The sequence below is a fragment of the Lepeophtheirus salmonis genome, chromosome 5 (assembly GCF_016086655.4).
Source record: "Lepeophtheirus salmonis chromosome 5, UVic_Lsal_1.4, whole genome shotgun sequence".
NCBI lineage: Eukaryota > Metazoa > Arthropoda > Copepoda > Siphonostomatoida > Caligidae > Lepeophtheirus > Lepeophtheirus salmonis.
This window is the reverse complement of record NC_052135.2, coordinates 46,029,770-46,173,948: the sequence shown is the minus strand read 5'-3', so window position 1 is coordinate 46,173,948 and position 144,179 is coordinate 46,029,770. Positions and strand designations below refer to the sequence as shown.

The following is a 144,179-nucleotide window of genomic DNA, read 5'->3' as shown; positions in this document are numbered from 1 at the left end:
TGTGGCGTACATTAAATTTTACAAGCTAAGAAAAGATACAACAGTTGGTACACATGTGGTTTTAAATATTATATAAATTTGAAGATTCATCAAATACATAATGTTTAATATTTTAATTTAGAATTTGTTGTGTCTTATAAAGAATTTGAGTTATACATTGACTGAAGGAATGTTATAAAAATTAATTTTATAGACCTAAAAGATTAAATTAATTTCAAAGTTAGACACGGTTGAATATGTGCGTCACCCAGGAATGTCATATGAAATGATACTCTGTGATTAACGTGTATTGAATAGAAGTTTTCTTTTTAACTTTTTTTTTTAATAATAAATTTTATTCATAGGTCCCAAGACAAATGAAGCAATATATTAATACAAATTATCGGGCAACGTCAGATCCTTTAACCATGCATAGAGCTCTTCATTTGAAAAACTTGAGTACAAAGCTATCTGGTCGTTATTCATGCAGAGTATCCTCTAACTATGATGACGATTTTAAGTCAGGGGTCATGGTTATTTATCGTAAGTATCATAACTTTACCATGTTTGCTAATAAACCTATGCGATGAGATGTGAAAATTGTCAAAATCTTCGTAAACGTACATTTAAAATAGAAAAATGTATTGGTAGCCTGTAAAATATTAGTGCTCTTATTAATTTTTCTTTCCCATTTTGAAAATCCCAACGTATCAGCGGGGTAGGAGCCCTCAAAGCTATAACTCAAATGACGAAACGCGCCTGTTAGATTGAGAAGATTCATGGTCTATAATAAATCTTTTTTCCACGTGAGATGTCTCTTTAACATTTTCCCTCATGATGTATGTAAAAAAAAATCCATTTGCAGAATTCACCATATTAATTCAGTTAAAATGATGAATTCATGGAAGTTGCATAATTAGTTATTAAGTAATATTCATGTATACTCGACTCCCCTGACAGACAAAAGTTGTCGACTAGCCAACTATATTCGTATAAATATTGATGCGTAGTATTCATTTCGCCATTTGCTTATAAATTTGAGGAGCAATATGGTTAATATTGGGATCTCCATAAGCCAATTTGTTGTGCTTCAGAGGGAATAACATATTTAAAAAAATATTTACATATAGTAGCGAGGATTTCGGCATTTTTCAAATCTCTACCCTTGTATATAATATGTAAAAGAGGTGTATATTTGACTCCTATTAATTGAACTCAAATTGTTGATTTGATTACTCGGGACATGACATAACAAAATTTAGTCTAAGGAGTTATGACATGGCAAAATTTACTTTAAGGAATGGAGACGTTACTTGGACTTGAGACGAGAATTGACGTGACTTGCAATAAAAATTAAAAAATTCAACTCATTATAAGTCTATATTTTATTTTGCAATATGTATCTAAAATAATGTTTTGACACTATTTGAAAAGCAATTGCAAGTTTTTGCAATGCTTAGACAGAGAGCAGTTGCTGAAAGGACATATTGGGGCCAATATAAGACTTTTTAATCAAATAAAGATTCTAAATTATTATAAAAAAATTAGGCTACAAAAATTCAAAAGTTACTGAAAAGTACATATTCATTAAATGATTTGACAATTTTCCTTAAAAGTAATTTTTTAAGGGTAATTTCCTTATAACCGATAATAATATCTTATCAAAAGTCGTTTCATTTTAATATTAATTAAAATGCACATCATTAAATTAAAGTTATCAAATGTATAAATTCTTTTTTTAGAGAAACCTCGTGAAATGAAACTTCACGTAATATATTCATATCCAGATAATTCTGCAATTACAATCAAGTGTTCTGCATCCCAAGTCTATCCGGAACCACAGATATCACTCTACGTCATCGACGAATATTCATACAGGTGATCAATATGTAAAGAATTATAGAAACTACTAAGCTTGAATGTTTTCTTAAAAATGAGCTCCCTTTATGCTTTCCGTTCATTTTTGAGCCCTTTAACTGAAAAATTTGAACAATAGACGGAAAAAACTATGAACGACGTTAATTTTTTCACTCTTTCTTTATTGCTCTCCAAAAATATATTTTACTACAAGAACAAAAACAAGTGGCAAAATAACAATCCCGTAATCAATTTTAGTCTAAATTTACTTGGCTACTAAAATACGTTTCTGTCCGCTAGGGCACAAGGGAAATCAAAAATTATTCAATAACTACGCAACCTCCATTAGTTCACAAAGTGAATTCTGCAAGAGAAAAAATTGTTTATCAAACAAAGTGACGTCATCTTTTTTAACTCAAAGGTAATATCATGAGAGGGTATAAAAAATTTTCAAAGCCAAATACATTTATACAAAAATTGATTCGAGTCCTTCGTCCTTTCTTTTAAAAAAATTAACGATTGAACGTCTGAGCGAAATATTTCCGAAATGAACGGATAAACGGAAAAAGTGTTAAAGAGTTCATGCCTGGGAATGACATAAATAATAATATGTACATATTATGTAAGATATTAAACTTTATATCCTTAGACATGACATAACTAAAGGGTCAGAGAGATCATTGATTTGGGAGAAGGACACATATCATATGACAATATCTAAACAATTAACTATCATGGAGCTTTGGTCCATTATTCCTTTGAGATCCGACAACACCAATGCGAATAGGATTATTGTTTGTCAGTTAACGATTCCTGGAACAAAGGTAAAGGAAGAGCGAAGAGAGCCATTGGTAGAAATTAGGGACGGTTATTTGGAATCCAGTCCTAGGATTTTTCCATTCGTTTCGTCTGGAAGTATGAAGTTAAAGTGTACAAGTAATCTATTTTATTATAAATACATACTACAAGGTGATGAATCCGTTTGTGAAGATATGTTTCAATTTATAAATTCAATATTAATTTATTAATTATCATAAACTTTTGTAAAATTGTCACCTTTTGCCCAGATTAAATGGTGGAGACGAAGAGGTACTTGGAAAAGGGGCAGCAGAGACAAACTTTCCCCTGGGGAAGCTATCCACAACGCCAAAAATGACTATGTTATAGGCAGGATCATTGAAAGCATCCCTTAGGAGAACCGAATCATCACCAGTGTCTGGGCCGATATTACGTCAGACAGGAGCAATATGCCCCTCATTTTCAATAAGGATGGTGTAAAGATCAACCGGTACGTCTAGTAGACCATTGTTGGTCGACAAGAACATTCTCTGGCTTCAGGACACATATGGTGATACCTCTTACACATCTTCGTACAAGACGGAGCAGCTCTCTCATTCTGCAAAAAGTTTGCAAAACTGGTTCAAAGCAAATTTTTATTGCTTTTTGCGAAAATAATATGTGGCCTCTTAGCAGCCTAATCTGAATCTCATGTACTTTTATCTGTGATCTATCCTTCATACCAGGGCTTGTACCAAGCACCTACCCACCAAAGACACTCTGAAGCGTTGCCTTATTCAGGACTGGGGCTCACATCTCTGAAGAAACTGTCCTGTGCTGCCTGTGCTCAAATGCTTCTTCATCTCCGTCATGTAATCTGGGGAAAGGGTGGCTGTTTCGAATAGAAGTTTTTAAATTAATTTATATTAAAATTTGATAATTTTCACAAAATGTAATGCTAATTAATAAACTTATATTGAATTTATATATTAAAACATATCTTCATGAACTTATTCCTAATACACTATATGCAAGATTTATATAAAGTAGTATAGGAAATTATTGTTCAATGATTTTGAATAGGTATGTTGACTTTTCTTATTAGTATAATATCAATTTTGGCATAGATTTATTCAGTATTTAATCAAAATAATTTCCTTATGTTTAAGTTATTGGAAATTAATTGTCCCTATTGGCATATTATTCAAATATTTATAAGTAATAGGTAGATAATTAAAAACACAATTTTATCGTCAACACAAGGACACTTCATTGTAATGTAGTTTTCGAGATCCATCAGGGTCTTGACTCTCAAAGTCTTGATCTCGCTTTCAAGACCAAGACCAAATACTTGGTAAATTATATACTATAATTGAAATCCATGTTCGAGAAAATCCTCAATTTTTTGCTATATCAACAGTTTTCGACATACATGAATACAAAATAATCTGGGATTTTTTTTTATTATTATTATTACTTTATTTTTTTGCATTTGATGATTCAAATATATTTATTTCTATCCAGACAAAATCACACTCGATTTCTTTCTATCTCTTTTTTTTTTATCACTGTGTAGTTACTAATTATTTAACACCAAGGCTAATAAAAATACATTAACACTATATTTTGTTGTCAGTTCTGTCGATTCTTCTGATCTTTTACTTCTTATCAGTAGTAGAAAGATAAATCTTTTCCCATTTTTTTTTTAAATTTGAATTTAATTTCGAAATATTTTTTTTTTAGTTTTACATATTAATTTTTTTAAATGATTTTTATATTATTCAATCTACCCTGTGCACGAATTTTTTTAAAACCATGTGCGGGGCCAAGACGACTGTCCCCACCCAAAACTGACCCTGTTTACATCGTTAATTGGTTAAATACGAATTCGCTCTTGTAAGGCTGTGAATAGTTCCCTACAATTATTTAAGAACAATCCCATAGTAGGGAAAAATTGGCTGAGTACCAACTGATGTTGAGCTGTTTGTTTCTCTTCTTGGACAAAAGATCAATATTTTTTTGATTAACTGTCAATTTTTTTCTAGTTATGGCGTATGTCATATTAGTACTCTTCACTTTTCACTTGGTTGAGCTCAAATTAGCTCCTTGTAGACAGACACTGAACAATTTCCCACTATTAAATGGAGAATATTTCCATAATTGGTAATATTTGATTATCAAGATCCCCCCGGGTTTTGAATCCTTTTTCTTTCTCTTTTCCAGGAAAGTTTGCGATATTCAATAAAAGTAATCTTGAAATAACTGTAGAGCGTTTTGACTAACGTCACAAATTGCATCATAATTGGGGGCTCAAAGTATATATTTTTACTACATAAAATAAAAAGGAACAAATTTTTAATAAACCTTCATAAAACTCCATCAAATGCCTTTATAAATTTAAAAAATCTACACTTATTCTTTCCATTATAATAGTTAATTTTTATCTGCAATATGAAAATAAGCTTGTATAACGATGTTATAAGATATTTATAATAAATTTTAGGGTCAGAAATATATATATAATAAAATTAGGCAATAAAAAGATATATTTTTGATAGAGGAAAATTTTTTAGGTCCTTTTATTTGTTAGCTCCATTTTGACAAATAATAGTTTACTATTGCCCTTAATATTAATTAAAAAGGGGATTTTATACGTGTAAAACAGGGTTGTTTAGGCCCCCAAAAAGGCTGACATTAACAATGTTGACGTCAAGTGAATATTTTCAATCCCTCACTTACTTCTTAATCATTAGCAGAGCAAATATAAATCCTTTTCTTGCATATTAGAACTTAATTTCAAAATATTTTTGTATTTCTTTAAATGACTTTTTTCATATTTTTACATATTAATTTTTGATATAATCTAATCTACCCTGTGCGACGCCCTTATTTTTGAAAGCCTGAACAATTTCCTAGTACTAAATGAAGAATAGTTCCACAGTTGGGAATATTTAATTACCAAGTGCCAACTGATTTTCTAGGAATGGTTGCCATATGCAATTAACATAAATACGTATATGCAATACACACAGGTTAAATAGAATGTATCAGATCTTAAAATATTGTTTGATTTATTAGACAATTATTTTTTCCTTAGATGTTTTTTAATTTTATTTTCAACGAATGTATACAAAGCTCATAATTGTTTATGTATTGAAGTTCAGACTTAATAATAAAAACGTATTTTTCTATCTTTTCAGAGGCAAGTCAATCTACCAATGACCTCTTGATTTATTTAAATTATGTTTTCATAATCAACAAAATTATATAGTATAATAAATAAAAAATCATCTCAAAATCTAATAAATTATAACATAAATATTAAATAAACAGAGATATTTTAAAATATATAATATGATTTTTAGAATTTTTCTTATATATGTATATTATTATTTGCAATACTTGAGGATTGAAGAGAACAAGAAATAGCACTAATAAATAAAAAATAATGGAATGCAAAAGGATAACGCATTATGAAAGCGTACTACTCTTTGGTTACTTCAAATAGAATTGCATTGGTGAATATGAATTGTAAAATTCAATCATAAACCAAAATCAACAAAAATAATCATAATTAGGCAAAATTAACTGGCTTTGATTTGCTTTTGAAGTGATTTTTCTCCTTGATCCTTCTCTAATTGTCGTCCCAAATACTCCCTGAAGAAGAAAGAAAAAATTAAATCATTAATTAATCGAATTTATATTTAATTTATGAGTCAAGTTACCAATTATGAACCATCAATTTTTGAACGGCCAAAAGTGCTTCATATCGAACATTTGGATCGTCATGGCCCATTAGAGTCATGACCATTGTCTTTCCACCAATTTGTTCCAAGACACTAAAGGAATTATGGGAAGATTGTCTTTAAAAATGATATGGAATGTTTTATATAAGCCAGAATAAAAACTCATTTGAGGTAAAGGTAACTTCACAAAATAATTAAAAAAGACAGAATTTACATACTGCTTGCCACGATGATAATGCCTCACATATTCTCCCAAATCAAAACAAGCAACACTCAAGACAAGTGGATCCTTGGAGGATTCTAGAAGTGTTATTAAAATTTTTAAGAGCTCATAATTTCTTTCATTAAGGCGACCAGCATTTTCCCTCCAAAACTTTTCGGAACGATGAACAGGGGACCATTCTAATCTACCAGATCTAATTTCACTGATATATTCATCAAATGAACTAAAGGAACATTAAAATTACATAGTATTTAATGGTTCAATCAATGTTGTAAAAGTTTGGGAAATAAATACCTGAGGTCTTGAAGAGATGCTTCCATTTTTTCTTTAAGGAACTCAATATCAGCTTGAATATCCTCATCTTCAAATTTTTTCTGTTCGAGAAATTCCAATTGCTTCATAACTTTACATTGAACCATGGAAATGCAGTTTTCTTTTACGATTTGACCTTCCTCTGGTTTCTCTATGAGGTTCTGTAATCAAAAAGTAAGATTTTAATCATACAAATTAATAGAATATAATCATACCCTAAAAACAGACAGAATTATACGGCTCACTTTTTCTTTTTGAGCATCCGTTAAAATATCGGCCAAAATAGGGATAATACCATATCTAAGAAATAAAAGTGAGAATACAAATGAAATAGACTCGTAATGACCTACTTATTTAATTTTTCGGCAATGGAAGTGTTAAATGTAAGAACCCAGAGGCAAAATGAGAGTTGATATTGAATTTGGAAATGATTTTTCCCCGTCAAAACTCCTACTATAGTTGATATTCCATCAAGTGAGACAAATGCTTGTCGATAATCGTCTATTCTCAACATCATTTGCAAGCATCTAGCAACAGATTGTATATAATCATTGCCCTATAAAAATAAAAGGGTAATTTTTCAAAGTAAAGACATTGAAACCGGACTAACTCACTGGCATTCTTAATTGATCTTTTAACCAAGTTAAATAAAAATGAAGATCCGATCCGGACATAAGTTCCCTAGACCAACAAGCTATTTTTGCTATAATTCGTGCAGTCATATTCATGATAAAACCAACAGGTCTATTAAGAAGGTTGATGAGATGAACCCAAGGAGATTCTCCCTTTGTCTTAGAATATCTCTTGAAGAGATCCACTCTCGACTTATCCTCCTGAAGAACGTCATCGAACAGGGTCAGAATATATTGAATAGGTTGATCCTTGGATATACGATTCAACAAACTATAGAAAGTTTTAGGGAGCTTCGAGGGGTCCTCCTTAATTACTCTCTCACGAACTTTAATATCAGTGACATCGAATCGAGAAATAAATTGGTAATCATCCTCGTCAATCACGCGTGATCTGATGTACATAGAGGGGAAAAATCGAGTATTATGTTTTAAATTATTTATTATTAGGTCTTACTGTAAATATTTCTGCCAATTGACTTTCTGACTCCGCACATCATGGGCTCGTTGTTGAAGGAAACTTGTAGCTGCCAAAACACCTAAATCGTTAAATGGCAAACAATATCTTTTAACTACAACTACTAATTAGATAGTCTACAAAAAATAAAGAGGCAAGCAATGAAAATGAAAGAAGAAATTTAGTTTTAAACTTAAAAAGTATGCTAATATGATTTATAACCTTATCTAAGTTAGGTAATTAGTTTTCCCTGTTTATATGTATATAGATACTGGTAAAAAATAATTAACTTTGGGGTAGAGAGGAGATATTTCGGTTTAGTTTTTTTTAAATAAGTCAATAAGAAATAACATTTGTTTCACTTTGAATATATACCTAGACCATTACTTATTTTCGATATACAATACACCAGAATCAAATTCCATGACCAAAGGACAAAAATGAATCATAAAACGGTAGAAGGGGATAATTTAAAATGTTCTTCTAACTCAATATGGGTCTCACTTAAGATGCCAAGGTGTTACGTGTGATCTGTAACGTGATATTCGCCCCTCCCTCTGGCTTCAAAGGCTGTGTAATAAACTAAGGATCGATTTTACTAAGTAGTATCTCAGTATACTATGTCATATAAGCACTTACTACCAAAATCTTTGTTCTAAAGTGTATATTTTTTCAGTCACAGTCAATTATTTTTTGTTGTTAAATCACCTATTAAGTTAACATCAAATCACTTAAACCGTTGTTACCTGAATAAAACTCATTTTTGGTAGCAATCAAAACTTTTGACACCGAGTTTTTATGTACTTTATTAAGATCCATTTTTGTGCCTATTTGATGTTCCATAGCATCTAAGGTACAATTTTTTCAAATGAAATCATATTTTTTCTTAACTCCTTTGGATCTTAAGTATTTTTTTAGTTCAATCAAGTCCATTTAAAATGATTTATTTTTCAGGCATTTAGTACGACATTGTTATTGTAAAAATATAAAAAATATTTGGGAAAAAGACCCGCACGACCCTAGCTTTGTACTTAATAGTTAATAGTTATTTAAAAATAAAATCCATTTAATTCATGCTTTTACTAAAGAATATTTAATTTATAAATCAATTTATTTATTGAAGAATGACACAGTTTCATCATGCAAATGTTCAATATTAGATAGCTAACAAGTAGCAATCTATCTGCATATGTTAATTATTTTTAAAAAATCTTGCAAAATCATTTCACGAAAAATAAATGTAAATTATTAATTTATGAAATATTAAAAAAATAATGGATCACAAAGGGACGAATGATTGATATACCTCCTTTTTCAATATCCTCTGGTAATCCTCCAATAACTTCTTCATCAACCATATTTCTAAATTCGAACTTAGTAATCCGCCCCTCTATTAAGTATTATTAATTATTATTTCTCAGTACACTTTCGTCCTTTTATTCTCTGACTTTTATGTTATTGATGTTGACGTTTCTTCTTTCTTTCTCTCTCTCTCTCTCTTTATCCATTCCTCCTTCTTTCCCATCTGTCAATAACTCGTGACGATAACTTTTTAGAGATACAACGGTTCACTATTGTATTGAGTCGAACTCTTTATTTTATATTATTTGGAATTTTGAAGGGATTATTAAGCCTTTAGCGTTCTTGAGTCCCGGACGGGATACTTAATTTCCGAAATAAAAGAATCGGTAGCTCAGCTATGATATAAGAAAGGAAATACTTTTTAAATCCTAGATGGTTTAACAAGATCTCAAGAGTACTTAGAGATTTTCAGAGGGAAAATATTTTAATTTGTTAGTTTTGTAGAAGGAAAAGAAAAGATCACTACTTCTCAAATATAAAAAACCTCATTTTCGGTCTGGACTTGATTGGTGTTATTTATTGTTGAATCTTAAATTATGGAGGTAAATAACAAAAAAAAAATCATAAATTTTACTTTAATATATATAATTTTTAATGGGATAATCGAAAGGGGTATGGTTCATTCACAACCTATATTTATGTGTTTTTAAAAATATATAAATCCCGAACGGCTTATATGTTCTTTATGTATGAAACTGTCTAGGTCCCGCACGGGATTTTTTGCCTTATTACCATGTATGAAATGTAGAAAAATTGTTGGTATTAGACTAAGAGGGTTGTTCATAACTTAGTATTCTTTATTTTATTAATTAGTAAGAAAGTAAATCAAACTTATAATTAATGCATTGATTAATCTACGCCATTTTTAATTTAATATCGCACATTTTTACCAGATCCCTACTTCAAGTTTCTATTTCACACGGAGGAGTTGATGGCAGCCTATAAGGGCAGGTTACATTAGGCGATATAACAAGTCCAAACCTGATAAATGGGGATATAAGCTCTTTTGTCAGGCTAGCATCGACGGATTTAATCACGACATTTTAATGTATCAGGGGGATGCAACATTTTCCAATCATTATGAAAAGTTAAATGAATACGAAAATAATTTATTGGTTTGTTCTAAAGTAGTCATTGTTTTAGCCAAGACTGTAACGGACTTCTCTCAAACAACTATAGATGGCGATAGTTTTTTCTCAAGCATAAGCTAAGTAAACTATCTAAAGGATAAATATGGTTGTAGTAGATATGTAGGTACTATAAGGGCAACCCGAATAGAAACTCCACCATTGATGGAGTCGAAGGCGATGGAGAATTAAAAAATACCAAGGGGTCATTATGAATTCTCTTCTACAAATGGAATCCTTGTTGGGAGGTGGAAAGATAATAGGATTGTTACGATTATATCGTCAGACGCAGGATGTCATCCATTACAAAAAATCAAAAGATATGACAGAGATTGCAAAGCAAAAATTAATATTACATTTCCTAGTGTTATCAAGGAATATAATAGAAAAATGGGCGGCATCGATAAATCTGATATGCTGACACACCTATATAAATCGCCACTGAGGGCCAGGAGATGGAACTTGAGACTTTTTGGGTATACATTGGATCTCTTTATTTGTAATGGTTGGATTTTATACAAAGCGAGATCTTAAATCTTTCGGGAAAAATATTATGAGTCTCAAATCATTTTGCCTCGAAATTTGTAAAATTCTTACCTAAAAAACTATTAGCTCAAGATTTTCTCGATCGTTGGTCGAGGTTTTGCCTTTAGAGATGCCAAAAAGAGGGGGAAAAGCTCATGCCCATATGGAGAATGAACGATTCAATGCATCAAAATCTCACATGCCAATATTTGTTCAAAATAGGCAAACTTGTAAAAGTTGTTCGACTAGGAACGAAATACATCGGTCAAGATGGATGTGCAACATTTGAAATGTTGCCTTATGCCTTAGTGATAATAGAAATTGTTTTAAAAAAATTGACTCTCCACCAACAATTTAATTTATATTTCATGAAAGTAATCTCTTTACTATTATAATATTATTTAGGTATATATAGTTTATGGAAAATAGAACAAATATTATTTGTACGTTTAATACTATTTAAAATTAAAAGTTCAATTCAAGAAATTAGAGAATCCATTTGTAAAATAAATAAAAAATATCATATTCATCAATTTTTGATATATATAACTTTTTTAGCAAATGATATGAAGTGTCCCGTATGGGATTTATACGATTTATAGAGAAAGGAGTGAGGAGCCCGTTTTGGATACTTATATTCTTACTGATATTCAGTAATATCATGAAAAAAATCAAAAACGATAAAACTAATTAAATCTTAGAATTTTTAGACAAACAATGTATATTAATGTCATTTTTGGATATTTCTATGCTTGCACGCTAAAGGGTTAAGTGATAATAAGTCATTTTAATTATCAGCTATAAATTATGATATTATGACGTCGTGTACACGTTGAGATTTATTACAAGTTGTAACTTGTGGTTAGCTATTTTTACAAGTGGCAAACTTCAAATTAGATAAATAGTTTTAAACAAATATAAGAAATACTTGTGATGAAAATACAATAATTTAATATTCCATATGTATGGGATTACAACCTATCCTCACAATATGGATAGTCGATATATAAATGGTATAATGATGAACTATTTTGACGAACATTACAAATTATTTTGTGGCACATAATAAGATTCATATGCCCACAGTTCCATCACTTTTAAAGATATAATGACCAAATAACTTTAATCGAGCAAAATAAAATGACTAGCTTAAATTATTAATTGGTAATTAAATGAAGCGTAACGAGACGAAATAGATTGCAACTTGTACCATCTGATTGTACAAGTTGTAATTTATATACAACATATATATTGTGCACGAGTTAGAATTTAGTACAAGTTGTAAGGGATTATTTAGTTGTGAGTGTGACATAAGTCATTTTAATGATCAACCATATCATTATATTTTGACCATTTAATTTTACTTAATTATTATTTTGTTATAATTATGAGCGAAAGGGCTGTAGAATTTTTTAATTATATAAGCTACAGAATGCTTATTATTTATTTATTACTACTTTTTATCACAAAGTCGAATATTACTCCTGAAATATTTTGATGGAATTTCAATCATTGCATTATATTTATTTTTTATGAAGTCCTAGTAATTATGACAAGTAAGTTATTCATTTGTAAATCTATTTTTCAGATACCAAATTTACAACCTATTTGTACAAGTTAAAATTTTCTTTAAAATTTAGAATTTTTTTAAACTATTAAAAAATAGTTTTATTATTTTGATAAAAATAATTGCCAAAAAAGCTATTTAGATAGAAATCTACAATCCGTACAAAGCCTTGGTATCTGATAATATACCCCTTGCCAAGATCAACAATAGGGGGTTCAAAGACTTTTTGAAGAAGTACTCTATAATGACTATGCCTAGCCGCACCACCATGACCGGGACAATGGAGAAAACAAGCAAGGACGCTGTGGGCAAAATAAAGAAAAAAATGAAAGTTATTGTATATCTCCATTTATGAAACCACAGACAGCCTGGGTAGAGCCATGTTTGGAGTTCTGGCAGGACCTTTGAAAGGTACATACATGAAGAGGCCATACTTGATCAACGTGGTCAATCTAAGCATCTCTAAAAGCCGCAGCAGTGCATCAACTCTTCCACATTTGAACTCATTGGAAGCGACTTAAACTACGATAAGGTCCTGCTGCTTCTCACATACGGTGCTCCCTACTGTGTCAAGGCTGACAAAGGTCTGAAAATAATGTAGCCTAACCTCATTCACTGCCTTTGTCTCGCCCACAGCCTCAACCGTGTTACCGAATTAGATAGGTAAGTTTTTCAAATGTGGACGAACTCATTGCCGAATTGTCCACCGCAAGTTGGAGTTTGCTGCCTCTTACAATTTTCCCTCCCTCCAAAGCCAGTTCTTATCAAGTAGGGAATATGGCTCGAGGCAGCCTTCTACTACTGCAGAAACTTCAATCTCATCAAAGAGCTTGTCCATTGAATGCCTGACGACGAGATCAGGGCCATCGATGACAATAAGAAGCTGTTCAAGATGCATCTCTTACCCAATACCTCTCCTTAATCAAAGCGAATTTCACGGTATTAAAAGAGAACATCACTCCGCTCGGAGAAAGGCTGCCGATTACGATCACCTCTTCGAGAGATAACACAGTCTGGAAACTTTTCCCATAAAAGAACGATGGTTTCGTTGCTCTTGAGGTACGTAGCATCATCTTGTTGAAAGTAAACGTTGTACAGATCAATTAAAATTCAATTCCGCGCATAAAAAATCATTAATAATCTCTCGATAGTGCAATCTATTCACCGTAACTGTTGTTCCACGCTCCGAAATCTTGTGATTTAACATCTTCCAACTTCTTCCTTTGGGGACGCATGAAAATAAGGTCTACGCCAACAGCCCAGCGTCAATTCAAGACCTCAAAGATGGAATTCGTGAAGCTATTGAGAGTATACAACAGCCACTTTGCCATTATTTTTCATAATAATTTCATAAAAAGGATACGGTCCTGTAATTGTAGCTGTGGCGGCCATTTGGCTGATATTGTTTTCCATCATTAATTGCATACCTTCCTCTTTACATTGAAATGAACATCCGATCAGTTATCCCAAAAAATGTCATTTTTCTTTGAATATCAAAATAACATATGTTATTGGAAAACCCTTTATTAACAGTTACAAATTAACGAACCTGCTAAAAAACCCATCGGATTTACGTACTTGTTTATATCCAATGATGTAAATACGGTGTGTTTTTTAGCTGGCCCGTTCATTTGTAATTGGTAGTATAAAGAACGGATTTTATTTTCCTTAGCAGTTGGCATTATTATTTAATTACTGAGTAGTGAACTTCCTTTCCTGAATATATTCAATTACATATATTCAAAACCTGTTTGAACGTTCGTGTGTTTTTTTCTCCTTCCTCTCTTGTAATAGATGATTGTAGCTAATGTAATGTAATATTATGAGCATTATTTTTTTCTCCTACAAGACATTCTTCAAATTGTTAGGATTACAATGTTGATTTTCAGTTTCTTTTTTTAACATGCCCATTCTATACAGGATTTTCATCTTTGTTTATATCCTTTCCACCCATGAAAAACGAAAGTAACACCAAGGTGACTATATATAAAGGTTGTGAGGCAGCAAGGAAATTCTACGCTTGTGTTTTGTTATTATCAACAGAAGAAGGAAAATGTAATTATGTTACTGTTGATGCACACAGCACTCTGTCCAATATATTTGTAAAGTAATAATTTTAAAATCCAGACTTGTAAGGTAACACAAATGAAGTGAATAAATTAAATAAATATAATTAAAAGTCATTTATGGTGCACAATGGTAAAATTAGGACAATGCCAAAAAGAATAAAAGCAAAAATATTTCACTTATATTGATATTAATATCTATAAAAGTAAATCCTTTCAAATCAAGGAAGGCTAAATACTATCTAGCCTTCCTTGTTTCCAAAACTTATTTCGATTGCTATGAAACTTGACGATATCCATGATTGATACTTTATGGAATAATAAAATTAACTTCAGAACTAATTATTTAAAAAGACTAACATTAATTTGCATACAGTATATATTAATAATAATGAACTGTAAGCTGATTATATATGTTTTATGTATACTATCTAATTTGCCATTTTAGTACATAATATATAAGCAGTGAATAAAAGGATAGTAATAACTAAAAATTATAGAATACATATTTTTTTTACATACACAGAATAATAAATATTAATCTGTAAATTGACCAATCTGTCTAAGTTTTCTCGGGTTAGCACTTACGTTCTTCTGGTTGAGCTTTTTATTAAGTTTATTTGCTCTAATTCTTGTCCTTGTTTTCACAAAAGATATGATGGCCAGTTTGGCTAGTTATGAAATAATTCAATTAGATGATCATGCAGCCTTTCAAATACGTTTGGGTTTTATGAAAAGCTTTGAAATATTTTTCTAGACAATGACAAAATTTGAAAAACTCACACGAGGGGATCGTAAGGCTAATTCAATCCATGGGCTAGACGTTTCTTCAAAAAATCCGAAGTCACATAAATTTCCCCCTAGATTTGGACAAAGGTCTTTAAAGTATAAGCCAGGTCCTGATCTGACCCAGACCCTGATTATTATCAGTCTCTGTTTCCAAATCCATAATGGTTTCCTAGACCTTACTTGCTTCCAATAGTTGTTTCACAATTTCTTCCCTTTCGCAAGTTTCCTTACGAATATCTCTGGAGGGTTTTGGTTCATTTGAACTGGGAGAAGCAAAAGGAATATGGAGTGAGGGGACTGCATAAATTTTAATTTCTTCCTGGCTTTTAAGTTAAGAAGCTCACCCTGGAGATTCCGCTCAAAATCATTGGATGTAAAATGCCTATCACAATCTTGGCATTCTTAATATTAATCGGGTCTTTTCTCCTACAAACTGAGATCCAAAGACGCTGGAGCATCCAATTTTTCTGAGAAAATACAAAATACTAGGTATCCTGTGGATTGGGACAGTAGGCTATGGCACAAACACCCTTTGAACCTCGATATGATACCATTTTTGCTAATAGATCCAAATTAGTGCCCTTCACCTGAATGAAATTATCTGAGCTGCCACAACAGTGACTTCACAACGTCAGTTGAGTCAGCTAATGCCAACCTAACTACCTTAGAAGATCCTTGTTGCCCCACTCTTATATTATATAGACACCTTGAGTAACACTAAGGATTTCTTGGGCAGTTATCTTCTATATTTTAGAAGTGTGTTTTTGTGTTTTAGTCAGTGACTAATTACTCCGGGTAATAATATAATAAAAATTATGTAACAAATTGAATCATCAATAAATTTATTTACAATTATTATTCTTATCTAATAATGATAGCAGCTTTGGAAAAAAAAACACTGTCCATATTGCCAAAAACGACAAAACTCGCACGCTAAAAAATGATTGAAAATTTACAACTCTAGAAATATATTGAAGCCAATATACACAGCAAATATTATAATCCTAGGTTTGTCAATTTTAAACATCTTTAGCATGGAAGTTTTTCATTGTCGTTAACCTGAGGAGTTTTTTTGTTTTTGTTTTTTTTTCTAAAGTTGCTATTATTATTCTTTCATTATTGGGGAGAGAACATCTAAGTATAAAGTGCAACCACGAGTATGTGTGCTCATAAATGACAGAAGGTAACACTGAGATTTGTTAGGGAGTTCAAAGTGTAAGCCCTTGTTGGACACAGTGTATAATTTTGGATGGAAATTAAAGTAATTCCTGTCAATGTCTTTGTTTGATATGGAGGTTTTATTTATTTTATCTCACAACTTCCTGCAGGGGATATAATTAAACGTCATGAAAGCTAAACTGCTCTCTTGTCAAACATTTTTCAAATTGTCAGGATTTATATGCCAATTTTTGGTTTCTTCTTTTTTAAATGACGAAAATGGTTACAATTTGTAAGCCATACTAATATAATTTTTTTTTGTATATGACTTTTCTAGGAGCAAGCGTATATATCAATAATAAATAATTTAGTCGTAATTTATTAGTAGCAATCGTTTTATAAGAAGGTAATTTTATTGAAAAAGTAGTAATTATGAAAAAATTCAAGGTAAATACAAAGTCTTTAAAGTAACTGATTCTTACGATTATAATAAAATTATTGCTAATAATTCTTGATTTATGAGAGCAATGGCCTTGTACTATATGAGAATTTAATTTTTCAGATGAATATATAACTTTTGATTGTCTTTGTCTTGGAAATCACTTCATACAAAAAGTAATTTTTGTATGTATGGATATCAAATTTTGTTACTTTGTGATGACTACAGATACTCTAAGGAAACAAGAGACAAACATATTCACTGTTAAACATATTATCTATGTAAATCATAATAGCTTTAAAATGGTCTATTACGAGTTGTTTTAGATATTAAGTTGATTAATTTTTGTTAAAGTGACAAGGATTCTAAACAAATACTTTAACTGCGATTATACAAAAATTATAGATAAATATTTTTAATTTATAACGAATGAAGATATTATAGCGGCATATGTGATCTAGTATTGCCGGATCCATAGGGATAATTGGTCCTCACTTTATAGACATAGTGCAATATTTTTATAGTCAAATTGGAAGTTTGAGTGACCTGCATGTGACAGTGGAATGTTGGCCCACTCTTCATTGGCAAAGGTCTCAAGCTGGGTTAGGTTGGTAGGTTTCCTAGAAATCACTCTTGTCTTAAAGTATCGCCACAAGTTCTCCATAGGATTCAAGTCTGGACTTTGACTCGGCCATTCTAGAATGATGATATTGCTATACTTGAAAAATTTCTTTACTACCTTAGCATTGTGTTTTGGATCATTATACTCCATTTGCGGCAAAGCTGGAGTTTCTCAGCAGACTCCTTCAAGTTTTCATCAAGGATCTTGATGTAATCCTCGACGAGGTTCCCTGTGCCACTAGAAGAGAAGCATCCCCATAAAATTATGCTACCGCCCCCATGCTTCATGGTAGAGACAGTGTTCTTCGGCTAGTATACTAGTTCTTCGGCTCTTTTCTTCCTCCGGATATACTGATCGTCCATATGGCCAAATAAAATCAAAAGTTCCTTGAATTGTGTATTGATGTCTTTCTTTCCCTTGTTGCTACAATTAATTCATAAACAAACTGGACAAAAATGCATTAGTTTAATCTCAAAAATGAAAATCTCAAAAATTAACAGGGGTATGAACCATTTTGATGACAAGTGCATATGTACCTATATATATTGAAGTAAAAAAATAATTGGGATTTTCTCCTTTACTCGATATATGTTCAAGATTGTTTTTTATCTTAACAAAGAGTACATATTAGATTCACTTTATGTACAGTCGAATGTGCTTAATCAATTTATCGGTGTACTGTGCTATGAAGCATATAAATCAGTTATCTGCTAGAGTACATAACCATAAGAAATATATATTAATCTTATTTTTTATGGCATTTAAATATAAATCCATCTCAGCAAAACATTTTGTTGGCATATAGCTCAAATTGGACGACATCGACAATGCCAAGGTCCGATGAAAACGCTTGCTATATGCAGATAAAGAGCAGATGAATATCATGTTCTAGCATGTTTGTACCAATGCTTTAAACTAAGCTGTTAGCTTGAATAAATAAATTTATGGTCTATAAAATATTTTTCGAACGCAAGATGTAGCTTTTTATGATACCACAGATGACGTTGCAATGTCTACAAATGTAGATAATAGGAGAGTTGAATATGTTTTGGGGGTTTACTGATAAAGATATCCCGAAAAGAGGACTTAATTAAATTCATCCTCCAGGATCGTCTTCTATTTTCTCCAATAAAAGAAGAAATTCACAAATATTAATGAAATTGTAAGTGATGATAAAGTGTCTAGAATTAAAGATATAGTACAGCCTTATAAATGGACTCTGTGGCATAAATAAGATTTGTTTGTTTGTTATGTACATCAATGACCTATAAGGATTCAATTCAATGAAAGAGTTTTCTAAGAATATTAGACTAGACAAGACTTTGGAGGGAGTTTCAATGGAAGAGATCCAGATGAAGGATGAAAAGTCTCTTTGATCCTCACTGTACATTTCATTCAAGTATTACTCCTATTTATTAAACATACCCTCAGTTAAAGGATCCTAGATTCCTTTACCCTCAGTTATTATAAAAGTGTACAACCTTTCCATACAATATATGTATATAGGGATGGATATGTATTTGAACCAATGTATTATATAGTTACAGATTTAGACGTCAAAAGACATCTGCACAATGACTGATACTTCCATGAAATGAGATAATATCCAGGGAATAAGGCGCAAGAACCTTTTCTAAAGAGATGAGATCCCTGAACATGATGGATATCCCAATTTCATCATGAACACATAGGAGTTGAATAGAACTATGAGTTTACTCAGATCCATATATTCGGATTTTTTGTGAAAAAGATCCATCCAAATCACCCTTATTGTCTTATAAGTAGTTAATTTGATGGCTAAAGTTTATCACAATAACTGTTTTCACAAAAAATTGCTAAATTATTTAATTTCTTCCCCTTGCACCCGATGAAGGGGTTTGTTTATGGCGGTTTCGTGTCATTTCTCATTCTCCCTTGCTTTATATTATTGCTCTATCTAATAAAAAAAAGTGCCATTAGGACAACTACCGGTCCGTGCAAAAGAATTTAGACTCTTTAGGGAATAATAATAATAAAACACATATTCATTTTAATGCAATATTTTCTGTATTGTATTGAAACAAAACTGGGTTAATATTTGATTTTCTATATAATTATCGAATATGGCCGCCAACAACTTCCAATACGTCATCCAGACGGTACCTGAAGCCCTGGATACCCTGATGAGGTAGTACTTGGCCATTGTGGCCCAGACCTAGTTGACGGAGGCCTTAAGGTCCTCAATATATGGATGACACTCTTTTAAGGCATGACTCTATATGTGTCACAATATAAAGTTAATTTAGAGGATTGAGATCTGGGCTGTGTGGTGCCCATAAGTACTTGTCCTAGTTTCCATGTTGTTGGCCAACCATTTTTGGGTAAAGTTGGCAGTGTGTGGCAGTGCACCATCTTACTGCAACACACATTTTGATCCTTTAAGAATCTCCAAGGCCTTTGGCAGTACCTTGTGCTTTAAGATGTCCAAATAGTCCTTTGCAGTGAGCCATTTTTTCTCCATTCGAAGCCACAATTCCAAGCATCATTACAGAGGCTGGATGTTAGGTGGTGAACACTTTCCGAAGCTTATCAACTATCTTTCTATTGTTCTTGAAGGCCACAAACCGGTTCAGTGACTGGAGGAAGAATGGGTTCACATCGAACGTCTTCTAATCTGTGAAAATTATAACTTGGCCACCTGGCACATGCTTCAGGTGATGGAAAAGCTTTCTGCAGCGTTCAGAGCAATTTTTCAGGTGGGATTATGTGAGGAGAGGCAGTTCACAAGCTCGTAGCGAGGTCTTACCCTCATTTGTGAGGCCTTTGGATACTGTAGAGAGGCTGAAAGCCTTGTCCTTAGTAAAGTCAGACATGGACATCTTGGGATTGGCTTGAAAAGTTCCTTGATCTCATTTGAGGCCTATATGATATATTCATATCATGACCATCATTTAGGAACTTCTGAACTCGAAAAAATAGCCTTGGATGCTTAAGTAGCCTTAATGACATCGACAGACGGAAGTCCGGTACGCAAAGTGAAACTACCTCAATCATCTTCTGCTCATCAGCCATGGTCGTTGACTTGATTAAAAAAAAGTTTTTATCAGAAATAAATATTAGCATTGTTAGCTATCTGGAACTGTCGGTATTTTTTATCTACAATCACCCAACTCCGAGTTATAAGTAATTACATTTGAGTCTAAATAAGTTTACAAGGACCGGTACATGAGGAAAATATTGATACATTGTACACGTTTTGCCACATGGCGTATAGCTTTTGTTTGAAAAGCTTTTTTACAGCTATATGCCAGGGTTATTTAGCCGTTAATATACTCATATTTGTTATATTATTTATCATGCACGGCATGAACATTATTTATATTTAAAAGTTGTTTTTTTACATACCCAAAGACAGTCTTGCGTTAATTATTGTGTATTAAGCGTTTGTTCACTTATTTGTTTATTACGAATACTTAGAACAGCTGCGTCATCTTGCTGATACTGATGTTTTTTGCTTTTTTTTAGTTTTCTATGCCCTATTGTAAGCATTTATGTTGTTAGCGTTTCTAGCACAGCTTTTTTAACAATAGCAAGTACTATATCTAGAGCTGTAAAAAATCTTGCTTTGCTCACGTTTAAAATATTTTCTAGTTAACAATCACAGCAGTATTTTTTTTATTTTAAAAAGATGTAGTCATAATTATGTAATACTTGAGGAGAGAACATTTCAGTATAAAGTTACAATAGGTGCGTATGCTCATGAATGATGTAGAGTAACACAAGGAATTTTGTGGGGAGTTATACGGGTATGTACTTGTGTACTTTGGTAGATATGGAATGGGATTTTTATTATTTATTTCTTCTCATAGCTACCATGAGCTGGTCCAATAAAAGGGCATGACAGCTAAGCTGCTCTCCTCCCAAACATTCTTCAAATTGTTAGTGTTTCGATCTGAAAATCCTAGAACGGTCTCAAAGAGAAATTCGGTCTGGACTGGGTCTCAACAATAGTTACCATGTCATTTTTTGATTTATTTTTGTTTAATCTAGCAGCAGGGTAAATTTAAAATTACTCTATAGATTTTAATAAGCTATCTTTCATAATCTTGACACATTCTAGCTAGCTATATGCTAGTGTTGAACAATACAATGGAATATTACTAGAGATAATCAGGGACGGTTCTAGAATTTTTATTTGAGGTTGAATATTCTTTCCACATTTTCCGATTCATACCCTTTCTTAATATTTTTTTTTGTTAATTAGATGGAATGACGTTATTTTTATAAAAGTATGAATTTTAAGAAAAGTTCGATTTTATTTTTGAAAGGTCTTCTTATTTTGTTTTGTTTTTTCGACTCATATATGTATGAAGTAGGGTCAATACTGATTTACCCTTTTATTATTATAATACCATCAACTCTAAGGTAATGCTTCTAGAATGTTCCTAAATTTAGTCTTAACAGATTTGTTGTATTAATAAGAATCACTCATCATTGCTAAAGCCTTGAGTGTATCTCACTTCCACATACGTTTATTTTGTCCATGTTCGTTAAGAATTATATTATTAATTGACGGTATTATGATATTTAACCGTAATTGGATATTTACCCCATAGGGCCATAGATAAGAACATATTGCTTGAGGGCTCTGATGTCGTGTAAGTTTACGGTTGCTGTTGTGATAACCCGCTGTATGGTATATTTATACTTGGATATTTTTTTAAAAATCAATAACAAACGATACAATAATTTCTTCAATAAAAACTTCGTTGCTATATATATTCTCCATGATTAACCCTGCCATATTTATTTTAGGTCATGGATTTTTTGAATCAATCATTAAATAAATAATCCAAATTTTCCAACTGAAACCCCATTTTCCTACTCTAATAATCCATGGCTCGAGCCTTGGACATAATATAGAATGAAATCATGTTAAAGCATCAAGACTCAAAAATGTATTTGAATTTTATTTCATAAGTTATCTTTTTTAATCTTAAGTAAGTACAACAATATGTGACCTCACGACTTTTATATAAGTAACATATCAACTACACGCTTCTTAATCCTTCCAACATCAAAATAATCCATATTTTGTTTCTGTATACAAAAAATAAAGCATGCGTTAGCAATAATTTGAGAAATTATTCTTCCTTATACATAAAACATATATTGGATATTAGGTAGTGTTGTATTTCGGACTGAGACCATTATAATTTTTGTTGGACCGAATTAATTCAGCCCTTAAAGAATTACGGTCGTGATCTGGATTAGTCTCGTTTAAAATTCGGTCTAGAGCGATTCTATAAAAGAATTGTTTATGTTTTTCAAAATTGTGAACATTTCTACAATAACTACATTAAATGTTGAATAGGTTACATAAATTATATTTGTACAACTCATAAAATAGGACATTAGATTAGGACAGACTGAAAAAATCGATCTATGTGTTGAAAACACCCCCCCCTTCTAGTATTATCTTTATTGCTCCAAGCTTTTTTTTAACATTCAACAGTCCTAAGGACCAATTATTTTGTCCTTCAGTCCTAGGAATCTTTTCATTTTCTTCATTAATAGCTTGAAGTGAAGAGAATAGTGAATTATAGCTAGAGCGTAAAATACTTTAGTATTATACATTCAAGCCATACACCTCATGTGATGTTGTTAACAAACGACGTCATATAAGCTGTTGTATTTAATATAAAAGACCTATAAGAACCAGTCCTACTTCTGACACATTTTATTGGGACCGAATTGAAGGGACTGCAGTCGTTTTAGATCGATTCAATACAAGTTGAGACTGAGAAAATCGGTCCGCCATATGAAAATGAGTAAGTTTTGGTCTATAGTTTGAGATTGCGGTCTGGGTCGTATTATCAATCTAGAAAAAATTACTTAAGACCAAAGCGGAAAAAAAAGGTTTTAGACCGAGTCTCAACACTAATAATGTATATAGCATATTTTTAAATTTGCTTTTAAAACAGATTTGTATCAATCAATAATTAGTTATACTTTGTACTTATACCAAACCACAGTAGATATGTTTGATAAGAAACAATAATTAATCCGTGCAAAATATGATTTTGAAGCCAAATTATAGATCAAAATTCGTAATCAAATATAATTCAAACAAGAAAAGGTATAAAATTATACAAAATATGTAATAAGTTATTTTGAGGTTCAACATCATATGATTTTTATTAACGTGTCTCACAATATCTGTAAAACATATGACCTGTCGTTTTACTACAAAAACGATAATCAAGTGTAAAAATCATGATAGATTTAAAAATGTTTTGGAGGAGAACTATTTGAAGTTACATTTGAATAGATTCAATCCGGTAAAATATGAAAGAAATAAACACAAAACCCACCTCGTATCTTACAAGGAGAAAGGAAGGAATTACTTTGATTTCAATCCTCAATTCTACCCTCATACACATATAATACCGCAAAAAATAATCAATGTTAGTCTTCGTCTTTAACGGACTAGTCATTACTTTATACTTATATCTTCTCTTTTCAAAAATACAAGTATAATAATAATAGCATTGGAAAATAGAAAACACTGTTCAGGTCGCAACTACAAAAAGTATCAAGCTCATCCGTTGTCGTATTTTTTTCCAACTCTAATAAAAATATAATTATTGTGGAATTATTCTTCATTTAATAGTAGGTAGTTTTTCAAAGTTGCTTCACAACAATATTTGCCTATGGTTTCAACATATATGTTCCAATGAACAAGCCCTAGTTTGAAAATGTCCTTACTTTGAATTTACTTGCAGACTTGGACCATTTGCAACTTTTTCCTTTCATTCATTTTTTATGAAATTTTTTCCTTTCTCATTGGTCGATTTCTTTATGTTTATTCGTACATTTTTTTAAACGAACCGAAGGCCATGGAATATTTTTTTGCTCAAATTTATCTGCTTACAAAAAAAAAGTATATTTAAAACTTCATTGAGATTACTTGATCTTATTAGGGTTTCGATCAGAAAATTTATAATGGTCAGATACGAATTACCATTTTTTTAAAGATCCAACTGATTCGGTGACTAGTATCGTCCTAAAATTCGGTCTGCTCAAAACATAGCTCTTCACCGGTTCGAAATAAAAATGACGTTTTTATTAGAAAAGACATAGTCACAAAAATTTATTAGATGGTCCTCGTTTTATCCTTTAGATTTAGTGTTGGTACTGGGGTAAAATATGTTTTTAGAGAACAATGGAAATGGAGCGAAGAAATGAACAGAGTTCATTCTTTTTGTCATGCAATCGTCAGTTGTACGTCATTCAATGTATGGAAACCATGAAAAACGCTTATTTTCTGCGTTTTTCCAATTATAATAGTTGATTTTGCTTCCCTTCTACATTCTATGTCCAATGTTTCTAACTATCAAATCAGTGAGTAGGAACCATCGAGGTTCAGAAATTTTATAGTTATTAGAATTTTAAAAATGGATTTATTTTATGAATTTTTGTTTCAATTAGTCTTTAATACATAAAAAATTAGACAAATTTTCTAAAAGATTTTTCTTTTCTAAAAAAAAGGCTATTTTTCAAATTTGGCTGTTATAAAAAATAATTCTGTCAAAACTGTCAAAAAGTACATCCATCCCCCTCCCCCCAAAATGGCAGACGCCCCTGATACATTATATAATTTGCCCCCCTCCCAATGCAAATAGATTCCAGCAGCGCCAGGTCCAATTAATAAGCTAAAATTTCAATATATATTCACTTTGAATTTAATATTACTCCTCTGTTTACTTAGTGTTATAAACATAACTCAGTAACTAAATAATAACTCATTTTGCAGAAAAGTACGCAAACAAACCTCTTCAATCACAAGCGGATTGGAATAACATATTTGAAAAACGTTGTTGATCTTACAATCACGTTTATACATCGTGATACAATAAATAATAACTAAACTCGATGACATATCTGTTTATATAATATTCTATACATTATGTTGTGTATAAATTGCGATTTTGTACTATTTGTATCCCTGTAAGTTAAATCTGATGAAATATTTTAAAGTACATGTAATGAGGATAATACAAAAGTTAAATATTGAAAATAAATTATATATGTTTGACTATTTACATGAAAATTACGAATTGCTAATGAGTACTTTTTATGTGGCATTAGTGTTGCATCAGAAATTATTTAGGACAGAATACTGCAGTCCCGTCCAGTTCAGTCTTATTTAATCCTACATATCATTCCTAAAACTTATAAAATTTCAGTCCTTGATGACGTCAATTAATTATATTTCTTCTTTTTTTAAATCGGTTCTAGTACTGAAAGTCCTAAGGACAAACAGTCCTAAAGCAGGGGCGTCTGCAGGGTTATATAGTAGTTGATAATGAAAAAAGATAAATCAACCGTCCTATCTTGCCAGAACCTGTCCTTTTCTACATCCTTTTGCGTTGAGAGGCTTCTGTATAAATTCATTAAATGAGTTAAGTAGATTATGAGTTGAAGAGCATTCGATGCGGAGGGACTACATAAGACCCTTGACTAGATTTCGAATCCGGAGTGATAAATTAGAGCATAATGAGACATAAAATTTTAACTTATATACTACATACTTTGTAGTGCAATTGCCCTTCTGCCAAATCGTGATTACATTCTGAAATATATTTAATTATCATGTTATCTTATCAAAAAAGTCCAAACTACTCATAGACCGCCATATTGTTTCCTTTTCTCAACATGGGGAAGATACAACAGTATTTATAACTCTAATTCAAATATTATTCACAATTATTAATGGAACAAAATTGCGCAATTTTTTTAAATTAATTTGCTTTAATGCCACTAAATAAATTTTTACCCAAAAAATATATAAATTAACGTTGTTTTATTCAAATTGAAAAAAGTATCACGCATTAATTACTCTAAATATCATTGACATGAATTTATTAATAAAATATTAGCCTTAAATGTTAATACGGATTATTACATTTTCGGGACCCTGGCTATAAAAAATATTTGTTAACTTGGTAGTTTTTATAAAAAAAAATAGCGTCCTTGGTGAATATCCGGGAAGCCCAAACCCCCTTTAGTTTTTGGTTCCTACACATAAATCCTTACAGATGTGTTAGAATATTATTAATATGCTCAGGAGTGTGTAAGATAAATGTTTTACAATGGGTGGCTTGCAATCCCAAGGTGGGACATGAACCTCCTATAGGTTGGTCATAGAGAGGGGATAAAAAAATTATTATCCTCCTTGTGCTGAATATTTCAAAATTTTAAATACAAGATTTGTACGGATTATTTTGTAAAATATAGCTGAGATCAATTTTATGTTATGACTGTATTGTAAATAATTTGGATTCTTGGAGGATCCAAGGATTTGGATTTCATTTTATATTTACGTGTTTCTTAAGTTTGAATAAAAAAACATAATGTAGTATGTGTATCCAAAATTATGTAAATATAGAAGCAAATAATATAAATTCAAACTCCTTTTATGTGTGACATTTTTTTGCTTAATTCAATTTTAAAGTTAACTTTTATTTAGAATTTATCTAAAAATCATTCAAAAATTATTCAGGGATATGAAGTTGTAAAAAAGGTAATTACCCTTACATATGAAGTTTTTTGAAGGACAATGTTCATGAGTTAGAAAAAAATATATCTTCATACGTGTTCATGCATTACTTGTCATGTTTGATAAAAAAACACATATTATCATAGCCTCCTCCCCCTATATTTCGTGGCTGTTTCAATCACTCTCCCACGAAGCTGATAATATTATTATTATGTACACTATTGTAAATCGAATCTCCTTCTATCCTTATAGTTATTTATTCATATAATATTTACAAAAATTGATTTTATTGAGAAAATTCCCGTGATTATATTATGTTAGTATTAAAGGTGGGTTATCACATCTTCTATCTATCATGCGTGCTCACTAAAGCCTTAAAAAAAGTAATGAAACCGCGTTTTTAGCTTAAGTAGATAGATGGGCGTACTCATGCATTTTTTCCTACGCAAGATGTCGCTTTTAAAGGATATCACAGAATACGTACCTACAATCCTTTTCATTAGTAGTCTCTATGTAACTTTTTATTCCCTTCCAACAATTTAGCCAATCAATTCAGTTAAAAGGATGAATTCATGGAGGTCGTATAGTTAGTTATGCAGTAATTTCAAGAATAGCGGATAAAAAGCATTTTGAGTTAATTTAATACGCCATAAAAAAACTAAAAAATATAAATATTATCCCAAAGTGGTTCGAAAGTCTGTAGCCAGAGACGTACGCAGGAATATGTTTAAATATATATATATATATATATATTATTTTTTTATAATTCATAGCTATTCTCAAAAAATCAAAAACCCACAGTCGTTAACTATAAATTAAATTTTTTGAAAATAAACAAAAATATTAAATTCCTTAGAGAAACATTTTAAAAATTTAATAAAATTTCAAGTATTTGATTTTTTTGAAAAAAAAATTAAAATATTTGCAAACATTTGCTAAAACAGTTTTCCAAAAAAATTATTTTTTGTGAATAACTGTGGATTTTTGAGATTTTTTGGGAATAGCTCTGGATTTTTAAACTTTTTGGATTGTTTTTTCAAAAAAAAATTAGGTATCCACCCATTTCTCCCCTTTTCTTTTTTTTCATTTAATATTCAGAGTGTTCTCTGTAATTTCGACTAGCTTTGTATCCCCTCTCAACCTCATTTGTCAAAAGGGAAAGAAAAAATTACAAACACATATTTTGAGGAAAGAACATCTACGTATTGAGTTTAAGCAAAGTTGGTATGTTCGGCCTCAATGGCTCCTACATCACTGATTTGATAGTTGGAGACATTGGACATAGAATGTAGAAGGCAAGTAAAATCAGCTATTATAATTGGACAAACGTGGAAAATAAGCGTTGTTCATGGTTTCCAAACATTGAATGACGTATAACTGACGATTGCATGACAAAAAGAATGAACTCGGTTCATTTCTTCGCTCCATTTCCATTGTTCTCTAAAAACATATTTTACCCCAGTACCAACACTAAATCTAAAGGATAAAACGAGGACCATCTAGTAAATTTTTGTGACCATGTCTTTTTTAATAAAAACGTCATTTCTTATTTGGAACCGATGAAGACCGATGTTTTGAGCAGACCGAGTTTTACAACGATACCAAATCAGTTGGATCTTTAAAAAAATGGTAATTCGTATCCGACCATTGTAAATTTTCTGATCGTAACCTTAATAAGATCACACAACCTCAATGAAGTTTTAAATAGATTTTTTTTTTTTTGTAAGCAGATAAATTTGAGCAAAAAAATATTCCATGGCCTTCGGTTCGTTTTAAATAATGTACGAATAAACATAAAGAAATCGACCAATGAGAAAGGAAAAAATTAATGAAAGGAAAAAGTTTCAAATGGTCCAAGTCTGCAAGTAAATTCAAAGTAAGGACATTTTCAAACTAGGGCTTATTCATTGGAACATATATGTTGAAACCATAGGCAAATATTGTTGTGAAACAACTTTGAAAAACTACCTACTTTGTACTTGTTGTACCCTTATTATATATTTTATTTCTAACTATTTTATTAATGCTATAATTAACTCCAGAATTTAGTCAGACTTGTCAATAGAGAACATAATAATTGGAATTATGTTCCTCTTTCAACCATAATGAAAATACATACTAAGACAAACTTTCATATCCTCTTCCTAATTCCCCTTTTTAATTCCTATTCAATATACTTTCTCCCTTTTCCTGTTAGTAAAATAATTCAAAAACTAAAAACATTGAAACAAGAAAATCGATCTTGTTTTATTAAAAAAAATCAAGTTGTTAGCGGGAAACTTTCCCTTCAAAGCCCAGGATTCTGGTCTGATCAGAAGGAAACTTAGTCGTAGGTACGTAACTCAGAATTCTGAAAAGCTTTTATTTTATGTCTAAAGTCTATATCTTTCTCCTTTTTTGAAATAAATACCCCATGCTTTTTATAAGTGGGAAAACAAACATACAACAATAATATTATATATTAGTAGATTTAGTTATGTAAATTTAGCCCTGTTGGGACATGTGGTAACTGATACAGCAAAATTATGTGGTAGAGATTTAGAGTCTAGTAAACAACGCTCATACTCCATTTGGTGTTATAGTCAGAGAGCAAACAGGAATATATATCTGACATTTTGAAACTTAAGTTAAAGGTGAAATATGAATATATTAAACTAAAGTAATGTGCAAAAATATACCAGTAAATTGACTTTTTTAGAAAAAAATTAATGTATGGTAGATTCATGGGCAGTACAGGTTTTATATTGTGCAAAAAAATGTGGATCTAGTTGTATTGGTCTTTTGTTAGTCTTGAAAACGAAACCAATACTTTCAAAAATTTATACCTAGATCAATTTATAAAATTATATAAATATATAATTACTTTAATATAACTATTGAATATATTGTGGCTGGGTAAAGGACCGATTAAAATTTGTCTCACAAGTTATTTTAAAAAACACGTTATTTAACAGAATAATAATGAAAAGTTTGGAGAATATCTGCAATTATTAGAAAGAAATCATTGAAAGTATATAATATCATGTCGTTACTTTTATTTTATCTCGCAGCCTTTCATACAAAAAGCGATCAAAATATGGAAAATAATAAAGTAAGTCAATTACACCACCTGCTCTTTATCTCTCAAGTTCTTCATTAATAATTAGTAAGGGTTAAGTTTAAACTTGAACTAAAAAAGTGGGAAATGTTTTGTGTTGAACCCATAGTTAGGGCCGGTGGTAGAGTTTTTTTTTGAGGGAAAAGGGGGATTATATAATTTTTTTTTTTTAATTTTCCTACTTATATCCCGTTTTTCCGACTGAAATTCTATTCTTTTTCCGACTCTACTATGGCATGACTTTTTTGAAATATAAAATATTGAACTTTTAGTAAATAATTTGGTTCATTTTTACCATTTTTTTTAAAGAATAACTTTATCAATTTCCATGGAGTCCTTTTATTAGAAACTAAGGGCCCCCAAATTTGTTTGGAAATTGTTTTATGTCATTCTATAATAAATCAAATATCCCATTTTTAACTATTCTAATGCTCCATGTCCTAATACTATTATTATTAATATTCTAATCCTCTGTGGCAACAGCCTTGTCCATAGGTAACGGAACAGGGGCACCATTGGCTCTTACTTTTTGAAACACAATCATAATGAAAAGTTGTGTGATTATATGGGCACAAATATATTACGTCCTTTTAGGAAATCGGTTTATACGTTATATAGGTATTATACTACTGGTGATGGATCCTCCAAATTTTGGAACTAGATCCCTCTTAAAAAAGTACAAAAAGTTCTTAAAAATCACTATCCAAAACAAAAATTTCACCGTTTTATTATATAGTTTTATCTAAAAATATAGCAAACAGTATCAAAATACCGATACAAAAATATTTATATCGTGACTAACACTAATTTATTCTTCATTTGTCAGTACTTATTTAAAAACTTGAGATCCCAGTGGAGTAGGGGTCTCATTACAATAATGACGTCAGATAAAAATCTAACGCCGAATTAATTTTGAAAACTTAAGAACCGTGATAATTTATGTCGCAAAGAAATTGGAAACAATGTTAATGGGGCCCAGGTATTAAAGTGATAATTTATGAAAAAAGAAGAGAGTTTCAATATATGAAGTAACTTTTTTCTATTCATGCGAGTACGAATCATTATATTGAATCTATAGAACAAGTTTAATGTGATATGCTTAAGATATTATTCATGCTTATTTCTTCTTTTAGTTTAAAAGATAATAATTTTGTCAGTCCAAAAAAATCGAGATTGCCACTGAAAACAATCATTTCTTTTCATCAATCTTCAATTTCACAATTATTATATCTATTATGATACGCAATTAATAAATGTTTATAAACTGAAATGACAACATATGTATGTATATTTCAGTTAAAGATAAACAAATAACAATGATGGTCTTAGTAACAGTGATTTTTGTAGTTTGGACATATTTTGGAACTGATTTTTCCAGTTCATTCTTAAGTAAAAATATAGACAGACTTGCACATGTTCACATTTTTTTGGTTAATTCCTGGAGTTTTTTCAACGAAATGACGACCATATGATCAAGTTTTACTCTAATTTACTTGGCTACGATAAACTGTTTTCCTCGCGAAATGTCCATTTTGAGAAATCACAGATGACGTCACGTTATCATTTATTCTCGTGACATTTGTAATTTTTTTAAATCTTCCTTTAATTTGACAGATAGAGTTGCCCTGATTTAGTTTAAGCAAACATTATATGTATTATTGCATATACCTCTATCTGATATAGGAATTGTCTTTGAATTCCATATGCATCATGTATATTTCTTTCTCCAGAAGCAACTGCAAATTGAATCAACGCACATTTAGTTGAAGATAATAATTTCTTCCGAGAACATTGTCCACTGAGCTACGTTGTTCCATTTAGCAAATTCACCTTGTAAATTCGTACAAGTTGTGTAGTTAATAGTAGAATTATTCATGGCATTCTCAGTGCCCCTAACGGACAAAAAATTATTCTTATAGCCAATTGAATTTGGACAAAAACTAAACATGTAATCGTCGTTTTGCCACTTTGGTCTTGAGATAAAAATACACATTGGATAATAAAAAAAAGGGATGAATAAATTTTTTTGGCTACAACATTGTCTTCCAAAGATTATTTTGGTGAATGGTTTTTTTTTTTTTTTTTTTTTTTTTTTACTTTCAAGCGCTCAAAATGGAATGGAAAGCATTAACGATGCTCATTTTCCTATCAATATCCAAAACTTAATATAAGTTAACTTGTAAATCTAAAATATATATATATTTTTTAAATAAAGGGATACTTAGATACCCTGACAACTCCCAAGTTCACGAATTCGATTAATAAATTCGAATTAAAATTGTATCTAGAGTCGAACAAAATTTTGAAACTATAAAAATTTCCTTTTACTTCGTACATTTGAAAAAAAAAAAAACAATAAAAAAGGGCCCTTAATGAATTGATGGTTGGACAAATTTTCATAACTATGGAATTATTATTTCATAATTGTTGGGAATTATTCTCAATTTAACAAGAGATAATTCGAATTCAACTTATCAACCTACAGAAAACTTATTAGGCATATATAGTGAAAAAAATATATGTTAAAAGTCGATTAGTTTAGAAATACCTCAATCTAAATTTCAGCTATTAACAAACATGAATTTACTATAGAAGATACAGAGAAAGAAAAACGATGGAAAAGTGAAGCAGTCACAATATTAACGAGTGAATCATCTAAATAGGGAGTTAATTTTTTTATTCCTACTCGTATATTATTTTGGCGGATAATTTAATCAATTCAATTAATTCGACTGATATATAAAACAACAACGAGTAGAGTTAACACAAAGACACATACAGCTATGAAAATCCAGTGTAGAATGGGCATGTTAAAAGAGAAACCGCAAACCAACATGTTAACCCTAACAATTTGAAGAATGTTTTGGAGGAGAGAAAGAATACTGCACATGAGGTTTCATTAGATCAGCTACACTCAGTTGTGACAAAGGAGGAACTCTGGAACAAATACTCAGGGTTACGCTCCGTCTTTTATGAGCAAACAGGAATGTTCAATCAGGTTTTGAATATATTTGAGTCTATTTAGGCAAGGATGTTCACTACTCAGGAATTCAATAATAATGACAACTGCAATGTAAAAAAAATCATTCTTCAGATAACCGATTCGAATTAAATGGGCCAGCAAAAAATACACAAGATTTTTATCACTTGACCTATTTATACAACTGGAAGAGCAATGCAGGCAGTTCAGATGAATTGAAAGTCTTCTTTTCTAGTGCGTTAAACAGTTGAAATTCAGGTCAACATCTGATAAAGTATTAATCAATAGTAAAAAATATCTACTGTTATGTTTATATATTTTTTAAATTTGAAATGGAACAATCTCAACAACTTTTTTCCTTTTTTGCAAAATTAGTACAAAACCTTTGGTTGCCATTTTCTTTGCAAATATTGATTTGGCAATTTTAGAAAAAAATAAAAAGATGGACTTCTCATTTAGATAACTTTTTTCATCCACACAGGGTTCGGAAGCAAAACGTGGAATGAATGACTGATTTTAGAAAAATGTCAATAATTTTACTTTTGGACAAATAATTTTGAGATTTTTTTTAACAAAACTTTGAGAAACGACCTTTTTCAACATGTTTACTCAATATGGCCGCCCTTAGCAGCAATCACATTCTCCACACGGCGGTGGAAAGCCTTGCAGGAGTTGATCATGAACTTCTCGGGCAAGTTGTTCCACACCTTCACAATGGCAGCCTTGAGGGAGTCCACATTCGTGTGAGATGTCCGGTTAGTCCCCTCTCCAAAGTGCCCCACACAGCAAAGTCCAACGAGTTCAAATCCGACGAAGATGATGGCCAAATGTCCTTGGGCCAAAAATCAGCCATGTTGTCGGGGCTGAACTTTTGGCAATTTGGCCAATGTGTGTGAGGTGCACCATCATGGGTCCACACATAGTTGTCCTCTGTGTAGGTGGCCCTGAGCCATGACATTATGGTGAGCCTCAGTACCTTGTAGTAGGCGGGATGTTTTGTACATAATACCCATTGACCGCCTCTGTTGATCTCCCAAGCCAACGGTCGTTCCGACGTTTGTAGATCTGGTCCACGGTAAAAATTTTCTCGTCAGAGACAATTTTTACTGTGAATCCATTTGTCTTGCTCCAGGCACGAACTTTCTTGCACCTCTGCAGTTCTTGTGTAAGAGGACAACCCCAAGTCCTCCTTCACAGCCCTCCTTATTATCCCCTCGTCCATGTCAAACTCGTTAGAGAGCCCATTCATGGATTTTGTGGGGTCCTCTTTGATCTTCTTCTTCAGGTCCCCCAAAAACTCAAAATCCCTTTGCATGTTGTGTCCCGTACTTCCTTCTTTCCTTGATAGGTCTTTTCCATCTTGAAAATGAGGCTCCTGGAGCACCTCATAATGTCTATAATCTCTGTCATCTCAATTTTGCCATCCAGAAGGTCTGAGATCCTCTGCCTTTTTGCTTCTTGCTCACTCATGATGAAAGATTTGAGAAATGTTTATTATTGTTTACTTATGCAGAAAGGACAAGAAATTTAGAATATGCAGGAAAAAATCACAAAACCTATCTATTTTAATTACATAATTAAAATAAAGAGGTTCCGTCCACGTTTTGCTTCCGAACCCAGTACATATATATTGTAATGTTATTAGAAGTTTATAACAAAATGTTTTCATTGAATACATAATAATACATTTAATATACAGGCACTATATTATAATTAAAGAAAGGATCAGTGTAAAAAAAAAAAAAAGTACAGTGATTAGAAAATAAGGTGTAAAATTGATTTTCAAATGCATAATATAATAAATATATACATTTAAAATATAATAATTATATTTTCCCTGCACTAATTTTACGTTAAATGGAGAAAGTTCTCTTCTCTGTAGCAATAAATTCCTTTTTTACCCCCAAAATATAAAACGGCCAGATGATATTAACAATGGACTTAATTCAATAATAACATACTCCTTCTCCTTGCACGTGGGGCTTACACAGATCCCATCTCTAATTGTAATGCCTGTAAGAATACCTTAACTCTCGCTAGCACTAAAAGGGTCCAAATATTAAGAAGGAACAGTATTGACCTTGGCATGGGCGTCGGCAGAATTATATAATATTAATATATATATTTATTATGATTTTTTTTTTTTTTTTTTTTGGGGCTTGATGTTCGGAAAAATTCAAAATTTAAATTACATCCCCTCCAGTCCGAGAGCACCCCTTAATTGTCAGTGTGACTTCCCGCTCTCTTCTAAGCCCAAGCCATTCTACGTAACCCTTTAATTGTTATATATATATATGATTTACAATGTACATATACAGGGTGTCCACCATAAATTGGAACTTAACCAACTTCATCCAGATCCATATTGTGGATATTCGGGGTTAAATCATACTAATATAAGAGGTTGCGTGAACAATACACTATAACTTCCACCACAATTGTTTTGACAACAAACAATAGTCATCATGGACCAAGCAAGGAGAGACGCCATCCTCGAATTGGCTCGTGCGGGACACAAGCCCTCTGCTAACTACAAGCTTCTTAACTACCCCAAGACCACGGTGTACCGGGTCTTCAATGCCTAGGAGGTTGAGGGGAAGGTCTGCCACAAGGCCCACAACATGAGAAGTGACCGAATCCGCACTCCCCGCTTCCTTGAAGGCCTCTGGAAGTCCATCAAGGCTTCGCCCTTGGAATGAGCAAGCAGCTGGTCTCCAAGGCTGTGAATGAGGACCTCAGGTACAGGTCATACCGAATGGCCAAACAACACATCCTCACGGCACCAATTAAAGCCGCCAGGCTCACCAACGGTAATTGTTTCCTCAATGACCTGAAGAGCCATGGAGGAAGAATCATCTTCTTCTCCGACGAGAAGAACTGGACTGTCGACAAAAGCTACAACGACCAGAATGACAGGTGGCCTGCCAAGGAGAGAGAAGAGGTCCCTGCAGTCCTGACCAGAAAGTTCATGGCCTCCGTGATGACCCTGGGGGGCATCTGCAGCACCGGTGAGGTGACACCTCCTTTTTTCTTCAATCCCAAGGAAAGGGTTAACGCGATAAGGTACTGCTGTTATGTATGTACTTTTATTCACTTTCTTCGGAGTCGTCGACTATAATATTATACTTCTTCTTTAGAATTTCCACACGGGATTCTGTAGAAGCGCCAGCCGTACATGCGTTGGTGGAATTGCTCGACTTCACCAACCCGAAATCTAGGCAATCACGAAATCCCAGGATTGGCTGCCCAATAGGAGATACAATAAACTTACGACCCACCGGGTTCAAACCATTTACTGAAACCAACAACCTGATAGAGCCCAGAGTCTTAACCTTTCCCCCCACCAAAAACCTCTATTGGACCTGCATTCTTGATCACCTTTGACATATCAACCAGATGTTTTGGTAAAATATTCACGTTCGATCCCAGGTCGAGTAACAGTTTAACTCTTCTCCCATTTATCCTCGGGAAGGCATAGGCCCTATCCCCTACTCCATCATTCAACTGGAAAGAGATGGAAGAACTAGACGGCGCAGATGACGGACAGCATACTCTAAAATGTCCCATCTTCCCACACCAGAAACACTCTTTGCCAAACGCAGGGAATTTTGTCTTCTGGAAGAGATGGCTTCTTCCACAAAACTTGCAGTTCCCTCTGTCCATCTTTAGATTAGCCTTTTGTGTCGACCACGTCCCTTTGGAGCGACAGAGACCTTTTGGCCCCTTATACTCCCATTTCTTTGGCGTGGCTGATGGAGGTTTCCAATACTCTGGCTAATGGCAACACGTCTGTCAATTTTGTGCTACCTCTCTCGAAGACAGTTTGGCAGAACCGTGGGGACGACGTGTTCTTAACCACCTTGTCGAGAATAATTTCGTCTTCAAACAAAACTTTGCAACTCCCACACGCTAAGCAAACAAACTTTGCCTGGCCACGCAACCGAGTCACATAATCATCCACAGGCTCCCCGACTCCCTGCTTCATCTCAGAAAGCCGGAAGCGTTCAAACAACAGACTTTCCGTTTGGGAGAAAGCATCCCGAATTGCTCTTACTGTCGTGGTGAAGACGTCCTCCTCAGGCAAAGCAACAATCTGTATGGTGTTGAGCCATTGTTGGACCTCTGTACCAGCACACTTAAGCAGGAGAGACTTTTTACGTTCTGGGACAATTTCCTAAACAAGGACACGTAATTTCGAATTCGTCCCACCATGACGACCATCTATGGCCCCTTCGTAGACCATCCATCACGAATGGAGAGGGCTGCCGTACCCCCAGCTGTCCTGTCGTGCCTGAAGAACCATCTACAGAGTCTTGAGCCCCATCGTTGAAGTCGAAGGACTTGGGATCACAGCCACAACCCTCGATGTACTCTCTCACCAATACCACGAGCTCCAATTTCTTTTTACCCCTCAATTCGTCCTCACTTCCAAGTTCCAACCTGGAACATTCGCATCTCAGCTCCGCGAGCGTGAGCCTTGGTAGTAGTTTCGCCATCTTCGTTGCCACTTGTAATGTTCTACGAACATCACCAACAGACGGAAGTAACGGACTGGAGTAAAGCCAATAAGAACGCCTTTGGATTGGGGGTACAATCATACACTAAAACATATATTTTATAAGGGATTACATTTAAAAGGATGTACATACATATAACTATTAAAATATATCAACGGTAGGTTTTTGTATTAATGAGAACACAGATGATCCTGTAAAAAGTTTTTTACTCCTCCACGCATTCCTTCACCTCATCTCTCTCGGTCATCCTGGATTCATTGGTTTAAACAATTGGAACCTCGTCACTTTCGTCAAGACGCAACATTGGCGACGAGGATGGGATCAGGATCACATGACCTCCCTGCTGTGGGATCGTCGGCGAAGCTAGCCCTGTTGGAGTTGGGTAGCCCTTTTTCGTCGACAGGGGGAACGCTCGTTCGTCTGTTGAAGGGGGAGCAATATGGACTGTGCCTCAGTTTGGGTCTCGTGGAGAAAGGAAGAGAACCGTGGTCACTTACAAGAAGTGAAGTGTGTGTCCGTGTCAGGGACCACATTATTAAAAGTAGATTTCATCCTAGGAAGTTTTGGTTCTCTGTTGTTCCTACTCTCCCGTTCACATCATTGGATAATGGATGTGCAACGGTCTCTCCTCTGGATCATCCCGAGTTGGATGAGGGGAAATCGAGCAAGATCGATATGTCTCCCAGGGACGAGCAGGGTGCTCGTGTCCCTAAAACCTCTATAAGGGTGAAGGTTATGGGTCTTAGGGACGAGCAGGGTGCTCGTCCCTCTAAAACCTCGTTAAGGGTGAAGGTTATTTCTCCCAGGGACGAGCAGGGTGCTCGTGTCCCTAAAACCTCAATAAGGGTGAAGGTTATGTATCCCAGGGACGAGCAGGGTGTTCGTGTCTCTAAAACCTCTATGAGGAGTATTGTTCTCCTTTCTCCGGTGCGGGTGCTGAGAGCATAAATAGATAAAAGGAGATAAAAATTTTATGTACAAGAAAAAATGGTTTGTCCGTGCCTGGACATGGATGAAGCAGATGTATAAGCTGCTATTCATGGAGCGGAACCTGTGTAAGCACCATCATGGATTTGGTGCTTGGGGGGTGATGTAATGTATTTCATATTTCCTTCCCCCTTGTTCTGATCTTCTTGTATTTTCTTTTATATATATATGTATTTAAAGAAAATACAAGAAGATAAGAACATGGGGGAAGGAAATATGAAATACATTACAATTGCGAAGTCATGGAGGAGTTCATCATCCCCTGGATGAAGGATACGGCCGCTGGGAGGTAGTTCATATTCCAACAAGACTCAGCGCCCGCACACATCGCCATGAGGACCACTAACCTCTTCAACTCCCACGACATCACTTTCTGGGATTGCAACATCTGGCCTCCAACTCACCCGACCTCAATCCGTGTGATTACTACTGGTAGGGGAAGTTGGAGAGGGAGGTGTGCAAGGTCATCCACAAGTTTATCGCGGCTCTGAAGGGCTCAATTACGAGGGAGTTGAATGCTGTCGATTCCGCAAAAGTCATCAGGGCAGGCAAATCCTTTAAGGGGAGGATGGAGAAGATGGTGGCTGCTGAGGGAAGACATGTTGAATAAATTTATTGTTTAATATCATGTCTAACTTTTTCATATTAACAAATTTACTCAAAATTCCATTTTTATCAAGCAGGTTTAATTTTAAGATAGTTCAAATTTATCGTGGACACCCTGTATTAATCGTTATCGTTAAAGTTAAACAGTAAAATTATTTTCATTTTCGTGTTTATAAATAGAACAATATTTTCAACTTTTTGTATGTAAATGTATAAACTATTATTTCTTTAATCAATTTGTGTTAATTCTGTATATTTCTGTCTGTTGCACATTGCAAAATAATATGGGATAAAAATAATGAATCATAGGATTAGTGGCGTAGGAACCACGGAGGCCCGTAGGTGTAGGAACCTTAATAACTTTCGACACCAAATATTAAAAAAAAATTCACACCAAATTTTCTCAACTGAATGAAACATAAAAGTTTATAACATCTTGAAACGTTCTTAATATATTGAGATAAACATCGACAGGGACGTATCAACTTTATAAATTTATCGGCGTGAACCCATTAATTTATTACAAAATCATGACTGCGAGCCTGTCTGTCATTTTTGAGTCACTAGTTACAACAGTATGACTTGTTATAGTCTTCGGCTTAGAATTTTCTAGCTAGGCAAGACAGGAAGATTTTGACAAAACACACAACCACTCATAGTCAATTACGTCACTATTAGTAGAATTTTCAATTTAATGTATCGTATCGACTGCTGGGGAAAAAACAGACTTTGACGAAACACGCAACCACTTATCTACTATGATGTCAACATTAAAAGCGTGGTGGATGTCAAAAATCAGTCATACACGCGTTATGGTATAACCTTGTATTTCTATTAACCTTTGAAGAATGTCAATAACTTTTTAGCTTTAACTGTTATCTTAGTTTCAAGGTTTCCCACTTTCATATTTAGATTATTTTATCGATATTTATAAAAATTCACAGGTCTCTTAACTATTTTTTGACTCAAAGTTTTGTAGGCATGTGTGGAGTTTGCGGATAGGTTATAAATGCTACACCCCTTTAACTAAAATCTTGTTTACAAAATTGTTTGTCAAATTTTCCTTTCTAAAAATGTGCTTTTTTGTCCAATAATGCCTTTCTTATGTGTACTTTCAAAAATAATTTGTCAAATTTGGTTTTTCTATAAAAAAAATATTTTTCGAAATCCCCCCTCCGAAATAAAAATCCTAGTAACAACCTTACTAGGACACCCCCCCCCCATATATATTTTATGTGTATGAAAGTTTGTACAAATTGCCCGCCCCCCTCACTATATGAATTTCATACTCCGCCTATGCTTATAGATAACAAGTCCAAACAGCCTAATCTTAAACTACAAGCCTTAAAGATTGCTTAAAACTTCGGCTTTTCTTTACATCCTCTTGATAAAGGAACAAATGAAATTTCAAAACCAGTTGGCAGTCTCTCAGGAAAATTAAGCAGATACCTTTGTTTGATCAATTCCGTCAGGTTGCAACAGGAACAATAAACTGCTCTCTCTTTATACACTTGTAAACTTTCCTTGTAGAAAGGGGGTCATATTGAACTTTGGAGACACTCTCTCATGTAAATATGATGATAACTAGGGATGGGCATTTTACAAAGGGTGAAGAAAATTCGGGGTTAGATATATGGTACCAATGAATTCAGACCCTTGATAACATCAGCCGCCTTTTAAATAATTTTTTGGGAAGAAAATGTATTACTGGTATTGAGAGAAGAACCTTCAACATTTAAAATAGGATTAGTGGAGGGAATATATTGTAAAATTATATTTAAACATAGGTGTATAATCTTATTTTATTATAAAATTTCAAAAATAATAATAATAATACCAAAAGTAAACGAAAATTCATCATTCCAAGTGGGATGTTAACATCATGACGATCTATTAAAGAATGAACAAAATAGAACGATAGCATAGCACAGACCGGCTTTCCATTTCGAATCTCAAAACTGTAGACTTTATTTGCGTTTTGTTCATCCGTACTGATAAGTGATTAATAAGCGAATATTTTGTAGAGCGCAAGGAGAAGGTAGGAGTTATTCTTATGGTACTACTGAATTAATACTCTTGTTAAATCAGCTACATTTTATATGATTTTGTTATGGATAAAATGGGACTAATTATGGTTGTATTGTTGTTAAAAGATTGAATGTTTGGTAGCTGCTAATTGTAATAGGGTGTAAAATGCTAGCGGTTAAAGAGTTCGGTGGGAGGTGGTTCAGGGAGTAAAAAAGGACGGGGGTGTACTAGCCCGGGATAAAATGATGGGGGGGGCAGGGTAAGAGCCTTAGAACCGTAGAAAATGAATTACTGCCATAGAGGGGAGAATCTTCAATATTTAATATAGCATTACTGCAGGGAAGATATTTTAAAATTATATTTAAACATATAAATTATTATTTTATTACAGATTTAAAAAAAAAAATTACACCAAAGGTAAGCAGGAATTCTTCTATCAACGAAAGATGTTAACACTAAGACAATTTATTAAATAGTGAACTAAAAAGAAAAGAAAACGGTTGCATTGACCTTTTCTATTCTTTAAACTGTTATTTATCTCTATATTCTGCCTATCCTTCATTACAGATAAGTAACTGAACTTTATTTATCACTTTAGTTGAAGAAAAAATTTTCTTGATTAAACTTTTCAATGATTTTTCCAGTTTTTATTAAAGTTATAAATATATTCTTAATTTTAATAATAGGTCAACAAATACATGAAATATGAATCCTAATATTTTTACTGCTAATTCTAAGTTAAATATATATTTCAATTTTTTTTCCTACATTTCCTGTCAAATAAATATCTATATTTGAAGTTCAACAATTTTTGTGAAAATGTTGATCAGTATATTTGCTCCAAACTTAATTATTTGTATTTTAAGGTAATGATGATGTTTGAATTGGCTGTTCCTTTTCAAAAATAATTTCTAGGTTTATCTAAATGGGTACTTCTACTTTGTTTTCAAATTTCTAGTAGCATTTTAAAATGGATTTCTTTTCTTTGAAATGTAGTTTGGCTACTATTATTGAGTAGAGAGGCAAAATCATAAGGCAATTTGCTGAATAACACCCAGTTCATTTTTTGAGGGATAAATTTGTAGTACCCCTCTAAATGCTGCCCTATACTAGGGACAAAAGTTGAAAAAAAATATATTAAACGTTATCGTGGTATAAAATAATCGTCTTTTCTAAAAAAAAGTTAAATATATGGAAATGAAAAAAAAATTAAATTTGTCTTTTCTAAAAAAAAAGTTATTTGTCCTAATATAGTAACTTCCAAAACAATTATCTACAAAAAAAATTATCTAAGGCATTTTTTTATGTCTCCTACAACTATGTTACGATGTATACAAGTAGTTACTAAATGGTCTTAACAAATTATAAAGAATAGCCCGTTTATTCCAGATTAAAGCAATCCAGGTTTTGCTATTGTACGGTTTAAAAAATAATAATACAAATAATCCTTTTCATAAAATCCACCGTTTATATCAAAAAATAATGAAATATTAATTCATACCATTGAAAATATAAAACTGTCCGGTATATCTGAATACTTACAATACTTAGGGAAAACATTGGGGTTATAAGAAGTGCATCGCAGGAATGTAAAATTCATTATAAGGACTTGTTTCCAACACTTTAATTAGTTTCTTAATTATCTAAAGGGTGGGTGTTAGAGTCTCTCGATTAATCACGGCACCTGTAATCTGGTAGAATTGAAAAATCAATTCAGGGGGATGGTTAATGATGGACTCTTATTATTGGGGGTTCGAGGGTTTCTCCCCCAAGAAAATTTTGAAAATACAGTGGCTTAAAGTACAATTTTAAAGCAATTTATGTAGCCTATCAACAAATAAATATAAATAATCAAATATTTTTTTTTAAAGATAAGCTTCACAAGAAATTCCATTCTGCCGAGGTATAATTATTATTAATGAATGGGCTGATGAACTGTGGTTTATTGGATATAAAGCAAAAACATACATATTATACTGTCATTTTATTTTTAAGTATGTATCGTGTGGATGTTTTTGAGATCAGATACTCTCTGGTCATGTACCTTAACCAAGAGACTGCAGGTCTGAAGTCATTTGGCTGGCTGGCATAGCAATCACTCCCTGATCTAAAAGACAGTCTACCTGCTGCTTTTTAATCTAACACCGGCTCGAGAGGTAGCTAAATTCCCTGGTTTATTCGCACAGGTATTCCATCACTGTATTTATTCATTTCTACAAAAAATATGTTGATGAAAGTTAACCGAAGTGTTAATATAATATTTGTCTATATTCATTGTTTAAATTATATAAAAAGTTAGGTTAAGGGATGTCTGTTTTGGAATATCATAATTTTATAACATTTTCATTGGGGAGGGGGGGCATCCCCCATACCATCTCACTACAACTCGAACCCTAGCTGTAATATGATTTCCTTGTTATTATTCAAAAACACAATACTTCAATATACTGAACAGTCCTGGACCCTGGTTATTGGTTCCATATATATTGGACTGTTTAAGACAGTCCATGTCACGATCACTAACATGTTATTCATTTTACGCGTAATTAGTAGATTTTATCTACTACTATTTAAATGAAAAACCGAACTACTGTAAAACCAAGACGCATCGAATGCGAACTAAACGGTGTGTTGCTGTATTATATAAAAATTAACGAATTTCACACATGTAAATGTAAGTTTTTTAAATTCACAATGGCTACACAGTGGCCATGGCTACACCCCTTTTTGAGAATTTACAAAATGGGATTTGTTTTCATTATAGTTATTGGTACACGGAACATACTACAATTTTTCTTGAACTTATGTCGAATATATGTTAATTTTTGAATATTAATATATATTTTTATACAAATATAAGCATTTTAGGCTATAGGCCACAAAAATGATATTCCGAAATAAATACATTTTTTACATACATTCCTATAAATCCTACAGGTCACAGAATAAATGTTTATTGAAAAGCATGCTATAATTAATAAAATATCCTTTAGCTATTCAATCGACGGGGTGTATTTTGATAATAGTTTAAAAAAAAATAATAATACCCAAATTATAAGGTACTACGATTAACATTGCTATATTATTTATATCTCAATTAGAACAGATTTTTATCACGTCAAACTTAGTATAATTAATTAATCATCACAGTGTAAAAAATATGATTAAATCAATGCAATTTTTTTATTTAGGTATACTTAAAAATATGCTGATTATAATTATTCGACACGAATTTATACGATGATCTAAATATAAACTTGCTTCTTACATAATTTGTTGCGTCTTTCTGCTTCAAATCCATATATATATTGCATATGATATTATGTTCATAATAGTGCTATATTTGTATTTGTGAGCATTCACAATAATGATTTTATTGAAAAGCGTACATATGTATTTAGGGAGTCTTTAGGTCTAGGCCGAGAAGATAATATTATTTTATTTAAGAAGTAGGTTACGCTTATTTTCCACGTGTAATAAAGAAGACACAGACATGGTAGGCTATTCCAGAAGTTTCCTTGGCAAACAGTCAAACTCCTTTCAACATAGTAATAGTCGTTAGAAGGGAATAAAAATTGAACAAGATTTGAATTGACGAGTTCTTTTTGATATTCTAACTTGAGGAAGTGGAACTCCTTCGGAAGAGTATATCTCATCTTATTCATAGAAGAAGAGGGAAAAATATAAAACTTAATTCAAATGATACCCTTCAAAAACTCAGGATGAGCTGCTTAGTAAAATGAAAAATAACGCACTTTCTAAAAAAATATCTACCTGTGCGATCAGGAATTAATATATTTTGTAGAGATAGGAAATGGAAGACTCAGAAATAGACTATGAAAGAAAACACAAGGACATACTCCAAAAGAATTTCTATTTTTTAAATACTTGTTATTATTACATAAAGTTGCAGTTTGATAAATACATAAATTATAGGTATTGATTTAGTTGAGTTTTTTTTAAGAATATAATAATTGTGTATTCCATTTTTTTGGTTTTTTTTTTTTGGTTAAGAGTTGTTTTGTTTTAAGTCACTAAATACTATCCATTTAATAAATACTAACTATATTAATTAATTGAAGAAAAGTAAAAGGAAGAGAATATTCTTATGATGATTACAATACAATTCGATATGAAACAAATACATATAAGGGGAGATTCTGAGTCTTATAATTATTGTCTGTATTTGAGGAGGCATCTTTGAATACACATCATTATTACTCAATGTCTAGCTCAAACATGAGCTGTTCGGAATGTTGAAATATATTGGACAAAGCTTCCTCTTTGTTCTTGCTTTTACGTTTATTTTTCTTACTTTTGTTTTTAGTAGATTGAGAGGGAGGATTGGAGATTGGAGAAGGATTATCTTCTTCCGTGTCCTCAGCAGTAGAGAACACTTCAACTCCAGAGTCACTAAAGTTATCAATAGTGAGGGAACTAGTGTCTTTTTGTGCATCACCCTCACTTGCTCTCCTTTGTCTAAGGGCATTTTTCCTTTTTTTTGCTCCATTTTAAGGTTCTTCTGTCTTTGACTAAATATAGACGCATTTTTTCGAAAGGTTTGGCGCTCAACATGATCATTGAAACGTACAGACTTTTTGTTGTAGGAGTGAGACATACTACAACTGCTATCATCCTTACAAGAAGAGCCAGAATCCTCTATGTCTTCTTCTTTCTCCATAACTAAATCCTTAAGCAAATTCGCTGAGCGAGATACAGAGGCGGCAGCCTCCTCCCACCGACGGATTTGATCTGCCTGAGATTCAGAATAAGATCGTGTGCGACGTTTTAAAATACCTCGTATAGAGGGCATATCCTCAGAAGTTGATGGATGTGTTGGCAATGAAGGCAAAGAGTTTAGGTTGTTGGTCATATCTTCTTCAGAGTCGAGAGGGGTAACGTTGAAGCGACTTCTCTCTCGCTGAAAAGAACTCTCTTCCATCAAAGAATCCTCACTATCACCGGAACTATGGCGCTCTTTGAGGGCAGGAGCTATTTTTTCTAACCCTTCGGGCATCGCATCTTTCTTCAAGTGCTGGAAAAATAAATAAATAATTAAATAACGGGTGACTATATAATCATGGAAATATCGTACAACAAACTTCAGATACTTCATTATACCAGAGGGCAATGAAAACTACTACAATGCTAAAAATAAGGGCTAAAATATGATCATACATATTTGAACTACAAATTATCAATGGAATAAAGGGAATAACTTGTTTAAAAAAGAAAACTTGATTTAATAAATTAATAAGATTAGATTATTATATATATATATATATATAATATCTCTATTTAATATAATAATTATTTTATTAATAATGAAAAGATTACGATCCAAAAATAAGCTAAAGTAAAAAGGGGAAAAATATGGATTCATCATGAATGAACTAATTACCTGGAATTTGTTTTGACTACTCCTTAGAATTTCTAAGCTCGGATTTGATTGAACAGTTAGTTCTTGTATAGTCTTCCCCACCAATATTTCATTATAAATAGGCGAAACTGGAATGTCAAGTGTGATATTATTATCCCAAAAGTCAACAGATGGTTCTTCAAGTCCTTCAGGTAGTCCATCATCAAATGAAAAAGCAAGAGCAAAAGCGTAGTCGTAACGAACCATTCCCGCTCCCATAGAAGAGAATCGTATCCGATATCCTCTAAGATGTTCATGTGATTGAGGTATTTGAACTATGGAAGAGGGATCTACATTTTTGACATCAAGAGTGACTGTAAGTACATCGTCCATCATACTCAAGCGATATTGAGGCTTCATTGCATCCTTATCGACTTCCAACTCTTCCTCCATATCCTCTTCTGAGATTGGAGGAGAGGAGGGGAGAAGGTCTGCTACAGAGTCGCTATCGATGCCACTATCAATGGATATAAGTCGTTCTGATTTATTATTTGGTATGATGGGAATGGTGACAATGAGTCTCCTGGTATCTGAAAGGGTCAAAAAAGAAAGTTAAGAAGGATGTTGTAAGATAGTAGTTGAAACAACATGCACATACTTTTTTCAAATTTAGCAAATCCACTATCCTCATCCACAGGATATGAGAATGGAACATGGAGATGGTAGGAGACAGGCTCTTGAGTCTGTAGACTTAAAGCACTGCGAGTGACATCAAGGTTGATAGATGAGGCTCCAGAGAACTCTGGGAGCTCTACTTCAACAATAACAGATTCGGGACGTTTATTATTACACTTTCCGAAAGATCCCGCTTGACTAAATGGATCAGACTCTCTGTACTTGATGGAATATTTAGGAGTTTGTGGCTTGAGGAGGATGGGATGAGGAATACCAACATAAGCAAGATTGGCAAGGACTGAGAAGGATTCTTTGCTTAAGGAGTTGTCCATGCGGACTACGGCCTCAATGGCTGTTTCTTTCAGAGCAGCCTTGAAACGACGGTTCTTAATAGCTTTTTTGAGTGAGAAAGGATGGAATAGGACGTCAAAGAGGGTCACAGTCTCTCCTTCATGGAGATGAGGTCTTGAAGGAGGAACGGCATAAGGGATTTCCCATTGTCCAGGAAATCTCTCTTTCGGCTTGGATACTTTATTCTCTGAGCAAAGGTTAAGGTACACTAAAGAGTTCTGTCCCTTAAGAACAAAGCCTGCTTGGGGATGAAGGAACTCCACGGGGAGTCCTTGAGTCTCCATTGCATATGCCTTCATTTCAGTCTCATATTTAGAGCTGTTCTCTTTCATGTCACGGACATACTCCAGTAGTAATCCTCTAAATTCAGGCTCAGACAGACATTTCTCTAATCGTTGGATCTCATCTTGTCTTAAAACGGTTTTTTCATTCTTCATCATAGTTGATAATAATAAGAAGAAAAAGTTGGAAAATTCGGTTGTTGTTCTTAGCTTTTGGGAAGTTTTTGTTTGAATGAGGCAAATGGGAAGAAATAAAAAATACAAAAAAAAAAAAAAACTGCCCGCACTTCTTGTAGCTATGCAATGCTCAATACACTATCGGAGAAAATATAGAACCTTTTTTTGGCGTGCGCTTATATAGACTAAAATGCAAAAGATTTTCCTTGTAATAATAAAGTAAATGTAGTAAATTGAAACTTTAACAGCTAACACTTAAACTATTTCAAAAAATATTTTTTTTTTATATAAAGATTAACTATTAAACTATTATCATTTTAATACGATAGAACATGTATTATATTTTTTAATTCAACCCAATTTTCTAATAAAACATATATATTATTTACAATATGCACTTTAGCAACTGAAGGAAAAATTGAGCTAAGTCACAATTCAATCAAGCTTTTGGAAAAACAAAAAAAAAAATATGAAGTGCCTCAGTTTTAGAAACACTTTTTTTTAAGTTTTATTTATATGGAGTTCGCTGTTCGCTTCTGAAACAAAAGTTTAAGCATGGATATTGAAGAATGCAATTTGATTGAAACAAATTGCTGAGTAGGTGTTCATTACTGATAAACGATTTTACTTCGATGAGAAATTCATTTGGCTTAGATAAAAATTGTGTAGTAGTGTATGTTGTACATAATACATGTATTTCATTATAAAACTTGAATTAAATTAAAAATATATATAGTACATATTCTATGGCATTGGAATGATAGTTGTTTAATGGTTAAACTTCTTATAAATAGAAATTAAATTAAATTTTGAAATGGGTAAGATATGAGCTGTTAAAGTTTCAATTTACTACATTTGCTTTATTAATATAAGAAAATTATTTTGCACTTCCGTCAAGCACAAAAAAGGGGGGACATTATATTAATTATTAATTTCGGTGTTCCCTACACTAACGCCTCTGCCACATAAAAATCTTTTTTGTACTGCGTCATTTATTATGTTTCCTCTCTCTGCTACTCTTTCATTCGGTTTTTTTTCTTCGATAATAGCCAAAAAATTCCTTTCCTTAACTAGCTAGATAGCTACTCCATACTAGATATCCTGGATATCAGACTTTAATCCCTATGGTATGTCCTTTGTGTTACTCAAACGTACTTATATTGAATACTTAATACTAAAGGTCTATACATTTGTGATTGTATTCGTTCATATCTTACCCTTGGGACCGGTGGGGGCGTGCTTTTCTACATAGAAGTTACTGAATTATTGTTTGTTAGGCCGGTTGCTTTTATTTATTTATTATTAGTAGTAGGGGGTAATCTTTGAAGTAAAATATGACATATTATTTTCATAGATATTTGTCATTTATATGTAATACATATTTTGTAAGATAAATGTTGTCTTTTTTATACGAATTCATCTTAATCCGGATTTAGAGTCGATATATATTATTTGAATTGTAATAACTAATTATTTGGTTAATAAAATAGTAACTAATACGTATTGCTTGATTAATAAAACGATATTATATACAACGTGGGATTCTGGAACTTAGTATACGTGTAACATTCTTATTCATTTTCTGATGAAATAAGTCTATGTGTTTACAATAGTTGATATTATATTCCGTAGTTGTATGTATTCAAGAATAGGTCAGTTCTAATGAATTTATCAGACTGGGTGATAATTATTTGTTAATAAGATATCCTAACTGACACTGCTTTAAACTAAAAAGAATTAAGTATCTTTACTTTAAACTAAATTAAAAATATTAAATAACTGTCGCAGAAGCAATGAACTTCATACAAGGAAAAATATAGCTAATATTTTTAGAAATAGTTGTCTGAAGAATTACTTGATTTTTTTTAATGTATTGATGATATTATACATTATGTATTTATATATGAAAGTTTTTAATTTGATTGAGAGATAGAGATGGAGAACGTACTGTTTTTGTTTACCTTAGTTACCTTAGTAGATCCACATTGTTTCCCCGTTTTATATGGTATATTAAAAGTATCCTGATGTTTTTACTAGAGATATTTCGTTAATAATTGAAGGAAAGGGTTAAGATTTTAATTATTATGTCATGTTCTTTCTGTATCCGACAAATGGTGAACTCCAAGCTCCAGGGCTGGATCAACAGCATGTGGGATCCCCATAGTGTAGGGGTGGAAGTATGCAGGATGTTTTGAGCAATTTCTCTGCAAAGGTTTGGGGAACGCTGGACCTAATACACACTTTTGTAGTAAGTGTAGTGCGGGGCTCTAGGGGGTCAGCCCCTTCAGTCATTATGATAAATCCGGTCTTTTCATGATGCCCTTTTATTTACTATCATGTTTGCAATTATAATTATTTTTGGATGATTGAGTCACACTTCACTAGTTATTACATTGTTGTGGAGACTTATAATATTTTTTAAACTCCGAGTCCACAACTCTAAATGTATTATTCATGATAAATAATACTATTAATTTTTACTTTTTAGATCTTACAAAATGTATTGCTGCTGTCTTGGTTGCAATTCAAGCACCAAAGTCAAGCGAGGATCTTCTGTTCATGAATTTGAACCTGAAGATCAAAATGTGAACAATGTTTTATCCTATTTGAGTTGTTATAAAGAAGAAACGGAGTAATTTTTTATTTTAGAGGATATCTAGATGTCCTCGATAACTTCAAGGAAAAAAGTAATCATCTTGAATTTATACAAGAGCAGCTATTTCTTCATTAAAAAACTCCATATGGTAGGATATATTCTTCAAAAAAACTTATCAAAAGATTCACCAGCGTTTTATCTATGGAAGCAGGAATAGATAACTCAAGATCTGATTATTTGAGTTATAAAATAGCTTTGCTCGATGCTAAGGACAGAAATGTCTCTATATCATCATAGACAAGGTCAAAGAGTTAAATTATTGGGTGGAAAGCTCAACGGATATGACAATAATAGATCGACCTAAATAATCTTGTGTTTTATGTTTAAAAGTGTCCTAGGCAGATATAACGACGTAGTTGTTATGGTTCCTCTATCGAGAATTAATTTAAAAGTTATGAAAAAATGTTTCTTCAACTTGTTACTGAATTCGGGTTTAGAACAGTCACCATCCTGACTGATGGACATTCGATCAACCATATCTTTTTAAACAACAAATTAGGAAATTATTTTACCCCACTCCATATTGAAAATCCGTTCTGCACCCCAAAAGAAAAGATAGTCTTATTATTTGATTCAATCCATAGTTTCAAAAAATTCTACAATAACCTAATAAATAGGAAACTTTTATCTTTTAAAAACCATGATGAAAAATTGGAAGCTCATTCTCACCATGTTGTCGAAATTTATCAAAAAGAAATAGGGTTAGGAATCAAATGTACACATCAACTTTCTCACCAAGTTTTATTTCCTCAACCTATTGACCAAATAAGCTCCTGCAAAACCTATTTTAGGAGTAAATGAATGTTGTAGGGATATGCTTAGCTCAACTAATCATCTTGACATTTTAATCGTTGAAAATGGTAACCATATTTTTTTTTTTAATGAACTTGTGAGACCGAGTGATTTTATGTTTCTGACTGTCTTTCATATTTATAATTTACTAATATTGATAAATATAAAGTTATAATTACAAACATGTATTGTGATTTTATTTATATTGATTCAGGTGTTGAGTATCAGAACGAACTGAATTATTCTTAGAATTCGAGAACGATTTATATCGTAAATCTTTACTTTTAGTAAGTTACTACAACAGAAATTCTTTAAATTATTCAAATGCGAATAAGATTTGAAAATAATTTTATTTATTGACATTGTAGTACATAACACGGCACTCTCCAATGTTACTAGAAATGATCTAGTAACATTGGCACTCTTCATTCCGTATAATATTCATAGTAGTCCTTGATGTAGGTCACTCATTTGTAAGTTTATTTTTAAAATATTATAATTTATGGCGAAAGAATTACATTCTCAACGCAACCTCTACATAACATTCAATATAATTAATGGTTCTAGCAAGGTTACGAAAGTAATTATTTACAAAATGTTTAATGAAGATATTCTACGGGTAATTGACATAGACGTTTTTATCCGTTACAATAGATTTGAAAACGTCGCACTCCATGAAATTGTAATTCATTATGAGCCATATTCTCAGAATAATAACTAATGAAATGACAAAGTACAATATTTCGAAATATATTTGAAGTTCCAAGTTTAAAAAAAAGGGTTAAATTGAACATAATCTACATACTAAAAAACAAACCATCATACATTTATGTTAAATATACAAAATTAAACAATTGGAATCATATAACTTACAACAATAAATTATATATACAGAATATTGAAATAATAGATTGATCTAAATAATATTTTCTTGTTCTGACACCGGAATCCAGTTAAATATATCATAACTTTAGGTTGCAAAACACAAGCGAGACGTGGAGTTTAATCAAAAAGATAATCACCCCTCTTCTTCATGTGGAAGTTGCTATATTCAATTGTGCACATGATAGATATATCTCTACCGATGAGATCTAACTAATTATTAATAATAAAGTAAATGTCAAAATCATAAAATTAGACAATAAGTATATTAATAAAAAATCTTAGAAATAAATTAATCGTAAAGATTTAGAGCAAAAGCTAATTATGTAGTAATGTCCGGCGATATTACTCCTATTAAGAGCATCAAAAAGATTTTCCCCGTTATTTAGGTATGCTTATATAACAACATACTATTATCATGAAAGATATACACAGTTGCTAATTATAATGCTATACCCAATGTAACTAACCCCGTTGTTGTGACCATTTAAGCAGTTTTTTTGCCTTGTATGAGTTTTCTGAACACCATTTCTTGGAGCTAATCAACCATAGCTAATCCTTAAGTGATAAAAAAGTAATATTTATTGACTGTAATATCATGCCCAAGTCTTCATGTGAAAAAACTAATGTCAAACAAATTAGTTGCGAACCATCCAAAGCTACTACTTCCGTTGTTGTGACCATTTAACCACTTTTTTTTGCCATTGAATGAGTTGGGTATGATAATTCTTGATAATTTTGGCTAAAATAGAATCATATTTTAGAGTTAGATTTAAAAAAAAAATGAATACTTACTGTTAGATAGTACAAAATTCAGAGTTCTATTTCAATAAATATTACTTTTTTTATCACGTAAGGATTAGCTATTTTGATGCCCTTAATAAGGAGTAATATCGCCGGGCATTACTACATAATTCGCTTTTGCACTAAATCTTTACGATGGATTTAATTCTAACATTTTTTTTATTAGTATATTTATTGTCTAATTTTATGATTTTGACATTTATTTTATTATTAATAATTATTTAGATCTCGTTCGTTGAGATATATCTATCATGTGCACAATTGTATATAGCAACTTCCACATTAGGAAAAAAGGGTGATAATCTTTTTGACTTTCGTTATACCCTCAAAAATCATAATAAAGCAGGCAGATGATAATCACATCAGTTTTTTAAACAATGACACCAAATGTATTTTTCCCCCCTTCTCCTTGCACGCGATTTTCTCTACAATATTATCAACTTTAACCATAACTAGGGGTGTGGAAATCGTGTTTTGTGCAAGTGCGCCCGCAAATACAACTTAAACTATCTGGTTCCTCTGTTTTCTTTCGGGCATAAACAAACCTTTATTCATAAATCATACTTGATGGTCGATGGGTAATTTCGAATATACTTATAAGATATCTCAATTATGATTTTTCTAACATTACAACTTATCTGAAAATTTACTACATATAGAAGCTTTCGTTCACCAAAATATAGCTTTACTTGCTACTATTTAATCAAAATAAATAAATAAAATTAAATGCAAACTATAATAATTTTTGCATGAGGCTGTAGATGTTCATCCCTTACATGCATGCTATTTACGATTTGTTATATCCACCTTGTATATTGATATTCGTAACCAAAGTTTTTGTATATTATGACAATTAATATTTAATACTATTTTGTATCATACAATAAATATAACTAACATTAAGACATTTTCTTGATAATATTATTTTGATTAAATAGTACCAAGTAAAGCTTTATTTTGTTGAAGGTAAGCTAGATAAAGAAAAATCTGTCACAACAATCTAAGTCTCAGGGAGAAATAGTCCTAAATTTGGTCGAAATACTCATACTTCGCGAGAAAAAAGTTGAGTATCATATTATGCAATGACGCAATGGTAATGTGTGAGTCCCTAGAATAGAAATCATCCTAAGGGAACGGCATTTTACTACCTAAAAAACTGCACAGCTGCAGGAGGAAGATGCAAAAGTTTATTTTTGTATAAATAAGTAAAGATGTAATCAAGATATATAAAGATGTTTCTATACATCTTGGATGTAATAAAATATTTTTAATACATTATAGGGTCTGATTTATAGTAAAATTAGGTAATAGATGGATCGATTTTTAATGGGACAGTAAGGATTAAGTCATTTTAATTATAGGTCCCTTTTTTATTATTAATGAAAAAAGGATTTTTATTCTTAAACAATTCGGTCGTTTAGACCCTGAAAATGGCTAGCATCAACAATGTTGATTAACGACTTCATCATAGATATATAAAGTATAAAGTGCTTACTCTAGAATGACGAGGACAATTTATTGAAGCGTTCAGCTGATGAACAATAAAGAAACATATGGATCAAATCATTCAGTTATTATGTCAAAATTAGCCTTTCAGTTATCAATAATATTTCTTAAAATTTTGGTAAATTAATCATTGGTGATAAAATAACCTTCTAAGAAATTATAATTATTATTTTATTCGTAGAGCCTGCTTGCATTGTATTCAATTGTACTTCAAGAATACCGACTTATTCTAGATCACGATCTTGCTTGTAAATTGTAGAAGAAATGTGAACTTAACCACAACTTATGTGGAAATAAGCTTTTTTCCATAAGTATATTCATAACTTTATAAAACAATCATATGTTTTGGCATCCTTGTTAGTTGTTACATCTTTTAATATTCCATATATATTATAACCATCTATTGTCAGATGTCCTAAAAATCCAGCACTTCTAAAGCCTTCGCCAAGATTGGAAACAGACTAAATGGGCAAGGATATGTTTTAAGTACTTCAAGGGCTTTAGCATCATTAAGCATAAAGTTAAGTGGACACTTGTTAGTTGTTGATAGAACAGTGTCCCCCATTTTCGACTTTCCAATGCACTTAAAAAAAGTAGAGTCCCTTCGAAAAATCTTAAAGCGAAGAAAAGCCTAAAAGTTAAAATTGAGATTGATGAATTATTATAACAATTAACTATTTCGCATTTCACAGATTTCATATTTATACTTGTCATTTTGATAAGAGAAAAGAGGAAAATTTGAAGTTGAGTACCCTAATTATCCATTAGGCCCCTAAAATCACATTATTAAGTCAGACAAAACGGCTATTTGCTATATAATATTTGAATGTTTTCATCCTTTTGTTGTTTGTATTCATCAATTGTCTCTCCCTGCACTCTGTATTTTTTATCTCTATGATCTTCATTTAAGAGGTTGCGTGTTTAGTTTATAAAAGCTTTTAATAAGATATAGATTAATATTTAAAAAGTCTGACGTAGAAGGACGGCTGAACACGCATTTCTAACCGTATAACCAAGTAACAGACAAGATATCAAATACATTAAAAATGTCAAACGCGACGATGGAGAATCTCACGATTCAAGATGAGGGAGATGATTTTGTTGATCCTTGGAATGTCAAAAGCACTTCTGATAAGGGAATTGATTACGAAAAGCTGATAGGTAGGTTTTTTAACGTTTAGTACTAAACTAATAATTAAGTGACTATATAATATTAACTATTATGCTTATGTAGAACGGTTTGGAAGCTCTCGGATTGATGATGAGTTACTTAAACGCTTTGAGAAAGTAACAGGTAAAGCTCCTCACCATCTACTCAGAAGAGGTGTATTTTTTTCTCATCGAGACATGCATGTTATTCTGGATGCAGTGGAAAAGGAGAAACCTTTTTATCTCTACACGGGAAGAGGCCCATCCTCGGGCTCCATGCATTTAGGTCATCTAATCCCTTTCATGTTCACAAAGTATGTACTTTGTACAATGAATATATCTGTATAAACCTACCAGAGATGACGTCAAGTATATTTTTATGTACTTAAGTCAAGTATTAGGCTTTTTTTTTTCTTTTTTTGAGGAATTTATGTATTTGACAAGTACCTGCAATGTTTTCAAGTGCAAGTACTATGAAGAATATATTTATTTCTTGTTTTGTTTCAATCCCATTTTATGAGTTAGTCTACTTTTATAGAAAATAAATCCCTGGAAGTTAGCTTAGGAATTCCTTCAAAGAAGACATTTTATTGTCGGGAATGGATAGGACAGTTATAATCATCTTAAGCTGAGAATTTAATATTGTCAGATTACAGCCTTTATTATCTTTCAACAAATCAATAGAAATTAATTATTTCCTAACCTAAGCAACTAAATAATACGTTCAGAGTCAAAGACTCTCTATATCAACACTTGCAACTTGCGAGTACATATTACAATTGATGGAAATATTATGGTTCTTAAAACAATTTTAAACAAAATAAGTTGAAAGTACATATGTATAACTTTTTAAACCAATTATCAGTACTCGCATATCATGAATCATATAGTAAAAGTAATCAATTATAGGATTTAAGGACACTTAAGTACATGGACTAATTTACTTGGCCCCATCCCTGCTTTGTACAATGAATATATCTGCAATACTTATATTGGTTGATTATATTATAATTCGTGTTTGTTATAGATGGCTACAGGAAACATTTGATGTTCCCTTAGTGATTCAACTCACAGATGACGAAAAGTTTCTTTGGAAGGATTTGAAACTGGAAGAAACAAAGAAACTTGCTTATGAAAACGCCAAAGACATAATTGCCTTAGGATTTGATCCTGATAAAACATTTATCTTTTCTGATTTCGAGTTCTTGGGACAGTGTCCTGCATTTTATCAAAATATTGCAAGGATTCAAAAGTGTGTCACTTATAATCAAGTCAAGGGTATTTTCGGTTTTGACGACTCAACTTGTATTGGGAAAATTAGCTTTCCAGCGATACAAGCGGCTCCCTCATTTTCTGGATCCTTTCCATTTATATTTGGAGGAAAAACTGATGTGTTATGCCTGATACCTTGTGCCATTGATCAGGTACTCATATTTAAAATCTATATAACATATCTTTATGCAAATAATCCGTATTTAGGATCCGTATTTCCGAATGACGAGAGATGTTGCTCCTAGAATCAAGTTCAGAAAACCTGCATTACTCCATAGTACCTTCTTCCCCGCTCTACAAGGTGCTCAAACTAAAATGAGTGCTAGTGATCCGAATTCATCCATATTCCTGACAGATACTCCAAAACAAATAAAGAATAAGGTAAATCCTTTGGAAATTCTGTTTTAAACATCACATTAAAGAAAAATTGTGCGTAGATTAACAAATATGCCTTCTCCGGTGGCGGAGCTACGATTGAAGAACATAAGGAAAAGGGTGGAAACTGTGATGTGGATATCTGTTATCAATATTTGACCTTTTTTTTGGAGGATGACGATAAGCTAGCGCAAATTAAAAAGGTATTATATAATTATTTTTTTTTAAACAAAACAAAAAATGAGGCAAAGAAGTTACTCAATAAAAAAAAATAGTACATTTTATTTTAATTAATATTATTACTTTAAGTCTTATAATGCTGATGTAGTCCCATTTTCATAGAATATAGGACTGGACAAATTATCAAAAAGCACTATTTATGTATAGGTATATAGTAATTTTTTGCCTATTGTATAAATTGGTTCTAGGGGACGGATTAAAAAAATTATGTGTATTTAACGTTATATATTAACACATTGTAGGATTACACTAGTGGTTCCATGTTGACGGGTGAATTAAAGAAATGTTTAATTGATGTTTTGATTCCTATTGTCACAAATCATGGTCAAAAACGTAAAGAAATAAATCTTGAATCCATCATGGAGTTTATGTCTTTGAGACAACTTAACTTTGCTTCAAATAAGCAGAAAGGTTTTTAATTTTCAGATCCATATTTAAAAAATAAATTTAAAAAAAACTTTACCTTTTTAGTAGTATCTCAAAAAGTATTCATTCCTGATACTTCTAAGTACTTGCTTCAAAAGTATCTCGACACTGAAAGCTTAGAGTCTTTAAATGAATATTTTAAGAATGAGAGCTATGTAGCTAATTCGGTATTCAGCTCTGCAGATTTGTGCCTTTTAAATAATGTAGATCTTTGTCCGATATACTCATTTGGTGTTCATTTAAAACGTTGGAAACGGCACATTATGGCCCTTAAGAGGGATAAAGTATCGCCTATTATTGAAATGAGTGATCCGGATATTGAAGCATTTATACATGACCTCTTGATTTCAAGGTGATAAGAGTTTGCTTTTTTTTATATTTTCTTTCTCTTAGTACCTCTTTGATTTGATTCATATTGCATGATTTTGCTAATTTTTTGTAGGAATTATATTTTAATTCAAAAATAATCAGGAACATATTCATTAAATTTTATCCTTCTAATTGTATAGTGGGCATAGAGCATAATTCCATTTATATAATATTAATACATATTAAATAAGTTTTTTTTTTTTTTTTCCATCTCATAATGTAACAACTGTAATATTATCATTGTTTGGAGATTATAATAATTATAGTTTTCAAAATCAAGTTATCCATAACTATATAGACTAAATTTTTATAACAAATCTTACAAAAAAAATAATTCTAAAAATGAATGCTATTGAATTTTTCCTTAGAACCATGATCAAATATGTGATAAGTTAACACAGAAACAATCTTGAACAAATGCCATGTCTCATTTCTATTTTAAATTATATATATGTACAATATACTATAGCTCAATATTTTTTAGACATATTTTGGTCAATTATAGTTTTTGTACTCAAATTTCTGGATTGAGTTAAGATACCTAATAATTGTAACTATAGTTTAAAATTTATTTTGATATATGCGACTTAATTTTGACTCGAATCATATGGCCTTTCAAATATTATCTATCAATTTATAATTTTTTATTGTGACGATAAGTTTTTTCTACTTTAAGTTAGACTTGCGGCGCCTCCAGCGGATTAATCAAAATAATTTGTTGATAGAAATTGACGATAAATATTTGTCAAAATCGTTTTTGCTTATTTTTTTGTTAGCAATTATGTTATATTTATATTATAATTATGTTATATTTTAAAATGATATATTAATGTGAGGTAAAAAATATAATTTTCAACCAAAAATGACTGTCTTTTGGCATGCAGTATCCCTTTCAATGTAAACTTTTTATTATTTTAGAAGCATGTATCCATTTTTGGGTTGGTTTTTATTTAATTTAATTCAATTTTATGATACATATATACACATACTGTATTATCCTTACATATTATATATAATTAATTATACTATCATACTTATTTATACTATGATTTTAAATTTATGTTTTCATATTTTTCACTAGGATTATACTAGCGGAGAATTATTAACCGGATTTTTGAAGAAAGAAGTGATTGATCTTTTAACGCCCATTATCACGGAGCATCAAGAAAAGCGAAACTCCATATCTGACGATGATGTTAAAAAATTTATGACACCGAGAAGTCTTTCTACTAAATTTGTTGTCAAGAATTAATAATAGTGTGATTATATTATTATGTCAAACTAAAATAATAAATAATGTCCACATGATGATAAGCTGACTTTAAGAACACATCGGTACATTTAGTCTATTGTAGCTTTTGAACATTGATTGGATGTTATTTTGTAAATTTGGGGCTCTTAAATTTAGAATCAGGCTCGGGGACGGAGAAAATTCCTCCTTCCTTAAAAAAACCCCTGGGTACTACTAAAACAAAGAACTTGCAAGTGGAAATAAATTCAAATAGAACAAATATTTAGCTTATGTTTTTACCATCTCATCTTTGAATCTAAAATATTGATAACAAGGATCAAAAACTTAATTTATCACCGCAAAGTTTTTTCAAATTAATTATATTTATCTTTCGTTTTACCTAATTTAGACTATAATTGGTCTTTGCATTTTTGCGAATCTTAAATCTATTGTTAAGATACATGTGTGCACAGCTATGAAAATCAATGATACAATTTCTATTTTACGTCGTTTTTATTTTGGTAATAACTTAGTACAAAATAACGTTAAATAAGTCGTTAATAAATCAACTCAATTTTAAAATAAAAATATATGTTGTACACTTTACCCCTTAACAACTGAGGATATAATGGAGCTAATTGACAATTTGATCAAATTTTTGAACAAAAAAATGGCAATTGAATAATTTTTTGAAATATTTGCATGAAATTAAATGTACAAAAAACAACTTAGATATTGAATAGTTTTGATGTAATTGATTTAAAAAAGTGCTGAGTAGGTGTTTATTAGTCACTGATCTACGATTTTAGAAACCATGTTACTGTGATAGGAAATGGATTTGCCCTCTCTCATTTATAGAAATTGGCTTGAATAATATATTGTATTAAAAATATATTAAACTTTATATAAAATCTAAATTTAATTAAAAATCCGAAGGGATATGGATTTAGTCTTTCAATTCACTGCATCGGCTTTAGTATAAAAATTATTTTGCACTCCCGTGGAGTACAATGAAGAGCACGTTCCATATTCATTTAATTTAGTGTTCCTTGTACTGTGACTGTGCTACATGACGTAAATGTTACATCAAGTTAAAAGAATTTGGGGTACGTCGATGTGGAGAAAGAAGGGAATTGTGACGTCATACGTCAATTATATTATTCAACATTATATATTATTTTGTATCTACGTACGTTGGATCTGCAAGAAGTACTCTGTACTTTGACTTGTAGCAAGCTGCGATGTTTTAAGACGATGGTTCATGATCAAAAGAATTTGAAATGGCAGTTAGTGGTGGAGCATTTCGAAAAACGGTGTGGGATCCAATACTCATTTTAACACAAATCGGGAGTCTTCAGTGTAGCTACTACGCCTCTTTAGGATTTTGGCTCTTTGTGTTTCATTATTTGGGGTCCCAACCTCGCTCTCTGGATCTCATTTTTCAATATCAATCCCTTGCATTGAGTCTTCCAACTGGGAAATTGATCTTGGCTGCCCACTTCTGCAATGCTTTAACTTGGTATTAATAATTCTCCTTAAGTCATCTTTTTTGTTAGTTTCATAATGATCTCTATTTAACGTTATTAATTCATTCATAATTATTATGACCTATTTCAGTTCCTTCTGCGTGTGGTTCCTTGTAGAAAGAGCCAAGTTATGTCTGGACTTTACTTGCACGACACACTTTTTCCACTTTATAGTCTCATGGATGTATAACTCATCCCTTCCTTATACCCTAAGTTGGTGGGTTATTCACGGAGTTTGTTTAACAGTGATGTGCGTCTCTGCTGAGTTTTTGTGCATGCGATCTGAACTCAAAGCTATTCCTGTCTCATTAATGGGAAGTGGCTCCTCTAAAGCTGACCTCTGAAAACACAAAAATATAATATATTCTAAGCAATGCCTCTTTTACCTATTTTCCTTCTGAGGACCTTTGCTGCGATTATTTCCGTCTCCTGGCACGTCCCTGATGAAATATGGCAGTCTTCTGAAATTGCACATTATATAGTATTTGGATACGGTTATAAAACTTGGGAGTGGAGAGATAATGCGGAAATACGATCATACATTCATCCTACTCTTTTTGTACCATGGATTTCCCTTCTTAAAACACTAAATATAAATGAACCCTATTTGTATATCCTAGGACCAAGGATCATACAAGGGATCCTCTCATTTTTGGGGGATATTTGTCTCATAAAGGCTGCAAAACTCTTTTATGAAAGAGACATTTCTTCAGCGAAACAGGGTTTTTATTTACTCTACTTTGGGAATTGTTTTATGAACTTTTGTGCTTCAAGGCCTCTCATTAACACGTTTGAATGTACTATTACAAATATAGCACTTCTTCTTTATTTTCGTAAAACAACTCCGGCCCTCGTCACCGTGCTTGCCTTTGGATTTGTTGTTCGACCAACGTTGATTCTATTTTGGCTCCCGATGGCTCTATTTTATCTTATGGATCTGATAAAAAATGGGAAAGCAACTAAACATTTTCTCTGTGCTTTAACCATAATGTTTGGAGTATTTGTCTTCACATTTATATTTGAAAGCTACATGTATGGCCATTGGACTTTTCCACCTTGGAACTTTTTTAAATGGAATATTATATCTGGAGTAGGATCTTTTTATGGGACTCATCCCTTACATTGGTACCTGAGTAATGCCAGCTTAGTGTTGTGGAATTTAGCCTTGATCCCTATTTTCCTTTCTGGATTTGCTCATCCAAATCCTAATCTTAAGAAGCCCCTGCTATGCTCAGCTACTTTTGCGATCCTCGGATTTTCTCTCATTGGCCACAAAGAGCACCGCTTCATTCTACCCCTTCTCCCTGTCTTTTTGCTCTTTGGTGGACAGGGCTTAGCTCTTTGGAGATCCAATAAGCTTAAAAAAATGTTTTTGTTCGTTTATGTGTTATTGAACTTTTTGGCTTTTACATATCTCTCCCTCATTCATCAATCCGGATCTACTCATGTAATGTATCCTTATTTGAGACAAGGTTTGTCACCACCCGCAAACTCAACAGTGCTGTTTCTAATGCCTTGTCATTCTACTCCTTACCAATCCTATCTTCACCGTCCCGATGTTAATCTACGATTTCTAACATGTGAACCTGGTATTGGGGTTGTGGATGAGGCTGAAGAATTCTACTCAAATCCACCCAAGTGGTTGACTGAAAACAACAATAAGCCAGCTGAAATCATCATTCTTTTTAATGGGTTAGCTGTGGAGTTAAATAAATATTTGGTGGAATTAAGTTATGACCTTCAACAAAGAATTTTTCATTCTCATTTTGGGTCAGGAAGAATTGGGGAGGAAATATGGGTGTACAGAAGGTGATGGAATTAAGCTTTTAATAAATTCATTTATATAATATTATGAAAAATAGTCCTATTCATTGAGGTTCCTCTTGATATTTGTCATACTCTAATAGTGAAAGAACATAATTTCTACCGTACTAATGATAATAAAGGAAACTTTGCTCGAGTATAGGCCAAAAAAATCAACTATCATGTTAAAATTGTTGTGTATGAAATACGTTTTTAGTTTAAATAAAGTTTAATATTTTCTATAAAATAATAGAAGAGTAACAATTTTTGTACAATAAATGCAAGAAGAAAAAGCAACTATTATAATAATGATATAAATAATAAGAAAACTTGGAAAAAGACAATTCCAGATTTTAATTTTATCGCAAATCATCTTCATTATCCGCTTCAATGAGTTCCATAGTTTGATTTTCTCTCTCTGCTAGTAATCGGGCATAAATCTGTAAAGGACAATAATACCTTTTCATTAACGGAACAATATACGACAATTTTTGGGTAGATTGCCCATAATCATATGTACATTATTCATAGTAAGTATGGAGAGAGTATTAATAGGAAACTAGTTACCTCAGCATGCAATCGTTAAAGTACTTGATTCAAAACAAAGAGCTATGATTCATAAAGGTTCTTGAAAAAATAAAAATAAAATTATAGGACATGAAGACTGTAGAAAATGTAAAATAATAAGTAATGATAGTGAGAAAATTAATAAAATGGATGGATAAGGGAAAGGGAAGTGAATATTTTATTTAGAAACTTTTCCTTGACATACATCGTTATCGATTTTAATAATTCTTCTTGCTATCTTTGGTGTAAGAGCAGTATCCTCCAGTTCTTCGATTTCATTTCCTATTGCAGATGATTGATTTCGCGTTGGTAAATGATTTTTACCGTCAAGAGTGAATTGTCTGACAAGACTCGATCTTAAACGAATAAACCATATATATTATTTTTATAGGTATTATATAATCGGACTCACAATTTAATATTTATTTCTAAATAGAAGTTCAATTTTTGAGTAAAAAGAACACTAAAAACTCCGACTGCTTTAAATCAGACATAAAGTAATACATAGATCGACTATCCCAAAATTATAGAAGTAACACTCGTCGTTATCCACGATATCTAGTGATGAATTGAGTGTGCTCCGTGATAGTGAAGCAACTTATAAAAGAGATCAAGTGAATAGGGAAAATATGATTAAATTGCTTTAAAATTGAATCATTAAGGTTAAATGATTATGTCTAACATTTTTAATTAAAAAAAAAATGCCTACTTTGTTCATAACTAAATATCGTCTTATTTGTGCATCTTTTTTGCAGTTATAAGAGTGCAGCTGTCGTTTTTTCTTATTTCATGGACAAGACTCGTCGTCTTTTTTTTTATTTGGTTAATACCGATTATAAAATATAACCCTTTTAAACTATGCGTAATTTGATTTTTTAGACCTAAGGGGGTAGGGGGATAATTAGGGAAAGTTTCTCATAAATGATGTCAAAAATGAAATTTATATAATAAAGCTAAGTTTGTCCTTTTGATTTTGACCCATTCTTAACAACGATTGTGAGTAGCTAGAATCAGCGAGTCATATTAAAAAAAAGTATAGGGGAGTTAATCCTAAGCTTTTTACAGCGTGCGAGTTATGCTGTTGTTGGCAACATGACAAAGTTATCTTCTATATTAATCAAACATATATATATTGTTAATACAAAGTTTGCCTGCTCTTCGACACTTAATAACTCGGTGGAATGCCGGGTACAACCGCTAGTTATCAATAATTGGAAGTTATTAAGTTCAGAAAAATAATAAATAAATACGAATAGCTAATTTAAATAGGTAAACTAAGATTCCTGTTTTCCTTTCAGCTGTTTTCATTAATTTTTATGAAATAAGGGGACTCTCGTATGATTTCACTACTATCTTTTTATCTACTCTTAACCTCGACTGTCAAAAAAGAAAGGGAAAATTTGAAAAAAAATGTATGATGGTTAGTCTTCTGTATTTTTCTTGTTACCAACTGTTAATGATGATTTAGATAATAGTTATTAATTATTACATACATTAAATTGATCATTTAGTTTAAATAAGTATCAATGACAGAATATGAATTCTAAGCGAAGGCCTTTCATTCATATAAATGAAATTAAAAATCCAAAAATAGAGTCAGCACTGTTTTGCCAGATATTTCCTTTGACTTTTGACAGTCGAGGCTGAGAGTAGATATAGCAGCTAGTCATGAAATGTGTAGGCCTTTTTTAATTAAAAAAAAATCTTTAAAAGAAATTTAAAATCTTTTTTTTATATAAATAATTTCACTTATTTTCATATAAAATAAAATACGGGGCCTTTTATGTATATATTATTTCGCAGACAGCTTTTTTTAATAAATCGTATGTATAGCGTTTTATATCCTAAGTATGTTTGCGAACTCACCTTTGAAATTAATTTATTTAGGACGGAAGATATTCAAAATTTGCCACCCTCAGCAAATATTTAATGCAAAGAGAGAGGAACACGTACCCCTACCAGGTCATTTCAGTTAATTATGATCGACAATAATAGTGTTCAATACGGGTTTTCAAATAAAAAACAGTTAACTATGTCATTTCTATATTAATGTATCTAGCAATACAGGGCCTTTCAAGACGTCTTACCTTCTAGATAATGTAACAAGGGACTGATGATGAATAGAAGATCTTCTAGTCCTTCCTTCCTTCATAGCAATTGCTTTAAAATGATTTTGAACTGCATACGTCAATTGCGGCCCAGTTTCTTCATCTATAAGGGTTTCTGCGGAAGTGAGAGTATCATATCCATCTTTACCCATTGCAAGGTAGGCTTTTGTTACCATACGATACTGTGAAGATTTTTTCAAATATTCATCGCCAATTTTAACAAATTGTTCATCAACTCTAGAACCAGGGGGCTTTGAAGGATCAAACGCAAACTGTATTCCACTCACTTGAGGAAAGCGTCCCTCTAATTTTGGCCATTGAGAAACGCCATTTTCTAAGCATTTTAACACTTGAGCACCTTCAATAACACTTATTGATTAAAATAACATTTAAAAAAAAAGTATAGAACAGCTTTTACCAGAAACATTTAAAAGTACTAGAGGATCTATCATGGGTAAAATTGAGCAAAGATCCTTTAGAAAGAAAGGACCAGCCGAATGAACTCTGTCAGAACGAAATGTACCAGAATTCAATAGTGCAAAATCTGCACTTGTGGAAGCCACCATGATGTCACAAACAAAATTGCCTAGATTCGTCTCTTGTGTTCGAATTGAGGAGAATCGTCCATCTAGGTCACAATTGAACTCTCCTAGTTCTTTGCACATTTCAACTTCAATTTTATCTAATGAATAGTCGAAAGATATGTATATCAATGGGATAAGTAGATAATATCCTTGTTATATCTTACCTTGGAATTTACTTAAAATTTCTTTTAATTCGGGATCTTCATCATACTTAGAAGTTATATCCACCTTATCAAAATTGAAATGTATTGGACTTTCAGAAAAATCTACTGTCACAACTGTGAAATTCTTAAACTCAGTACCACTTTTAAGTATATGAATTCCGTTCACCTAGGAGGAAAAATTTGAAAATGGAGGCCATAAGTATAATTATCAATCAAGTAATATTGGAGTACTTTTTTATTTTCGTAAACATGATCATGTCCTCCGAGTATGATATCAATATTTGACACGGATTCTGCAAGGCGGACATCATTTGGTGTTCTCATATGAGTTAATGCAATTACAATGTCACAGCCACGATGTTTTAATTCTTTAGCCAACATGGAACCCGCTTCCACGTAATCAGTGAAGGTGACCTCTCCTGGATTGATGGTAGAAAGGGTATCAAGCCACTCCTTTTCCACTAATCCAATCTAAATAGGATGTCAATTTTTAATATATCATTATATAAATAAATTTATTAGATTGGTTCAATGGGTTGAGTCCAATGGAGTAATTATATATCAATTTTAGGCTTTTAAAGTTATTTAACTTACAAATCCCACTTTTCTTCCGCACCATTCCTGTATGTGAAAAACTTTTCCCTCTGCTAAAGGTCTACCCGTTTCATGATCAACGACATTTGACATGAGCCACACACAATTTGTTTTTTCTCTGAGCTCCATTAGCTTGTCAATGCCAAAATCTGTAAAATCATAAAATTATTTTTTTTAACTTGGATCATACATTGTACATAGGAACTTACCAAAGTCATGATTTCCATAAACAGAAACTTTGGTGCCCGTATGATTTAAAACTGGAACCATTTGATCTCCTTTTGTAAACGTACTCACTGAAAAATTACGATATTCTAATTAGTATTATGAAAAGGAATCCTGATTCAAAAATGTACATATTTATACACTTGTGTTCTTGGATACATAGAAGGGTTCCTCATTTGCCGGGAAATTGTCCCTCACCGGGATATCAGGAAATAAGGGCTAAAATCTACACCAGAGTATAGATAGTACACTATGTAGTACATAGATCTCTTTTTATAAAAAAATATTTGACAGCTGAAAACGTCTCATCTCATACTGCAACAAAACTACATTATATCTAAAATATGGTATGGAACAGTTCACAAATCACGTACCTAACTCGTACATAATGTGCAAGTTTTCGGGTTTATTTTCTACAGCAAAAACCTTTAAGAGCTTCGTTGGACATCATTTCTTAATTATCAATGCATATACAAACTTTTTACAAAGCATAACTCGTCAAAACTTTAAAAAGAGGGATATTTCGATATGTATTCAATGTTCAGTTTAATGAACCATATATAATTAAATGAACCTTATATTAGGAAATCATTAAATTTGGGTTTTTTTGTAGGTGTAATACCCCTAGAAATCTCTGGAAAACGGAATCCCGAGAGAGAACCCGTAGTACATAGATTGTATTTTTGATATTTCATTTGGTTCAACAATCATGCTCAAAGCTTACTCTATCTACTAAACAAGTTATCACCAGAAGCAAATCTTCCACATTGTTTTTTTCACAAATGAATTTAAAAATTGATGGGATTACAAGTAGCAAATATGAACTCAAAATGTTAATAAATGACATTTTCTTTTGATCTACTATAAAAAAATACGTCAAAACAAATATAAAGTTTTAACTTGTTTTTTCCGATTGGGTAAATATTTTTATAGAGAATAATGGTATGTTTAAACTTTATAATTTATATGTATTACTTACGCGTTGATGGTGCAAAAATATCCCCGGAAAACACAACCATTGGGTTTAAATGTTGAAAAGATTTAATTGCACTGCAGAACCTGGCTGCTCCTCCAACGGGTTCTTCATCACCAGATGCAACAGTATAGACATCATTGTAGTGTATTAGTGATATTTTATCTGCAGCAGGTCCCATTTTGTGCCGTGTATCTAATGCAGCCTAAAACAAAATGCAAAATATATATTAATTAATTATAAATGGTAAATATATTTTTAACAAATTATTATTTAATTAGATGATAGAAATAAATAGGTGCTTGAGATATGAAGAAGCCCACTCCTAAAAAGACAATTATACATACATACACGATTAATTTATAGGGATAATCTACTTAGTTGTGTATTTTGTATTTAAAAAAATATCTCACTTTATATATATAAACGTGAGTCATTTTAATTAAATTTGAGTTTAAAAGATATGTATTAATATTATCTTACATCAAACTAAAGTGCAAATGAATTGTTATCAAAAATATTTCCTATATCTAGGTAGTTTTCATAGATACTACTAAGTATACAAAAATAAATGTATTCTATGAGATCTAAAAAGTAAAATGAAAGATTGAAACTGATCTATTAACTAGTCTGTTTTTACGAATTCGAGTGGAGTTTCAAATATTTCTGCACAAGTCGAGTCGAGATTTTCTTCACTTTAACTTTGTGTCCAAAAGAGGAAGAAAAACAGGTTAAAAATAATTTGGTAGTAAGCCAATTCTTCCCAACTGTTGAACGGGTTGGACATCCAATAGTAGGGATTTGTTCACAATTTAGCTTGAGCTGATTCGTATGCAATTAATCAATGTTCGAAACACCAATAAGAGGTCAGAGAAAAAAAAATAAACAACTGACAAATAAAATACGGAGGATGTGTTAATATTTTGAAGATACCATTGAGATAGAGTCCTTCAGTCATGCAAAGATATACGAATGGTGAACAAATGAATCGAATAAATAGTGATAGTGTGTTAGAATCGATTGATTAATTTAAATGGAATGACCAATAGAATGAAAGTCCATAATTCTTTAACAATATTAATGAACCCTGTAGCATTCTACTCCTAACTGACCCTCCCTCATCACTTTTGTAAATTCTTAGCACTTTTGTTATGAAAATATAATAACCCAAGAATGACATGGTAACCTTGACAATTTGAAGAATGTTTTGGAGAAGTGCAGTATCATTGTCATGATGCTTAATTAGTTTGGTTACAAGGAGCTATGAAAGGAAGGATATAAACCCAAGTCCCACCTTGTATCTAATACGGACAGTGGCTGGAATTACTCTGATGTTGATCCTCAATTCTACTTTGAGTCCAACGAGAATTACCCCTATAACTTCCTAATAAATTCTCAGTGTTACTATCCGTCTATTATAAGAAATAAAAGAGCACACGCGTCAACCATTTATCTTTTTCTAATTGCTAAGCTATATGTTTTTCTCTACAAAATTCCATCCATATTTATACTTAATGGGTGCAAAAAACAAAAGAAAAACACTACAAAAATCTTTGTATGCGTAATATGTCATATTTTTACAACTCTGGTTATTGTGCTCCATGCCTGTTGATAACGTTTGCATTTTCATAATAGGTAGGAATAGTTAATAATGTACAAACACTAATTAATAAAAATAGTACGCTCACCGGGATTCCATCAATTTTTGCATCTCTATCTATAACTTAGTGGACAAGACTACAAATTTAGTTCAACTGCGTCTTTTGTTATCCCATTAATGTGTCCCAGGACAACTTTACTTTGAGAAACACTGCATTAGTAAAGAATAAATAGGTAGCAAAATTCATATTTGTACTTAGTTAACACAAAAACATATCTGAAACAAAACTCAAGAAAATTAGAAATCTCTAATTTTTTTTTTACGTAATATATTTCGTAAGCATATTTAGGTCAATTACCTCTAGGCTTGAGTTTCAAATTTATGGAATCATTTGAGATACTCAAGAAGAATGTTAACCATAGTTTATTTTTTTTACTTGATTTATGATGCTTAATTTGGCCCCACTGTGGACCCTTTCAAATATTATCTATCAATTTATAAATCTCTCATTGTAATGTTGAACTTTTTTTGAATTTAAATGCAATTTTCGGTGCATCGAAGGGATTAATCGGCATTATTTGAGGATGGAAATGGAGGATAATTCGTTGGTGAATACAAGTGTAATTCTTATTCAACTTTGAGAAAAATTTATTACTTTTGTGTTGAAAGGGCTTCATTTCAGTTAAAATATGGAATAAGGAAAAACATTGTGTAGCACATCAAAATGATTAATTATATGGATACCAAGAGTCATTAATGGTTGTTTTCTTCTAGACTGAAACAAATGTATGTAGATATTAAGAAAATACATAAATAGTACATTTTTTTCGATGTTGGTAGTCCTACAATGTTTATTTTGTAATTTTCGTGAGTCTAACCAATATAATAATTTGTAAGTAATCATTTTCTAAAATTATTTGATTGCACAAACTGATTTTCTTAAAGTTTCTTATTTTTGACATTGAAGATTTTCACAGAAAAATGGAGCAATTATTTTACACACTGTAATTAAGTAAAATTTTCTATGAGAATCTTATGTTGATATTATTTAAACTTTTGTTTCATAAAATTATATCTATTTGCTCATAACTTATTATTGAATCAATTATTTTTAAATTGATAGGAATAAGTTGTTAAAAAATATTTATGATTTAGTTAAAACGTAGGAAAAAGATAAAACAAATATCAAATTAAGTTATATATCTAACTTTTTTCAAAAGTTTTGGTCAACTATGCATTTTTTACATTTTGTGTTACCTTGACCTCTCAAAATTTAATGGCCTCTTACTATGACCATATACAATCTTTTTACCAAGTTTGATCAAAATCGATTTTGTAACTTTTGACGTAATCCTGGTGACTAACAAACAAACAGGGGCAAAAACATATCAATTTTGTTGGTGGATAAAAGATAAAAAATCAATGTGTTTAAAGGTGAATTTCCACATTTATAATACATGTACACGTAAACAAAGCTCATAATTTTGGTGTGGCCATATGGACAATTATATTTCTGAAAACTTTTTATATTATAATCTTGACACCTCAACGATTATCCCTTTCAAAATAAAGAAATAATGTAATTTAAAATGTCTCTTGCTTGTAGGAGGAATAATATCAGGATACATTAGACTATGACTCCACGACAATAAGTCAAGTATTTACAAATTTATCTCTCATAGGTATTTTTTCTCTTGCAAGTAAGAAAAATTTATAACTATAGAGGGAAATTTTGAGGTTCGAAAATTATATAATGGGAAGTTCTTAGAAACAGCTTTTTCCCGTGTAGACGTACGATAAATGCAGAAAACTTACCTTAAATTACAGTTGACCACTTAAATCTCCAAACGTGTCAGAGCAGACATTTATGAAATTTTTATTTCTTATTTTTGACCCTGACAATCATCAGTGTACATACAATTTAATTAAAACATGTGAGATTACTTTCAAATTTTATACATAATTATCATGTTTTTTTAATATTATTATTTTATCATTTTTTTTCTTTTCATAAAAAACTCCAATATAGCCACATCAGCTTTCAATAAAATATAGTGTCTTAGTTTTTTACATGACGATGCTAATGACCTCCAATGAAGTATCATAGTCGGAAAAACTGTAATATCAGTCGCATATTGTGTCTTTGAAAAAATTTAGATTAATACCTTATGAAAAAATAAGAAATAATCCTTTCTAAAAAAAAACTTCATTAAACTAAATATCGACTAAGTGTAGAAAAAGGAATCCAAAAAATGCTCGATCTTTTCCAAAAAAAGGTATAAAAATCTTATTTTCAAAAAAGAAAAAAGAAAGTCACTCTATATTGGAGTCTAAAAACGTGGGATATTAGTCGGATAATTGGATTTAAAATATTCAAAAGTCCCCCAAAGAAAATTCATATCACAGGGCCTGCCAGTAGTGGTGGGATTTTACCTGATTACTATTTTAATATATTATTGCACCAGATATAAAGTAATACATAGGTTGGACTTTCCCAAAATTACGGCAGGATGGACCGAGCGCCCTACTCTACATTACCTACGCAAACAAAGTTGATGGGAGTTATTTCTGAATCAACATTCAGAACAAAGATTAGGAGAAAAGAAACAAGCATGCCCACAGCTGATAACAAAATACACTGATTGTATATTTTTGTGGGGTAGCGAGATAACACCGTGATTTAGGGTACTATACGAGAGCAACAAAGTTCAATATGCGTGCCTTCAAATTTATCTATATTTATAAGTTGGGAACCTTAAAATTTTAGAATAATTATAATGTAGAAGTTTTTACTGTCAGATTTTATTGCCCTTATAAACGATCAAAAGTTAGTATTGACAGCTACGCTTCCCAGTTTTTGAAATGACGTTTTTTTTTGCTGCCTTGCATCTGGGACCAAGAACACATACTGGCTATAGTTGATTTTTTTTTTCAAATAAAAAATAAATTGACTGGGAAGAATTTGGGGCTTTGTAGGAAGTTAAGAACGATTGAGAGAGTATCATGAATACTTTAAAACAAACGGCCTTTAATGAAGAATGGGAAAATTACAAAATCAAGATTCTGAAAGATTTTATCGAAAAATAATATTTATATATTATGCCTGAATCTAAATCACTAATCTAGTTATTGACTCTCACGCATATGGAACTTTGCAACTCTCGTACTTAAATATGAATGCATATACATGTATGACAAGGGATTTATAACTTTTTAATTAAATGTATGAAAATCTTTAGAACAAAAATAAATTTGCTGTATTTCTTTAATATTGATAAGTTGTGAATTCGACATATTGTAATCAACAATTGTCTATAAATAAAAGCATTAATTCATTTCTTCAAAAGCTAAGTCAAGATTTATGTCATTTATTTCCATTTCAAGGATAAATGTAACTGTAATAACTAATTCGTGTTCATATGTATTTAACATTATAGGCACCCCAAGAAACATTTCAACTCGTGCCTTGAATAGCAATTTGAATCATAGCTTTCATAAACTTTCTAAAAAAGAGAGGATAAAAAAACATATGGCTTGAACAATACATGAAGCTGAATATATTTATGTAGCATAAAGAATGAAGAGTGAATTTATGATGCTAAAAGAATGAAGTTATAAAAAAGTATATACACAATAAACATTTCACTTTTAAATATGAGCATATAGATAGCTAGTTAAAGTTTACTGTGCTTCTGAAAGGCAGTTTATTGATATCTAATTACTAGTGATAAAACACTGAGTAAAAAAACTACTGGCTATACGGTAGTGTTGTTACGCTACCAATATTTTAGTAAGGTTTCCGGTATAAAAATTTGTCTTGGTACTTCAATACTTTTTCGACTTAAAATATAAAAAACCAAAGTTAATTTAGATTTTTACGTTTCTAACACTTTGTGTGACTTTGACCTTGTCCTTTCAAAATTTAATGGCATTTTAGTATTAACATATATGTATAATATTCCTTCAAAGGCTTACTTTTTACGTAACACTGCTTGCAAGCAAACAAACCAAGACAAAATATAACCTCCATTCAACTTCGTTTGTGGAGGTAAAAATGTAGCAGAGGGCAAATACCATGCAATTTCATTGGTGTCCACATATATTTTGTTTGGGGTAGTGGGTGGAACGTGTTCAACAATTTGAACACGTAATAAAAAACTGTTTTCATTAGTACCATCATTTTATAAAGGACAATTTTCAAGCTCTAAAATTTTGGTTGGTTACGTTATCAGGGGGACATTTAAAAAAAAAAAAATCCGTACATCAGTAATGCTATAGTATTGCATACAAAAACTAATTTCTATATTCTTCAGTTCAAACAGACTAACAATTGAATGCCGAACATAAACCACAATGCAAATAGGCGCGAACTAATGAATAAATATCGCTGGTATTAAGCTGTAAAAACGATGAACAAATATGCTAGCTCATAACCGACATTACCATGCACTCTATTTGCGTATAGCTCACTAAATGCCAACGAAATGTTTGCTGGAATACTACATATAGGTCAAAGGTGTGGATTCGGGCTCAATACTTGAGACTGGACTTTAATTTGAGTCCGTATTTTGAAGACTGGAGATTTGGCTTCTACACGAAAGGTAAGACCCAAGACATGACTGGTCTAACTAAAGTTTTAAGGTTTATCACTATGTGGTCGGAGTTTGAGACTCAGAGTTGAATTTAAAGCTTCCTCAATAATAGCAAACATATGTGATGGGTCATATGAAATTTTTTTTGACATGGTTCCTCCACGCGACACTACAGAGATAATTTAGCCTTATCGCCCCAAAAGGTTTTACATCTATGGCCCAGAGTCTTCATTTGATTTATGATACTATATTTTGCTCCGATATGACCTTTTAAATCGAATATAATTTGTTCTTTTTTGTGATAAGGAACGTTTCCAAAGGATTCATCAGAATAATTTATTAATTGACATAAAATGTCTTATACTAGTCTTGGATTCGAGTAGGTATTACTGCAAAAAAGACTCGACTTTACTAAAGCAAAATATATTTTTGGAAAGTTAGACTTTACTGGAACCCGAATAATCAAAACATTCGAGTAATAATTAGTAAAATTTCTAGTATCACTCAAACTAGAGTAAAAAACTACAGACGTTGGACTTTCTTATTAAAAGAAGAGTTGATGTATTAAGAAGGAGAAAGGGTCATATGTGGAAGTTCTCAAAAACTCGAAATCGACCGAATTTTTTCAATATTAGATTACACAAATGTAATCCAGACTCACTTTCGAGAAAAATAATCATAGCTTGTGTTTAAGTTGATGGGCCTCATTTGTAAAATATTTATATGATTAAATGCAACAATCCATGACAAAAGGAGGTCAAGACACCTATAAAAAAATAATAAAATATCCCCTTTACTTTCCATCCCGCTTTCAAACCCCAATTATTTTTGACGCATAATCTTAATGTACATTTATTAAATCTACATAATTATTCAACCAAGTATAATACAGTCACACCTTATTACTCGTACGACTTTCAAGACAAAACAATTTGGCATTTGAATTCAAATTGTCTCTAAACTTCAACAATTTTCCGTTTACCATCGTGTCCATTTTGGCTCTTAATCATGGATAGAGATATGATAAGGATGGATTTCCTGCAAGCACTTTTAAGGTTTCGAACAAATTGGTTATCGACTACATTTATGGAGGAGTTATGATGGAGTACCGAGTATATTTATGACTTTTATATATAATTGGAGCGCAACAATATATCTCAATACTCTGCATATTGTCTGAATCCTTCATTTGACACGCATATCTTGTATGTATATTAGGGTTTTTATTTTTATTTTGTTGAATTGTCAAAAGTTCCGGATCAAAAACCTTTTTTTTATTTATAAAAAATACAATTGGCAAAGTTTGAGCAAAATTGGACAATGTTTAGAGATAACTCAACAACAGCCTCAAAGTTTAGAAAATTGCAAATTAAAAAAAAGAAAAACAAAGACTTCTTCTTCGATTATCTGGAAAACAGTTCACAATACCGCTTTTATGCTCTATAACTTTTTTCAGATTATTTAATTTAATCTAGGATAAATTAATGCTATTTTGAGAACAAAAAAATTATAATATGTATTATAATATTTGAAGAGAGAAAAAATGCATATATAAGGTTTTGCACGTACTGTTTTTACTTTTTCATCATTTAACTTCTGCAAAACATAATTATTCGTTTGGATTGCATTGGTCCTTAATTTGGAACGTAAAATTAGTGCCAGTTATTGGTCCTAAAGTGGCATCTTTGAAGCATAATTTCTGGTACGCAAATCTGAAGTACTTTTATTTACAATTTAAGTCCATTTGGTATGGAGCTATATTCGTAGCATAATTATCAATTATAATAGTTGATGAATATTTAGTATCAAATAATACTGCGCAATAACACAAAATAATAACACTAGTAAACCATAACATAACCAATATACTACTTGTAGTAAGAAAATTGAACATAGATAAAAAAATCAAAATATATTAAGAAAACGTTCCTCTGGTAATCCATTGGGATGAAAACATGATGTCAAATCTAATTGTAAAAGATATGGTCGATCGTCTCCCAATAATAATTTCTCTAAGAGGAATTTCTAAATTACTATGTGTTCTAAAGTATCCATCTTGTACAGGTGAAACGCAAGCTACTGCAATTTTTGAAGTTGCTCAAGATTGGAGAGTAGCCGACAATATTAAAGCTATGTATTTTGACAGCTCAAACACGATAAATGGTAGATGTAAATATTTGTGAGTCTGGATCTATAAATAGTGATATAAAATGTCAAACTAAAGATATGTGATAAGAAATGTTCAATTTTGTCAACAAACATCTTGAACGGCGTCTTCCAAGAGATGATTATAAATAATTTTTGGAACTCGCAATAATATTTCTTGGCGTCTTTCTGTCCAATAAACCACGCATATTTGTCTGAAGTGTTGTATAGTTTAAAAATTAGCTTATTTAAGTTACAATCTAAAATATCTTCTTAAGAGGAAAGAGGAATGTGAGATATTTGTATTTTTATTGTACAAATACATTTGAAAGCATGGATTTCTGCTCCTAACAACCTCAGATGCTCAGTATAATGATTTGTATTTTTTGAAATCACTACATAATTATTCCAGAATCAATATTCTAATTTCAAAAATGGTATCTTTAATTTTTCTTAGCATTTATGGTATTTATCTTAACAGCTTGTTGGTTTGCCTCTATTTGGTATCGAAAAAATAAATATTTAAAATGAAAAATAAGGAAAAACAAGACCAAAACTCAACGAATTTTTATTTTCATAGAAACATAGAAGAGTTTGTTACAAAAAAAGAAAAAAAAAATTCATGCAGACGGTGAAACTTACAAAATATTTTTATAAATTGATCCAAAGTTGTGGCCAAGTAACTATGATTATAAAAAATCCATTGAAATAATTGATGCTTTTAAAATGGTGAAAGAGTGGCACTAATTAAAGAATAAAATAACAACTGACAGTTAACAACTGACTAATTGCAGCTTCAATTTTCATTACAAGTCGTTGAAGAGGATCGAAAGATGTACTGCGTGCGAGAAAAAATAAATCTTTATCTAGGTTACCTTAGTATTTCAGACATATTACTCGAAAAAAAAGGATAACCATTTATTAATATCATATTGTAAAATAATGATTGATAGAGTAGGAACTATAACTTTAATGAATAATTTATAATACATTATCTTATGTTATTAAAGTTATAAACTAATAAAATATATATTGCACAAAGCAAAATAAATAATTATTAATGATAATTGAGTATAATTTTTTTAAAATCTTTAATGTTAAAAGACGCTCTAAACATATACTTAATCAATTGTAATCTTTTTAATAAAAAAACTAATTGCTACTCTAATATTCTAACAATTCAACCAAATGAAATTATTTTATGAAATTTGGATGTGTTTTAGGGGAAAAGATCAAATATTATGCTTTATAATTCAAATTAAAAATATTTTCCCTCATATAAAAAATAAATATACTTTAGATTAAATTGAATCATCTTTAAAAAATTAGAGAATATGAAAAGCTGTATCTTAAACTGTTTTTATTATAATTGAAGAAGAAGTCACTTTTTTTTAAGAAATTGACAATTTTCAAAACTTTGAGTCCGTTGAGCAACCTCTAAATATTTTTCAATTTCGCTCAAACTTTGTCAATTGTACTTACGGAACGGATTTTGACCGACACTTTTAACATTTCAACATTATGAAAAATAAGGATCACTTTGGTGTGTATAGGTATGTATAGCAATAGTATCGTATTAAGTCCAGATTTTATCAGTCCGGAGTTTACGGTTTTTTAAGATAAGACTCCTTAATTAATAAACTCCTCTATTTAGTTACATGTTAATAACTAAATGTTATGAAAACAAAAATAAAACCTTACTTTCAATCAAAAATCTGATCTTTTGCCGAATGCCCACTTTCTTGAAGATAAAAATGTATATTTAATGATAATTCATGCTCCAAATACTATATAATTATGATAAGCATTCATCTTACTCCAACTCTTAAAAGATAAAATGTTATTGGCCACTTTTGAAATTATTAAATGTTTATAATTAATTAATAATTGATTAATTTCATTATGAGGATGCTTCAACAATTGGCTCAAAAATCAATTAGAACGTTGTAACAAAATAATGTAAGTTGCCCAATAAATCACGGTGTTACCTTACTAAAACAAAAATATACGGTGTATTGTTTTGTCAGCTGTGAATATTCGGATTTCTTTAGTAAATATTTTTGGTATCGCTTTTCGGAGGGACTTATGCTACTTGTGTAATCTAAGTATATTGTCCGATGACAAACACACACATTTAGAAAATTATAAGGTCAGATATGATAATTAATTAATCATGCGTTCGGTCTCTCGGCAAAAATTCATGTACAATATCTATATCTCTAACGCCAGGTTTTATTATATATATATCATATCCTAATATTATACATTAAATATAGATTATTACCTCATTATAAATTCTTATTTACGTAGCTTAACCAGCGAATGCACAAATAGATTTATACTTATCATATATTGTTCAACTTTTCTTCATTCTAATTGATCCAAAACAAAATTAGTTGTACAAATTTTGAAATTTAATCGATGTTTCATTACATAGTATTTATGTTTAATTCAAATATCCTTGTTTATCATTGGCATCAAGCAGTATTTGATATAGGTGTTCAGTTTATTTTAAAAGCCATTTAATTAAGTTTAATCAAGATTTATTGGACCTCAGTCCATTTTATTTAATAAAAATATCGACTATGGGCCTCCAATATTTCGTAGCCTTCAATTACGATGCAATTAAGGACGTCAGTGAAAAGGTTATATTCAGACAGTCTAGTATGTGAAGACTGTTTGGAGTAAAACGATGTGCAAAACTGGCCTGTTAGCTTGAATAGATACATGCTCTTAGATATATATTTTTCTTACGCAAGATGTCACTTTTTATGATACCACAGATAACGTCACTTTATAATTTTCCGTTATACCATATGCAACATTTTCTTTCCTTTGCAGAGTTTACTTTGTTAATTTAGTTAAAAATATGAATTCAAGATGCTGATAGTCAGTTATGGAGTAATATTCAACACTCTTAGTGGACAAAAGAAAGAAAGAAAGAAAGAGTCGCCAGGACAAATATTGATCATGTGGTCTTTTTTTTCTCTACTTTGTTTTTAAAGCCTTTAAAAACAAAGTATTGCAATGTAAAACAAACAATTTGGAGTATTGATGTATTTTGCTATGTATATTTTTAATGTCAAAATGAATATAGAATAAAATCAATAAAAGTTTATTATATTCTCAAATTATAATTTGTAAAAGAGATATTCAGTAAGTGAATATTCTACTTTAAAGATAAGGAAGTGTTTAGTCATTTCTTATTAGGATAGAGGTTCTAACAGAAGGGGTTAAGGGAAGAAGAGAAAACAAATTAGACTTCAAATTATTTTCTATGTAGTATGTTGTTGAGGTACAAGGTAGTTATAAAAATCAAACACACCAAATCGATATCCTGCAGTCATGCTATTTGATTTAAAAGCTTATTTCATGATTGAGATATATTAAAGTAGTAACTTCTCGTCTATTTGTTGTATAATTATATACATACAACTTTATCAATTTCATGTACATTCCTTTGGGTACGTTTTTTTTTCTTTTTTCTGACGTATATCTTTTCAACAGGGGTCTTTTCGGTGCAGTATCATGTCGGCGTCATTTAATTATATTTGCATCTTAAATGTTGGGTTATTCCGGTCAGATTTAAATATTATAACGTAAGCAATTTTGATATAACGCACAAAGTCGTATTTATAATATTCTTAATGTTTTTGTTTTTAAAAAAGGTCGCATGGAGCTGAATTTTCTTTTATAATTTCGTCCATGTATGTTCCTACCATAAATGCAAATTAAATCCAAATCCAAATCAATTTCATGGTTCATTTTTTGACCGATTTGTAAATTTAAAAATTGTGTCTAAACTTCAAAGAAATAATCGTTATTTAATGGTAGAAATTAATCAAAATAGTATTTCTACAACAAATGGCTTATACAACTCTGCTGTAATTCCATTATTTAAAATTTGAAAATACTTGATTGATTAATTTTTTTATAAGAAAAAGAATTATTCAGTTTGAATTTATGCTTTTAGTCAATTTTTAACTTCAACTAACGAACAAGATATGAATAATTTTCTTTTTAGCTACAAAAAGGCACTGTACCTTTAACTATAAATAAAATGCTTTTAACAGATTTATATAAATACGACTAAATGAAACGTTGTAATAGTAAAAGTTCTTATTTTAAGCATAGTGAACAATAAAATAGTTCATTCTCATGATTGAATTACAAGGATGTATTTTGCTGAAATAGTCTAATGTAAGTAAATTAAATTATTGACTTGTGGTGATGGATTTAGCCACTTTTTATAGCAAGGATAAATACTACATAACACTTTCGTGTTTGGTGTTGAGTACCTAATTCCTGCTTTCTATTCTTTTAAAAAAGTCAGGAAAAGGAAAAACATAATTTTTTTATTTTATTTTTACCTTTCGTGCCATTTGTACAACAGATGAAAATTGATTTGAAACAGAGGATGAGGAAGTAGCTAAAGCAGATGAAATTCTAGAGCCTTGGAAACGACTCCATCGAGTTGGTGAAGATCCTGAGCCCAGCTCATTTTCTATTGTAACTCGAGTCTCTGCATTGTGAGCAATGATCTCTGATAAATGAATGGGGTCATAGATATTTTCTTCTTCGTCGGAGGTGGAGGGGGGTATGGAATTGACAGACTCTGTTGAAGAGGATGTTGTACTCATTCTGAGTTCATTTCACGGATCCTTTGTTCGAAGATAGAATATGTCATTGATATGAGGATATGAGAAGATGGAAAGAGAGAGAGCGAGAGCTTTTCCCTTCTTGGGATGGGAAAACGGACTGAGGCAAGAAGTTCCTTGTGCTATAGGGATTTCACAGAAATTCAAATATATACACATAAGGGAGGAAAAAGCAAGTGTGTATCTCCAACAGAAATAGAAAGAGGAGAGTAAAAAAAAAAAAAAAATAGAGAAAAAACAAGGGTAGGAAAGCTCTCTTTGTAATAGAAAAATAGCAAAACTACCCAGAGGAGTCACGAGGAACAAAATAAGTATTAAGAGTTAATAGAAGTAGGGCATATTAATACCCTTGAACGGCTCCCTTACATCTCCACCACCATCATAATACTCTTATATAATTATACATCAACATACAAGAGGTTGATTCCGGACTTGCAGGTAATTTGGACCATGCATTTCTGTTATCGCTTGTTTAGTTACTGTCAAAGTTAATACTTCACTGTGATTGGCCCAACAATGGTTTTATACTATTCAAACAGCTGATGATTCCAGTATCAACAGTTTAATCCAAATAATCAATAATAGGGTTCGTGAGAAGATCATTTCCCTTTACATTTAAGGTAGTTAGACAAATCACGAAATTACAAAATAACTATTGTAGTGATAAACATTATTTATCACATTAAAAGATTCAAAACAATGAGACTCATCGACAAGAATGCTAGGGAAGGAGTAAATCCCTCTGGATACATTTCGTCGCTTGTCAATTGTCATGAGCATCAAAAACTTCATCAAGGACAAAGGAGGTTTTTCGCTATTTTTTTTTTTTTTTTTAAATTTTTGTTAAATAAAGTTATTAAATGAAATTGTTGATTTTCTGCAATTATCCGTTTTTCTTACTCCAATTTATCTGAACCATTCTGTACATCACATCTAGTAGGCAAATAATGGTTTTGTTTAGGAATAGGTATGCAAAAGAGACATGTGTTTAAGTAAATAATGATGGAGCTTAATTACTCAATTATAAATATATTATGTACATAAAAAGCAGCTCCGAGGAAAATACATTTGATTACATAAATCTATAATTACCTATAACTAGATCTGGATACTCCAACTCACAACTTGGACTAGAGACGTATTTTAGTTTCTTTAGTAAGGCTAAAAATCTTGAGGTATGTGTCTCGAAAACAACATTTATTCCAAACTATCTTGTTATGATTTTGCATCATGCAGGGTTACTAGATTCAATTCATTTGTAAAACTCAACAATTCAGTCGCAAAACAATAACATGTGAACAGTTATTTCTATAACTTAAAAATAAACCACTTGACACATAAAACCCGGTATCTCTTGAGGTTTTACACACACACACACACAAAAAAAAAAAATCCTGGGAAATATATATTTTAATCATTCCGTAATATATGCTTACTTTAAGTAATTCCTTCAATAAAAAGTTTAATAAATATTTAAGATTCAAATGAGACAAAGTTTTTAAACCTCTGTTACTTCCTTCGGCTGTTTATTATCTCAAAAAGACTGAAATATCCTTGTAATATCTTGTTATTATACATATATATATATTTTTTTTTTGGGGGGCGGGGGATGGTACTTCATTTAATTAATGTGTGTCATTAATTAATTCTGAAATTAAGTATCGAAGTCTTAAAGTTTTGTTTTTTATGTATGTATTATTTATCTACCTAAACGATAAAAAGAAGAAATGGAAGAGAATTGTGGAATGCTTTATTCTGTATAAAACGCTGACCAGAAGATTCGTGTGATGAATTTTCGTTCTGGAAAGTTTTGCCTGCAGAAGTTTCGAGCTGAGAACTTTCGCCCTTACTTTTCGGGCTTCAAATGGGCCTTCCTTCAGTTGACGTCCTTCGTAATTATTTCTTTTATTTACATGGAATAGCTAGAAATGAAGGCAATTTAATTCAATTTGGATAAACAGCATTCATATTAAATGAATGTTTTTCTTATTAGGATGAATTCGAACCTTCTTTTACCGAAGTACTTTAGCTGAGAGAAAAGAAAGAAAAAACCACAAACAATTGTATTTGAAGACACAAAGTTTGTGCTGCTACTTCAACTTCAAAATTAAACTACTCATCGGTTGTAATTCATTATAAAAAGGCACACAATTTGAGTTCTATATTTTATACCTTAAATATAGTAAAATTAAATTAAATTTAACACTAACGAATGCAAAAATGCATTATAAATGACGACAAGTGGACAGAGACCCATTTTAAAAACATCCTAGAACCGTTTAATGAATTGTTTGGTGACAATTGGTTGATTGATGGATTCACAGGTATAAAGTATGATGTAAAAAAGTTGATTGATGCGTATGGTATCATATGATGCAAATAATAAAAAAATCAATTTATTGCTGGAGTGGCTTAATACCCAAGGAAGATCCTGCTTTAGGATTTAAAAGAATGGAATGGAGGATAACGATTTAGGCTAAAATGCAAATGATATTATTCTATATATCTTAAGACGAAGATTATTTGATACATTTTTGCAATATGGGATCTTTAAGGTATCAAAATGTTCCTTTTGATGCAAAGATTACATTTTCAAACATTGAGCCGTTTTGAAAAAAAAAAACATTTGGAGGTAGTTTAATGGTACCCAACTTTAGTATAAGTTGTGTTTTTATTTGTAATGTTCTACAAATTATAGCTTATTTGATTAAAATAACAAATTTAGTTAAATATAATTGCTGTTAAATTAATTATTGTTTACCATCTCATACCGCCATTTCCCGGGAGCTTGCTTAATGACAATTTTCTGGGAAATGATAACCCCTACTATGGAAAGTATATTCACTTGTTTCCTTAATAAATAAGTGTCCTATCTCACGTTTTCTAAGACTTGCAAGTTGCAACTCACCAACGAGAAAGAAAAAGTTAATAAGTGAATAATGAACTTTCATTGTATATCTAATTACATACAACCTTAATACACAACTTAACCATGCTGTCTTGGAATGTTTTAATACCAACAACCCTAGATACAAAACATAATAACAATGCAATGTATATGTAAATGAAGAGTACATGAATATATATACATATAAACCAAGGAGTACTCTCTAGAGTATTTGTTTTTTTTTTGACCAACTATAGGCTGGTTTTTTTCCTTTTTTTCTATTAGTAGAATAGTTAGGAAATGAAAGAAAGAAAGAATTGAATTGAATTAATTAAGAAATTAAAAGATTTTTCGTATAATTTATATATGTTTATCTATTCATTTTTAATTTAATCTATATTATTTATCAATATAGTAAAAATTGTCAGTCTGTTTGTCCACCGACAACGCAATATAAGTTTGCACTTAATATTTATAACAATATAGGAAAGAAAATGTGTAGCTAAAGCTCAGTGCGTCATATTTAAAAATAAAATATTAACCTTTCAATGTATTAGAGCGGGTTTTTTTTTGCCTGAAAATAATTTTATTAAGTAAAAACGATTCATAGAAGTAATATAATGAAATTTTTTATTTTTCTCTAATTACTAATTACCTAATTAATGTGTTTTCTGATGCAAAATCATACAAATATCTACTTGCACTTCCAATAAGGTTGTTTCAAATTTAAAAAAGATGCAATTTTACACATTTTTCATGAATATTACAAAAAAAAATATTTTTTAAATAATAGCCTAAATGAAAATTTGGACATATCCATATTAATAAAACAAAGTTATTTTTTGATATCTTAGAACTGTGTCACTACTTAATCTACGAAATACGTATGTAGTTAGCTGTGTGTGTAGCTTAAGCTCCGATCAGTTTTTTAGAGTGAATATTAAGGGAGTACATATCAATGTTATGTAGCAAAGTTTGTCGGTCTTTTTGTCAATTCTAGTCAATGAATAAATTGAAGGTTGACGCTTTTAACATGTAAATAAATCAATGTAATCTTGTACTGAACACGGCGTTAGTTCACAAATATAAAATTTTCACTGTACTCGGATTTTTGTCAGCTTTTGATTTTTTTACTATTCTTGCCCCTTAATACTCCATGAATTGAGCAATGATCTGTTGAACTGGAATAAGATCTTGTTCAGCAATGAACATTTTTTCTACGATGCATAAAAAACATCATATCTCCACATTTGCGAAGAATGAACTAATTACCAATAAATTTTATCACGATACCAATAAAATTGGAATTTCCATACTTTTACAACTCATTTTTTCTCAGTGAATTCACATGTAATTAAAGAGGCGTCCACAGGAATTTGGCTTGGAAGTAGGGGGACTCCAGGCTGATAAATTTGTGTGTGCGTTTTTTTTTATTAAATAAAACGATTTTCATTTATTCTTTTGTTATAAGAAGTAGAAAATTTGCTTCAGGAAACTTGGAGGATAACGTCATAGGTGGGACAATTTTATTATTATTTAATGATACTGCAGCTATTTTTCCAACAGCAATTTAGTATATAAACATTTTCAATGTGTTGTTATTCCGGCACTACTATGTAAACATTGTAGTACCGGAATACCGAACATACTAATACCCACTGATTTAAATCATTTTTCTTTCTCTTTTTAGAAGGAAAAAGGTTAAAAAAGACATAAAAAAAATCATTTGAGAAAAAAAAATTGTATTTCCTTGGAAGCAACTGTAATAATATTCAATAACTTATAGAAATAAAGCAAACGATTTTTGTAGAGGCATCATTTTTAAATATGTGCTAAATATTTTAAAAACTGTGTGACAATTGGATCTAACAATGATCAATGTAGCAAAGAGTGTGTCTACCTGAATCTCAGCCTGTCATAGTAAAAAAAGAAAAGAATAGATGAGTACATATTGAAGGTTGTAAATCATAAGAATTTTGGTCATGTACAAAGAAATGTTGCCGAAAATCAACATGGTAACTCTTACAATTTGAAGAATGGTTTGTTGGAGGGTAGTTTACATATCATTACGTTTCATCAAATTAGCTGTGAGATGAAAGAAATACATTCAATCCCCATTTTATTTCAAGGATGGACATTGGCAGGAATTATTCTCTTGTCGATCCTCAATTCTACTTGGAATCCAATAGGGACTAATAAAATCACGCCCCCTATACCCCCATTTACTAAGAACCCTCCCACCCCCCAATAAATCATCAATGTTGCTTTCTGTCGTTCATGATCACACAAACTCTTAGTTACACTTATTACTTAGATGTTCTCTCTTCAAGAATTAAAAATACAGGTCACGTTACCAACGTGAACAAAATCGTAAATTAAAAAATTATTAGGATTTATAACTCTATTTATAATACTAAATCAAAATGTGTCTGTCTTTTTGTCGATGCATATTAACTCCGAGCAATGACTCCTGCTAGTATTTACATGTTTTGAGGACTTGAGAAAATAATGAAGTAAAGCAATATATTATAGATTTGGACCCATCTTAGAATCAATAGAAACAATAAGTATCTTTCATTTAATCAAATAAGAAAGGAAAAATCTACATTATTGGGGTCCTAGCATATATCCTTTGTTATTTGCCTAATTATGATCCTTTACTAAAGTATGTACCTGGTTAGGAACCTTCTTTTTTTTAGTGTGTGTAATTGAGGATCTATGTATTATATTATCTTCAATTATTATTATTAAATAGTGTTTGTATCTTAGACAACTACCGTAGAATCAAATAGAAAGAGCCTCAAAAGTGTATTTTGTTTTTTCTCTGCATGCCTCTCTTTATTTAATCAATAATTCACATCATTTTTTCAGTAAAATATAAGAGGCACTTTAAATATTATAATACCTTGATACCTACTAATGATGGATTTTGAGCCTTTATTTTTGATCTCGGTTGTTTCAATTCTTCAAAAAAAAAAATTCGGGTAATTTGCTAAGTTTTTCGGTTGACGGAGCTAGAACCGTGAATAGTCATATTTTTATTATTATTCTCAGTTCTGTTCTTGGGTTGAAATCCGAATATATATGATAAACCGTTGCTTCAAATTTTTTACAGTTATTCCCTTTTATTTAGAACCGGAATTGAGTTTTCAGTTCTGCTATTTGCCCCAGATCCAACACTAATACCTACATAATAAAGGGCACCACACCAAGTATAAACATACTTCCAAAGAGTAATAGTTATCAATTATGTTATACTAATCATTTATTTGATTCTCATAAAATTTCTAGTTTACACGTACATCACCTAATTCTATTATAAGTTACTGCATAAATATAGAGTTAAAAAAACATAGGGAGCAAATAGTTGAATTTCGAACGCTTCATTTCAAATTCCATTCTCTCCGATATTTACTTCTCTATAGACCAGCAAACCATTATGCTCAGTTTTCTTGAACACACATTTACACCTGTCCGACTGTCAACTGTTCTGGGGGACAGGTGGTTCCAATTCATGAAAACTAACTTCATAAAACAATTTTATCTCGAGTAATGCGTCAATTAGGTCCATTCAGCTACGTCGTTCCATACCCTTTGAATCACTATTTATACCAAACTTTTCAAATTGAAGGACAGGCAAAAAAACAAACAAAAAAACGTTATAGCCTGTCTGACTGAACTGTTGAAGAAAAATATTAATAGTGATTCTTAAAATCCCAATTTTACTCAAGTATTTAGTAATTTCGTCATTATTTTTTACTTAAAAAACCTGTATTAACCTGTGACGAAACGCGTAGGACATTAAGATACTCCAATACTTTGGCGAAGTGTTAAGTATGAAAAAATATATAAAAAAACTAAGATACTCACAAAATTAAAAAATGAAATCATAATGAAGGAAATATAATTAATTCTGCAGATACAAATACTTGGTACTTTTGTACTTAGAATTACTCTACTTCAAAGGACAACTCGTTATAATGGAGAACTTGTCACAAAAATAGATGTGATATGTAAGGCCTGATTATTTCCTAGAGATAAAGAAAAAATATTTAAATGGAAATAAATAACATTCCCCAAGGAATATGATGGCCTTGCATTACTTTGTGGGATATTTTTTTGGAAGATTACTCTATTTTTATGGTTCAAAAGAATTTTCGGAGATAATTAAAACTGTTTGGGAATGCTAATGAAAGGACAAGCTATTGTTGACAAGAGTTCAATCTGAGAATGAAAAGACTATTGAGTGCCATTGGGCGAATTAACTACTTTTGGAGAATAACATTCACAATACGTATGGAGATGTCTTTGAAGATAGTTAAAACAGTAAGCCGGTGGGAATCTCTTATTTCAAATCACCGACTTGATTTTGTGTCAGAGATTTCAATGAAAAATTAATTTGATTATGTTGGAGATTTTTAATGATAACTTCAATTCGAATATCGTCGAGGAATTGTAGATAAAGAGAGTACTTCAAAACATAACAATACGTGGATGAATGAACTGAACTCCTAAACGGCACTCATTTCCCGCTCAATCTACAAGTATAGTTTTCTAACTTTAAATAATCAATATTGGTCGCAAAAAATAAATATCTGTCTTTTCATAAGTTAACCGGTTCATACTTTCTAAGTTTAAGGGGTTCAAGGAAGAAAAAAAAACCAAAACGATTAGTAGAAAAATTCTTTGATTTGCGTTATTTTGGCTGTTAATTTATTTTATTTTAGGAACAAAGTCAAACCCAAGTGTCAAAACTGTTGCCACTGAACTGTTTTTTTTTTTTTTTTTTGGATATGAACGTTAGAAGCGTTAACGTGTCCAACCTGGGTAGGAACATATTACTAAATACACACCAACCTTTTCAATTTGTAAATATTTATTATATATAGCTACATAATGTTTGCAAATGCAGTTTGATTATGTGTATAGTATGCATTTCTACATGCTCTTCTCAAGATAAAATTGTGTGTGTGCAATACTCCTTTTTTTCGCATTTTTTACCTATATAAAAACATTGTACAAATATTTGATCGAAAGAGCATAACAAGAGTAAATTTGAGTTCAACCAATCGACATTGAATATGAATATAAGGGGAAAGTAAAGAATAAAAATTAGCAACGCCCAAAACAATACAGAGTAATTTATAGCAAGATTGTCCCATGTTAGTTTATTTAACGTTGTTTTGTCTAACAGGAATGATCTGTTTTTAATAGTCCAATAGTTGAGAAGAATTATCAATAGATAGCAAGATCAGTAGAAATATGGACAAGCCGATGAAACGGTGTAAACTTTCATGTTAGTTGAATAACACAATGATTGGTGGGGATTTAAGAAATGATGCCCTATATTTTCAATGTAATTTAATAATGTTCATACACTATAAAAAATAAGTCACGATTTATATAAACGTAAACAATGCGAATGATTAATTTTTGACTCAAATCCTTCCTTACATGAAATAGTATTAACAGGTACACATTTAAATAAATGCATATAATCAAAGCAACTAATTAAGACCTGGAAAGTCCTTTGTTACCTCTAAGAAACGGCACTGTAAGTGTAAGCATGCTCCTTAGTTTACTCATATGTATATACATACATACATATATATTTACATAATGAAGGTAAATAATTATTTTTAATAATCAAATAATAAAAATTGTATAAGAGAATTACCAACACGGACGCCACTAGTCATAACACAATCATATCCTCACAACATCAACAGCTCCTATGCATTTTTTTTTTTTCAGTTTTCACTTTGTTTACTCTTGTCTTTTATTACGGAATTATTTCAGTTACATGATAATTTACAATGTCTTTTGTTGACAGCTGTATTTTTTTTTCTCTTTTTAGTGTTCTGAATATTAATTGCTTGAATTCAAATTAGAGCTCATCAAAGCTTTAGATCAAGTGGCAAACACTTGATCATTATTTGTCTAAATATAGTTGTCTAAATGACAACTATTTTGTTTGCTATGCAAAGTTTTACCTTGATTGCATCACACAGCCCTTCCTCCGAAAATAAATAGAGAAAAAAAGGTCCAAAATCAGTTGGTAGTTTGCCAATTCTTTCAGACTAGGGAATTATTATTCAATAATTGATCACAGCTTTACAAGAGTTGATCCTAATTTAACCAATCAACCTTCAGAGAACCTATTAGGAGACAAGAAGGGGAAATATCTTGATGAGACAACAAATACGCTGTATATTTTTGTATTGGCAAGGTAAAGCTGTGTAGAGACATTGAGTATATTACCCTATAACTAACTACACAATCTCCATGAGTTCACCCTATTAACCGAATAATCAATTAACATTTATATGTACTTACTTAGTAATCGGCTGTCGATTTTTTTTCTTCTTTTCCTCTTATCAGTGTTCTGTCCCTTTATTGGTTCAAATTGAATCAGCTATTAATAAGCAATGCACATTGTGAAACATTTTAATCAAGTCGACTAAGTCTCAGTCTTGACAACGAGAACAACACTTTCTATTGTCGAAAATAAAGACTTTATGGAGTCGAAATCTTGACAAGATCAAGATTTTGATTTCATTTTAATTATTTCAATACCTTTTGATAATACAATCCAACATTTACAACGGTGTTACCTCACTAACATAGAAAATTATGATTTTTGTTGTTGTAAGCTTACGATTTTTCTTCTTCTTTCCCCTTATCAGTGTTTTGAAACTTGATTGGTTGTATTTTAACTAGTTCTTGATAAGCTGTGAACAACTCCCAACAACTATAATGTTATAGTTACATATTTGGGAAGAATGGTATGATTACTATCCGGTGAATTAGGGCCGGTTTCTTTTGAATTTTTGAAAGGAAAAATTACGAGATCCAATAAAGGCAAGAACTTGAAGAGTAACTCAATGTAATTTGTTAATCTATTTACATACTTCTGTCAGAAAAACATTAATTAACATAATATATACGTACGTATGTTAAGGATTTTGTAAGGGAATATGTGAAATCAAGAAAGGCCTTCACCTTAAAATATATGCGTGTTTGTAGATTAACGAATGCCTTTTTTTAATGGAGAATAACACCCACTGACATTAAATCATGGTAAAAAAACAAAATGTTGAGTGGGAATAAAATATGTGATTATTATTCTTATTAGAAAAGACAAATACGCGAAGAAGTCATAACCAAAAAGTGCAGAAATACCCTTTTGAGGAGTCACAAATATAATTTGACACGCCTCATAAAAAGATGCAATAGGGAAGCATTTGCCCAATATTTATCCTATATAAGGATATACCGTTTTATTCTAAATACATAGGTACAAGTATATTATAAAAAGTCTTTGTTATAGCCTCAAGGCGGAACCCAATTTATGCCTCTCTCTATCTGATGGAGTCAAGGCTGGACCTTGGATAAACAAACTTTAATGTATTAATGATTCTTGCAAGGATTTTTACTTCAAAAAATGAATGCATTAACTCTAATGACTTAGGATGAATCCATTTTAGTCGTAGAGATAAATAAATACCTTTTTACTTTCTAAGAAATGAACAGAGGTCTTATTTTGAAGAATTGAGAATTGGCTTGAGCTTGAAAGTTAAGATTATAGACTATGGTTGTTCGGTATACCGGTACTATGTGTAATGGAACCGACACATTTAGAAACGGTACTATAATAAATGGATATTTGAATTGGTTCTATCAACTCCATTACGTCATAAACAAATTGCTCTATGGATGACGATACTCCCCAAATTTATGAAGTACAAGATGGTAGTTTATAAATCAAAACAACAATGAAAATTATATTTATCCACTTTATTTAAAAAAAAAAAAAAATCAAGTAACGAAGAGCATATGAATTTCCATTCACAACATGTTTTTTATTTTTTTAGTGCAACAAGTATCAAAATAACGACACTAATTTTCGTTCCAGAATCGGGTAAAATAATATTGGTATCGTAACATTAGTATTACAGACTTTACTGGAATGAAACCATCTTTTAAGTAATTTTGAAAACTGGGTATAAGGTACTCTTTAAAGTACCTTTTATTAAGGGATAAAAACCTCAGCCTTTAATTTAAGTTATTAGGCATATATTAACAAATAAAAGGCATAGACACATTTTGCTTTAATAATATAGATAATTAATTGATTTAATCCTTTATTCTTTTTTATTAAAAACCTTTCATTAATATTAATAAAATGATGAACTACTAGCCTGTATTTGGATGTAAAAAAAAGAGGACTTTAAGTTTTACTGTCAATGAAAAGTATATTCTCTAATCCCTTTTTATTATATATCAGATCCTAATAAGAATTCCAAATTATTTATTACTTCAATATACATTCATATTTCCATGGTTTAGTTATTCTCGACCTTTCCATAATAACAGAGTCTCTAGACAGTATTTTTTTTGTTTGGGGGGAGAGATGGCGGGATGTAATTTAGGCCAATTTTTTTTTACATCTATAAAAGAAATTTTTGGGAAGTTTAGCGATATGTAGACAGAGAGGTAATGATATTGACAACCTTGCAGAACCCTAGTCGATGCACCCACTGAGCTCTGGTTGTGAATCACAACAATAAATAGGCAATAAACTGACTATTATATGTGCAAGGATAGACTATTTTTCTTTAATTATCTTCACTTTTTCGTCCCCAACCCATCAAAAACAAAATGAAACGTAAAAATCTAGTCATTTCATAATGATTTTTACGACCTAGTCATTGCATTTGATTCAACTACATCTGTTTTTCTTTGACATGACGTAGTATTCAATATAATTGTGTAGTCTTTTTTAAAAGCCATTTCACAAATTTTCTTTAATATTTGTTTGGTCCATTTTATTTTATAAATCTATCAACTTCAGGTCCCCCAAGATGACGTCTCTTTGGTTTATGACGCAATTTGTGACGTCAGTGAAAATGTTTTATAACGATACCTAAATGTATATTGCGTAAAACGATACAAAATATTGTATTTTTTACGTAAAATGTACATAATATTTTATGTTATTAATAGCAGATGACTAAAAAGTTAAAAAACACCTTCCTGTATACATATTTAGGTATATTACGACATTCATTTTTTATTATTTTTTTTTACTATCTAATATAATCAATGCTTGTTTTTTTTTTGCTTTTTTTTTAAATTGAGAATATTGAAAGTTCAAATTTAGTTTACAAGAAACTAGAATGATATATCTACTTATGATAAAACCATCAAAAGACCAGAATATAAATATAGGCAAATACACATGTTGTGTGTCATATAAAAACAATATGAAAAAAAGTTTTACGCGATGAGTTTTAACTCGTTATTAATAATGAGTCCTCTTCTGGCGAACAAACAGGCAAAATTTACTTTATTAATATAAATAATTATTTTGATGACATAATATAAATAGATTAAGTCGATATATTTTATTTTAAATGCAATATCGGGACCAATATATGCACCATAATGGAATCAAAGGTGTTAAATTATAATTAAAACTCTGTTGTATCATTCGAAATTGGATTACAAAGCCAATACATATTTGACTCAAATATGTCAATGAATATTGAAAAGTATGTATTTATGAAGTAAAGATTTTTAACTTTTCTTGATTTTTGTTTAAGATTGGTTTTATGCCGACACACCGGATTTATTGATTCAATATATTAAAATAAATAAAAAAATATTCATAATTTAAAACAAAATTATGAAGTTGGATCTGAATATTAAGGGAATTATTAAGGGTTAGAGGACAAAACATTAATAAAATTTTGAAGTAGAAATTTTAGGACCTAAACTTATACCATTGAAATCTGAACACTTACTAATTTAATCATTCATGAAAGTTAATATTTCGATATAAACAGCATAAACAGTTAATTACAAAACAAAACAAATCTGAGCTCTCTAGCTTACGTACCAGTCGAAAAAATGACACTTGAACGTGATCGACGAATTTCCATTTGCGCAATCCAAGCAATTAGGCGTCTCCAAGACCACCATTTACACCATAAACAAGTCCGAAACGTTGGGAAGGACCAAGAATGGCTGTGTTAAAAAACGTCAAACTGAACCTGGAGAAGTTAAAGAAAACAGCCCCAGCCAATCCCCTCGAGTCAACGAGGGCCCATGCAAGGAATTTCGGGGTTTCACACCGGGATGCCCAGAGCATTAAAAAAAATAAGTGGATGGAAAGAGTTTTGTGAGGGTGGAGAGGCCAATTTTGACACCAACAATGATATAAACTCATCTCCTCCGTTGAAAGACTCTTTGAAATTAGTCTTTTGAAATCTTTATTGACACTTTTGGTCCCTCAAAAGCCCTGATACCAACCCCCCTCGACTATGCCTTTGGGTTGCTTTGAAAAGGAAGACCCGCAGTTTCCGTCTTCCAAACACCGAGGCTCTCTAAGTCACTCTCAACCAGTCCTAGGACGCCATAACAGAGGCCTACATCTGCAGCAGGTCCAGGACTTCCGCCGTTGCCTTAAAGCCATCATTGCCGTTAAGAACGGCTACATTAATAATTAAGAGAGGTCAGAAAGACATCTTTTTATAGTATTAATATTATTAAAATTCTATTGTTAATTAATAAATTATATATTGTTGGAGTTTAAATTCAAAATGTTCAGATTTTAATGGACCACTCGGTAATAAGTGTATATTGTTATATTTTGTTGAGGCTAAATGATTACAACTGGAACCGAATGAGAAAAATATTGATTCGATACAAAATTTAGTTCGAGCAAAAAAATTAACAAACCCATTCGAGTCGACTTGATGAGAACCCAACCAAGTCCTTAAAGATTAACTTAGTTCCATAAATTAGAATAGGAAAAAAATAAGGAGAGAGAAAAAGATAATTTAAAAACCTCGTTATACATTGAAAATAAGCTAGGGAGAGTGCCTCGAAGTTCAAAAGTTTAGATGAAATTTAGAGATAAAAGTCTACCTGAATCTATAAAATATGAAGTTGAATTGTTTTTGTTTTTTTTGAATTTTTCTAATCGGCTCACTTATCGAGGCGAGTAGGAAAATCATATGAATCTCGGGTTGAACCGATTTGATAATTGTTTGAGTAAAAACAACATTAGTTGACGGGCTAAATATGCAGCCCAGACGTCATAGAAGTCAAAATTACTTCTTCAAGCTTTCATGTCTTCAATAAGCGGCAAGTTAAAATTGAAGAAGGTATTTTTTTAATATTAATTAAAGAGTCATCATGAAATGAGAAAATAAAGATCTAGCGATTTTAACAGCCTCTAAATGTGAGTTACGAGTACAAGGTTAAGCCTCATAATATCAAAAAAGGACTCCACCTATCATATTATATGGATGTACATTGTACTACAATGAATGGACGTTGTACACGCCCAAGTACATTGCTGAAAGGATAATGAGTATATAGGTATGTACTAAATATGTATATATGATAAGTCATGATTTAAAGTGGAAGAAATCCAGTCAAGGTAGCGGTCGTTCATAATTTATTATATATAATTTTTGCATTATTAATCTCTCATTTTTTTGTTTGCAAAAGTATCTCTAAAATGCTTTCACTTTTTTGGAGAATATGTGGCTCTCCTTGACATATTTTTTATGCCTATCATAGTAAATACCCATACACATACATATTTGTTTTATCTTGTATCGAGTATGAACAATATGTCAGTTTATCTTATCTAATGTTTGTAAAGATTCAATTATCATAATTGGCTTTGAACAACTCCTCTCAAAAATCAATATTAGTTCATGTCAGCTGTCGATTATTTTTTTAAACTATTCTTACTCCCTCCCTATTAGTGGGCTTAACGGTGATTGATTGTACTCGAACTAGCTCTTGTTTTAGTTGTGAACTGTTTCAATACTATTACATGACAAATTGACCAACAATTTCGAATTATTTGATTACTACCAACATGGCCTTCCACCAAAGTGATTTTGAGCCTTTATTCTTTTATTTTTTTTTGTAGAAAAGGTCGAAAGATACAGTAAATAGATTGAGACCGAAAAAATTGGTCAGGATCGGTCTTACAAAAATTTGTTTTGATCGATCTCATTTAATATATTCTGTCTAGACCGATTTTATAGATAAACATCGGACTATAATATCATATAAAGTTATTTGTAGAGCATAAATCATATTTATATTACACATAAATTAGGATACGAGAGAAAATTATTCCATGGATTGAGACCGAAAAAATGGGTCCACGAATTTAAAACTATTAAATTTAAGTGTACTGTCCAAATTGCTCTAGAAAAAATCACTTAAGTCCGAACCTAAAAAAAAAAAGTTAGATCTTCGACCGAGTCTTAACTTTAGTATTATTCCTATAATAGCAGAAGAGCGTAAGTAAAATTGTAAAATTAAAGTTGCATTTGAGAACGAATCGTAGACTAAAGGAACGTCTTGTGTCACCTAAAAGTTACTTGAATAATGCTCCAAAAGACCATGTCTTATAACAATGCTGAAATCAACATAATACAATACTGTTATTACTGTAACTGCATTAATAATCTTCTATATTATTAATGGATTCAAAGAATTGGTTAATATCTCAAAGGGAACTAACTGATTGTTCTTCAAAATGATATGTGTCCAGTTTTTTGTAAGTTAAGTCAATTTTCATTCGACTTAAAAGAAACGTCCAAAATAATAAAAAAATATCAAAAAAAGCAAGATCCAAAATAAACCATTATTAAAGTTTATTAATATTTTAGATATTCTGAAATATTATAAAAATATTAGCATCCCTTAGCCTGTCACAGATCGCACTACGCGTCCTTTATTTTCAAGATCAAAATTTCAAATTACCTCTAATGCAATTATAATTTCAGCCGTCTTCTTATAACTGAAAAAAGGATTACACTCTTGGAATAATGACAACTTTGTTCAGGACTCGTTTTTTTTAAATCTCATAGGTTCATTGACCTGAATGATCCTTCTTCTATAAAAGATGCATGACTATTATGTATTAGCTATGAAAATATTTCTTCTGCTTTTTATTTCAAGGAGCCAAGCAACCAAGTGTGTACCTATTTTTCTTTATTGAGCGTGCATAAATCTCAAGATCAAGGTGATGGGAGGTTATCGTTACGTGTTAAGGCCACTTTATATATATTTAAGTATTTTTTTTTTAATAAGACAAGTGTAAAATAAATATGGTTATATGAAATTATCGTGTATTTTACGAAAATGAAAAATTCGACTGGAAAAGATATATATTAGAATAAACAGAATGAGATAAATAAATAATAGATAAGTGGTTGCTGAATGAATGCAATTGCCCAAATGGGTTCGTCTAAGGTTAAAAATTCAACGAATGGGTTGTATGATACTGGTAGAATCAGAGCCAGTGATGATATCGTCCAATAAGTTTGAAATAGAATCCGTATTACCACCTTCCTTTCCTAAGACAATCCTATCATCACTTGACTCATTGTCCAAAGGTGTAGGACTACCTGGCCGCTCCAATTCTTCTCCTTCTTGTTCATCATCTTCCGCTTCCTGATCCTTGATCCCTTCCTTCAATTCATCATCTTCTTCTTCGTCATCCTCATCTTCAGAAGAAGTCATGATAGGAGTTGGAATGGTGTGTTCAATATCATCATCCAGATCATCCAATCCAGAATCATGAGTTGTTTCAATGATGGCTCTATCCAATGTGGGCATTTGCAGAGTTCCATCAGAATCCTTTAGTTCATTATCAGAGTTCCCTTCAATCGAGGAATGACTCTCTACTGGTGTACTCGTTGCCTCAGGCACAGAACCACTTATGGGCTGAGTTACAACCGTGTCCGCTCTATTATTATTGGCATCGGATCCAGGAAGTTTATCTTCATCATCCAACTCTAAAACGGGTCCACCAGTACTTGATTTAGAACACAAAGGGATAGAGTTGAGTGCACCCATTACTTGAACTGAGACTTGTAATTATGATTCAATATTATTATGACTTTTTTAGTATGTCGCACAGAAGTGTTTTGTGGATAAGCGTTTCGAATAAACTAACGTTTGATTCCCTTTGCTGGCTGCATCAATATTTTTCCTTTCCTACTTTGATCTATATCAAGGACTTTAGATATAAATATACGTACAGTGTATTGAGGAAGGCGCGCAAGGATTCAAGCACACTACATACAGTATCTACGTCTACTGTAGGTAGGGACATATACTACTATCGTCTGACTATAAGGAATAAGTCTTATAATAACTCCATAATAACATTTTTATCATGATCATAATAGGAGTCGTAGAGTCTAGGCAATGTTATTGGACACAAATTTGTGAAATTTCACATCATTTCCTAGCCATTAGCTATCAGAAACCCATTTAACCGTACACATACTGGGTAACATATGAAGTTTATAATATTTTATTTTATAAAGAAAAGAAGACCTTCAAATATATTTTACAATTTTATTTTAAGTTGTTGACCTGCTTGAACTGATTTGTTCTTGTCAGTTAGCGAGAAATGCCGTATTGAAAGTTGGGTGCACGATTGCAGAAACAACTCACATTTGCCTTAACTTTTTTTCATCAAGAAAAATTATAATTATATTGAGGATTTCGCAGACTTTTTTCTAACTAAGTAATTATTCTTGCTACTTTATTGATTATATTGATAAGAGGGAAATCAAACATTATAAAAACTTATTACGTAATCCTAGACTGGCTAGAGACCGTTATTATTTTGAGTGGACCAAACTAATTCAATCCTTTAAGAAGTTAAGTCTGGACCAGTCTCAAAGAAAAATTCGCTCTAGATCGGGGCGAAAGAAGAAATAAGGTTGAATTGGTCTTTTTTCAAATTTGGTCTGGATCGATAATATAGATGAATTTTCGATGAAGTCATATGTTGTGCTTCAAAATGGTGAACATGGGCACAATAACGTCATATGAAGTTAAATGTGTTGTATAAATCATATTTGTACAACTCATCAATCAAGATTGGGGAGATAGTCGGCCCATAGATTGAGACCGAAAAAATAGGTCCACGATTTGAAAAGGATTATATTTTGGTTTACAGGCTCAAAATTCCGGATTATACCGAAATATCAGTCCAAATCGATGAAGAAAAAAATCACTTAAGATCGAAGTCGGGGAAAAATCGGTCTCGGACCGATTCTTAACACTAGCACCTATCAAAAACTTTTTTTTATGGAGCTATGAAGGTACCTTTATGGCCTACAGTACAGTACAAATAATGATAGATTCCTTTATCTTTTATTCAAGGTCTATCAAATAATTTTGTAATTGTACAATATGCCCTTAAAAGACGAAAAATACATTTATAGAACATCAATATTCCATTTAGTCTGTATTCGATCAGTCTGCGTTTCGCTAGTGTGCCTCGATTTACATTTCATGCCCTGTTTTGTAATAAAACTCAGCCGTAAAGAAATAAAAAAAACATTGCAAATCATTATCCAGGGTTTGGCAGCAAAACATATAGTCGATCTGTTGCTTTAGAAATACTTGAATATTTTTTTATTTTCAAAAATAAAAAAAATCTTTTTTTTACAAAATTTGTAAACAAGGTCTTTAAAAATCCGCGTTCTCAATATAGGCACCTTCAGCATCAATAACAGCCTTTACACGTAATCAGAAGGTCTATTAGGATTTAAAGACAAACTTCTCAGACAACTTGTGCAATACAGCCACTATGATGGCCTTCAGTGAGTCCACATTTGGGAGTGGAGTTTTGTTGATTTCCCTCTCCAATGTACGTATCCTACACAGCAAAGTCCATTGAGTTCAAATCCGACGAGAAAGGGGCCAAATCACTTTGCCTCTTTACCTCTTTGGACTCCTTGACTTTATGACCTCTGTCAGAAGGTGATGTTGGGTCCTCGTGTATGAGGGCAATCCCAAGTCATCCTTTACTGCCCTCCTGATATTCCTAGCAGCCACAGAGAAGTCGTTGGTGGTGCGATTTATTTATTTGGTAGGTCTTCCTTGATCTTTTTCTCCAACTCGGCCATCTTGAAAACCAGGTTCGTTGAGCACTTAAAAACGTCCATGATCCGCGCCACCTCAACATCAGCATCTAAGAGATCTGAGATGCGTTGCCGTTTGGTTTTTTGCGCAATCATGATGACGAGATGACTAAATGTCTATTATAGTTTGTTTAAGCACAAAGAATGGTTGAACCGAAATGTTAAAAAATAATCACTAAACCTTCCTACATTAATGAGAAATTTAATATTAATTAAAACTCTATGTTTTGCTCCACAACCCGGTGCATAAAAGTACACTGTATTTTTTTATTTCTCTTCCTCAAAATATTAGTTTTCATTACATTGATTGGTTGAACTTTAATTACCTGTTGTTACGCAGTGAACGGTTTCTTACTATTTAATGAATAATAACTCCATATTTGGAAATAATTGGGTAGCTACCTACTGATTTTGGATCTTTTTTGGAGGATCAAAGGGATTTCTATTGGTAGTTTGGGATATTTGGGCATATATTGAGTGATTTGTAATAAATAAGTAATAAGTGTATGTTATCATACACTAAAATCAATGTCCCAAATCAGTATAAAAACATTTATCCAGTTTTTAAAAAAAATCATTCGAACCAATGAGGTGTGCAAAAAATTTTCAATTATCCATTGCCACCTGCTCTCACATACATATATGTAATTGTATATCATTTTAAGAAACAATAAATGAATGATTAAAGATAATAAAAAGTGATTATCCCATAAAGATGAATTCTTCAACTATTTAGCAGGGTGTGTCATTCTTCCTCGACACAAAAACTCTGTTTGTTTAGTCATCGAAGCTTCTAAAAGTATGTGGGCAATTTGGATCATCTGAAGAGTTCCTTTTAAACAGAAATAGTATTGTAGGGCACTGGAATTAATTCAAAAGTGGGAGGCTAGTTTTTCTAAAATGACTTTATATATTTATGACTATATAATCACGCAACTTTTCATTGTTTTTGTAGTAACCGTTCTCTTTACGATTGACATGTCCTCTTTTTAATCCTACACGGATCATCCAACGAGTTTATTATAAATTCAGTTTTATATAGGATAAACGACAAATACTAATAGTTATATGGTCTTAAATAGAAAATGAGTTTTAAAATAAAGGAAACAAAAACCCTGAGTATTTTGTTTAAAAAACAAAAAAATAAAATATCTTTATTAAAAAAAAAAAAAAAACAAGATCCAAAATATCTAAAAAAATAATATTCTAGTATTATTGATTTCTCTCTAAACCAAATGCTCCTTGTTCCCTTTGTTCTTTGGTATCTATGAGGGAATGGAAAACTATTTCGGTGGTGAGATTTGTCTTTAAAGAATTACCAATTGAGTATTTTATTTTCATATGGATTAATAATGACAATTAGGGTTGTGTCAGTCTATATTTAGGACTGAAGATTGTAGTCCAGTTTAGTCTCACTCCAGTACAGTTCAATCATGTATATCAAATCCTAAAACTGATACAGTTCAGTCCTTGATAATACCCCTCAATTTTGTTTTTTAATCAGTTCTAGTACTGGTAGTCCAAAGGACTGGTCCTAAGCCTGAAATGAAATGGACCTAATAAATAAGAACTGACACAACAGTAATGACAATAGACAATTTATACTTAGACTGCCCGAGAGCGCTTTTTCTGTATGCCTTTTGAGATACAAGAGCTGTCAGTATGAAAAATATACAAGTATGTATACTATAAAAAATTATGACGGGTGTTTTAAATTTTTTATTATTCGAGTATAACATTAAAATTCCAAAGTTTCAAGGTTTTAATAGAAGTACAAGGTTGTAACATAACGTGTGTACGATTGATGTTTGACTTCCACCACGCTTTTTAATATTGACGTCATAGACTATGAGCGGTTGTGTGTTTTGTCAAAATCTGCTTTCCTTGCCCAACAGTCGGTACAATAGATCAATATAAAAATTCTAGCAAGTCCGATTACATGATGGTCTAAACTTGTATTTCAAGTTATTTTCAAATTGTAATTGTATTAACCTTGCAAAGTTTGTCCCCTGATCTCTCGATTTTATAGTCTATAGATGATATGAATAGTGAATAGAGTATACTGCTATCAATAACTGACGGAAAAGTGTGTTTTTCTGCTCCCTTCCTGACTTTGCGCTTAATCACTCTGAACTATTACCTATGATAGTGGCCAATTGTATCGAGTATAATCTATTTTTGATCAAATGAACTATTTTATATATTTATTTATAGATCGACATTTTTAATGTCAATTTTGAAGGTACACCCTGAATATGAATATGGATGAACATATTAGTATAGATCTATGTGTTATACTTCTAGGTGGAAACTACATGGGTAACTCTATTCTGTGATCTAAACACTCCTTGGCTTCAACTTCTACTCATCTGCTTCATGTGTAATTGTAACATTGAAAATAAGTTTTTTTCCCAAGAAATATACACACCTTTTTTTTGTGGTGGCTTGAGTTTTTGAAATAATGTAGTTTTTAAATAATAAAAAAATGAATTTTTTATATCGTGGGTTCCTCATCCGTGTCAAAGATCAAAATTTAAGAAGTTGATGCGGAATTGATTTGATACGTGTTGTGTTTAAGGCCACCCGTCAAGATCAAGACTTTAAAAATAAGTTGAGATAAGAACATGACAAATAAATGACCAACTCGGGAATATTAAAAATATGAGATAACGGATAAATAGACCCCGCCCCCCTTCGGTATTCTGACTACATTGGCCTTAATCTTGACAACTTTGAAGGGTTCAGGTGTCGAGACTGAGATTACGGTCCAGTTGCAACTACTCGACTTAAACTTTTACATTAAGTTTAAGTCAATTTGGTGCACTCGAGTCCGATCTCGAGAACCACATCACTAGCTCTGATTGTGATCAGTCACTGTGGATGAATAGAATGGGCTTCAACTCCTGTTTAGTAAAGGAGTAAACTTAAACCCACTTTTTGATCAATCTCTTTCATAATAATGAGATAATTGAACATTTAATTCCTAACATTATTTTTTGTTATGATAAAGGAACAAAATAATGATTATTACATTAGTATTTCCTTGAGTATCAGAGTCCATGTAGATAGGAGTGTCAACTAGTGTTGTGTTTAAAATAATATAATCATACCCGAAACCAAGACAATGGAGGGTCCTCATTAGTATTTGTCAGTCCTTATTTATTTTGTCCATTCCAGTCTTTTCTGAGGATCGGTCCTTAAGACCGTCGGTCCCTTGGGCAGTCAGTACTAGAACTCATTTAAAAAAGAAGAAATAAAGTTGAGTGACGTCATGAAAGACTAAATTTTATAAGATTTAGGATTGATATCCTATGACTGAACTGGACCGGAATGAGACTGAATAGGACGGGACTGCATTGTAATAAGGACCAACACAGCAATAGTTGTCATCAAGATCTTCATAATATATTGATTACAGACCAAGAACAATCTCGATAGCCACATCACTAGACGTATCAACCTGTCCCTTAGCATATACGTGATCAGATAGTGACTACGACCGGTTTGTCAGGTCATATCAGTTAATACAGGGATTTTATGTACCCATCTGTATTTATTCCAAAAGATGATGGTGCAAATGTTAAATATGAATATTTTTTTGCCTTCCGCATAACATGGGTATGACTCAGTATCATACTACGAACAATGAGGCACCTACAGAACAATGTGAGTGCGAGTACTACTATAAGAAATAGGAAAGAAGCTTATTAATATGTGTACAATTAATAATGATTAATTATAATTAAGGACTTTCTTCAGTTGACAAGAGATCTTAAAAGTTCAATATATACTATCTACTTTACAATTCTAATAAGATATCAATTTACATCAATATCAGTTTTCTTTTCATATTGTATATATACATAATATATGTAATAATGGATAAAAAATGGTAGAAGTAGGGAGACCAGTTGCAGTTGAAACATTATTCCGAATATAGTTCAGATTATTCAAACAAAGTTTTTACACAAGTATTTTTATACTAAAAGTCAAAATAATTTGGAAATACTCTTTTGCAATTTGCATTTAAGTGTGAAACTTCAAATGTTCCAACTGTCCTTCCAAAACAAGGATAGTTGGTTTTCTATAGAAAATCAGGGATTGGGACTGGGAATCGGGTCCATATTTTGACCCACAATCAAAGACTCGAGACTCGACTTGGACTCAAAAGTCAATTCAACTTTTTCACTCGATAAAAGGTACTTTTTAATGTATCTCCTCCAGTCTCCCCTACTTATCAACAGAGTAAAATATAAATACCATGCTTTTTGCGAATGTTTTGGTGTCAAATTTCATGATATACATAAACTATGAGAAAAAAAAAACCTCAATCATTAAGATCAAATTTATTTAGTTATATGAGGTGAAGAATGAAAGAGATTATCATCTCAGCATTCATATTAATTATGTAAGTTGATGATTGAATTCCATCCTGAAAGCAATGCATTCATTCAAATAATAGGTTTAGAGCTTCCAAACGTACCAAATTAGAAATGAATACGCATTATAATAATTTAAAAAATAGTAATGTCTGCACTATTTAATAAGCTGTTCCGTTCATATGCAGCAATAACAAACTAGAGGCTCATTTCGAGGTTCAATCTAATTAGAGTGTGTTTTTTCAAAATATTAGAACGATTTATGTGCTATAAAATGTTTATATTAACCATTATTATCATCAAAAAGTCATAGACTGTTTCATTAATATATATATATATATATCGTCTGATGGAAGTTACATCATTGTATTTTTTAGGACTGATAAACAATTAATCAACATTTTTATTCAAATTAATACTTTAAAAGTCAATTTATACTCAGACCACATATAATTTTTCTCATCACAAAAGCAATGTGCACATCTGCCAAGTTTTGAGAAATTATATTCTAAAACAAATGTTGTTTAGAAAGCAAAGTGTTTTTTTATTAATGGCTGGCAAAAAATCCTGAAATTCTATTTAAATATATATTTTTTTTTTCAATAGGTATATCAAGAGAATTATAATAATTTAAAGCGATGACACATACATTTATATCTTCAATTGTATAAATTTATTCTTATGATCAAAAAGATTATTTAAGCAGGGGTGCACACAGAGGGGGAGGGGGATAACCCCCATCCCAAAACAGAGATAGATTAATGTCAAAAATTAGTAAAGAAACTCACAAAACAAATTATGAGTACAATTAGAAAATACTAAGATAAGAGGATAAAATTATGTTTAGACGACGGTAGGCCATTCATTTATATAGTATATTTTTTTAAATTTGCACCCTTGAAATAAAAAAAAGTCAGTATAACATTTACTGTCGTAGATTGTTTTCTCTAAGAGACTCTATGGAAAGAAGCGTCATTCATATCATTAAAAAAAAATCATATTCAATATTGAAAGGTATAAAATTGTCTATTTACGCCATGATCATCTTTTGACTGGCGTTACTAATTTATCTCTTATCTGTTTTGAACAAGTGTAATAAACCTTTCCGAATATTTGCACGTTACTGAGAATGGCCTTTATCCTACCAGTTATTACTTGAAATGAAGAAAGAAGCTTTTCTGGTCTTAGGAGGATCAAGGCTGTGCTGAGATCTACCATAAAGTACTCCAGACTGGCAGCACTTGCACTAATGAACTTTAATAAAAGTAATAAGATAGAAAAAGAAGAAGGAACAAGTTGTGTATAGGTTTGTTCAGAAGCAGCCTTGGATATTTTTTTCGAAACTTTACAAAAAACTTGAATAAATTTGTATTAAGGACATGAAAAAACTAACAGAACATTTAAACCCGCAAGATGACGCAGGGAACATGAGCCTAGTAAACAAACAAATAAGTAAGTATCCCTCCTACTAGGTTTGTATAAGTCCTTAACAAGGGACTTTAAATTGGGGCCATCCCTGTTATTGGTACAACCCAATTTTTATTGCACCCTCTAAAAGGCATCATTTTCACTGAAATTTTAACAAAGATCCTTTGTGTACCATTATTATTAGTACCTACACTAAAAAGAACTTAAGTAACTTTCATACATACGAATAGTTTGCCATTATTCTTAATTTTGGCCAAAACAGATTTAAGATCATATAAAAGACATTTTGACATTTTTCGAATTCAAATTGATATTTAGCATGGATAAAAAATTTAAGATCATTTACATTAATTATATACATGTCTCGACTTTACGGGACCATAGATTGTATACATAGATAGGTATACAAAGCACTTTGAAAATAAATTAGAAAGTGAACAATTGAGTATAACGGAGTTCAAGGATAGACAGATAAATATTATAAAGGTATATGTATAATATTGAACATACGTTATGACAAGTGAAATAACAGTTAAACTGTTTCTTTCTAATGCCTAATTCAGATTTCTATAATTAATATTTTGATATAAATGCAAGTATTAGTTCCACATGTTTGTAAGAATAACAATACTAACAAACTATATTGAAATATTATAAATAATGTCGTGTTGTAAAGTTGGATTATAGTGACTCCTCACTCATTACCATTTTTTTATTTGCGCATTGATTAAATCATTCGATATTTTATTTTTGGATCATCAATACAAGTTATTCTTGGAAGATTCACTTATTCAACTTATCATAAATTATATTTGTTATTATTATAGCAATATATATTTTTTATTACAAAAAATAACTTCAGCCATTAACACCAATAATTTTTTAAATCAATATCTAAAAAAATCACTTGATCTAGAAAGTTTCGATTTCAATAATTAATTGATTAAAATTCGAAAAAAAAAAAAATAATGAGAACACATGTTAGAGCACAAAAGGTGGACACCCCCAAATTTTTGTTACTTCACTAAATGCTAATCTGCTAATTGTCTTGGGTGTTTTTCTATTGCTAATGCTAATCTACTAATATTAATCTACGAATTAAATTATTTTAATACAAAGGTCTGTCAAATGACCCGTAATTACCAAGGAATCCGTCTAGGTCAGAGGTTCCCAAAGGGAGAGGAATTATGAATATTCGGGGGAAGGGGACTTTAATTCAGGCCAGCACCCCCAGCTTCCACCAAGTGGATATTTTTTCGCTCATTAAGAAAAAACTCGCACCAATATATCTCTAAGAAAGTAAGAATTAACGTTCTTACAATTTTGGTATTCCTATATTCACTAATCCTCTAATTTTTTATTTTTTTCTTAGTCCACTAATTAGTGGATTAGCAATTAGTAGAAGTTATTAGAGAAATGAACTCCTCTAAAAATTTTGACTCGCAAACTTTTATTGAAACAAAGATATTTTCGTCCATAAAATCTAGTTAAAATAATTTCTTCACTGGTAACTAAAGTTGCTCAACGTCATGAATAGTGTTACGTCGGTCATTATATATTTTGTGAAGTTCATTCTTGTCTTTAATTAGGACAAGCCCTTATGACTGTCATTACTAGAGCTGTTTAAAAAAATAGAGTTGAGTAACGTCATCCAGGACCAAGCTTTATAAGTTTTAGGACTAAAGTGAAAGGACTTTAGTCTCCACCGCTAAAAAAAGGTACGACACAACACTAATCATGAATGTAATGGGCAAAAACGATGATGTTTATCATTTATTTAAGAAAGTCCTATAATATTTTAATGTAAATTTGAAAAAATCACATTTATTAAATGTTTAATGTTTATTGAAACACAGCGATGAATTAAAAATAATTTTACTTTTATAAGTCTTAAAAATAATTCTATTATTATAAGTCTTAAAAATACAGAAACTTCATAAATTAATAATTTAAACGTTTTTACTTTTTTCAAACAATATCAATAGCTCATTCATTAGTACTCATAGTGGGGTTTTCAAACATTGGCGGCATGTCTTGGTTCATATCAAATGCAAATAATAAGTGTTTCCCGTAATCCTTAATTCAGAATTCAAGTTATTTTGATATCTATGCAAGTATTAGATCCATATGTTTCTAAGAATAAAAAAGTATTACGAACAATATCTTGTTGTGAAGTTGGATCCTTTTTTTTAGTTTTTTAGGTCAATTTCTGTCAACTTTTGTATATGTGTAGTTTTACCAAACCCACCCTACTTCTTCTCGTTAAAAGTCATGAATTATTAATCAATACATGTGAATAAGCAGGATACGTCATCTTTGAAGAAAAAAGTAGTAAAGTTTAGCAATAATACTTTTATTATTCAGCTACACTTTATTTAAACTTAGAAACAGCTTTGCCAATTTATAGACTTATTTATTATTATTACTACGCAAATATATGTTCCCACAAAGCCTTCCTTTCTGTTATGTAATTATATAAATTTAATATTTAAATTAGGGTCTAATAGAAGTATTATAAAGCAAAATCCTGGGGACGGCGTTATTTTGGTAACACAAAAATATTTTTGTCAGTTGTCGTTAGTTCTGTCTTTTCTTTTTCACTAAATTATAATGGAAAAGGTGTTTCATTAATATAAAACTTGCTAGTTTAGACTCCCAAGATGCCAGATATCAACATGAAAATACGTTATAGAGTGTTTTCACTTACGTTATAACTTGCATTATAAGTAAAAGAGGCAGTCCTTTTATTGTTTAATCTCTTTTTTACATCAGATAGTTTTTTATTTTATATAATTTATTCCGACATTCTCATCACAATATATGTAGAAATAATTGATATTTTTTAAAAGTTATTAAAATATCGGGTAGAAGATCACTTTATAAAATATATAACAGTTTAATAGCCAATTGATTCTATATATCTAACGATTGTTGAGTTTAGTCCTGCAGGGAGAGGAGTCCTTTTTGATCTGCAAGCATAAATTATTGTGAGTGCCTTTGCTACTTCTTGCTTCGTCAATATCTTCTTGTTACTCTAAAAGATCAGAATCCATTCTATTTTCAGTTCTCATACAATTGATCGGAGCATCCTGGAAGGTCATATTTTAAAAATCCAATAGTGCATTATTTTCGTTCTTACTAATGAAAAAATGGTTTTTATTGTTATAATACTTGGTTGTTTAACTCCTCAAAATACTGACGTCAATTGAAAACGTAATGTAGCATCTTATTTGTACTATAAAAACTATATATTTATACTATTGCGTGGTTAATAGACGCTTTTAAATAACCAAAAAAGTTACACGGAAAAACGACCTTAATATTTCAAGGCCTGAAGTACATAGTATGAGAGAATAAAGAAACAAGGGATTAAGTTATACTTTCTCTGCTCCGTGATGTGGAATGGGTGGAAGTTAACCTTCAAATAATAATATCTACCAACATTAGAATGGCAAGATCCTAATTTATTTGTGTCTTAGTGTAAAAATTCGATTCAAAAGAGATTTTTCCCCGGTTCGGTCTCAAGTGATTTTTTAGGCCGACTTTTTGGGTCTCAATCTATGGACCGATTTTTCCCCACTCCTGATTTATGTGTTGTACAAATATGACTTATGGAACAAATTTAATTTCATATGACGTTATTGTAGGTCCATATTTACAATTTTAAAACACAAACGTCATCACCAATTTATCTAAGGATTGGTCTAGAGTTTCGACCAAATGATAATTATCCAAACCAATTTTTTTTGTAAGATCTATCCTGACTTGAATATTTTTTTAGCATTCTGTATTCGGTTTATATATTATGAAGAACATAGATGTATAAATAAACCAGATCAATTGCGTAACAGGTACATAAATAAACATTATAGTTTATAGTTATTGCTCCGGCATATGATTTCAACTAATTTTCTAAAAATGAATCTTTAAAAAAACAGAAATTATGCATATTTACAATCACGATAAATATTTGTTAAAACTTCTTAAAACGTGTTTTAAAATAATTATATGATTACGTGAAGTCGATAAATGGCTACCAGATTTATTCTCCTGCAAAATTCCATGACTCACATCCTGATTTAGAAATCTTCATTGCAAAAAGACATAGCGTGCAGGAGCAGCCAAGATTTAAGACTGAATTAAGCTTTTTCCAAATAAAATAAGCGTCTGAATTTATTATTTTAAATTATGTTGTTATACTATAATATTAATTGATTCATTTTACTTCTAGAACATATATTTACTTATTCATAAGGAAGTTATAATTTCAATTGGAATATCAATCAATAAAAAGTTCAATACCTTTTAAGAGAGATTACTCCTAAAAAAAGAGAAGAGAATAAAAGCAAAATCTCCACAAGTTTTGTTGGCATGGCATCCTGTAAAACTACGCCATTAAAACTTATTGTGGACATGACAGTCAACCTGTTAAAATAATAGATGATTGCTCCTGCAGACCATTGCAAAACTGAACAGACATAACAGGTTCCTGATAACTAAAGACGACAAGTTTTGCAATATGTTGATTTCCATTTTAACTGTTAACAAACAAGGATGTTGCAGAGAAAAAACGGAGAAAGAGAAGAGATAGATAAGAGAAGACGGTCATAATTTTAATGAATTAATTATCCCAATAACAACTTTTTTTCTTCCTTTTGGAGTATTGTTTTGGCTAATGATTTAATCAATACAATTAACTCAGCTGATGTAACAAACAAATGGAACAACGTAGCTCAATGAACTATGCCCTCAGGAAAAATATTTGTTTGTTCCTCTAGAAGGACATCTATATAAAGTAAGTGTATTGTTTTCAAAGACAATTCCGAGGTCAGATATAGTAATTGTAATATCATAATGTTTACTTTTACTTAATCAGTGCAATTCTATCTGACAAATTAAAGGAACATTAAAAAAAAAAAGAGAAAGATTGACGTTGAATAGTCTAATATTACGGATTTGTACTTACACAAAATCATTGGTTATTTTTACTCAAATTAAGACACACAACAACTGGCCAATTGCTAATGGAAATGGACGGTGGTTGATCTATTTTCTTTGTAGCTATTTAACTATGTCCTTCCATTAATTTTGTAGGTATACATAGAATAGGTACTGATAGTGTGTAGGGTGAATGTCTTATAGAACCTTGTTTTACCTTGGGAAACCGTAATACAAAAAGTACAGTTAGATGAAAGTGGAACAAAAGGCTGTACTTGAGAATTATACAACTTGTTTAACTATTTAGACATTTTGAACATTGTTGATGTCTTCATATTTTCCTAATATGAATCATTATGTAAGTATGCACTTAGAAATTAATTATACTTCATTTATAAAGTAATATATATGTATCCACATAATTATATCTTGAGAGAACAACAAAGTTATAATTATTCATTTTTTTAATTAATGGGTTGTAATTAATTACGCATTAACAGCAGACATCATTTTATATTCTCACCTTATATAAACAAAGCGTTAATCATATATCAAGCGGAGATGTACTATAAGCTATTCAAAAACTCAATTTTAATATTACTTTATAAATTCCTTAGTAGGGCGAAATATTGGTGAACCATTCAAATCGAGCGGTAATGGGTAGTTTGATAATAACCGCTAAAATGCAAAAGTTGCCGAATATTAACAAATCTCTCCCCCTCCCCCCCGTCTCCAATAAAAGGTTAACATAATATCATATGTTTTATTATAAAGAATTATAATTTTAGAAAAAAATAAAAATAAACCTCTTAATCATAACAATATATATCCTACGAACAATTGTTTATCTAGGTATATGCGACAACAACGCCATCTATCAGTCTATAGTTGCCCATGGGGCATCCTCCAAGACATGTAAACAAGGAAAGGAAAACCATCTACTGCATTTTCCTATAAGATTTTCTTATTGTATCTCACAACCTTTCCTCAAAAAAGAAAGAAAAACAACCCCAAAATTAACTGGCAAAATTTAGCCAATTCTAATAAGTTATTGAATTAACTTATTCAATGATTCTTAGGAATTGTTCACATCATAGCATGAGCTAATCCGAATAACCAATTAACGTTAAGAACACGGATAAGAGGGGAAAAATCAGAAAAATGAACATTTGACAACTACGGCACGAGATACTTTCGTCTTAAACTATTTTGCCTAAAGACATTTTGTCTTAAAACAATTTTGCCTCGATGATATTTCCCTTAAGCAATAACATTAGTTTAATATAAAATTTAAAAAAAGAACATGAAAATGATTCGAATAGAAGTCGTGCAAAATCACTTCTCCATTATTAATTAATTATAATTAGACGTGATGGAATGACAAACAAGCATAATATGAGGCAAGACCATCATTTCATCATTTTTCAACAGGAAACAACCATTTAATGCGTTTTATAGTAATAAACATTACATATTTTGATTTATAAATTTAAAAAAAACATAAATTTCAACCAAAATAAATATTAACAAGGTATAAATCTAATAAATTTTTTATATTATAAAAAAGTATCCTCGAGGTAAAATGGCTTCAAGGCAAAATGGTTTAAGGTAAAATGTCCCTAGGCAAAATAGTTTAAGGCAAATGTACCGGACAACGACAATTTACATGGTAAATTTTCATGTTTGTGAGGTAATGTCGTGTTCCTTTTCTTCTCTGATAGTCTTAACTAATCTCTTTCTTTCTCATGATCCGTATAATTTAATAATCACATTTAATTATTATAATTTTTTAACATTTTTGGATCACTTATTTACCGAGGAACAAAAAAAAATCCCAGACATGGTTTACAAACATAAATAAAGTTTTGTGTGATTTTTATTACAAGATTTCGAGAGATAGTTTTAAAAAAAAATAGTCGTATTATTGGTCAACTTTTTGTCAAAAAATAAGTTTCGACGGAAAAAAATCCATATTCGCCGTTCTCTAGTTCTTAATGTACTGAGGTAGGGAATGTTATTTACTAATATACCTACTACTTCTTATTAGAAATACAAGATTCCTGTACAATAATTTAAATGTAAAAAAAAAAAAAAATAGAACAATAAATTTCAGTTATCCTTTAATAATTATTTTCAAAAAACAATAAATGAAATAGTTTTTTGTTAAATTACAAGCGTACGTTATTCGTTCTACTTCATATTAATTATAATCCCTATCGAACTTAATTATAGATAAATTATTTTTTATCATTCACTAATATATATAAGTAAATTGGAAGAAATAAACATTTGATCCTAGGCCACTCCATGAACTTAATATGCTTCTTCTTGAGTCACTCTTTTGCTGCTTCTACTGGAAGACTCATTACATTATCTATTTTCAGTGCCTGTTCTAAGGGAAGGAGGTTGTCTCCTAAGATTTCCCGGACTAAGGACGGTCTTTCTTTCGATGCAGTGAAGTCGTCCTTTCACCTTTGCAAAAGAAACAACCCCATGACATAATATTTCCACCCATGCTTGTCGGTGGCGATAGTGTTCTTGTAATTTTATTCCTCCAAATACTATTTTTGTTCACATAATGTCTCTTACTGTTAAAATAATCTCACCATTAAAATAATAGGCCATCCTTTTCTTTGTCAGTGAATAAAATTACATATTCGGTTAGGGATCAAATAATATTTTTTCCATTTTGTATAATACACAAAATTATGATAAATACTGAAGGTGAGTATCCACAATCTACATCTATTGAATATGTAACAACAAGGCATGTTTGGGAACTCAGGGGAGTTACCTGAAAGTTAGTTCTACCATGCATGTACACTCTACACGTATATGATTTTGGAACGGATCAATAGATAATTTATTTAAGAATACTTTACACATTGCAATCTTGAAACCTCAACAATTCTCCCTTTCAAAATAAAGAGTCCCTGTGATTTAAAATCTTTCTTGTTTGTGAGGAGTGGAAATACCTTGAAACTTTAAATTTTAAAAACACAAAAATTACTAACGTGATATTTTCTCTCCTCCAAACAAGGAACAAGCAAAGTCCATAAAATAAATTGCATGTATACGTACGATCGTTATGGTATCTAGGGTTTACATTTCTTCCTGAAATTGTCTTCGAGCTGGATCCTGGGTTACAAATTTTTAAATATCGGGGTTCCGTTATTAAATAATAAACACTGTGAAATTTAAAAAAATATTTTACATACATTTTAAGCATGTCTTAAATAAAGAGACTCTAAGGAAGGAGACGGCATGTCAATATAAATAATAATGAATCAAAAAACGTGTGTTTAAAATGCATTAACTCATTCATATACCCTCGATCGAAAAAATATTTGTAGAATGTCTACGAAGAATATACCTGTAGTTTTTACCTACAAAAATCCCATCCTTTACAATAAGAGGAGTCAAAATATGTTCATAGCGCAAGTAGACAATTTTATACCTATCAGTATTCAATGCAATATATTTTCTTCCCTTAATTTGTTTGTTCCCTTTAGTCTAACCCATATTGTATTCTCAATTTTCATTTTTATCATTAATAGTGTGCTAGTTGATTTTTAAGAGCCAATTTTTGGATTTAAAGTTATTTTGATATTTTGTTGGGTATAATTTATTATGTATGCATATACTGCATCATTTGCAATGTATATATCGTAAAAATCCGAGTAATTCTTCAATATGTACTCTACGTTTAATTTATTGAATAATATAAATAAATGAGGCTTCTTTTATGGAAAAATTAAAAGCAATAATTTCCCAGGAATTTTCCGTTGTTGTAAACCCCAGTTTCTATCCACAAAAAAACAATTTGGGATCCCAAGAAAGAAGCCCTAATTTGGTAACCCACCTTTAATATTGACTGTATGTACAATCTACACATTATAATCTTCAAACTACAACAAATTTATGCACACGTAAGTAACTGTCGTGCTGTCTAAATTTAATTTATCCTGGCATTTTCACATATACTAACAATAAAAATTTTCAACCACATAACCTCGTCTTATTAAAAATAACAATAGTTGATATTTGAAAATTATAATATGTATTAGCACTCTTAAATATAAACTGTCCGTAGATCTGTTCAAAAAAAAAAAAAAAAAAAAATACAGTTCATATCGTCTTCACGACCGATAGACGTGGGAACTAGCCTTTTGCACGATGTTACCTAACAACAATATTGTATTATATATTAGCAGCTCTCTATTTTTCTGCCTATTTTTTTCTTATCTGTCTTCTAAACGTTGATTGATTGAATTCGAATGAGCTCTAGTTAATCTTCATGAACAATTCCCAACAATTATTGGATAATAGTTCTGTGGTTGGGAGGAATTGGCTAACTACGAATTGATTTTTGCCCCTTTTTCACTATTCCTTTTCGGGGAAAGGTAGCAAGTAAAGGTGTTACATAGTTACTGTGTTAAATAGATATGTCCTTATTCAAACTTTTCGATTCTGATATGATAGTGATACGATAACAGCAGGAATCGCCCATATATTTGTTCCTCATTTTGTAGTGTAAAAAAAACTATTTTGATGGACAAGGCCCATGTTAAGGTACAACCAGTGACGTGAGGAAGTGTGAGCAAGAGATGAAATGCAATGATAATCTTCTGTATTAGGTGAGTAGAACTATCAAACATTTAATAATTAATTAATTGAAGTAATATATTTTTTATCGGGTTCTCCTTGCGTGAGAGTCCCGTATTTTCAGTTATTGATACAAACTATTATGTTAGATGTGGAACAATCCCGGATGAAGCAACACAGCTCATCCGACAACGCACTTGAGAGAAATTACACTCTTGAACTCAATTTGCGTATATCCGACCCACGGTCGCTCCTAGAGAAGGAAATATTTTTATGGATATCGACTTTCTAAACAATTTCCAGGTCAGATGGAGGGTAATGTTTACTTAAGCATAATCAGTGCAACTCTATCGGACCAATTAACGTAAAAAAAAAAAAAAAAAAAAATAGTCTATAAGATATATTAGAAATTATAAATAAACTTCGAAATTCCTTTTTCTAGCAAATATTGGACTGATATCAATATCAGATCGGGATATCCCTACTTTCAATGTCAAATTTCCATCAATCCGTACAAATGTAAGGCATAATTACTTCTTCCAACTAAATCTTTAATAATATTAGCTTCTTTGTCACTTTGTATAGGTATTTTGACGGCAATAACTGCTTCATTATAATTAATATAAGAGAATACTGTCAAATATATTCATCACTGGTAAAAGTATAAGGTATAATATATGTTTTCATATGCATATGTATAGATGTTGAAGGCACCTCATCCGAAAGGAATTGCCCCTTTTCAGGAATTTTTGATTGATCACAAAGTTATTGACTTATATACATGTAGAATGTTGAAATATTTGAAGGTTTTCGTGGAACAGTTTTAAAATAAGTTGGAATTATGTTTCTGATTTGTGAAATACCAACATAAACAACATCAGTCTGCCTATACATTTTTCATATATGTATACCGTGAGGCAAAAAAGTAATATATGACGCATTGAGAATATTCACGGAAAAATGACTCTATTGAAAGAGTGGACATCAGTATCATATTGAAAAATAAAAGGTATTACTGAAGAGTTCCTAACCTTGCGTGATGAAAATAAAGAACCTATGACTAGATACATGGAATCTAAAGGAAAAGGCGCGTTTGTACAAGGTAGTGCATAAAATCATGTTCATTAATTTATTTTTATGATATACGAGTATTAGTACTCGGCATTGCCTGAGGGACAAACTTTGCTACTTCAATAATACAGATTAATTTATTTATATGTATAGAAAATAACTCTCCAAGAAGTTATCAGTGTTACTCTCGGTTTTTCATGAGCAAACTCACATGTAGTTTCACAATAATTAAATGTTATCTCCTCAAGAATGAAAGAATAATGATAACCAGAAGTTAAAACAAAAATAACATTTTTAAGTTTCCAAAAACAACAATAAAAATTGCGCGCTGAAAACGCTTAAGATTTACAACCCTAAATATATGTAATGACTTTTCATTTCTTTTCTTATATGACGCACACTGCATATAGTTACACACGGTCATTGCTATAATGTTATTTTTTAAATCAATTAGTAATCCTAAAAAAGGATGCCTTTTCAAACATTCAAGTAGACAAACTTTGATTTATTAATATATATATTACCTATTAAATCTAAAGTTTTTACTGAGTATTTCTATAATTCTTCAAATTTCCTAAAGGAATTGAATTTGCTTTAAATGGGGAACAGTCTACAAGCAATAATTTTTATCTAATCAGAGAGGAGAAAAAAATGATGACTCCTTATGATATTCATATCCACTCCGTTCCTCAAGTCCTTAAGTCACCATAAGGTTTTTAGTTTATTTGTAAACTGTGATTTTATAAAGAAAGGATAAAATTGAGAAACACTTTTGGTGGCTATCTGAAGTTATGGTATGCTAAGGTACGTTCAGGCAAGCGAAGATGTTCTAATATCATTTTGAATTTATAAATAGATAGAATCAGCTATTTTAGGTCAGAAAAAGTCTACTGACGAAAACAGCTGAAGTTACCTCGCTAACACAAAACATACTCTATTTATTTTGTTGTCAGCTGTCGATTAACTCCTTTCGCTTGATACGTCATGGCTATTTCATAATGAATTATTTGTGAAAAATAATTATGCTCCGTTTCCAGAAGAACAAGAATATAATTTCTTGTTCATCCCTCGTCGTTAATAAAATATATAAATAGGCCATTTTATAATTCACAATTACATGAAGAAATTTTGGCTATCCTGTAGAAATACAAATTTATAGCTACGCGTTTAATAGAATATTCCTAAGTAGTATTATAATATAGTATCGAATAAAATACTATGTAGATTTTAATATTACGAAATATATATATGTAATTCATTTTAAAAATGGTGAATAAATAATATGAAAGTGATAGTCTGGGAGTACATGAGAGATGGATAGATGTTGGTATGATTGACTTATTTGGCTAACTGCTAGATGATTTTGGGCCTTTTTTTGTGTGGGTTTCTTTTTGGACGAAAGGTTGCGTGATACATTAAAGATAACGACGTGACCAATGTACCTAATTTTATCATTATAATTAATAGCATTGATACCAACCTAATTATAATTATTGGCAATAAACAACATCTGTGAATATCACGGATGTATCTCACTAACATAAAAATGTACACTGCATTTTGTTGTCAGCTGTCGATTTCTCAGCTTCTTTCTTCTGTCTTATCAATGATCTGAACGTTGATCGGTTGAATTTGAGTTAGCACAAGTTCATCTATGAATAATTCACAACAAAGATTAAATAATAATTCCATGGTTCGAAATAATTTGTAAGTTAAAAAAAAAGAGTTTATTTATTTTTACTTTTTTGAGAAAAGGTTGCGATATATAAAAAAAGTAGCGACTTGTTAAATTTGTAAATCATAATCCGTCGATAACCAAAGTTGTTTGAAAAAGGGTTTATTTAAAAGTATGTAGCAATTTTTTTGCCTTCGTTGTTCCTCTCTCCCACATGTTCGCGTTTGGTACACATTCCTTCTTATAAAGTACCTACATTAATTATAGCTTGTCTTCGCTATTTCAAAACTCACTCACCTCCTATCTGCGTACATATTTTATGCATTGTACATAGCCCCAAATTATTTTCTCAACCCCATGTTCAACATACTTTCGCAACAATGTAAATATTTCACTTAACCTCTCGTGGAATGTTTCTTCAATCTATACTGCATTTTACCAAATACGATCAATAAATCAATTAGAAGAACAATAATAATAGAGCACGAACAAACTAAAAAAGATATTTATTCAGCTAGATGTGTGACTCACTCTCGCTTGGGTTAATATGAGTATGGATTGCTGAAGGGCGCTAGTATCGCTTAAGATTACGTCAACTGTTGTGTGACGCCGATGTGTTCTTCAGCTATTAATAAATTATAGGATTTATAGTTAATAGTAATAATAGTTATACATATATTAATATTACTTATTAATACTCAATAAATATATTGAAATTGATTTCAGAATACAAAAATAAATTTAAAAGGACCAAATGTTTTCATGGATTTAAATCCAAATTGTAATTCAACAAGTACTATCGAGAAGGACTTCATACGTTTCTTATTTCTTGAAAAGGGTAATATATTCTATTAATTAACTTTATGGGTTGTCCAACTCATCTTTGGAAGAACCAATTTGAGTCAAGAATACCTTTAATTTAATCATCACTTGATAAAATCACTTTCATAAAGTCTCAAATAACAATGAGTAATAAAATTAAAGGACTTTTTGTCAACAGGTGACTCAACTTCATCTGAAGTCTTTCTCTAGCCAGTAAACAGTATTCTTTGGGTGGATAATCATAATTATTATTCAGGCAGGATTATTATTTTTCCGCAATGTGGTGCTACTCACTGGTGATGTGTTTACAAAGGAATATAGCTAAACAATAGACATGCACTATTATTGAAGTTCAACCCAAACAAAATGATTCAGATATCATGGAAGTATTTTGATATCTTATAATAATATTTTCCTTGTATTATTAGTGAAAATATCTTGAAACCGACAAAGACATGTCTATGCATTACCATACAATATTCTAAACTCTAGAGTATACAATAATCGATATCATTGCAATTTTTGCTCTTAACTGACGATAAATAAGAAAAACAAATTTTTTACGCAAGGAAAATTTTTATTAATGTATTGCTCTTACACTAATACTATGTTTAAGAATTTTAAGTGTTTGAAATATGATTGTTCCATTGAATAAGTTTAAATAAAGTTTGCTGAAACTGAGATGCATGAAACAAATATACAAAATGCTAGCTAGTTAGGATGTTGACTTAACGCATTCATTAATATTGAATGCAAATAATAAAAGTGTTTATATTTACATAATAATTTTGATCAAATGACTTTGAGTTTTGAAGTGTAAGTTTTTAAGTATGCCAAATAGATATGAGCCTTTTATAGGATACTTCATATAATAAGTAATTTACTCATCCAAAATAATTTTATTGATTTAAATCTCTTTGATTTTTTAGATAACTTACAAGTGAAATGAATAATAGAACCATCATATATACAAAAATTACGTGTACATATTGTTAGTAAGTGCCGATATTTTTTCAGTTAGTGCAATATTGCGTCGTCAAATGTAGCGTTCAAGAATATTTCTGCATTAGGATTTTATAACAAAACATACTTAGTAATAATGACGTTTTAAATGTGTAGTTACATTTTCAAAAATATGTGCAGAGATAATTAATTATAAATGTACCTGTATCTATGGCCTTAAAATGTTTTCTAACATTTGTGATAATTGTTAGAAAAGTGTTTTCATACTTTATTATCAGACTAATTTTTTAGCCCTAATTCAGCTTAATGAAGTTTTATTACATAGAAATTGATTCAATATATGTACAGCATCCTTGATCAGTACTATCATCTCAATTGGCCTCAATAATAACCTCCAGGCGAGGCTGAAATATGATACAATCCTGCTTTGAAGCTAAATACACTGGTTTTTTTTATTTATTCTAGCAACAATGACATAAAATATATTTAAACTCTGCAAAAATGCAATTAAATAAGTGCCAAAATACGTTATAAACACCCGTAGGGCTGAAACTATTCATAATTCCAATATTGCAGAAATCAATTGAATGGCTATCATAGATCGATACAATAATCAAAATAACAGAACATTTCGGGACTTTTTGTAAAGTCAAAGAATTAAAAAATTATGTACAAACAATAACAAAAAAAAAAAAAATACTTTAGATCCTGTTGAAGCTGAATATTTTAATTTGAAAAATATGGAAATGGATTGTACAATTGGGTTCAAAGGTGGCAGCCAACTGGAAAGGATCAATTCCATATGATAGTAAATATATAAAGTTATTATTAATTTCTGGGTTATTATGGATATTACTGTTCCATCAGAACGTGTATAAAGTGATGTTGGTAATCTATAGTGCAGCCAAATATACTTGTGGGAGCTGAACTATTTACTGCTTGATTTTTGTGAGAGGAGAGGGTAGACTTTCCCATCTCTAAATACTCGATATATCTTAATGGTACATGATCAAACTAAAAAATATATATATATATATTATCCGCAAGGTATTGTAACAGTCTGTAGCTTGATGTTTCAAAAAATGGCACATGCTTAGAAGAATTTTTATAGCGCCCTCTATGTTAATAATAAAGGTATGTTATTTCTTTATTAAATAATAATATCATTCATGGAGTTGTATTATTTTCCCACACTCTCTGTCCCCTTGTTTAGAAATAAATATAAGTAAATAAAACTAATGCCCCATTAGTCTGAAGTCTTTTTTGTTAGGCTTGAAATTGATTCCGATTCAAGTATATTATAAAATAAGAATAATTGTGAACCGCATTTATCCCTTTTTCTCAAATAATCTCAGTTCCACTCAGAAACATTTAAGACAATACCAATCAACTGAAGTTCAACGGTCCGAGTCTGGATCTTTTGAGAATTGTAGCTATTTTCAGGATTTTATGTAATTGAAACTATACATTTATATAAATTGGGATTCTTCTAACTAGAAATTTGCTCATAAATCATAATATATGAATAACCCGGATTGAGAGTTAAAAAAGGTTTTTATTTCCTTTTTAATAAAAATGGCGTGTGAATTTTTCCTTTAATCACATTTCAATAATTAGAGGCCTAATATTTATTGATGATAGTCGGGTGAATTTTTAGCTTTTTCTTTCTCCCCTCCAAAACATTTTTCAGATTGTCATGTTGATTTTTGGTGCTTTTTTTACATACCTAAAATACACACGATTTTCACCATTTTTAATACATTTTTTTTGTGTCCCAATTCTTACGGTCTAGACTAAAGAGGGTATTTGCTGTATATCTAAAAGTCACTTCACTTTTATTCTTGATACAAGAAGATCATTAAAAACTAATAAAGTGAGCTGAAAATAGCAAAAATAACTTTTTGTGCCTATCAGTGAACAGACCTTTGAATATATGTACAAAAATACTATGTTTAGACCGGATTGCTATAGTAAGGGTATTCATCTAAATGGGAAAATAACAAAAATGTTAGTTTGTATTACTGACATTCTGGGAAATTCAGGTAAATCCGCAGGATTATATTTGGGGTGGCTTGGCTTTTCTAATTTTGTTGAAAAAAAGTGATAAATTAAAAATTTTTCTCTGCTCCATAATTTGATACAATGAACTTATGTTTTAGAAAATATATTATAAAACCCTTAATTTTTATAAAAATTTTCTTCCAGACGAAACATTTTTCTAGCACAAAATAAAAAATCCTTCATTTGGGGAGGGGCTACACCTCAGTCAGACCCTGCCACGTAATCTATATTACAGACTGTATTAAAATTATAATTTGAATTTATGATAGGGGATTAGGTAACTAATTTATCATTATTAACTTAACCTTTATAATAGAAGTAAATCTTTTGAACAGGAGTCTAAGATTTAAAACACAAAATATCCATATACGATTAATTAAATATGGATACATTGTCTTAGATTGCTATATGTTATATAACACAATTGTATTCCTTGTACCACTAATGAATATGTTGACGACTGCAATATATATTACTTCAGATTTGTTGATTTTTTTCATTAATTTAAATATAGGTATTTGAAATTCTAGCTATAATATAAGGCTCTACTTAGTAATTACTATTACAAGTGTAAATATACATTGATGAACAATCAATAAGCTATAAACATCATGTATGACTAATGAATTAACCATAATTGATAAAACAACCAACTTTATAGAAATATTTGACTATATTCGGTCTTTAATTTATAGTAAAAATACTCAAAGGAACAAGAAGACAAGTTTATCTACAAAAATCCTATTCTTAACATTGACATGCGTCGAAGGATGAATTTTGTGTAGTTGACCATTTTAAATATATCCGTAAAAAATATGACTTAGACGAACCATATAATTTTTGTAGTAGTAACCTGAACAATGTTATTTATTTTCCAAAGCTGTAATCATTATTCTTAATGAGGAATATAATATAAGTATAAAGTAATCGCAATGCATAAATGACGAATGATACAACTGAAGATTGGCTTCGGATTTATAAGTGTAAGTACTTGTTGGACTCAGAGTATAATTGAGGATCGACATTGGGATAATTCCTTGTAAGATACGGAGATGGATTTGTGTTGATTTCCTTCTCTCATATGTACTCCTAGATAATCTAAAGAAACGTAATGACAGCTTAGCTGGTCTCCTTCAAGACATTCTTCAAATTGTCAGGATTGACATGCTAACTTTTGGTTTCTTTTTTAATTTTTTTTAGCAGTTCATATTTTCTACAAATCTAATTTTAAATATATGGGGATATGTACTGAGTACATACATTGTGCGCAAGCATGGAACAAGGGAGTGAAATGCCCAAAATTGTCGAACACACATTGTAAATGGTCCCCTATCGGAATTAATCATGATATTTTTCCCCCATTGATATGCTTGTCGCCTCCAACATTAGAGTAGATATGGTTCAAACTAAAAAATCACTCTAATACAGCGGATCTTCATCTTGGTTCCGCCAGAGGTTTTGTAAAAAACATATCTTGAATAATATGACTTAATGAATATTAAAACAACAAATCGTTGTTAAGATATTATTGTATAAATACATATTAAATTATTAGAATCTAAATTTCTCAAAGCAAGTAACTGAACCAAAACATGGTTCCACGTGGAACAAATGTTTGAGGAACGTTGTTCTATCATAAATATTTGATCAAATATAAAAGCATTGATTTACAATGGAAAATCATTTATATTTCATATCTTCTCAACAGATGGTCGCAAACAATAGAAGCTAAACAGGCACAACAAGGTGTTCTCTCATTACTTTTTGAAAAACAATAATAATAAAATTTTGAAGATTATGGTGCCACTAATATCTGATATCCATTTTATAAAAATGCTTCCAACTTATGCATGTACTCCGGCTCCCCAGGCTAGAACAAACACTGGACTTAAAACATAACTTATTCACTCTTTGCACGATATCTTCATATGTGTATAAAAAAAGTACAAAGTTTGCCTTCCATGACGAGATAAATACAAGAATATGAAAAAGCAAATATTTTATAACAGGTCAAAATAACTTTTTATAACAAAACACGCATTCAAAGGCGTACAAAAATGTAATATATATTTAGTAATGCCTCAAGCTGATGGAATAGTAACCATAAATACGATGGAATGGTTATTTTTATAAAATTTATTAAACCACTGATTTTCAAACATTAGATATGAAAATAGATAAAGGATATCATTTTGCAAGTCAAGTACATATATTTACGGCAATGTGGGGGTCACAGTAATGTAGAACATAACAATATGATATTTATTGTACGTCCTTTTCCTTCAAAACGAGAATAAAAAAAGGTTTGAAATTAACTGGGTAGTTGTTGACCAAAGCTTATAATTTATGAAATATTCATATCTACAAGATTGAGTTGAGTTTTGATAAGCAAGCTACCAATTAAGCAATGTAAATACCCAATTATTTGTTAGGAATTGTTCATTGCATCTTTACAATAGCTATTTTGAGTTCAACTAATCAACGTTCAGATCAATCCTAAGGTCCAAAATTAGAATATAAATCCCCAGCTACAAAATATATATATATATATTTATATAGTGAACATAAACAAAACTAAAAATACAATTGAAATGCCTATGTAATATGTTGTTACATAAACTGTATTACACAATCTTTCATATGAAAAGAAGTCTAAAAATTTTTGGTAATTAACCAATTCATCCCAACTATAGAGCTGAATTATAAACATTAACAACTGAATGGACTGTATATTTTTGTGTTAGTGAGATAACGCCCTGGTGAAAATACATTGATATTATTACTTGGGCAGACCCATCTACATAACAAAAATCTGTGAGAATTGAATTTTAGAGATGTGTCAGCTAGTGTGATACACATGTATCTATCCTGAATTCGACTCATGTCAATGAGTATTTTATGTATATAAATAATGAAATTCGTCAAAATATCGATGTACTTAAATTTCAAATGGAACAACTATTTGAATTGAAGAGAATGGGAGTCAAAAAGATCTGGCAACTTATTGATAAAATTTTATTGGATTTTGTTACCCGTTCTCTAAAATAAAACACTTGGTCCCCCGAGTGTTTGCACAAAAATGAGCATATCGGGGGTGGTCTAAAAAAACTAAAAAAAAATGTACCCTCGGGCGTTTGATGCACCCTAGTGGGCAGTGTACCAAAATTTGTGGTTCTACATCCGTAGCTCTGTACGATTAGACTAGGTGATACTGTATATTTACCTCTTTGATCGAAATGTGTGACGACCCCCCTCCCCCATTAAAGAGCCTCTTCAAGCCTATAGGTAAGTGCAGGTGTGTATTGTACTGGACATATAAGTCCAGCCAGGCTGCTCTAAATAACCAATAATTCATGAGGAGATACTTCCAGGGAACTGCACGTCTGGACTTGCACCCTCCTTAGCATCTCCTTCAGATCAGTCTCGTGCTGTGACGCTGTGATGTGATGTGAATGGACTGCCACCTCCCTCTCCTTAACACCGTAGTTGACAAAGGCGCTGAAGTTGTTGACCCTGTTGTGGGTGGTTGTGGTGATAGCAAATTTATAACTTAGCTCAGCTTTGGCCTCCACCTAGTACTTGCCATTCTGACTCTCTTTAATCTCTTTGATGTCAATCTCTTTCTTTCTAAGGGTTCCTTATCCGGCCAGGGCACCATATGTCAGCTATCTGCTGTGATATCAACGTAGTCCTTTAGGTTCAAGAAGTTGCATACATTGGCCTTGTTGATGTCTCCCATGATTATAACCTGTCGTATCAATGATTGCTGTGAAGGAACGTCAAAATCGGAGTTTAAGTAATTGAAGAATTTTTGGAAGTCCTGTGAGTTTGTTAGTTCATTAGGCAGTATATATTTGACAAATATTTTAGAGAAAAAACAGAATTAAAACTAATTGATTTAAATTTGATTTGACAGCCCTACATAATAGAGAAAAAAAGATTGAAAATAACTTCATCCTGTCGCCAAAACACATTGAAAAGAGTAGGAGTTCATTAACCCATTAAGACTGATGAACAAAACGTTTCTACTTTGCTATTTAGACCAGTTAATATATTGAATTTATCTCTGTATATTTAATTTATTTGATCCCCTTTTTTTGCTAAGAATTCTCCTGAAGATTTAATTAATACCTTATTAATAAATTATTTACATATGAAGTACCGTAAAGAAAAAATTAGGTATAACAGTTAGAAAAAAAAATAATTATCTTTCTTCTTTTTGTTCATTATTTAATAAGTTGTGGTGTGTTAACATCTCCCTCTAAAAGAAGAATTTTTGCTTATCTTATGTATAAATTAATTTAAAAAGCCTTATAAAATAAATATATATGAATTTCAATATAATTATAATACTTTTCCTGCACTAATGATATTTCAAATGTAAAAAGTTCTTCTCTTTATAGTAGGAATTCATTTTCTCCCTCCCAAAACATAAATCAGGCAGGTGATATTAACAAAAGTCTTAATTTTGTTTTTAATACTTCTCCCTCACCCCTTCTCCTTGGAAAAAACCCGTACCTTATGTTTGTACCATTTTTTGCTTCCGTAACGGTACAGAAGTACAGAGCTAAGCTTTTGATACGGACTTGTCCAGCTCTGTTAACTAATTTGTATAAATATAGAAGTACTCCACAATAGAGTTAATCTTTTAGTTGATAATACACCTTATTCTTTTTTTTCTTTATACATTTTTTAGTTTTATGTAGATGCTCAATGATCAGACCAAGCGTCTTTTATTTAGTAAATCAATGTATGACTGTACAAATAACTAATCGTGGAACTCCTTTCTCAGAAGATACTTTCTTGAGCAACTAAAATGAATCTACATTAATAATTTCTTTTTTCACAAAAATAAATTAGATGGATTCATTTTAATTTAAAAAAAAAAAGAGTCAGTTTTATATAAATAGAGATGGGATTTGTGTAAGAGCGTAAGGAGAAGGCGAGCTTAAGATATATGATATTACTGAATTAAGACAATTGTTAATATCAGCTGGCTGCTATATGGTTTTGGGAGGAGAAAAGGAATTATTCCTAAAGAGAAGGGACCCTTCTACGTTTAAAATAGCATTAGTGAAATGAAATATCCTAATTATATTTGAAAACATATTTATTCATTTTATTATGCATTTGAAGAACAATTTACACCGAAGATAGGAGATAATTCTTCTTCTAGAGGGAAATGTTAACATACTCACGACTGATTAAATAATGAACATAAAAGATGAAAGAGTAAACGCTCAACCGTTTTTACTTTTTTATTCGCTATACTTAATTTTTTTTACACAAATCTCATCTTAATATAACACATAGATATGTGCATATTATAAACTCAAATGTACTTCTACATATTCCAAAACCTATCTCAACCTTTTCTCCTCCAAAACGAAAAAAAAACAGACGACTCAAAATTAACTATTTGTTAGACCAGTGGTTTTCAACTTGGAAGGTGCTTCCTTGAGAGGGAGGGGGACTGATAGTTCTTCAAGAAGGGTGCTGCACCAGCAAAAATAATTGTTAGTGTAAACACTGCTCACCAACAAAAAGAAGAAAGAAATGTTGAACTTTTGGTGATATATCTTGAAAAAGGTTAAGAGGCGCCAGAAAAAATTCAAAAGTTCAGGCAATTTCATAATAATGATGCCATACATTGATGAAAACGTAATTATTATGTTAACCAATCACATTTTTTGCTGTTATATGATAATTGTAAATTCTCGAAAAGTGGGGAGATCATAGAAACATAGCATCCCTGTTGGGTGGCGCCTGCACAATCAGTAATAATTTCTAATTGATGTTGTCTTTCAAAAAAGAGGGGCAATAACCCTTATTTCGGCACTAGTCATTTTTTCTCTGAAAAAGGAGGTGGGGGTACATAATTTGAAAATCCCCCGAGTTATGTCATTCTTCCCAACTGTTGGACTATTCTTTATTGAATAGTAGGATAAAATGAAATCTGGATTGTATAAATTATCCCTCAATCTTTCCCTTCAAAAAGAGAGAGAGAGAAAAAAAAAGGTAGGATATTAACTGTTGGTTAACCAATTATGTCGTTCTCTCAACTGATATTAACTGAATGGTCCAACACCAATATAAATTTATTGTTCATATTTCTCAACCTTCCCTTCAAAAAGAATAAGGCTTGCCATTAATTTGATGTTAGCCAATTCTTTGCATAGTTATATCCAAAATTTATAATGCTTTGAAAAAAGTGAACAAAATCTCAACAAAATAGTCTCTTATAAAAAACCTCTATATTGAAATATTATTTACAAATACTGAGAAAGGAAACACATTATCATTTAAGTCAGCATCCTCGGTGCAATAGAATAAATTTATATATAAGCATATGATCATAAATAATATATCAGTAAAAATTTAAAGCACTTACCTAATATATATGATGAAATGAATTGTAAGGAAATGTTTGAAGCAGAGTCCTTAGAAACGTTATTTGGTTGTATAGAGATAGTGGATTGATAAATGAAACGGAGAAACGACGAAATAGTAAATTCACAAAAAACAGAACGAGACTATATAAACCTTTTGTCTAAAAAAAAATGAAATTGAGAGGGAATCATTATAATTTTGTATAATTGGGATTTTTTAAATTTTTGGGTACAATTTGATCACCTTTAATGGAGGAAAATATATTTTAGATAAATTTGTTGAAATTAGTTGATAAGTATGCTTATATTTTAGTAAATGATACGCATAAAGCAGTTATTATGTCACGGAGAGCTTTTACTTCTCCCCCTTTACCTAAATATCTGGCAAAGAATATGAAATAAAACAAACAATTGACATTGAGATTAAGATTCCAAAAAGGAGAGTGTTGAGCGAAGCAAGTAAGTTGGGAAGGAAGCAAGCGAGGTAAATAGCTAACAGTTGTAATAGTATTGGTCTTAATCGCACTATGCTACGAGCACTCGTTGCGTTCTTATAATAAACATTATAAATTAAATTTAGTTTGTAAATTGAATTAGCTCTTTTAAGCTGTGAACACATTACATTGTATCTAATTAGTTGTTTACTGTCGATTTCTCCTTCAATTTGTTTAACTTAAATAAGCTCTTATTAAATTGTAAACAATTTCCAACATTGATTGAACTTCTTATTTTGGGTCCTTTTTTTGTTTCTTACTAAAGGAAAGGTTGCAAGATGCATTAAAGGAAAAAATGTGTGAACAATTCATTAGATTATGTATTGAATAATAATTATTTGATAGCGGAGGTGAATTGGCTGACTATTACCAATAAAGAGAGGTGGGGTTAATTCAATATAATGAGCAAATTCAATTTTAGCACAACCTTTCCAGTGAATACATATCTTGGTAGTATTCATGTGAAAAATAAATTAAATTGGCCGCCCTACCCTGAAAATTACTTTTTCAATTTTGAGTGTGTGTCTTTTCCATCTACATATCAAAGTAATCAAAAGAAACTTGAGAATGTTGTGATCATTAAAGCCCTTTTATACTTATAGCAATAGTTATATATATTTAAGTTAATAAATTATAGTTTTAAGGTCATATGAAAGGGTCAAACGTAACATAAAAGGTAAATTCTTTTAAATTTTTATTTCAGCGTGTGAACTAGGGTGTCCCATTTTAAGGTGAACTGTTAATTTGATCTTCTGTTGTAATTTGATGAAAAAGTTATACTTGTAAAGTTCGTTTTTTCACCTCTAAGCCATTTGAAAACGACTTTTTTAAACGGTATTCTCTCTATTTGTAAAGAGTTTTAGATGTTTTACTTTAAAAATTATGTTGCTGAATTTCAGAATTTTCCATATTAAAATTATGTAGCTGAATTTTAAAAGTTTCATTAAAGTTCCTTTTCTCAAGTGATACATAGGATCAACCCTGCGGGCATGATTAATTATGATTGATTAGTTACCATTCATTTATATTAAACTTTCAATGTGCAGTAGAAAGATAATAATATCGAACAAAAGTTTTCATTTCATTATAGTTTCAATTTTGTATTAAGATCACCATCAAGGATCTTTCAAATTGTATTTAATGATGGTAAATTTACTTCGTCTAAGAAATCATTTAATACATTTCTGAACTATTTTTGGTTAGATATGATTGATCTTCTGATCCTATAAAAATCTTCAAATCCAACCTTTTGAAGGAATCATTCAGTTAGTTTAGGTAGATTACTTTTACAATTCTATTTGAATTAATTGAAAGGCTGACTGGGAAATATGAAGGATATCTCAAGGATGTTTGTTTTCAAAACAAGATAAAGTAACATTATTTTATGTACTAAGTTAAATAGACGTATACTATTACATGTCACTATTTGATAAACTTAGAGAAAATCCATTTCCTCAAATGGCATTGCCAGCAAAAATTATTGGGTCACGCCTATATTTTGAGTAAAATGATCAAATATAAAGAGAAAGGTACATAATCACGGATCAAGATTAAACCCCCACAGTAAATTCTGTTCAAAATTATATGAATTGATTCCATGATTTATGGTTCAAATCAGAAGAAACTATTAATGATATTATAGTGATACTGTTTTTCCTCTGCTATAGTGTTGGGTCATGTGGACCATGGACTATGTAACAAAAATTATATATTGATTCATCGAATATATAAAATTTATCATCGATAATATAAATACTTGATAAATATGTTGAAAAGAAAAAAAAAACTACAGTAAAATTAGATTAAGTTAGTATTTTTAAGAAAAAGTAATTTTTGGGAAATTTAAAAATTTGTTTTTTTTCTTGAGTATTGAAAATATGATTTTTAAACCAAAGAGTAGGGCTAAAATTAAATTTGATTTTAACGCCCCCCCCCCTTATATTACCAAATGAGTTTAGCTTTTTTCTATTTATTTTTTTGTAAGAAAGTTTGGAAGATACATGAAAGGTAACGATGTGACCAGTGAATTCACTTACAAAGGATGGAACAGCAAAATTAAGTTGTATATTAGTCGTCATAACAAACATAACTACCTGCACTACATAAATAATTTTTTTTTTTTTCAAAATTGGGATATTTTGAAAACGTTTGGGTAAATGATATCAATAATATAAGTCGATAATTATTTCTAAGAATTTAAATTTATCTATTCAATTTTTTGATAATATTTCTATTTCTATTTAGTCTCTAAATAGGCCTTTGTTTCGGCAGTTACCTATTGATTGCCTCCATATTTTTTTAAAGTGAGCGAACAGGAAAATGTAATTGGAGGCCAGATCTGGAGAATAAAGGGGATATGAATATAACTCGTAAATATATAAGACACAGTGCTTTGATGAAACAACACTTTTTTGTTCTTCTAATTTGGCCTTTTCTTGTGATTTTTTACTTCAAACGCTCTAAAAATGCTATTTAATCATTGTTGTTGATGGTTTGACCCTTTACGAGGTACTTAAATAATATTATACCATGCATATTCTAGAAAAATGATGCTATAACCATTCCAGCCGACTTCTGAGACTTCCAAAGCTTTGAATTCGGTTCATTTGGTGCAATCCACTCAGCCGACTTTCTATTGGACTCTAGAGTATAGTGATGGAACTATGTTTCATTCATAGTTATGTATTGTCTATAAAAAAATTGTATTTATTACGATTGAATTTCGCTAAAAATCGCTCCGAATCATCAGCACATTGTTGCTTTTGATCGATTTTTGAACTAGAGCGGCACCCACTTTCCACACAGCTATTGCATATTCAATTTTCATGTAAATATGTCCAACACATTCCTTTTATGTCTGTGAAGTCTCAGTTACATCGATCAACTTCACTTTACGATCATTCAAAGTTAATCTGTAGACTTTTTTATTTTTAGTTGGTAACAGCTTTTTTTCGACGTCCACTGCGTACATCGTCTTCGACGTGCATTTCGTCTCATTTAAATTTAGCAAACCATTTTTCAGTGGTTGATTTTACTGGTACAGAGTCTGAATACTATTTCTCTATCCAAATTGTGGTTTCAACAGTGTGTGTCCCCATCCCCAAAAAAGCAATACTTCATTAACACATGAAATTTTTTTTTTTTTCCATTTTTTAACAATAAAAAAAGTTTTCACTCAATTTGCTTTATTCCACGAACCAATTTTCCTACAGCTAACTAACTTTTGCCATATCTCATTAGCTTTAAAGTTTTCAAAAATGCAAATTTTGATGATTTTGGGGAGTTTTTGGACATTAAGTATAAATAGAACAAACGATTGAATGTCAAAAAATACATTAATCTAAAGTATAATTATATTTGAATAATACTTTTTTGTATATATTATTATCTAAGTATCAAGATTGTGGAGTACAATGAATGCAAATAGAAACAGCTAGGTGTCCAAAAACTACCTAAAATAATTAAAAATGGCATTTTGGAAAACTTCAAGGTCGATGAGGTAGGGTATAAGAGGTATTTAGTATTGACGAGGTTGAGGAGTCACAAACTATTTATACGAAGGAATCCAGGAGGACCTAAAGAATTGAGGAGAAAAAAGACGAAGAGGAATAACACAAGGCTTGTTTAATAGGAACAATTATATACTTGTTAATACAAAACACTACTCTAATTTATATATATAATACATGGCTATTTACACTTATAAAAAAGGTAAACAGTACTTTACAAATATATATACATATAAGAAAATACAAAAAATAAGAGAATAAGAGGGAAGGAGACACGAATACATTACATTTAGATCTCTAAAAAATGGGTTTCGAGCTTCTCATATCTTAAGAATGGGAAAAATTGGGAACATATCTAAATTTAACAAAAAAATATTGTTGAATAGGTCTAATGTGTCCGCCTACGAACTTTTCAACCGACCTAATGTTCATAAATTAATATTTACAATACACCCTTCATTGTTGAGACTTTTCTTTGATCAGTATTACAATTTTAATTGACAAAGTTTTTCGGTTATAACTTTGCTGAACATGATGCCCTTTTTTTTTTGTAACAAAATTTCTCGTGAATATACAGAGATATATCTTTTATATTGATAAAGCAAGGTTTATACAGGGAGCGGGGATCAAATTGTTGCCTACTTTAAACCTTGATAAGTTGAAGACGACATTATCAAATAAAAAACCGGTTACCAAATAGGAAAGCTATTCTCGTCAGCTGACGATACGTAGTTCAGTTAGCATCATATCGTCATTATATGAGTAGATAAAGAGCTATAAGTGGAACGAGGAGCTTTCGAGGTCCTGCCGTAGTCATGGCATTGGTTAATAATGGAGGTGAAATCTCCAATTCAACGATTGCTTCAACCTTAGGAGTGAATTTATGGACTGTTCAGCACATCCGTAAGAAGATAGAGGACACCTGAGATGTTGATGCCACCATAAAGAGGGCACCCAAGGAGGAGGGCACCGACAGGAAGGTCAGGGACACCGACTCAGCCCCCTACCATGTGTCCAAAATCTCCATGCAGTGGTTAATCGAGAACTGTTATGACGTCGTAACCAAGGATTTGTGGCCTCCTAACTCTTCCGATCTTAATCCTTTGGACTATTTTGTCTGGGGCTATGTCGAGAGACATACCAACAGACATCACCATAGCACCAAGGCCAGCCTGATGGACTCCATCAAGGAGGTATTCGGCAACATGGACCATGAGATGGTCAGAAGAGCCTGCGGCCGGTTCAGAGGCCGTATTGAGGCCGTTATTGATGCCAACGGTGATTATATCGAATGAATGGCTACTCTATACCTATATGCTCGTCATAGTTTTGATTTTCAATAAAAAAGTTAAAAAATGTATATTTTGTGTTGTTTTTTGTAGAAAAATATTTTGGCGACAATTTGATCCCCGCTCCCTGTACTATGACAATATAGTATAAAGAAGAAGAAAAAAAGAGTATAATATGCAATGAACATTGTAAAAAATGAACTAAATCTAGCAAGCGTATAGTTCAACTCACGAGGAAAATGTGCTTCTCCATTAAATCATAAAAATTTTAATACTGAAATAAGAACATTTTTCAATTAAAATAGCTACTTGGACTGATTGCTAAGACCTATGTCTTAAAAATAATCTTTGATAAATATTTCTTCATTATAACAGGACAAAAAATTCACTAAAAAATGCCTTGTAGTAGGTTATTGTATATAATGAATTGAATGATTATTTTTGAAGGAGTATGTACATGACATTATAATAAATATGTCAGAAGATATTAGAAGAAAAGAAGCAAAGATATACACAGTTAACAACAAAATACTTAGTATATTTTTGTGTAAGCGGCGTAACGCCGTGTTCTCTTGTTCTCTTGTGTAATCCATTTTCCATAGCATGTCTTCCTTGTACGTATGACTTTAGTGACGAACTCCTTATCATTAGCTATACTATTCCTATTATTGTCAATATTTTCAGCTGTTGGTCCCCTCAAAGTGAACATTGGAGATTATTAATAATAATAATAGTAGTATTTTACTCCATGTACATAAGTGTAGGCATGAATGCACTAGAGGGAATTATATTAGCCTATTACAATTTAATTCCCTGGCTTTAGTTCCCTGTATTGATGTGAAGGAACGCGTGAATAATTATTATGTAACTAAAATCAGTATTTATTTGAATCTAATATAAAAAACTGGAAAGATGATGATTCGGTTTCTTATATATTTTCATATTTAAACTATCATTATGTATTTTTAAGTCACACACACAACCTCTTAGCTTACATTTCCGGTGCATCAAGGTAAACTTACACATACTATATATCATAATTCATAACTTTAAATTAAGAGTAAAGAACTTTTTCATGTAACGTCAGCTATTTTGGGGGAATAAAGAAACAAGTTTGACTTAAATAAAAACCCTTTTTTTTTATCAATATTAAGGAAAATATTGAACTATTGGATGTCAAAATGGGACCAACATATAAAAAGACTTAAATCTTACTATCTATCAAAAGTTTATCACTCTACCAGTTAGTTTTACTATAGATCAGACACTAATATAAGTTTAAAATGTGATATCCTATTTTAATAATGTAGACAATAAATTGACTATTACAATGGCTCGAATAAGATTCTTTTTTTCTAATAATCCTAGGTTTCCGTCCTTAATCGATCTAAAAATAATAATAATTATACTAATTAAATCTTTTTAATCATCATTTATTTGATTTAATAATTATATGTGTATTTATCATTGCCATCAACTCGTATTTGATGCAGGTGTTGAGTCTTTTATATTTTTGATGCCATTTGATGAAATTTCAAGATTTGTTGAAAATTTGTCCATTTTATGTGGAGAAAGTATCGACTTTGAGTCCCCAACATACATATATTTATAACTATATAAAATGAAAAAAAATTCTGATATATCTTGATGAAACTTCATGAAATGGCTTTGAGAATAGAAAATAGTCACTGTATTCAATACTACTTAATGCCAAGGAAACACTCTGATTTTAGAATTAAATTAAAGGAATAGGTACTGAAAAAAAAAAAAAATGGTTTATATTTTAAACACATATTAGGCTGTAATATATAATAAAACCATGTCTTTGAGGGATAAATTATGATAGACAGTAAGGTAGAAGTTCTACTCACGGATGCGTGCAGCTAATCTAATAAAACGTTATTAGAGCTTTGCTGCTCTCCTGAAACTTTTTTCAATTGTCAGAATTTGCAATGTTGTTAGAACAAGGTTAAACAACAAGAAAATCGCAGGGTAAACACAGCAGATTTATTAAATAACTATCTTCCTCTTTCTGGTGACGTCATTGGGGCCATTTGTTTGGGTAAATGTAATCCATAAAAAGTAAAAAATGTAGTAATTAAATTTTTTTCTTCATTAATTTATAATTAAATACAGGGTTCATTTAGGTTCTTCTGTTATCCTCTATCATTATATTCCTGTATTTGGGATCCCAATGACCTCATCCGTGTTGCTAGTAATGAGGAATGAAAATCGTTGCTGATTAAACTTGTTCTAATAACTTTCAGAATTAACATGTTCATTTTCTTTTATTTTACATACCGACAGGTCATACTTTAGAGTATCAATATGACCAGTGATGAATAATTAATAAACTATGTCCTGCGGGTATGTAAATAAATAAGACATATTAAATAATCGTAGTAATCCTTAAAATTTGGGAGAAGAGCAGCATAGCTGTCATGACGTTTATTAGATCAGCTGCATGTAGCCGATGAGAGGAAATAAATAAAATAATCCCACTCCGAACTAACCAAGGGCATATAGGCTGGAATGACACCGATGTCGATTTCGCAGTTCTACTGCGAGTCCAACATGGACTTACACTTTTAACTCCCGAGCAAACCTTCATTGTTACTCTCCGTGAGCTCACGCACTATTATTTTCTTTATACATAGATGTTCCGTTTTCAATAGTTTAATAATTTAATATTTCAGCTTTGGAAAATAAAAAAAAACCTTTGCGGATTGTCAACTATAAAAATACACTCCCACATTCGAGGTCATATTTTATGCAGCTCTAAATATGACATAAAAATGCAATAGTTAGTTTATTTTATTATCCTTCTATGTTGTACATAATGTAATACATATGTAGTCTATATTCATCAGAATAAAATACTCGTTTAATCTATTTTCACTTATTATTTAATGCTAATGGATGAATAAGTAGCTAATGTACAATAATAATAAGATATTATTGAGTACACAATTTCCATAGATAGTGTTCCTTTATAAGTGAAGATGATGAATATATATCAGTAATGTATACAAGTTACGATATCTGTACAAGTCGTAACTTATAATCTAAGCAAATTGTACAAGTTGCAATTTCTTTGTCTTACAATGCATTATTAATTAACAATTTTAGTCATTCGTATCACCAATTATTAATTGATACTATGGTTTTATTTTTAACTATTAAAGTTACATGATTATTATGTATTTATGAGTAATATAACTGTGAGCATTTGAACTTTATATTGTGCACTGAATACTTGTATTATAGAAATATGTATTAAATCCTTCGTTTATAATTATTCGTCTAATTTTTTGGGTTGCAACTTAAACAATTTTCTTATACAAGTTGCAAATTGTACAAAATCGAAACTTGTCGCAATATATATTTAATCTCTTTTGAAAAACCTCGAACAGAAATGTAAAAAATGATGTGTATAAGGCATGGAAAAAGAACCATGACTTTTTGACAATAAACCATTTAATTTACGTGGGGGTGAATAAAAACCAAGGAAGCTATTACAACATAAATAATGCCTCGTATAGTTCTAGATTCAATCAGTCCATGTTTTTTTTTGTTTTTTTGGTACAAATCGTTTTTATTGACGTCATCAATTGCATCCTAATTCAATGAGACGCCATCTTGGGGGCTCAAAGTCATTTTTTTTGCCCATAAAGTTGACAACTTTCTACTAAATTTCGATTAAATTTCATCTAATGGCTTTAACATAAAAAAATACTTCATAATTGTATTGCATACTACTTGATGCCTATGATAAATAGTTATATTTGAATTAAATCAAAGTAATATGTACTGAAATATATAAATTAGTACTTTTTTTTAAATTTTTTTGATATTAGAGACGATCAAAGTAGGATAATGAGAGAAAAATATCTTATTCTTGCCATTGTAATTGTTAACTTTTATTTACATTATTAAAATAAGTTTTTATATCGATGTTATAACATAATATGTTCAATACATTTTAGAGTCGGATATATAATAAAACTAGGCAACACAGGGATATGTTTTTATATTTTATTTGTTGTCACATTTTGCTATCCATAGTTCATTATTTTTCTTAATAAATAAGGATTTTTATTGTTATCAAGCTTGGTTGTTTAGGCCCTCAAAATTGCCTACATCAACAATACAATGCTGACGTCACACAAAAACGCTCTATAATACAATTTTTGATTTTAAATCCTCTTATTAATCAAATCTATCAAATAAAATACCAATGTACACATTGTGCCTCAAACAGTGCACAGAACAAACTGCCTGACCCGTTCGATTTTGATCTCCATATTATGTACTTCTGGCTAATATGAATATTAAATGGCTTAATCTACGTGCCATGTTCTTACTATGGCAAGGATAAATGGCGTGTCCCTTTTCTTTTTAAAAATAAATTGAGTTTCTAATTTTCTATTTAAAAATGAAATAACTTCGCTCAGTTTACGTTAATGTGCTTCTCAATGTTCGGATAAATCAGTTATTTACTATTGATTTTTTCAGATAAAATAGTCTGCAAATTTTATTTATATACCTCTGTGGTTCTTCATTCGGATTTTTGTACTATTATATTTAAAAGTATCCGACAAGGTATTAGTATTAATGGCGTAGTAAAAAAATAAAAGATTTGTTTCTGTTATTACTCAAAATGTCCAAGGTATTATTTTTCCTCTAACTATGATTTATTATTCAATAAAATATGTTTTTGCTAGAATATTGCACACCTGTAATTCAAAAGAAGATTTGATATATTGTTAATATTACGTAAAATATTAAACATGAGATTAAATATTACTCTGATATGAAATTTGTCATTTCAAAAGGGGTCTTTAGCCTTTCATGGTTCGGGAACCCCTTAAACAAGAGAAAAAAAGAGGAGACAATGTGTCCAATCATTGTTTGTTTTAAGGAGGTATACATTTTTTTGAAATAGTAGATGATTAGTCGATTTTCAACATGGAGTATTTTAACTACAAAAGACCGATCATTCTCTGGTTTGTTTCCCCGGACAGTATGTAAAAAAAAACGGTATATTTTCTCTATTTAAAATCACTCAACCTGATCATAAAATATGAATACCTTTTGTTAAATATTATGTACATTTAGTACTGCTTTGATATACTAGATAGGTACATTATCATCCTTACTGTGGCAAGTATAATTTTTTCATATAATGTATAGATGTTCAGTTTAAATTACAATAGGTCTGTTGCGAAGGCTTCTCTATTTTTTACCAAGAAAGTAATTCATATATTAGTAGATTGGTAAGATTTTCTGTAAGTATGTTTAAATTATTTATCTATTGAATAGGAAACATATAATGCATAAAGTCTTAATGCTTGTTTGGGACTTTATGTATGCAATATAAATAATAAATTTAATTAGGCTTCAAGAGATAGAGCTAATTATTATAATCTATTACTTATGATTAGGAAGGATAAAACAAGGGAAAAGGGGAACTGAAGTAAAAGATATCAAAATTAAATCTGAAATCAATACGAAAAATACCTTCTTAATTAGACACAAGAATAGTATGTAACTAATACCATTATTGTTCTTGTATCCGTTATAGAAAAGTAAAATGTTAAGACAGCGAAATAAAACTCACTCATTTTCAACATCTGAGAAAACTCTTATATTCGTTAATCCCCAGTCCGGTACCAAAAAAGCCCTTCAAATATTTCAAAATCAGCTACAACCCCAGTTACATGTGGCCAACGTGGAAGTAGTCTACACAAAGTTCTCCGGGGATTGTATGGATTTTGTCAAATACATGAAGACAGAGGATGTTCGCGGAATTATTACAGTATCTGGTGATGGTCTTCTATTTGAAGTTTTAAATGGTATTTATCAACGATCTGATTGGTCGGTTGTATTGGATAGCCTCATTATTGGAGTCGTACCCGGTGGATCATGCAATGCATTGTCGTGTTCTTTATCCAGAAAAAGAGGAATACCTTATTTAAAAGATTTTGGGCTATGTGGTGCACTGGCCAATGTTACACGTCACTCATCCAACCAAAGCTTAGATCTTCTTGAGATTCAACTTGAGGAAGACAAAATTAAAGTATTGAGTTTTATAGGAGTCACGATAGGACTCATTGCAGATGTGGATATTGGCACAGAATGGCTAAGATGTATTGGCTATTTGAGGGCATACTTTATGGTGAATTATATAATATTTTAAAGTAAATATATAATGAATTTTTAAACTTATTTTCTCCAGGCCGCTTGGAGAATACTTCGACCCAGATGTTATAAGGCAAAATTATCGTATTTACCATTAGAGCGAAATTCAGAAACGGGAAAACCCATCCCTTCTCCTCCAAACTCCAAAATTCAAATGCCTTGTTTTGGAACACCTGAATTACCAGAGGGTTGGCTCTCTGAAACTGAGAAGTATCATATGATTTACGCAGAAAATATCCCTCTTCTTGACCCTATTACGTACTAGTCCTATTGTATTCCTTTTGTGCACTTTAAATCTGAATTATATATTACATTCTAGGTTATTGGCACCTGAGAGTGATCTGGCCGATGGTATAATATGGTTAGTACTTGTCAGAGAAGGAATGTCCCGTTGGGAAATGATTGATTGGTTTATTAACACTGATAATGGAAAACATATTGGTAAGCCTGGAGTTGAACTCATACCCGTCAGAGCATTTAGAATTGAGCCTATTGAGCCTGAAGGCTATTTGACTGTAGATGGGGAAAGTTTTACATTTGGAAATGTTCAAGGTATGTTTGAATTAGCGCAACTCATTTATATGTAATGTATATTTACTTATTTTGTTAGGTCAAATACTGCCAAGTAAAGTCAAACTAATGGTAGATGAATGAAATAATAGAATATAGATAGTTAACACTTAAAGGAAACTGTGATCTTACTATTGTTGTATTGTTTTATTTTTGTTTGTTATGCATTTATATACCTAGGTATTGAAATATTGCAGGAATTGAAATTTTTATTTTATTTTTGTACGATTATTTTCTTGATATGTGTTCCAAAAATCAATTTGATTTGGACACAATCATTTTAAAAATGATATTTCGTTAGGGTATATTTTTTTATATTATATTTTTACATAGATATTAAATTTAGTAAATTACAATTGTTGAAATAAATTAATTTCTCTACACACTTATTGATTGTTCAAAATAAAATTTTACATTGAGTTACTCATGTTTAAATTATAGTAATAAATTGGAGGTATTGTATGTACACTGCAAACTTCATTTCGATATAATGTACATCGATTAATTTATTGTTGGTTCATTTTGATAAGATGGATATTATGTACATATCACCACAATTACAATAGATCATTGTTAATTTCGTCGAACGGGACTAGACCAAGTGCAGTTGGTTTCATAGTTAGGGACTTTATAAATTAATTTTATTCACCCACGTCGCTAGCTTTAATGTATTTCGCAACCTTTCCTCCAAAAGAAACAGAAAAAATCTCAATATCATCTAGTAGTTGGGCACATAAGTCAATCATACCAAATACTATTTATATCTTTAGTAATCTCATGCTTTCATTGTCATACTTATGACATTTATATTGTATATATTTATTTTTATATGATAGCCAAAAAAAATTTCATAGAAATAAAAAAAAATCCCCAATTTATATATTGTAATGTCTCTAAGAGTTACAACTTGAATGAGACAATGTAACAAGTTATAATTTCTTAGACTTAAAATGCATTTATTTGCTTACAATATTGGTTATTCTAATTTACAATTATACATTAAAATTATCATTTATTTCTGATCCCTTAAAATTACATGGTTACAATATATTTTTGAGTAAAATAACTATGGGCATTATAATGTGCAACATAATATTTATATATTTGTAACATTGATTAAAATAGTCAAAAATTAGACTATTAATTAGTCGATGATCCATGGAAACTATGAAATAGGCATGTTGTAATTAAAGAAATCAAAGGACTTAACTTAGTGCTGAGAATTGTGACTCCTTTTAGTGAACGGAATCACTTGAATCAGTTCACTATAAAGATTCGGTGACTGAACCAGCTCTAAGATACTCCAATAAAAATAATTTTCTGAATCATTCAAACTGATATTTAAAAACCTGTATTGAAGCAATATGGCAAAATTTTGAAGGACTAAATTGTAACGGAAAAATTGTTAACTATCAAATATAAATTTATTTAATATACATAAAATATAATAATAGAATATTGTGGATCATTGATTACTATATTACGGTATTAAATCAAATGGAACTGTATTTAATTTAAATTAAGTTATACAAGCTGGCTGACTTTAGTTGGACTAAAACAATTTCTGCGTTTAGAGATTATTTGTCCTATTTTGTTGAAGATACGTTTCGATGGGACAGATGAAGTAATAATGCATAGTCTTTTTTACATTAATTCATCAAGTGTATGATAAATAATCCGTCGACTTTGCCACCAGACTAAGGGATCCGAAGTTCTTGATAATAAAGATTCTGCTACGAGTGTATGAACTTCTAATAATGCATCTGAAGTCTAGCTTTAATTAATTCGAAATTTGACATCCTCATTGAACATAAATTTGAAAGGATGAAACAAGCTTGGAAGGTTTCAAATCACTATTCTTAATGTGATTCTATTGTTGTTGTTTTTTTTCAAATATATATATATATATATTATAATAATATTTTAAAATTGGGCCCTTTTGTTAGTGGGCTAGGGAAATTCACCTCTTCTACCTCTGAGCTTGTTCCAAAAACTGCTACTCAATAGGATAATGTAACCTTCCAAGAGCCATGCATTTCTCGAAGCATAGGGATTATGGAAGCTATTAAATAGAAATGGAAGGACGTCGAGGCTGCTCCAAAAAGGGTGCCCGGTAAAATTATTATGTTAAAAAGGTTGGGGTAATATCTTTGTGTGGTTAAATTCGGGCAAGCAAACTATTGAATGATAAAAACAATTCCATCTTATATACTAAAACGGCCTTTGGGAGGTTAAATTCTTGCACAAGCACTTCCCTGAGCATCCCTTGTAATATCCCATAATACAGTTCGGTTCACAAGATAACTTGATGCAAAATGTCAAATGTCAGTTCAACATTCCTTATATCCTAAAACTTCCAAATCGCACGAATAATGTTATAACATCTTTAACTTGTCCTCTAGTTCACCCATTATTAATGTAAGTGTTCATTTTAGTTAACAAATTATTATTAGTGAAGATCACCTCTACAGCTCGTGGACTGGGATGTATTTTAGGATATTACAAGAGGTCCTTGATTTGATATGATTTCTGAGATTGTAAGTGATGGGGACTTCCATACTCAAGTTCACTGGCACAACCCGTGGTCCTAGGTTTTTTTATAGACTATTAGAAGGGATTTTTTATAGACTATTAGAAGGGATTTTTTATAGACTATTAGAAGGGATTTTTAATTTTCTATGGAGCAGTGGCGGTGGCATATGACCCACCTTTTCTACCAGAATGAGGTGCCAGATTATATTGTCCGACACAAGTTTATAATTTATCGCCCATCAGAGATATCTCATGTTCTTACATCCCGCGGAGAAGATTCATTTGATGTTTTAGGAAGATTAGCCGACCAATTGCTTGATTTTCTCAAGTTCCTTAGAATTTCATAGCCGCCGATGTCCAATGTCCTATCCTAGGGATGGACTCTCTGAGTATTTATGAGTTTGATATTGACCGTGAAATAATAATTATAGTTAGTATTATATTATTAAATCATATTCCAACTTTAAACCTCAAACTGTGAAGATCTCCTTATCCTATTTAATCCTCAAAGCTCGACAACTCTACAAATCCATCGGGCTCTTGTATTTACTATTTATCAGCCATTAAAAAGGATGTTTTATAATAGAAGGGTCTTGAAACTATGATTTTCTTCTATACGTTAGGATTCAAAATCCTCACAATAATAGGAAGATGGTTAATCGCCACATAGAATCACAAAATATGCATAAGATATAAATACACAAACTCCAACCCAAGCAACAATTTAACGTTGATATAACGTTGTATTAACCTAAGCCTTAAGTTGTCTTTTTTGTTGATTTTGGTTGTGCAGGAAAGTTGTCTTAGCGTTGTATTATTAACGCTATCTAATGGTTAAAAACGACTTTCAAATAACGTTGATATTCAAAATATTAACATCATATATAAGTACATATAACACCAAGACT

At 31.1% G+C, this 144,179-nt stretch overlaps 8 protein-coding genes and 1 long non-coding RNA gene across 23 annotated transcripts in view; 6 read left to right on the top strand and 3 right to left on the bottom strand.

Annotated features, from left to right (window-relative positions):
- Positions 1-5,948, top strand: part of LOC121117704 (uncharacterized) — a 12,836-nt gene extending 6,888 nt beyond the window's left edge. Inside the window, exons 3-6 of one of the 2 annotated variants that reach the window (XM_040712187.2) lie at positions 345-522; positions 1,722-1,857; positions 2,486-2,772; positions 5,814-5,948. In XM_040712187.2, coding sequence (XP_040568121.1) covers positions 345-522; positions 1,722-1,857; positions 2,486-2,772; positions 5,814-5,884 — 672 coding nt within the window. In that variant the 3' untranslated portion in view covers positions 5,885-5,948. Of the gene's footprint in view, positions 1-344; positions 523-1,721; positions 1,858-2,485; positions 2,773-2,903; positions 3,599-5,813 lie in introns of those variants that run through there. The other variant, XM_040712188.2, reaches the window with a different exon arrangement.
- On the bottom strand, positions 5,797-9,502 carry VhaSFD (V-type proton ATPase subunit VhaSFD). Of its 2 annotated transcripts, none has more exons than XM_040712184.2 (9): positions 9,287-9,502; positions 7,981-8,062; positions 7,509-7,917; positions 7,245-7,450; positions 7,110-7,194; positions 6,877-7,055; positions 6,578-6,805; positions 6,339-6,452; positions 5,797-6,270 (listed from the first exon to the last, which is right to left on the bottom strand). In XM_040712184.2, exons 1-9 carry the CDS (start codon positions 9,336-9,338, stop codon positions 6,198-6,200), a joined length of 1,428 nt encoding a protein of 475 aa, XP_040568118.1. In that variant the 5' UTR covers positions 9,339-9,502; the 3' UTR covers positions 5,797-6,197. The 2 variants fall into 2 exon arrangements, with proteins under 2 accessions (XP_040568118.1, XP_040568120.1); XM_040712186.2 differs by having other exon boundaries at positions 7,981-8,050; positions 9,287-9,472.
- A 26,017-nt stretch (positions 9,503-35,519) lies between these two features.
- LOC139905478 (uncharacterized) lies at positions 35,520-38,728 on the top strand. Its single transcript, XR_011780255.1, has 2 exons — positions 35,520-36,316; positions 36,391-38,728. It is a non-coding gene; the product is annotated as an uncharacterized lncRNA (long non-coding RNA).
- Positions 38,729-45,535: 6,807 nt separating this feature from the next.
- LOC121117479 (protein kintoun-like) lies at positions 45,536-49,219 on the bottom strand. Its single transcript, XM_040711931.2, is given in 4 exon segments — positions 45,536-45,878; positions 45,881-46,426; positions 46,793-47,340; positions 47,409-49,219. Coding segments are annotated over 4 exon segments (2,172 nt in total). The 5' UTR covers positions 48,217-49,219; the 3' UTR covers positions 45,536-45,608.
- Positions 49,220-55,700: 6,481 nt separating this feature from the next.
- Positions 55,701-60,035, top strand: TrpRS (Tryptophanyl-tRNA synthetase). The gene is made up of 6 exons (XM_040711933.2): positions 55,701-56,035; positions 56,109-56,337; positions 57,051-57,447; positions 57,503-57,676; positions 57,733-57,873; positions 59,787-60,035. The coding sequence occupies exons 1-6, from the start codon at positions 55,921-55,923 to the stop codon at positions 59,955-59,957; spliced, it is 1,227 nt and encodes a 408-aa protein (XP_040567867.1). The 5' UTR covers positions 55,701-55,920; the 3' UTR covers positions 59,958-60,035.
- Positions 60,036-61,103: 1,068 nt separating this feature from the next.
- Positions 61,104-63,512, top strand: Sys1 (Sys1 golgi trafficking protein). The gene is made up of 2 exons (XM_040711939.2): positions 61,104-61,455; positions 61,554-63,512. The coding sequence occupies exons 1-2, from the start codon at positions 61,217-61,219 to the stop codon at positions 61,804-61,806; spliced, it is 492 nt and encodes a 163-aa protein (XP_040567873.1). The 5' UTR covers positions 61,104-61,216; the 3' UTR covers positions 61,807-63,512.
- PIG-B (phosphatidylinositol glycan anchor biosynthesis class B) lies at positions 61,836-63,512 on the top strand. Its single transcript, XM_040711938.1, has one exon. It carries the CDS (start codon positions 61,836-61,838, stop codon positions 63,273-63,275), a length of 1,440 nt encoding a protein of 479 aa, XP_040567872.1. The 3' UTR covers positions 63,276-63,512.
- On the bottom strand, positions 63,476-129,062 carry LOC121117483 (mannosylglucosyl-3-phosphoglycerate phosphatase). Of its 7 annotated transcripts, none has more exons than XM_071888722.1 (12): positions 128,921-129,062; positions 128,679-128,837; positions 94,264-94,857; positions 68,487-68,685; positions 67,492-67,578; positions 67,283-67,431; positions 66,920-67,159; positions 66,689-66,854; positions 66,359-66,622; positions 65,920-66,298; positions 64,038-64,188; positions 63,476-63,705 (listed from the first exon to the last, which is right to left on the bottom strand). In XM_071888722.1, exons 4-12 carry the CDS (start codon positions 68,659-68,661, stop codon positions 63,625-63,627), a joined length of 1,692 nt encoding a protein of 563 aa, XP_071744823.1. In that variant the 5' UTR covers positions 68,662-68,685; positions 94,264-94,857; positions 128,679-128,837; positions 128,921-129,062; the 3' UTR covers positions 63,476-63,624. The 7 variants fall into 7 exon arrangements, with proteins under 7 accessions (XP_071744823.1, XP_071744825.1, XP_040567870.1 ...); XM_071888724.1 differs by lacking the exon at positions 94,264-94,857 and adding an exon at positions 63,833-63,892; XM_040711936.2 differs by lacking the exon at positions 94,264-94,857.
- Positions 129,063-134,559: 5,497 nt separating this feature from the next.
- Positions 134,560-141,128, top strand: LOC121118271 (sphingosine kinase 1). Of its 7 annotated transcripts, none has more exons than XM_040712836.2 (6): positions 135,432-136,590; positions 136,665-136,771; positions 139,553-140,146; positions 140,207-140,427; positions 140,489-140,721; positions 140,780-141,128. In XM_040712836.2, exons 3-6 carry the CDS (start codon positions 139,562-139,564, stop codon positions 140,821-140,823), a joined length of 1,083 nt encoding a protein of 360 aa, XP_040568770.1. In that variant the 5' UTR covers positions 135,432-136,590; positions 136,665-136,771; positions 139,553-139,561; the 3' UTR covers positions 140,824-141,128. The 7 variants fall into 7 exon arrangements, with proteins under 7 accessions (XP_040568772.1, XP_040568771.1, XP_071744821.1 ...); XM_040712833.2 differs by lacking the exons at positions 135,432-136,590; positions 136,665-136,771 and adding exons at positions 137,291-139,131; positions 139,185-139,256; XM_040712838.2 differs by lacking the exons at positions 135,432-136,590; positions 136,665-136,771 and adding an exon at positions 134,560-134,582.
- Positions 141,129-144,179: the final 3,051 nt, after the last annotated feature.

Excerpts from the sequence above, each read along its gene's own strand:
- VhaSFD (XM_040712184.2), bottom strand. The coding sequence starts at position 9,338 with ATGGTTGATGAAGAAGTTATTGGAGGATTACCAGAGGATATTGAAAAA. Across the intron at positions 6,806-6,876 it reads GCATCTCTTCAAGACCTCAG|TTCATTTGATGAATATATCA; the intron begins GTATTTATTTCC and ends ATGTTCCTTTAG. Across the intron at positions 6,271-6,338 it reads AAATTGATGGTTCATAATTG|GGAGTATTTGGGACGACAAT; the intron begins GTAACTTGACTC and ends TTTCTTCTTCAG.
- TrpRS (XM_040711933.2), top strand. The coding sequence starts at position 55,921 with ATGTCAAACGCGACGATGGAGAATCTCACGATTCAAGATGAGGGAGAT. Across the intron at positions 56,338-57,050 it reads ATCCCTTTCATGTTCACAAA|ATGGCTACAGGAAACATTTG; the intron begins GTATGTACTTTG and ends TGTTTGTTATAG. Across the intron at positions 57,874-59,786 it reads AGCTAGCGCAAATTAAAAAG|GATTATACTAGCGGAGAATT; the intron begins GTATTATATAAT and ends ATTTTTCACTAG.
- Sys1 (XM_040711939.2), top strand. The coding sequence starts at position 61,217 with ATGGCAGTTAGTGGTGGAGCATTTCGAAAAACGGTGTGGGATCCAATA. Across the intron at positions 61,456-61,553 it reads TTCTGCAATGCTTTAACTTG|TTCCTTCTGCGTGTGGTTCC; the intron begins GTATTAATAATT and ends GACCTATTTCAG.
- PIG-B (XM_040711938.1), top strand. The coding sequence starts at position 61,836 with ATGCCTCTTTTACCTATTTTCCTTCTGAGGACCTTTGCTGCGATTATT.
- LOC121117483 (XM_040711934.2), bottom strand. The coding sequence starts at position 81,457 with ATGAGTACAACATCCTCTTCAACAGAGTCTGTCAATTCCATACCCCCC. Across the intron at positions 67,160-67,282 it reads GCGGAAGAAAAGTGGGATTT|ATTGGATTAGTGGAAAAGGA; the intron begins GTAAGTTAAATA and ends CATCCTATTTAG. Across the intron at positions 66,855-66,919 it reads ATGTTTACGAAAATAAAAAA|GTGAACGGAATTCATATACT; the intron begins GTACTCCAATAT and ends TTTTCCTCCTAG.
- LOC121118271 (XM_040712838.2), top strand. The coding sequence starts at position 139,562 with ATGTTAAGACAGCGAAATAAAACTCACTCATTTTCAACATCTGAGAAA. Across the intron at positions 140,428-140,488 it reads CCTCTTCTTGACCCTATTAC|GTTATTGGCACCTGAGAGTG; the intron begins GTACTAGTCCTA and ends ATTACATTCTAG. Across the intron at positions 140,722-140,779 it reads TACATTTGGAAATGTTCAAG|GTCAAATACTGCCAAGTAAA; the intron begins GTATGTTTGAAT and ends TTATTTTGTTAG.